The sequence below is a fragment of the Sturnira hondurensis genome, unplaced genomic scaffold, assembly GCF_014824575.4.
Source record: "Sturnira hondurensis isolate 20B ecotype Veracruz unplaced genomic scaffold, ASM1482457v3 Scaffold0020958, whole genome shotgun sequence".
Taxonomy (NCBI): Eukaryota; Metazoa; Chordata; class Mammalia; order Chiroptera; family Phyllostomidae; genus Sturnira; species Sturnira hondurensis.
In genome coordinates, this window is record NW_028093589.1 from 143 (window position 1) to 144,321 (window position 144,179).

General features: G+C 40.7%; 3 protein-coding genes and 2 non-coding genes across 14 annotated transcripts; 3 read left to right on the forward strand and 2 right to left on the reverse strand.

The window, feature by feature from the left end:
* Positions 1 to 1,967: 1,967 nt before the first annotated feature.
* RAD17 (RAD17 checkpoint clamp loader component) lies at positions 1,968 to 29,957 on the forward strand. Of its 6 annotated transcripts, none has more exons than XM_037031060.1 (17): positions 1,968 to 2,043; positions 3,912 to 4,015; positions 6,098 to 6,355; positions 6,831 to 6,914; positions 8,521 to 8,680; positions 10,504 to 10,640; positions 11,088 to 11,140; positions 11,225 to 11,350; positions 11,441 to 11,510; positions 14,307 to 14,418; positions 14,793 to 14,978; positions 16,999 to 17,084; positions 17,204 to 17,350; positions 18,865 to 19,014; positions 20,598 to 20,718; positions 27,454 to 27,511; positions 29,218 to 29,956. In XM_037031060.1, the coding sequence occupies exons 2-17, from the start codon at positions 3,974 to 3,976 to the stop codon at positions 29,480 to 29,482; spliced, it is 2,055 nt and encodes a 684-aa protein (XP_036886955.1). In that variant the 5' UTR covers positions 1,968 to 2,043; positions 3,912 to 3,973; the 3' UTR covers positions 29,483 to 29,956. The 6 variants fall into 6 exon arrangements, with proteins under 6 accessions (XP_036886955.1, XP_036886959.1, XP_036886958.1 ...); XM_037031064.1 differs by having other exon boundaries at positions 27,474 to 27,511; positions 29,218 to 29,677; XM_037031061.1 differs by lacking the exon at positions 1,968 to 2,043 and adding an exon at positions 2,344 to 2,449.
* Positions 29,958 to 30,223: 266 nt separating this feature from the next.
* Positions 30,224 to 56,196, forward strand: MARVELD2 (MARVEL domain containing 2). Of its 3 annotated transcripts, none has more exons than XM_037031067.1 (7): positions 30,224 to 30,305; positions 34,140 to 35,297; positions 39,282 to 39,317; positions 49,211 to 49,359; positions 49,607 to 49,778; positions 53,447 to 53,497; positions 54,297 to 56,196. In XM_037031067.1, the coding sequence occupies exons 2-7, from the start codon at positions 34,155 to 34,157 to the stop codon at positions 54,417 to 54,419; spliced, it is 1,674 nt and encodes a 557-aa protein (XP_036886962.1). In that variant the 5' UTR covers positions 30,224 to 30,305; positions 34,140 to 34,154; the 3' UTR covers positions 54,420 to 56,196. The 3 variants fall into 3 exon arrangements, with proteins under 3 accessions (XP_036886962.1, XP_036886964.1, XP_036886963.1); XM_037031068.1 differs by lacking the exon at positions 30,224 to 30,305 and adding an exon at positions 30,345 to 30,743; XM_037031069.1 differs by lacking the exon at positions 39,282 to 39,317.
* Positions 41,369 to 41,475, reverse strand: LOC118976556 (U6 spliceosomal RNA). The gene has a single exon (XR_005064304.1). It is a non-coding gene; the product is annotated as a U6 spliceosomal RNA (small nuclear RNA).
* Positions 56,197 to 86,252: 30,056 nt separating the features above from the next.
* On the forward strand, positions 86,253 to 125,065 carry OCLN (occludin). 3 transcript variants are annotated; one of them, XM_037031071.1, is made up of 6 exons: positions 86,253 to 86,356; positions 93,642 to 93,752; positions 98,412 to 99,087; positions 102,113 to 102,274; positions 116,717 to 116,862; positions 124,747 to 125,065. In XM_037031071.1, exons 2-6 carry the CDS (start codon positions 93,703 to 93,705, stop codon positions 125,048 to 125,050), a joined length of 1,338 nt encoding a protein of 445 aa, XP_036886966.1. In that variant the 5' UTR covers positions 86,253 to 86,356; positions 93,642 to 93,702; the 3' UTR covers positions 125,051 to 125,065. The 3 variants fall into 3 exon arrangements, with proteins under 3 accessions (XP_036886966.1, XP_036886965.1, XP_036886967.1); XM_037031070.1 differs by lacking the exon at positions 86,253 to 86,356 and adding an exon at positions 86,435 to 86,529; XM_037031072.1 differs by lacking the exon at positions 86,253 to 86,356 and adding an exon at positions 86,671 to 86,886.
* LOC118976557 (U6 spliceosomal RNA) lies at positions 114,192 to 114,303 on the reverse strand. The gene has a single exon (XR_005064305.1). It is a non-coding gene; the product is annotated as a U6 spliceosomal RNA (small nuclear RNA).
* Positions 125,066 to 144,179: the final 19,114 nt, after the last annotated feature.

The window sequence follows — 144,179 nt, forward strand, 5'->3', positions numbered from 1 at the left end:
TGCAATGAGTCTCAAGCAGGCGCCAGGTGCTGAAACATTTTTTTTCTGATCAAAATGCAATGAGTACAGGGTTTGATTACTTCTGAAGCCAACAAGTGCTGAGGTATGACTATTTTCTATTATTATGGGTCCCCAGTACAGTACAAATTCCTTAATGATAATCTTCCTCTGCTTTTTGTACCCTCTCACATATAGTACTAATACTCCATTATCTCTCTCTCTTTTTAGAAATCACACCAAAATGTTCTTTACCTTCTCGAGCTAAATCACCCACATTAACGTATTTCAGTTCTGATCTTGCTGCAAGTTCTTTGCCTAGTGTTGTTTTTCCGACTCCTGGTGTACCTGTAAGACACGCAACAGAAAATATTGTTCATGAAATACTTATGAGAATTAAGCCACCTACCTGCCTTTCTTAATATTTCTGAACAACTGAAAAGTTTCGTAACTAGCGACACTATTTGAATTAACATACCCAAAGCCTGTTGGATGTTAGACTCTCACCCAGTGTATCTGATTCTGCCAGAAGTGGGACTTAGGCCATTCTCGTAACAGTCCACAGACCTCTTGCCACCACTGTGGAAATTCCCAGAGTAAAACTAGCCATCTCAAATAAATTATTATGTCATTTTTTCAAATTAATAAATTGTTCCCCCCCAAATTAAGCAGTATGAGAAACAAATTTCATTTCCTCTAATGAGTCCCTATACTCTTCCTTATAAACAAGATTCTTGAAGTCTTATGCATGTTTGTGTAAACTTTCACACACATGTACGTGCCATAGCATATTGTGTATGTGTATGTACTAATATATAAACATAATGTGCGTACATACATGTGCACACACTGTACATTCCCTCATACATACATGGCACACTGTTACAGAACAGTGGTACTACACACTGTTCTTCACTTTCCCTTTTTAATATCTACCGGATTAGAAGATAATCAAATGCATAATTTTCAGCTGTTCAAGTTTAATGCCACTGAATAAAACTCAATCATTACAACCCAAGAAGAATAAATCAAATCTCTATATACAAAACAATAGCATCCACCTGAAGTTTCTCTATAATACACCATGTTTTCAATAAAATGCTCACATACAAATTTTTGACACTAGGGCTTAATATCAAAAACCAAGATATTGACTTCCCAATCAATTTGGATGTTGTACAATTTTCCCCTTAAGGAATCTTAAAGGCTAAATACTAATTTGTTGAGATTAATTTGCACCTCTGAGACACAGATAAAAATTATGCGCCGTTAACAAGCTGTTTTCTTAAACGATAAAAACTTTATCGCTTCCCCCATACAAATAGCATCTCCGTTATGTAGCATTTTAGTACTCCTCACGTGTAACAGGCTCCTCCGAGTATGGATCCAAAGAACCAAAAGGGCCCTCAGGGGAACTTCACATCTCTGTATGAGAAACAACCAGGTGTACTCAGAAAACAGACTTGTTTTCTTCTTGGGGAAAAAAAAAAGTCCCTGATGCTAACTCAACAAACATAGCAAAGTAATCACTAAAGGCCACAAACACCCAAACTCTCTTAGCGAGAGCTGACTCTCAGATACACAGGAAAAATGAAAGGCCTCCCACTAAGGCCTAAAACTAGACATCCACCAGTAAGAGACCTACTAATGTGATCTCTAAAAGCCAAAGAAAACCTAGCCAAATAAAATTAAGAGTCAACATCTCTCATTAGAGAGACATCTATGGGTTACCTCCTTTACCAAACAAAATCCAGGTTTAGAAAGATTAGTCAGCTTGCCAGAAAGAGCAGCTGGGCAGGCGTACCCCTCTCCACCTCGCGAACAGCCTCCGCCAGCTGGACAGACGTTCTGCAGCCCCGCCCCTCCCCCAGCTCAGGGTCACGAGGGCCGGCTGGGGACCTGACAACTGCCAGGCCACAGCGCCCACCACAAGCCTCAGAACAAAAATCTGCGCGCTGCGCGTTCGGAGCCCGAGGCTCCAGAGAACTCAGCATCCAGATCCGATCCACTGTCTAGCCGCTCCCCGTCACGCGCGCGCCCTAACCGGTGAGGAGGATGTTCGGAAGCAATCTGGTCCTAACCCCGACGTCCCTGTAAAACTGGGCGCAAATGCACTGAAGACAACCGGAAAAGGCCGGAAGGGGCCGGAAGGGGCCGGATGGGGCGGGCACCAAGCGCTTTGGCCCCGGGGGCTCTGCGCACCGCTCTCAACCCATGTCCGCTTTCCAGCCAACCACCTTTGGTTACCGGGCATCCTGTGACGCACTTTCATTGCACAATCGAGGCAGGGAAATGGAGGGGAAACCACGATTCGAGTCTGGCAATGCGCTGGATGCCTAAGTCACCCTCTCTTGTGGCTGCCCCCGCCCTTCGGGCTGTGTCGCAGAAGCGTCCTTGAGCGTGGAAAGTCCCCGGTGGGTGGGACCTCGGCGTGGCTCTGCGGTGTATCCAGGTAGGGCCGGGTGGCTGCTTTTCTACCTGGACCAGGGCCAGTGTTCCTCCTCTCCTGTCCCCCCCACGAGGGCACGCAGCTCCCGGCTAATAAGTTTGCCGCGGTTGCGGCTGTGGTGTGTATATCTGTCCTGGTGACGTGAGTCCACGTCTGCGTTCACGCCTTCCTGGAATCTCTTTGCTCCTCCTCCCTACTTGCCCCTGTCATTTGGAACTGAGAAGGGTGGGGACGGCGATCTCTGCCCTGGAGCCGGGGCACGTGAGCCTATCTCGGCTGTCTGCTCATTAGCCGCCTTGCTTTGGAGACTGTCTGAGCTTATTATACCCTGTGCAGGGTGTACGGTTGTATGGGTCTGCTTGAAATATTCTCGAACTTCTCTTCTACCTCTGACGTCTCATTGCAGGAACGTGGCATCATCAGGGGCAGTTACCTGCTTTTTAAAGGACGTAATTGTCATTTGCAAAGAATGATTTGAAGTCCTTAGCCTTACCACAGCCGGCCTCTTTCATTTCTAGTTTGCAGCTGTATTTACTCAAATAGGTGTTTTTTCCACCTATGTATCTCTTTGAAACTCCGAAACAAAGACTTCTTTAATTGCGAACGATTTGTGTGTGTACGATTCATTTTCTAGTGCTTGGAAGAAATTACACGTTATCTGTGCCTCCAAACTGTAAGAGTCTAATGTACCTTCCAGTTTATATCTTTAAAGACCGTTTCCTGTGGCTAACTTAAAATTGGTGAATTTACTAGTTTGTATAAACACTGAAGAAGTTTGAAAGTCAGAAAACAGTGCTGCCAAAAATTTCCTAGTATGTTTAAATGAGGAAAACAGTTATAGGAAAAATTTACAGTAAGATTCGAACTTCGTCCAACATACGTAATAAATTTGAATTCAATGTGTGAAGGTTTTTTAAAAAAAAATTTGGCAATTAAAACCTTTACCTGATTTAAAACGAGGAAATATTTCCTTACAAAAACTGCACAGATTATATTGTCTACTTTTTCTTAATAACTAAAGGTAGGTGCAAAATATGTGGTATTTCTCTTTTCTCTAATTATTGACTTCGTATGAAATACTTTATAGCACCATGAATAAGGTTGACACAGCTTATAGTCATTAAAATGAAACTTTATTTTAGCATTTTGATATTTGCATCTGTGTTTATTATGTTCTTTCTCACTGGTCTTAACCATTAGCATTATGCTGTTGATTATATCATATATATTAATTGCTATCCTCACAGTTTTTTGGAAATCTTTTTTATTGATTTAAGAACTAGAAACATCAATTTGTTTTTTTTGTTCCAATTAGTTGTTCATTCATTGGTTGATACTTCTTTGTGTCCTTATGGGAGATCAGACCCATAACCTTGGCTATCAGGGTGATGGTCTAACCCACTGAACTACATAGCTCCGGTCTGTTTTTTCTTAACTGAGAATTTTTTTCTTTTATTTTTTCTAGGTGAATGATACTTTAATATACTATAGGTTGTATGCTATGGATGGGAACTATTAAAGTTTATAATGTCAAAAACTTTTCGTAAACAAAAGGTGTCTTCCACAAAGGTATGATATACTAAAATGGTCATATAATTGCTAAGAAAAATTTACATTTTTGTACTGTTGTTAATGATTTATTACTGCTATCAGTGTAATGGTATCCAGTGTCTGTTGTAATTAGTCATCTAAAAAGCATAATATGTTGTTAACTGTACACTGAAAGTGTAGCCTGAATTTCGAAAACATATTTACTATGCTGGTCACAAAGAAAAGACTGAACACTGTAGAATTAAAGAGCAGTAGAAGAAAAGAAATGTATGAGTTGTAGTGGTGTTAAACTTTAACAACAAGCCCTGCCTCTTAGAACTCCTAAGGTTCAGTGAACTAGTTTTCAGCAAGGTTAGGAGGCAAAGTGGGATGAAGGTCAGACAGTGTCATACTCAACTTCAAAGAGCTATTTTCCTAGTGGTTGATATGTTTAAAATTTTTTAATTTTTTTTTTCTTTCTTAGAGTTTATTTATTTTTAGAGAGTGGAGAAGGGAAGGAGAAAAAGAGAAACATCAGTGTGTGGTTGCCTCTTGTGCACCCCTTGATGAGGACATGGTCTGCAATCCAGGCATGTGCCCTGACAGGGAATCGAACCACGACCCTTTGGTTCACAGGCCTGCATTCACTCCACTGAGCTATACCAGGCAGGCCTAAAATTTATTTTTTAGAGAGAGGTGAAGGGAGGATGAAAGAGAGGAAGAGAGAAACATCTATCAGTTGCCTCTCACACACCCTCAACTGGGGACCTGGATTAGGCATGTGTCTTGACTGGGAATCTAACCAGTGACCTTTCTCTTCTTCAGATGCTCAGTCCACTGAGCTGTACCAGCCAGGGCTGCTTTATCCTTGATCTTATGTAAATGATTTGACTTTGCTGTTTCTCTCTGTCTTTTTTTCAGTAAATGGTAGTCCACACAGTTATGTCAGAAATAAAGCCATAAAATCTGTATGTAACATGTAGATCAGAATTGCTATCAGAAGGATTACTATAACATAATTTGTATGTACTCTTAAAAATAGAGGAAAGGGACCAAAGTTATAGTAATAGGGACAGTCTTTTGAAGAGGAAATGAATCAGGTAGCTATGACTGAATTTTTTTCCCAGAGGTTTCATTTCTTCATACATGACTGATAACATTTCTAACTCTCTGTCCTTAAAAGAGGAGTGAATGTAATCAAGACATAATAACCAATTATTCATAGTATCAGGATTCTTAAATTATATCCTCACAAAGTCTTAAAGCTAATAGGGATTGTTTTGATGTATGAAATGTAATGTGTTAACTGGTTAACATGGAAGTAGTTCTCTTCTCACTGTTGTACATGGTTAAAGTATTGTTCCTCTGTTTTGTTTTGCTTTTTTTAAAAGGTACTCTAAATATTTTATGTTTCAGCCCTACATGAGTTTAAAATAATCAGACTACTCTTTACCCTGGGAAGAATACAGTAATAACAATTAAATTTGTATTCTGTATTGCTTTATATGGTATTTATCATTACCATGGTCAAGTAGACAAGTATGCATTTGAACTTACTGTAAAGTACAAAAATAACTAATACATATGGAATCAGTTTTCTTGTTTTTTATTCTCACCCAAGGATATAGTTTTTTAAAATTGATTTTTAGAGAGAGAGACATCTATGGGTTACCTCCTGTATGTGCCCCAACTGGGGATCGAATCTGCAACTTTTTTGGTCTATGGAACAATGGTCTGACTGACTGAGCCACCTGGCCAGGGACAGAATCAGTTTTATTTTTTATTTTAAAAAATATTTTATTTATCTTTAGAGGGGAAGGGAAGGAGAGAGGGAGAGAAATATCAATGGATGATTGCCTCTCCTGTGTCCCCTGCTGGGAACTGGCCTGCAACCCAGGCATGTGCCCTGACTGGGAATAGAACTGCGATCCTTTAGTTCACAGGCCTGTGCTCAATCCACTGAGCTACACCAGCCAGGGCTGGAATCACTTTTATTTAAACAGCTAACTTTTGAGATTTTTATTTTATGTATTACAAGTAGACATTTTTTTAAACAGAGTAGTTAAATTATATAGGGACAGATGCAAAAAATGTAATAGTATTTATGTGATTTTTTTTCAGGTAACAGATTGGGTAGACCCATCATTTGATGACTTTTCAGAGAATACAGGCCTCTCTGCTGTTACTGCCACATCATTAAGTGTGAATAACTCAAGTCATAGAAGAAAGAACGTGCCTTCCACGTTAGAAAGTAGCACATTTCCAAGCAGGAAAAGAGGAACGCTGTCTTCCTCAGAACAGATACATGCTCTAGAAAACTCAAAGAACTACCTGTCTGAAAATGAACCATGGGTGGACAAATACAAGCCAGAAACTCAGGTACTAAGTAGGACACAAAAATAATTTTATTTCAGGAAGGAGAAGGATGTGCATTTTCGGGTTATTATTCAGACAATCTTGCTAAATGAGTTGGAAAAAAACAATAATTTCAGGATTTTTATTTTATATCCCAAGGCTCAGAGTTTTCTCAACAGTTATTCTGAAGTGGTACCATTGGTAGTCTTACATCAAATTTAACACGAATATAGAATTGATCTGATTTATTTATTTATTTATTGCTAAATGTTATACCCCTTGCTATTTATTCCCTTCCCAAAATATATTAAAGGATTTTCTTAAATTTACAATCCAAACCTTCTCAGATTTTCAAATAATGGCGTTAATTCCTAAATGTAATCAGTTTTTATTTTATCATGTTAATTGTTTGCTAGTTTTAAAATGTTTAGTTTAATCTGCACTGATGTACCAAAAACTCTTGAGTTAAAATGTTTTATTTTAAACTTGAAATTTTTAGCATGAACTTGCTGTGCACAGAAAGAAAATTGAAGAAGTTGAAACATGGTTAAAAGCTGAAGTCTTAGAGAGGCAAACTAAACAGGTAAATAAAAGATATATTTTAAACATTTAACACCAAATGTTTCTGTCTAATCGGTGGTTTCAAGAAGTTAAACTTTTATGAAGATTTTATGCCAGTAAATCCAGGTCACTATCCATGGAAAACTTTCTGATCTTACTACTTCTGGCCACACTGAAAGATTCTGAAACTTGAGTTTTTCCTGTACATTTATATCTTCTTTTCACTCTTATGTCCTGTTATTAACATAAAGCACAGTAAAGCAGTTCAGGTGCTAGTATCTCTCAACAGTGGAGTAAGCAGGCAAATTAGATACTAGTTTTTGTACTAACTATAGCCTAAACAGTCATCATTCATTTATGTTGATGTTTTTTGTTTCACTTCCTAATACCACAGTTACTCTCAGCCCTCAAGCCAGAAGATTCTTCTCTCTCTTTTTTTAAATTTTTCTAATTTTGAGATTCTCTAAGCATGAACATAGAGTGGTAAATTAATACATGGATTCAAGTTAAACAGTTTTGTAAGAATACTTTATAAGTCATAGTGTGTATTTTATATTGCATCATATCAGGAAATATGTCTGGTTCTGCTGTTTTTGACATGAAGTTTGATCACTAGATTAAAGAAGTGTTAGTCAAAAATCTTCATTGTAAAGCAGTTTTCTGTTGCAGCTGGCACATAATCTATGGGGAGGTACTTTGGCAACAAGTAAGTGTCCAATGCCCCAGCACTCTTTCACCTAACTATTTTCATATCCATTTTCCGTCTGTCTGATAATGTGTTTTCACACTAAACCAAAGGTTAGATCCAAAAGCTGGACGTGATTCAAAAGAGCACCTGTTGCCATTGGAGGCAACTGAAACACTAACTGTTTCATCTCAACATTGAAAAGGGAATGATTTTTTATTATTTATTTTTAGAGAGAGGGGAAGGGAGGGAGAAGGAGAGGGAGAGAAACAGGAATATGCGGCTGCCTCTTGCATGTCCCTTTGGGGACCCGGCCCGCAACCCAGGCATGCTCCCTGACTGGGAATTGAACCAGTGATCCCTTGGTTTGCAGATTCATGCCCAGTCCATTGAGCTACACCAGCCAGGGCGGGCATGATTTGTGAGGGAATATTATTGGGACCTATAGTCTCTAGTTTCTTTAGAGTCCTGTCTTCTAAATGTGTTTCTTAGTATACATTTTTTTTAAACCTTATCACCAAACTGCTTTTCCTGTTAGAATATTATACTTGTGTAATATTAAAATATATAATCCTAAGAGTTGTGTGTTAAGATTGAATTTTATGATTTCAGGTAACCTCTAAATATGTTTGTTTCAAATGTTACCTCCTTAATCCAACTGAGGTTTAGTTGTTTTAATCTGGCTACTAAATTGTCCTTGGGAGGGGCATAATGTAAAAACTGAAGAATTAGTAGAAGCTACACTTAAAGGTCAGGAAATAAGATTATCTTCTTTTATCTAAAGCTGGCCTGCTCCAGATACCATTATTGTGAAATGTAGTCTGCTTGTACCAGACATTGAATAAATATTTATAGAATTAATTAGGATTTAGAAAAATTCAAACATAATATTCTAGTATTCCAATGATTTTGATTGTTAATTAATGTTTGTGTTTGGTTTTAGGGTGCATCTATTTTATTAATAACAGGGCCTCCTGGATGTGGAAAAACAACAACTATAAAAATACTATCAAAGGAGCACGGTATTCAAGTACAAGAGTGGATTAATCCGGTTTTACCACAGTTCCAAAAAGATGATTTCAAGGATATCATGTTTAATCATGGTAAGAGTTGTTATGGAAATACTGGAAAAAGTCTGTGCTTAATCAAAGAACATTTGAAACAGACTCCCCATCTGTATCCTTAAGGTTCCGTTTTTTGGTCTATGTTCTATAGATAAAGGTATATATTACCTCTGCTGTAGTAGATTGGCATCTGCTCACTACCAGCTGCTTTACAAAGTCAAAGTAGAAATCAAATGAAACTGTATGAGAGCATTTTCTCCCACCTGTCCTAGTTTTCAGAGAGAAGTAATTTTAGGAGAAGAAAAGGAACCAGGTGTCCAGTAGAAGAGAAGGGGATTCTTTGAGGATTAAGTCTTAACTGTTTTGTTAGATAACAAGCTAATCTCTTTATATTATTTATTATTTTTCGGGTTCAGGCTAGAAAATTAAACTGTTTAAATAAAACCTTTTTGTTCTAAATCAATCAAGCTTTAAGAAATACTAAAGGAGCTTGTCTCCAAACAAAAGGAGAGAGCTTTAATCAGACCTGTGTGAATCAAATCTAATCAAAGCACGAGGCAAGATTGTCTTTAGAATTGGGAAGGAGGCCTTAAGAGAAACCCCAAAAGATAATAATGGTACCAGCCCAGCCTGGTTCGGCTCTGTGGATTGAGTGCCGGCCTGTGAACCAAAGGGTTGCTGGTTTGATTCCTGGTGGCATGTCAGGGCACATGCCTGGGTTGTGGGCCAGGTCCCCACTTGGGGGCGTGTGAGAGGCAACCACGCATTGATGTTTCTCTCCATGTCTTTCTCCCTCCCTTCCCCCTTCTCTAAAAATAAATGAAATCTTCAAAAATTTTACTGTTTAGAAAAATAGTAATGTACCGATTTAAAGATGTGGTACATCATCATTTCACATGTATGCTTGAATACTCCAGCACAATCATTTTTAGCTCTCAAAGTTTTTCTTATTATTACTATAATGAAATGAAGGGAAGTCAAGTCCCTTAGGCTACTTTGAAGTGAAAGGAATTCTATGAAAGGAAAATTTTATTGTTTTTAATTGTTTTATTTTTAGAGAGAAGGGAAGGGAGGGAGAGAAACAGCAGTGTGTGGTTTACTCTCTTGCACCCCCTGCTGGGGACCTGGCCTGCAACCCAAGCACGTGCCCTGACTGGTAGTTGAACCAGCAACTTTTTGGTTCACAGGTCACTGCTCAGTCTGGTGAGCCACACCAGCCAGGGTAAGGACAGTTTTATGTGGAATAGTCTTCAAAAATCCGTTATCTCGTATTTTCGTTAATGTGCTCTGTGCATATTATATCCTTAGTATGCACAGTGTTTATGTTACTAGTATCCTGAATTCCTAAAATTTTACTGCTTTTAAACAGGAACATTACTTTTGAAAATATCCAGCAAGTCTTCATAAACAGTCTTCTATATGAAAAAAGTCTTCTGTATGGAGAATTTCCCATATTGCCAAGTTTACTAATCAGTCATTCTACTTTTGTTGTTAAACCTTTATTAGTGAAAATATTTTATTTATAATCACAGACTCATTTGGAGAGTCTTCATTGTGTACGCAAAGTCCTAAGCATTTTTACACTTGTGTCAAATGACAGTTGTGTTCTGAAGTGCGGTGATTCCACAGCACATTCACTGGTTTGGAATAACTACGTGATGTCCGTGACTCTTGCCTCTTGAAATGGGTATCCTATTTGAAATTTGAACAGTTTTGCCTATTTGAAATTTGAACAGTCTATAGTATTGTGAGCTCTTCTTGCATGTGTATTAATTGATGTATATATATATATATATGTGTGTGTAACACTGATGTGTATATAAATTGTTGAAAATTAAAGGATTAAATATGTTCCCTTTCAGAATCAAGCTTCCATGTATTTCCCTATCAGTCTCAGGTAGCAGTTTTTAAAGAGTTTCTACTGAGAGCAACAAAATATAACAAACTACAAATGGTTGGAGATGATCTGAGAACTGATAAGAAGATAATTCTGGTTGAGGTACGTACAACTTTTCAAAACCTTCAGTAAGTGTAAACAATTGCAAGATATATTTTGTATTAATAGTGGTAAAATATACCATAAAGCTTTAAAATAGCAGAAACCTAAAAACCTATTTGGTTGACTTGAATAGAATAGCGTAAGGTTAATGGGCTTTAAAAATCTTATGGCTTAAGTATAGAACACCAAAGTAAATATTTGGAAAATGATGTCTTAGTGAAAATACTCTTAACTAGGAATCACCCTAAGAAATTTAATGTGAAAATTAGGTTTCCCGTTAATGGATATTACTGTTCAGAATATTAGTTATTTCATATTTCTCTTCTATAAAAGTTCTTGCTGCAATACATGGAATGGATAGCATTTTTTCCTGTCTTAAATATAAATCTGAAAATAAATTTACATGGGAATAAAACTGAATAGGTACTTATCATGTATTTTCAATAGGATTTACCTAACCAGTTTTATCGAGATTCTCATACTTTACATGAAGTTCTAAGGTGAGTTTCAGTGAAGCTTTCTAAAATTCCAAATTAAATGGTAAGTGGCTTAAATGTTAACATTGCTATATTTTGTTATTTTAGGACGTATATACAGATTGGTCGATGTCCTCTGATATTTATAATCTCTGACAGTCTCAGTGGAGATAATAATCAAAGGTTACTGTTTTCCAAAGAAATTCAAGAAGAATGTGCTATATCAAACATTAGGTAAGAATGAAATTTCTGCTTAAAATGTTAATGTACACATTATGTTTTTAGTTAATCATTGAACCATTTTCTTGTATAAAACTTTGACAGTTTCAACCCTGTGGCACCAACAATTATGATGAAATTTCTGAATCGAATAGTGACAATAGAAGCTAATAAGGTAAGTTTCTTAAGAACACATTAATTTGAATCTTTTTAAAAGAGTTTGTTTATTTCTAGAGAGAGGAGAAGGGAGGGAGAAAAAGAGAGAAACATCAGTGTGAGGAAGAAACATAGAGTGGTTGCCTCTCGTATGCACCCTGATCTGCGACCAAACCTGCAACCCAGGCATGTGCCCTGGCTGGGAATCAAACTGGTGACATTTTGCTTTACTGGACGACAGCCAACTAACTGAGCCGCACTGGTCAGGGCTTGAATCTTACATTGTAATTTTACAAAACCAAACTTCAGAGGTATTATGTGTACTTGAAACGCATATTATTTCAGTTTTGGGGTTTAAAAAAATTTATTACACTTATAAGGCATGCCATTTTGGAAAATGTAGGAACTACTGATTTTAAAAATTCTTCACCTTTTCTATTATTAAACGTAGCTTTCTTTTCAACATTGAGGGCAATTTCCCTTTGTTTAGCATAGTATTCTAAATAGTGCCTATAATCAAGATATTGTTTCCTGGGGACTTCCAGCCAAGATGGAGGCATAGGTGGAAACACCGTACCTCCTCACACAACTAAGCTTAAGAACAACAAAGTTTTAGTAACAAAAACACAACCAAAACACAGAAAATTGAACTGTACGGAAGTCCAAGAACAAGGAACCATTCATCCACACCAGTAAGAGGGGCGGAGTCAGCGGCTGGTGGAGTGGGGTCTCGCAGGAAAAAGCGGCCAGACCCACCCAGGCATGCAGGCAGCGGTTGGCAGATTCCAGGTGTGGGGTGGCAAGGGGCAGACCCAGTGAGGGCACAAGGCGGCTGACTGACGAAGGTCACACATCCGTGCTCAGATAAACCAGGCAAAAAAACTAGCAGTGAGAAAGACTGTGCAAACCAGGGCGCAAGTGATGGAAATTAAAGCCTAAAAGAACAATTGGAAAAACTTTCAGGGGTTGAGGTGCCAGGAGAGGCTCCCAGGCTCAGAGAGAGTTTGTTGGAGAGACTCACAGGGTCCTAGAGGATGCACAAGCCCACACACCCAGGAACCAGCACCAGAGGGGCCCAATTTGCTTGCAAGGAAGCAGCAAAGGGAACCTAAATCTGTGAGAGAGTGGAACAAGCGCCATTGCTCCCTCTCTGACCCCACCCCCACATACAGCATCAAAACCCAGCAACTGGGTCACCCTGCCTTGGTGAACACCTAAGGCCCCGCCCCTGATATGTAACGGGTGCAAACAGACCAAAACATTATGGCTCAAGAAGAACAGCTCAAAGCCCCAGAGCCAGTACTTATGAACAACCAGGAGACAGCCAACCTATCAGATGCACAGTTCAAAACACTGGTGGTCAGGATGCTCACAGAACTGGTTGATTTTAGTCACAAATTAGAGGAATAAATGAAGGCTAAACTCATTGAAATGAAGGGAAATGCACAGGAAACCAATAGTGATGGAAAGGAAACTAGGACTCATCAAGAGAGTGGGCCAGAAGGAAGAAAGAAACAACCAAACAAAAGAATGAAGAAACAAGAATTTAAAAAAATGAGGAGATGGTTAGGAACCTCCAGGACATCTTTAAATGCTCCAACATCCAAAATTATAAGGGTACCAGAAGGGGAAGAAGAACAGCAACAAGTGAAATACTTATTTGAACAAATAATAAAGGAGAACTTCCCCAGTCTGGCAAAGGAAATAGACCTCCAGGAAGTCCAGGAAGTTCAGAGAGTCCCAAAGAAGTTGGACCCAAGAAGGAACACACCAAGGCACATCACAATTACATTAGCCAAGATTAAAATGAAGGAGAGAATCCTAGAAGCAGCAAGAGATAAGGGGACAGTCACCTACAAAGGACTTCCCATCAGACTGTCAACTGATTTCTCAAAAGAGGCCTTACAGGCAAGAAGGAGCTGGAAAGAAGTATTCCAAGTCATGAAAAGCAAGGACCTATATCCAAGATTGCTCTATCCAGCAAAGCTTTCATTTAGAATGGAAGGGCAGATAAACTGCTTCTCAGATAAGGTAAAATTCAAGGAGTTCATCATCACCAAGCCCTTATATGAAATGTTAAAGGGACTTATCTAAGAAAAAGAAGATAAAAAATAGGAACAGTGAAAGGACAGCAAACTCAACAGTTATTAACAACCACACCTAAAACAGAAGCAGACTAGGAGGACAGCTAGATCAGGAGCAGAACCATGGAAATGGAGATCACATGGAGGATAAGCAACGGGAGTGGGAGGAGGGAGAAGGTAGAATAAGTAGCATAAATGGTAGGTAAAAAATAGACAGGGAGGAGGGCAAGAATATTATGGGAACTATAGAATCTAAAGAACTTGTGACACATGGACATGAACGAAAGGGGGAGAATGGTGGAGGAGGGGTATGCAGGGTGGAGCGGAGTGAAGGGGGGAAATGGGACAACTGTAATGGCATAATCAATAAAATATATATTAAAAAAAAAGAAATTGTGTCCTGGCATCTAGATTACATTGGTCATCAACAGTTCAACTCTGCTTTTATACTGTTGACAGTTTTTTGTGTGTGTGGTTATAAAAGACATAATAGCCCTGGCTGGGTGGCTTCGTTGGTTAGAGAGTCTTCCAGATATGCCAAGGTTGGGCGTTTGATCTGTCACCAGGGCACAACCAATGAATGCATAAATAGGGTGAACAAATCAACGTTTCTGGCATTTTAGCATTCAAATTTAAGATTCTAATATACTTCCATTAAATTTATAAAATCGAGAAGTTTTAATTTCATTGTTTTAGAAAAACATTTAAAATTTTTAATTTTCTCATGTTAGAATGGAGGAAAAATTACTGTCCCTGATAAAAGTTCTCTGGAGTTGCTCTGTCAAGGGTGTTCTGGTGATATCAGAAGTGCAATAAACAGCCTCCAGTTTTTTTCTTCAAAAGGTAACTATGGAAGATACATTCTTGTAACATTATGTATAATGTCATTGTTCATGAAATGAAATCAAACTCAACATTTCAATTTATAATTGAAATCTACCTATCTTTACTTACTATTTTTTAATTGAGACAATGTCATAAAATTACATTTGTACACATGCATGAAGACTCCTTAATGAATATGTCATCATATGTATCTGTGTACATGCGACAGAACCTGATTGAGTTGTGGTTTGCTGCTTTCCCTTTCAAAGTGAATTTCACTTCCTTGGTGAAAGTCCTGGCTCTGCTACTTAGCAGTGACTTAATCTTACAAGTTTTAGCATTCATATTTTACATTTATTTTAAATATTGTCACTTGGGTGTATATTATTTAGGAAGGAACAATTTATGTCCAAGGAAAAAAGGAATGTCTTCGTTAAAATCAGATGCTGCGCCATCAAAATCAAGACGAAGAAAGAAACCTGATAAGGTTTTTGAAAATCAAGAGGTCCAAGCTATTGGTGGAAAAGATGTGTCTCTCTTTCTCTTCAGAGCTTTGGGGAAAATACTATATTGCAAAAGTAAGAAAACCTTATACAGTAAAAAAAAACTTTATTGTATATTAGTCTTACAACTGATAAAAAGCACTCCAAAGTTTTAAATGTCATGTATTTGGTTCTGTTACAAGAAAGAACTATGGCTAGGTCAGTTACTGTTTGGCAAGGCCTAAGCAGGAAAAATATATTTATCTAGATAGAGTATTTTGGGAATATGAGTGATTAAACATAACAACTAACTACTATAGGCCATGTTCATGTTTATAAGTCTTACACAATTATAGTTTGCCAAAGGTAAGACATCAATCAGTTCATGTAGATTTTTAGTTGCAACTGTTGACTGCCCAAGCCTTCTTAACACTGAGCTGTGGCCACCAGGGTGCTAGGCAAATTGCCCTGTAGCTTCAGGTTTCTTTGGATTCTCTTACATTTCTCTGGTCTCTTCACTAGCTGCCTGTCCCTAACCAGAGGTGTTCTTCCTTTTTACTCTTCTGTTTTTAATGACTGTTTTTCCTCAGTGCCTTCACCCTCATCACCCATCTGTAAGCTCCCAGATTGTCTGTCTTTTCAATAAAATCAGTTTTCAGTCTTATGGTCCAGAAGGAAGAAAATTGAGATCCCCCCCTTTTTTAATTGGTCTGATATAATTTTTATAAAGAATAAAACAATTGCCCAGGTTGGTGTGGCTCACTTAGTTGGAGCACCATCATCCCATAGCCAAAATGTTGCGGTTTGATTTCTGATCAGGGCACATATCTAGGTTGCAGGTTTGATCTGTGGTCCAGGCACATTCGATCTTCAGTTGGGGTGCATTTGGAGTCAACCAATTGATACTTCTTTCTGTCTCTTTGTCTGTCTGTCTCTTTCTCTTGCATCGATATTTCTTCCTCTCTTTCTAAAAGCAATGAAAAAGTGTCCTTGAGTGAGGATTAAAAAATAAATAAATAGAACAGTTTATACAGATTTTTTCCAAAAGATTTTATTTATTTTTAGAGAAGGGGAAGGGAGGGAGAAAAGGTTGCCTCTTGCACACCCCCTGCTGGAGACCTGGCTGGCAGCCCAGGCATATGCCCTGACTCCCGGGGATCAGACCGGCGACCCTTTGGTTCGAACGCCAGCACTCAGGCCACTGAGCCACACCAGCCAGGGCTACACGAATTTTTGAAGGAAAGTCATGGTGATAGTTTAGAATGGTTTTAGATATCAGAACAAAAAGCAAATCATGTTTAAAAAGAAGAACATCTTATGTGTATAGTATCCTCAATATTCTCTCAGTTTTTCAGGCCTCTTGTAAAATAGCTATATCAGTGAGTCACAAACAGTCTGAGCAAACCTTCACTGGAGCCTCATGCTTATTCCATCTGTTACTGTCTGAGACTGTTTCCTGGTTGCCAAAAGCCCAGTTGTTTGAACCCACTCTGTTTATCTTCCTATAACATTCTGAATGCCTTTTATACCTGCTTTCCATCTGTCTTCCTTGTTGAAAATTGAGATTTCTAGATAGAAACCTTCGTGCCACCTGAGGAAAATGAAACAGGTATCACTTAGATGGAAATGAAGACACTCCTCTGTCTGTGGCTCCTCTGACCTCTGAAGCTCCTTGCCCATGCCACTGATTGCGTTCCTTCCACCCTTTCTTTTTCCTCCTCAACTTTCTTCTGTAACCTCCTGCGTTAGGGAATGGGGGTTCTTGTTCGCTCCAGCAGAGAGCAGCATCTGCCTAGATAGTGAATTAAGCAGTAGTGACCTCCATATTGAGATGAGTCTCTAAGGAAGAAAGCAGCCCAGAAGTGGAAAGATGAAATGCAGAGTGCTTTAAGAAGTGGAATATTTTAATTCCAGAAATGCCATAATCTAAGCATCAGAATTCTAAATTTTTCTTGCTAATCAGCAACTCACTTAAGCTTCCAGTTATTTTGTTTTTAAATTTTAACAGCTCACTTAGTATTTTTGGAATTATGTGCCTAAGGTGTTGAAAAACCTTCAAATGAGAAGTGTCATATAATTATAAAGATGTTGTTTTTAATCCAGAAATTTTTTATAGGAGCATCTTCAACAGAATTAGAATCACCTCGATTGCCCTCCCATTTATCAGAGCATGAACGGGATACATTGCTTGTTCATCCTGAGGTAAAGTGTAAAGTCGTTAATACCACTTAGCACTATTTACAAGACATATATTGTTTACATTTGTAGACATATAGCTTTGACCACCAAAATTATGTATGTGTGCTTTTTTTATATTATAGGAAGTAGTAGAAATGTCACACATGCCGGAAGAGTTATTTAATTTGTATCTTCACCAAAACTATGTAGATTTCTTCACGGAAGTAGATGATCTTGTGCGAGCCAGTGAATTTCTGAGTTTTGCAGATGTTGTCAGTGGTGACTGGAATGTAAGCCCATTTGACTTCAATGTTTTTATGTCTGAATATTTCCTCATAATTGAGAACAAAATTATACTTTCATTCTTTATTATTTGAAATTATACTTTTATTCTTTATTATTCTTAATGATTTTCTGTGACTTCTTTTTTTTTGTGACTTCTTAATAACTATGAGAAAATTAGTTCCTCCAACTCAGTGTGTATAATGAAGCTGCAGCAGTTAATCTGATTTTTCTGGTGATAATGTAACACCAATTTCTTTCTAAAGTTTTCTTATTATAAAAGTAACATGTACTCAGAGTTTTGACAGCTATTGAAAAGTGGATAGAAAGAAAATAACTGCTACTTTCTATACTGTCTGCTAATTTTTAAATGTTTATTTTTTTTTACAGATTGGAAATTATTCACAATATAAATGTGTATTTTTTTCTTAATATTTTAACACTTCTCTGACCAGTATAGTAGCCACTAGCCACATGTAGCTAATTAAGTTAAAATTCAGTTCCTTAGTCACACTAGCCACATTTCCAGTATTTGATAGTTGTATGTGGCTAGTAGCTGCTATATTGAACAGCCTATTTTAATATAGCTGATATTTCTATCATAAACAAAACATTTCTATCATAGAAAGTTGCACTGGTTAACACTGTTCTGATAAGTAGACATTTCTCTGTTATAAATGTTGAAATAGCATTAATAATTAAAATTAGGAAAAACGCAATAAAAACATTTAATATAGTATGGCATGTTTAGAGTTTCATTATTCAGTAGTTGTATTTGCTTGAATTTTTAAATAATTTTTTTAAAATTTACTTTGAGAGAGAGGAAAGAGAGGGAGAGAAACATCCTTGTGTGGGAGATACCTACATTGACTGGTTGCTTCTCACATGCCCCCAACTGGGGATCTGGCCCGCAACCCAGGCATGTGCCCTGACTGGGAATCGAACCAGCAACCTTTTGGTTCACAGGCTGGCACTCAATCCACTGAGGCAGGCATACCAACCAGGGCTGTTTGCTTGATTTTTTTATATTCCTTTTTTATTTTGAAAATTTTCAACCTGTTGACAATTTGAATGAACAGTACAATAAGTATCTGTATACCTTTACTTTGTTCACCAGTTTTTCACATTTGCCTCCATATTTGCTTAACAATGTATTTACAGAATTCTTTTGACTGAATAATTGGAAAGTGATTGCAAGCATCATGACACTTAATACTTAAGCATGCATAATAACATCACTCTATTACAAGCCTAACAGCATCACACCCAAGAAAATTAACATACTTTTATTTCCCAGTTGTCTCAAAAATATATTTAAAGTTGTTCCTCCCACTCACATCCAAGATCTAATCAGAGTTTACACATAGCATTTGATTGTTATTTTTTAGGGCTGCAGTGGTGTTCAAAAAAGTGAGCATATAGTGACTAAATATGGTTAATTTTTGTGTGTATGTGCCAGTGGTACCAACAGTACTGTGTTATCAGTCTCTCCTTTATTTCACATTTTGTCTTCTTTATTTAGACACGCTCTTTACTCAGGGAATATGGTACATCTATAGCTACAAGAGGTGTGATCCATTCCAACAGAGCCCGAGGATTTGCTCACTGCCAAGGAGGGGGATCAAGTTTTCGACCACTGCACAAACCCCAGTGGATTTTAATAAATAGAAAGGTAAAAAAAATTGTGCCCTTTCCATAGGTGAACTTTATGGCATGTGAATCCCATGTCAATAAAGCTGTTATTTTTTTCAGTTAAAGAAGAAAAATGATGTTTTATTCATAGTAAATACTTGCTAGGGCCCATTTGAAGGCTCATACCTATTTTGTTAGTTAGTAATTACTATTGGAATCAAAGTATATTTATATTTTAGTCTTAATTGAAAATAAATCCTGGCTTTGCCTCTAACCACTTGGACAAGTTATTTTACTTCACAACTAATCAGTGTGTGCACTTAGTTTTTAGAGTTATAAATGGAGAGTATTGAGCCCTGTCTGGTGTGGCTCAGTGGATTGAGTGCCAGCCTCTGAACCAAAGGGTCCCTGGTTCAATTCCCAGTCAGGGTACATGCATGGGTTGCAGGCCAGGTCCCCAGGAGGGAGTGCACAAGAGACAACCACACATTGATGTTGCTCTTAGTCTTTTTCTCCCTCCCTTCCCCTCTCTAAAACTAAATAAAGAAAATCTTTTAAAAAATGTAGAGGATTGAATTAAAATAAAGGTCAAAAACAGGTGACCCACCAGTTGATAACAGGCACAGATTTTTTTTAAAGATTTTATTTATCTAGTTTTTAGATAGAGAGGGAGGGAGGGAGAAAGAGAGGTGGAGAAACACTGATCTGTTGCTTCTTGCACACCCACAACCAGGGACCTGGCCCACAACCCAGGCATGTGCCCAGACCAGGAATGGAACTGGGGATGCCCAGCGCACTGAGCCACACCAGTCAGGGTGCATACAAAGGGTTCTTTAAAAGAATTTTGCTCATCTTTAAAAATTAGTATAATAATTGAAATTCAGACATGGATCTCTGGCATTTCCTGGGGGGAATAAAAAGGAAAAGTAAGGCAACACTGGCTCATATTTTTTCACGACAGCAGTGTACTGAAGCCAAGTAGAATCTGCCTGTTGAAGATAGGAGTGGTAGGTACCCCTGTTGACAGCTGTTCCTCCTGCCTGGCTCCTGTAGCATCTGAATCTGTGACCCCCTGGGTAAAATCATATGACTAAGTATAATTTATAATCTGAGAAATTTCAACAGATTGTTTTGAAGGATTTTGTGACTTTTAAATAATTTATAACCCCTATTGACTTGCTTTGCCCATACAGAGCAACTATAATTTTACATTATAGTTACATATGAATTATCTCTGCAAGACATGCTTCTCTCCTCATCAGCCTAACACTGCACCTGTGTTAACTGAAGACAATAAGTTCTTTCATTGAGAAACAGTGTCCTCAAACAATTTGTGATATATCTTTGTTCATAAACCATTCTTTTGATTTTTAACTGTTTTTTCCTTCTACCTTAAATTTTTTTAAAAACGATTCTTACTGCTGTTATGTTAAATGTGAGATAACTGTAGGTAAAATGCTTTGTTAGATAATGTTAGGATAGTTATAAAAGACTAATTAGATAAACTCTTAAAAGTATATTTGTAGTATGTAAGCCCACACACTTTTGTAATATTACAAACTTAGCATGTATAGGAGTACATATCCGTATTATTTATTTATTTATTTCATTTCTTCTATACAGTATCGGGAAAATTGCCTGGCAGCAAAAGCACTTTTTTCTGACTTCTGCTTACCAGCTTTATGCCTCCAAACTCAGCTGTTGCCATACCTTGCTTTGTTAACCATTCCAATGAGAAATCAAGGTAATGACATGGGTTTTTATTCTCCCCCAGAAGTAGTGTTTCATAACATTATTTTTTTGTAGGTCTACTCATTGCTCAGTAGTAGTGAGACTAAGTTTTTTTCCCTTTATTTGTTGATCCAAAGTTAATATGCTTTTTGATTAAAAAAGAAGTAAAATAGGCCCTGGCTGGCGTAGCTCAGTGGATTGAGCACAGGCCTGCGAACCAGAGGATCGCGGTTCAATTCCCAGTCAGGGCACATTCCTGGGTTGTAGTCCAGTTCCCTGCCGGCCAACTACCAGCAGGGGACGCACAAAAGGCAACCATACATTGATGTTTCTCTCCTTCCCCTCTAATGACAAATAAATAAATAAAATCTTTAAAAAAAAAGAAGTAAAATAGCCCTGGCTGGTATAGCTCGGTGGATTCAGTGCAGGCCCACGAACCAAAGAGTTCCTGGTTAGATTCCCAGTCAGTGTAGATACCTGGGAATGGGCCAGGGCCTCAGCAGGAGGTATGCAAGAGGGAGAGAAACACACTGATGTTCTCCTTCCCTTCCCCCCTCTCTAAAAATACATAAATACAATCTTTTTTTAAAAAAGAAAGAAAATAATACAGAATTATATCAAGTAAAAATGGACAGTCTCCTATAACCACAGGTAATTCCTTTTGACAGATTGGTATAAATTTTTATACCAATTTTTTGGTATAAAAATTTATATTTTTTATACCAGACATTTTTCTGTGCATATACAAATATTAGATGTAAGCTTTAATTTGTTATGTCACTTACTATGGATAGTGTTCCATATTTTATAAGATCACTGTGATAAAGCAGCTCTGGAGACCTAGAACTCCAAAATTAAGGTGCCAGCAGAGACACTGTCTGGTAAGCACCTGTTTCCAGGTTTGTAGATGTTCATCTTTTCATATTCTTACATGGTTGAGAGGAGAGCAAGAGAGAGCTGTCTCTAGGATCCCTTCTATAAGAGCACTAATCCCATTTATGAGGGCTCCACCCTCATGACCTAATTACCTCACCTCCTAAAGCCATCAACATTGTGGGTCAGGATTTCAGTACCTGAATTTGAGGTGCACAGACATTCAGTACGTAAAGTATATTCAAGTCTGACTCCTATTTTTTCAAAACTTGCAATAACTTTAACCTTATTGATAGATACTTTGATTTCAGTATTACAATTTCCATTAATATATTTACATTGTCTTTCTAAGTTTTGAAATTACAAATATTGCTAAAAAATAGTGTACTTATGGCAATGTACACTTGTACAATTTATGTCTACTGTGGTTTCCCTTTTTATAAACTTTACCAATTTTTTCATCATTTGTTTCTTTTTTTTACTGTGTATTTTAACGGCCACATTTCATTAACAGTACTAGGTCACAAGCCTGTGGTATTGATCTTGAAGGTAGAACAGAGAATTTGTGTAATATTTAAAATAGTAATCTACCATATAACTCAGAAACTTTCAAGATAGGATTTGCCTAATGATTGATCAAAGGAAAGAATTACACAGTAAATGCCTGCCCTCAGACGATAAGGGTCTCATCTTGTGGCTTTTAAGAGTATTAATACTAAAATATTTAAAGTATTCTATTGTACATTCACAGGCAGAAAAGTAGATGAATTTGTTGTGGTTTTTTTTAAAGATTTTATTTATTTAGAGAGAGAGAGGGGAAGGGAAGGAGAGAGGGAGAGAAACATCAGTGTGTGGTTGCCTCTCACATGCCCCCAACTGTGGACCTGGCCCCCACCCAGGCTTGTGCCCTGACTGGGAATCAAACTGTCAACCCTCTGGTTTGCAGGCCTGTGTTCAATCCACTGAGCTACATCAGCCAGGGCAGAAGTGGATGACTTTTGTACAATCGATATGATTAATCTGTGGGTCAGAATCCAGAGATTTCTCTATCCTTGCCTATTATTTTGAAGATTATAATTCAGTTATTTCAGGAAAATAATTTTAAATTTAGAGAAAAGTTACAATAAAAGTATGAAAGAATTCTTTTATATCCTTCACCAGGATTCCTCAGCGGTCAATTTTTACTATATTTACCTTTCATTTTTTTCTCTTTCTTTATACCTACATGCCCACACATATATGAGTGAATTTTTTTCTGAACCATGTTTGAGTAAATTGTAGACATGATACCCACTACTCTTAAATACTTCCTCGGGTACTTCCTGAAAACAAACTCCTATATAACCACAGTGTACACATCAAAATCAGGAAATTAACTTTTATGTATTGCTATCATCTAATTTATACACGCCATTCACATCTTGCCAGTTGTCCTAAATAATGTCCTTTGTAAGATAACAACAAAAACTTGTTCTCATTCTTGTCCAGAATCCAGTTCAAGATCACATGATATATTTGGTTTCAATGTCTTCTTAGTCTCCTTTGATCTGGAATAGTACCTTAGTCTTTCTTTGCTGATGAAGTTTTTGAAGCATATGGGACAGTTACAGTGTAGAGGCTGTTCCTCAGTTTAGGTTTGATTATCTCTCATGAGTGGATTCAGGATATGTGCTTTTGGCAGGGACACCCCAGAAGTGATGCTCATGCTCAGTGCATCATATCAAGAGAATATGATGTCTGTTTATGCTGTTACTGGTGAAGTTAACTTTTATTATTTGAGAAGATGATATCTCAGATATTTCTAATGTAAAGGTTTTAAGTGTTTATGGGGAGATACTTTGAGATTATGTAAATATCCTATTTCTTACTAAAATTTCACTTACTAGTTATAGCATCTGTTACTTCCTAGATCTATAATAGTTGGCAAATGGTGATTTTCTACATTATTCCTTCCAAATTTGTGTTGGTGAACTGTACTGTAGGTATTGCTTTGCCTTCTCCGATATTTGTTTGTTAATATTAGTATGGACTCCAATTCTTATTTCCTCATAGTTCCTTGCTCTCATTATTTTGGTCTCAAATTGTCCAGATTTGGCCAGTACAAGCTGCTTCAAGGTAACTCTCTGCCTTTTGATGTGTACCCATTACTCTTTGAGTACTTCCTGATACAAAATGTTCCAGTATCATTTTAGACTTTCCCTGCCCTAGTCCTGGAACCAGGAATTTCATGGAGCCCTGGTTCCTCTCAGTGGAAGTGCTATTTAGAAATCAGGATGTGGCACTAGGCATGTTCATTGCTACTGGGGTGTCATTGTTTCTAGACTTTTCTAGTGGAACAAATCTAGGAAGTGTGTGTGTATAACATGAGTTCACACTGATACCTTCAATTTCAGTCTAAGACAAGGAGTTTAACCTTTCCCCTCTTAACATCTGTACCTCCCTTACTGAGCAATGAAAAACCCATCTCCCATTTTGCTGAATATATTCATTTATTTACTCAGTTCTCCAGCTTATAGCATTTTCTAACAATGCAGGCTGTTCCTTCGGTTTCAGCCCTACTGCCACCAACTCACATTGGTACAACTGGCCACATCCCATGTGCCCCCTCCAGCTGTGGGATCAAGAATCTGTGTAATTAGCAAGAGCCCCCTTGGAACAGGACCATCAGCATCACCTGGAAGCTTGAGAGAAATGTGGAATATCAGACCTCACCCAATACTTTCTGAATAAATGTGCATTTTAACAAGATTCTCCAGTTGATTCTTCATGACAGATGTTTGAGGAGTTTGAGAAGTATGGGTTTAGATTACTTACATTGGGATGATCTGGAGAATCATTCATTCATTACTTCAAAAAATTCAGACTCCAGGAAAACTCTAAGTTTTCCATATCTAAAAGCTGGTTTCTAAAAATTATGATTGTATTGTAAGTGGATTTTTAAAAAAGTAAAGCATCCAAGAGCCCTCAGAGTGGTGGATTCACAAACTGTAAGAGGTTTAAAAATTAAAAATGTGGCTTTTCTTTGTATTATCAAATTTTATCCCATTTCTTTCATTGTATGTATTACATAATTTCAGATATTATTTCTCTAATATTTTTTCTGCTCCTTTCTCCCTTCACCTTTCTCGTCTTCAGTCAGTATTTATTGGAATGCTCTAAGGTAGCCTGCATTCCTGATAGCTTTGTTCATTTTTCTTCATGGCATTTTTCTCTCCAGTTGCGGTCTCTTGTGAGTCCGAGTTCAAATTAACTGTCTCTTCTGCCAGTTCAGATATGCTGCTGAGTCCCTGTAGTGAATTTTTTATTTTTGTTACTGGACTCTTAAACTCCAGAATTGCCATTTGACTTTTTTCCTGTAATTTCTGTCTCTTTATTGATACTCTCTATTTGAGGAGGCATTGTCATTATAGCTGCCTCTGTTTTTAAAATTTTTTTAAATTTATATATGTATTTTTTAAAGGATTTCCTTTTTTAAAGAAAATATTTATTTGTTTATTTATATATTTATTTATTTATTTATTTATTTATAGAGAGAGGGGAAGGGAGGAAAAGAGGGAGAGAAACATTGATGTGTGGTTGCCTCTCATGTGCCCCCTACTGGGAGTTGAACCAGTGACCCTGGTGTGTGCCCTGACTGGGAGTTGAACCAGTGACCCTTTGGTTCACAGGTTGGCACNGAAATATCAGTGTATGGTTGCCTCTCGTGCGTCCCCTGCTGGGAATTGGCCTGCAACCCAGGCATGTGCCCTAACTGGGAATTGAACCACCAGCCCTTTGGTTCCAAGACCTGCGCTCAATCCACTGAGCTACACCATCGAGGGCCTAAATTTATATATTTTTAAATTGAGTTTATTGGGCTGGCATTGGTTAATAAAATTATATAGGTTTCAGTTGTACGGTTCTATAATACATCATCTGTATATTATATTGTGTGTTTACCACCCAAAGTCAGATCTCCTTCATCACCATTCATTCCCCCCTTTACCTTCTTCTGCCTCCCCTCTCCCTTTGCTCCCTTAAGCATGATTTCCTTTTGTTCTTTGAACATGTTTATAATGGCTCTTTTGAAGTCTTTTTCTATTAAGTTTAAATCTGGGCTTTCTCACCTTCTGTTGCCTGCCCTTTTCCTGTGCAGGAGTCACACTTCCTTCTTTGCATGGCCTCATAATATTTTGTTTATAATTGGACGTTTTAGGTAATACATTGTAGCAGGTCTGGATACTGATGTTCTCTATTCTCTGGGGCTTGTTTTTTTTATTGTTGCTTATGTATCTGTTTAGTGACTTGGCTAAACCATATTAAGGAAGTCTGCTTCCCCCTGCAGTATGAAGCCTTTATCACTCTAAGAGCTCAGCCTTGGGCATGCCCAGTCACCTTGTGTTGACAGTGGTTTTTATCAGGGCCCTCCTTGATTTTATTTCTCCTTGATTTCTTGGTTAAACTGCCTGCCTTGTTTGGCATCAAACCCACCTATTGATGCTCCACTAATTACTAGCCAATTGGTCTGTTGTTTTCAACAGTGCCAGGTGCATACATTATTTCACAGTCTGATTGAATTAAATTTGGTCAGGTGTAGGCTTTGAGGCACGTCGATGAGATTTGCTCTGACCCCAGGACTTTCTTCGCTGTCTCTTTCTTTGGGTCTTTCCAGTGAAGTAACTGGCATATGTTTGTTGCTCTTAATAGGAAGTGTGGATTTTAAGATATCCCTTAAGCTTGAGCTTTCCCACACTTTGTTTTAAATAAAGTCATTTCCTTTGGGTTGAGCTTCAACTGGAGCGTCTGATCATCTTGGCTTGGCCTTTTCTGGTGTGGACCCTGTTCCCTAAGAATGAAATGAGCCTCTGATCATCTTGGCTTGGCCTCTCCTGGTGTGGACCCTCTGCCCTAAGAATGAACTGGGGCATGGGCCATTGCAGTTTGAGGAAGAGGGAGTAATCTCTGCCTTCTGTGCCACTGGAGTAGAGCTTCCATTTTATCTGTACAGAAAGCCCCTAACTTTTAGCTGGCCACATTCACCGGGAGAAAGCCCTATGTTCTTGGCTGCATCCAACTGAAGTGAACTCTCCCTGAAGCTGAGGAAGGGAAGGAACAGGTCATGGCTCAAACACTGCAGTCTGTTTGAATTTTCTTGAATAAATATTTCCTCATAACATAAAATTAAGCTGTTTTTAAATATACAGTTCAATAGAGTTAAACATACTCGCCTCGTTGTGCAGCCAGTCTTCAGAATTTGTCATCTCGCAAAACTGACTACACGTTATACACTAACCACCCCCATCCCTGCCAATACCACCTACCTCACATAAGTGTAATTGTACAATATTTTCTTGTGATTGGTTTATTTCATTTAGCATGTCATCAAAGTGTATTCATGGACAGCATGTGTCAGAATTTTCTTTTTAAGGCTGATTGTATGTATATCTCACATTTGTTTATTCATTCACCTGGACACTTAAGTTGCTTCCACCTTTTGGCTATTGTGAATAGTACTGCTTATAAACACAGGTCTATGAATAACTCTTTAAGATCCTACTTTTAGTCCTTTCATATATACCCAAAAGTAGAATTGTGAGGACACACAGGAATTCTGTTTTTAATTTTTTGGACTCTTTTCTGCATCAGCTACACCATCATACTATATTATCAGCAGCAGTGCAAAAGGATTTTAGTTCCTCCACTTTCTTGCTGACCTTTTTTGTTTTGTTTTTTTAAAATAATAGTCACCTTAAAAGGAGTATGAAATGGTATATCATGATTTTGATTTACTTTCCTAATGATCAGTAATTTCGAGCATCTTTTCATGTGTTTATTGCCCATTTATGTCTCTTCTTTGGAGAAATGTCTGTTTAAAGCTTTCTAAAATCTGTTTCAGCTCAGATTTCTTTTATCCAAGATATTGGAAGGCTCCCTCTGAAGCGACACTTTGGAAGGTAAGCTGAGGATCCTAATTTTCAAAGAGCTGTTACTGAAATGTCCACTGAGTGTGTTCTCTGTTTTTTTCAATATACAGTCAATAAATGTTATCTGTAAAATCCAGGAAATACATGTTGGGTGTATTGATTAAAGACCATATGATTGCATTGTAGACTCATTATTTTATTATATATAAAAGCATTAGTTATACCAGCTTACCATAGAATATCAGACTAAATAGAATCATGGGATCATGATGGTAAGGGGATCTTTAAAATCATCTAGTTCAACAACTCTTGCATATCTGGAAACCCCTTTCAGCTTTCCTAGCAAGAGATTTTCTTAGCCTGTATTTGAAGCCTGCAATGAAATGACCAGGAACTACCTCATAAGCACTCTCTTATTTTCTTAGCATAAAAAATTCAGAAAAGTGAGAAAATATAGATACTACAGAGAGATAAACCTATATCTATACTGTACATTTTATCGCAGAATTGTTTCTGGGCTAATATCAGTGATTAACACAATAATTATATTTCTATTCTGCTTATTCATAAGATCAAATTATGCCCTTAGGCATTTAAAAGGATTAAAAAGGGTTCATTGCTGTTATTGGTTCACCTACTTGATCTGACTTGGGAGGCAGGATTTGTCAGTAATACTTATTACAGTGACTAGTACTGTTCTCTTTCACTTATGATGACCGCATTTAACATTATCTTTGATTCATATTGATACTAAATAGGAATATTTCACTTGTATTTAATATTTTAATAGCTGCATAGTTTCCTGTAATTCAACCTGTACCTTGTTTTGGTACATTTAGCTTACCTCAACTTTTATCACAGCCCTTTTTATAGCTAAATCATCATGCATATCAAATACTATTTATATAGGATGAATTCCTAAAAAATTAAATTGCTGGATCAATGACATACATCTTTCTGAGGCCTTTGCACTGTAATTGCCAGATTGCTTCCAAGAATATGTTGACAATCTTAGGCCCTTTTACACTGTATCAGCAGGGTCCCTCACCAGCACTGGGTTTTATTATTTTAAAAGGTCTTTGCTAGTTTAAAAGATGACAGTAGTACCTTATTAATTGTTAGGTAGCTTATTATTTTAATTTCCATTTTATTTTTATTTATTTTATTTTTTTTTTAATTTATTTCTTTATCTTTAGAGGGGAAGGAGAGAGGGAGAGAAACATCAATGTATGGTTGCCTTTTGTGCATCCCCTGCTGGTAGTTGGCCTGCAAGGAACCAGCTTGCAACCCAGGCATGTGCCCTGACTGGGAATCGAACTGCGATTGTCTGGTTCGCAGGCCCATGCTCAATCCACTGAGCTACGCCAGCCAGGGCTTAATTTCCATTTTAAAATTAGAAATCAGGTTGAACAATTTAGTTAACATTGGTATTTTTTTTCTGTGAGTTTATGTTTTTGCCCTTTCTCTTTATTCTTTTTAGTTTGTAAGAACTCTGCTAACAACATTAATCAACTCATTTGTATCATAAGTTGTAATGGTTTATTCGGTTTGTCATTTACCCTGTACTTTTGTTTATATTGTTCAGTAAATTAAAGGGCCTGGCTAAGTAGTGAGTAGAATGAAGGTAAATGAAAGAAAGCTTCAGGATATGGCTTCATGGTCTTCATGCTCATGGTATAATTTAAAGGAGCCCCCTCCTTCGGTTATTATTAATGCTTGCATTATGAATCTGGCAGATTAAAAATGGAAGCCCTGACTGACAGGGAGAATGGAATGATAGACCCAGAAGGTGGATACGAAGCCCAGCTTAATGGAGGACAGCCTATAGAGGAAGCTCTGGATGAACCCACTCAAACCACAGAACCTGAATCCTGGTCTCTTCCTTTGAGTCAGAATAGTGGGCACGAACTGCCTGCCAGCCAGCCCCAGCCCTTTTCAACCCAGGGAGACATGGAAGAAGAAGAGGTGGCAATAGAAGACTATGAGAGCGATGAGACATAGAAAGCAGCCTACCAATCACAGTGCTGCCTGAGAGATTCACTTTAGCTTTATTCAGTGGCACTTGAACAGAGATAATACATTTTTCAAGTGAATTACAGTCTAAGTCTTCACTGTTGTATTTTCACACAAGAAACTGACTTTTGAAGTAAGCAGAAGATTGAGCCTTCAAATATAGTATCTTCGTTTTTTTCTCTAGTATTTATTTAATCTTGTGAGTGCTGTTAGAGGTCAGTGTGTATGAAGTGTGTTCGAACATTATGCCAAATATCACAAAATGTGAAGGAATAATCCAGAATACAAAAAGTTTATAGGATTGTAAATATGAATTTTAAAAGTTTATGCAATTATGAGTGTAAATAAACTTTGTGCCTTAATCACACTTAATAGTCTCTAGCTTCTCGGATGCCTTTTAGTATGTTGTACAGTGGAATATTCTAGATACTTTTTGGAAAATTACATAATTTATATAAAAATTAAAATGTTGAATTTCTTTTTATTTCTCCTTTCTTTTAATATTTCCTAACATGTACTGTCTGTGGTGTATCACTGGGCATAGTACGTGAATCTCCTTCCAGAGTCAGACTTTTTAAAACATGGGGAGGAGGTGGGCACCTTGCGATGACTCTCCAGAGGGGCTAAGCATACCCTCAGCTACCTCTCCCCCGGCCTCCCGGTGGGCGGGGGGCGCGCCAACTCGCCCGAGCTCCCAGCGGGAGTCCTGACAAAGCCGGGCGGGGCCGAGCTTGGTTCGGCCCCGCCCCGGGAGCCCGATCCCGGTTTCACTGCCGCGGGCTGCTGGCGCGCTCTTCCGGCGGCCGTACAGGTGAGGAGGGTCCGAGGGGTGGGGCTCACATGACCCGGGCCCGGGCCGGGAGGGGCTGGCGCTTTCCCCGCAGGTGTGCGGCGCGGTGAGGGGTTTCTCGGCGCCTCGGAGATTCCTCGGCCCCCCGTGCTCAACGCCCAGCCCCGCCTTAACCTGCGGGCGGAGGCCGGCGCCCTGGGCGGTGAGGAGGAAGCGGGGCCCGGGGCCGGAGGGCCAGGTGTCCCGCCGGGTCTCACTCGGGAGACAGGTGCGCCACGCGCGGGCCGCGCGCGCCTGTGTTCCGGGCGCGGGGATCCTGGTTACTGGGAGTCAGGCATGGCTGAGCCGGCTTAGTTCCGGCCACTTTGGGGTGGACTGTGGAAAGACCGAGAGTGGATTTTCGCTCAGAGACTCCAAGACGGTGCACGCAGTGTGGGCAGAGCACAGGGACCAAGCGAGGTAGGTGCACCCGTGCCGAGCGGCTGAGTCGGGAAACATCGGAGCGAAGATGATCCGTAGCCCATGGCTCCGCATTTGTGGGTGAAGTTGAAGCCCTCGGGACTTTCCCAGCCCCCCTGGAGGCCCCCAAACATCCGAAATCTGCCCCTTTCATGGGCCCGGTAAAATTTTACAGCCCGCTAAAGCGGTGGCTCTGTTTGTGTAAAGGTGACCAAATTCGATTCCTGGGACACTTTGCCGGGAGAACCGAAGAGGGCGGGAGCACTTCTCTCACCGCAGTGGCTTTCCCACGTAGGTGCCCCAGAGGACGCAGTGAGGGTTCGGGCCTGGACAAAACGAAGACCCACTGCGCCTCTGCGTGCCGAGTGGCTCCCAGTGACACCCTCTATCCGCAGGTTTACGATGTGCTACAATACAGCTGACCGTTCCCTTCTGACATCACGTATTTTGTTCTTCCACAAACCTTCAGATTTTTTTTTTTTTTTGCTTTTTATTTGAACACTGATAGGGTGATCTAATTTAAATAAGCGACTTTTCACAGGAGCAAATACATCCTTTACAATTAGAAGCACATCTTTCTTTTTTATGCTAGTGAATTAAATTAAACCATGGGGTATCCTTTAAATGTATATACTTTATAGTATAGATATTGAGAGCTGTTGTGTAAAATTTGCTAAACTTATTTGTTGTGCTTTTACTTCTACTCTTCTTAGGAAAATGTATTTCAAAACTGCAGTAGTACTTTGCATTCTAGAATTTAAGCTTTTCAGAGAAGATAAGAAACAGAGACAACAATTAATTACAATCATTTATAGAGCTCCTACTTTGCTTTGGGCACCATGCTGGGACTATCATAGTTACTTCTTTAAAACTGGAGTGCCCCATTTAGAAGACCCCCAAATGTAAACTCCACCTCTACCCCGGATGGTTCTATCTCGCCTGTGGCAGCAGGTGCCCTTCTGTATAAAGACTGCCTACTTAACATCTCCACCTGGATTTCAGACTCTCTGAGGCTGCTTCTCCCCAAGGCTACACTGGAGGAGTGAAATGTTGCAGGTGAAAGGGTCTGATGTCGGCTTTGCTTCCAAGTATTGTACTGACAGAGGGAATAAGTTCAGGGATATAGGTGCAACAGGATCGGTCGTAAATTGATCATCACTGAAGTAGAAGTTAATGGGTATGTAGGAGTTCATAATCCTGTCCTTTCCACTTTTATTAATTTTGAAAATCTCCATTAAAAAGTTTATCTCCACTGCTGCCACCATGACCCACTAGATTATTTCACTGGCCTCCTAGCCAGTCTCCATGTTTTCACGCTTGTCTCCTGTAGTGTACTCTCAACATAGCACCAGGAGAGATCCTATTAAAACATGGCCGGTGTGGCTCCATTGGTTGGAGTGACATGGTTGGGGTTCAATCCCCAGTCATGGCACAGGTTGAGGGTTTGGAGTGTGTACGGGAGGCAACCAATCAGTGGTTCTCTCCCACATTGATGTCTCTCTTCCCCCACCCTCCCCCACAAAAGTCAGATGTGTCACTTCTCTACTCAAAATCCTCCAGTGGCTCCTTATCTCACTCCCAAATAAAAACCAAAATCCTTTCCAGTGGTTTTCAAGGCCCTCATGACTCAGAGGGCCTCGATTCTGTCTCACTCACTCTGCCACTGCCACACTGGCCTCCTTGCTCTAATAGTTCAACACACCAGGCACCCTTTCAAGGCCTTTGCACTAGCTGCTCCATCTACCTGGAATACTTCCCCCTGGAATACCTGCCTGGCTTCTTCCTTTATCTCCTTCATTTCTATATTCAAATGTCACATTCTCTGTGAAAACTTCTTGGTCATTCTGTTTAACACCCTGTTAAACAGGAACCTAGGGAATACATGTAACACCCTGCCCACAGTGCACTCCTTATCCCCTTTTCCCCCCTTATCCCCTTTCTTAACTTTCTTCCTTAAAGCTCCTTATACTTCACTCCCCTTATCTATCATCTGTCACCCCCACTGGAATATAAGCTCCACAAAGAGATTTCAGTCGGTTTCGTTCACTGATAGACTTTCAGCATGGTGCACAGCACTGATACACCTGGTATGTGGCAGGTGTTCAGTAAATATTTATTGAATGATCAGTCTCCATTTTACAAAGTAAAATAAAACAAGCCTTAGGAATTTCTAAATAGTTCGATATCATTAGGTGGAATTATCCTTTTAAATTGTGACACCGCCTACATAATGTCAAGTACAATGCCATGTGCCCAGTGAGTCTTCAAGTAAATACTTACAAGCAATTTGAGGGAAAAATTCATGTGCTGTAAACCTAGTAGATACAGTAGCAAATGCTTCCCTTCTTTTTGTATTTGTGTCCACATTATTAATTTTATGAAGGAAATCAAGTTTCATAAAAGTGCTTGTTCTATGCTTTATTTTTTAGGTGTATTGAATACCCTCTAGGGTGACTTCCGAGTCTCCATGGCAACAGCAATCGCTCTTTGATAATTGCTCTGGAGTGATATACATGGTCATTGCTGCTGTTCTGTACTTTTGGGGACTCTTTACTTTTGGTGATTTTTTTTTCTCTGAGAAACCAGTTATAAAAATCTAGTATCAAGTGTTACTATTTTAGAGTGGGAGGGGCCATGCCCCTAGACTGACTTTCCTGATGTAGGAAGGAAAGGGGCTCTTCACTCTGTGTCTAACAGTCTGCTTCTCCTGGGCCATTCATTCCAAAGCAAATTTGAGTTAATGAAAAAGAGGAGTTATTTGCTGACCTATCACATTTTGGTGTGCTTACACTCTTAAATGTTTTGATTTAGCTGTTTGAGGAAAGGACTCTGCTTGGAATATGGTAGCATCTTGCTTTGTTAAAATTTAGTCTTATTTTTGTTGTTTTACATTTGGTTGTTTACAGAGCTCATACATAAGTTAGACTTATAAATGTTTTAGTTTAGAACTAATATTTGAAATTTTGATTACCCTTAAAATTGTATAGAATGATGACTGTATCCCTGGCTAACAATAATTGTTACATATGTTTAAGATATACATATTTATGTTGTCATTTTTTAAAGTTTTGTTTATTTTTAGAGCAGGGAAGGGAGGGAGAAAGAGAGGGAGAGAAATATCTATTCGTGGTTGCCTCTTGCATGCCCCCTACTGGGGACCTGGCCTACAACCCAGGCATGTGCCCTGACTGGGGATCAAACCAGCGACCCTTTGGTTGGCAGGCTGGCATTCAATCCACTGAGCCACACCAGCCAGACCTATGTTATTATTTATATATCATAATAGACGTGGCCATATTGGTTTCCTAAATGTGATCATTTACTAAGTGAATTAAATCAGCCTCATTGAAATCATAAAAAACTAAGTTTAAATGATAACTTTAATCTTGGCCACAGGTCTAGAAATCACAAATGTCGTCAAATGATGGACAGTCCAGGAATAGGCACTACGATGAGGTCCCAAGGGATTTGGCCTCTGAAGATGGCACCATAAGAACTCTGCAGACTCTTCGTGACAGTGAGCTGGCTGTGAGCGCTGATCCTTTGCCACCACCCCCTCTCCCATTACAGCCACCATTCGGCCCTGACTTCTACTCAAGTGACACAGAGGAACCGGCCATAGCACCGGATCTCAAACCTGTAAGGCGCTTTGTGCCTGAGTCCTGGAAGAACTTCTTCAGAGGGAAGAAAAAGGACCCAGAATGGGATAAGCCGGTGTCAGACATCAGATACATCTCTGATGGAGTGGAGTGTTCACCTCCAGCGTCTCCGGGGAGAGCAAACCACCGTTCACCCCCCAACTCCTGCAAAGATCCTTACGGAGGGTCAGAAGGAACCTTGAATTCCCGGAAGGAGGCTGAAGCGATGCTTCCCCAGGATCCCTATGGATCTCTAGGCCGACACACACAAACAGCCCTCACATACAGTGAGAAGGTGGAGGCGTACAACCTGAGGTATTCCTACATGAAGTCGTGGCCCGGCCTGCTGAGAATTCTGGGTGTGGTGGAACTACTTCTGGGGGCCGGCGTCTTCGCTTGTGTCACAGCTTACATTCACAAGGACAGTGAGTGGTATAACATGTTTGGCTATTCCCCGCCCACTGCCATGGGAGGCATTGGTGGCCTGGGCAGTATATATGGGGGCTATTACTATAGTGGCCCCAAAACTCCTTTTGTGCTCGTGGTTGCTGGATTAGCTTGGGTCACCACCATTATTATCCTGGTTCTCGGCATGTCCATGTATTATCAGACCATTCTTTTGGACTCTAACTGGTGGCCCCTAACTGAATTTGGAATTAACGTGGCCTTGTTTATTTTGTATATGGCCGCAGCCATAGTCTATGTGAATGATATCAACCGAGGTGGACTCTGCTACTATCCGTTATTTAATACGCCGGTGAATGCAGTGTTCTGCCGGGTGGAAGGAGGGCAGATAGCAGCGATGGTGTTCCTGTTCGTCACCATGATTGTTTACCTCATTGGTGCTTTGGTTTGCCTTAAGTTGTGGAGGCACGAGGCAGCCCGGAGACACAGGGAGTGCATGGAACAGCAGGAGGTAAGGAATTTCACAGTCTTTCGTTTGTTGTTGTGTTTTTCTGTTATTCACTCCTTTGTTAAATATGTATTCTCAAAACGAAGATTTTTACAGAAGCCTTTTATAAGAAAATGAGGTGAAGTTGAAAAGCCCTAGCTCAGCGACTGACATGCTGTGCCTGTGACAGCCCACCCCGGTGGCTCACTGCTGTGCAGCCTCCCAGGCAGACACCAGATACGTAATGTAATTTAGAGTTTGTTGCTGCATCAGTATGTTCTTCTGGTGCCCAAGAAGAAAAAACATAGTTACTGAATTTCTGAAAAGAAGAACATATTCAGTAATAAAATGTCTCATCGTTAAAGTAAGTTTGAGAACAGTCTTGATTCTTTAGCGTGGTGAGATAATAAAAAACCATAATTTTTCAGTTAGAGGAGGAAAGTGTTCATTTAAATCTGTTATGGTGAGTTCCACTTTCTTGTAGTGAGTTAAATAAAGTCCAGTAAGAATGTGGTGAACCACATGTGATTTTTTCCCCAAATATTGAGAAGTTGGGTTGTAAAAACATATTCTGAAAATTTACTCAGGCATTTTGATATTTCGTCCATATTTTAGGTAGATGAATGCTCCAATATTAAAATGGGAGCCATGTAATTGATTTCAGTTCTAAGATTTAACTCATTAAATATACAAAGGAGAAAGGAGGAGGGAGAGGATTAATAATAATAACATCTAGAGGATAAGACTGTATCAAAGCCCTATTTAAAATAATTTTATTTAAATAGTACCAAAATGTTAAGAGATGTTCTACTAGCTTCACTATACCCTGAAATAAGTTAATGTTTTGCTTTCTTTTTCTAAGGAGAAGTGTCTAGTAGAATTTCCTCATATTGATAATGTCAGTATTTAACGTTTTAAAATATATATTTTATTGATTATGCCATTACAGTTGTCCCATTTTCCCCCTTCATTCCCCTCCACCCTGCACACGCCCTCCCCCACCATGTGTCACAAGTTCTTTAGATTCTATATGTCCCATACTATTCTTGCCCTCCCCCCTATTTTCTACCTACCATCTATGCTACTTATTCTCCTTACCTTCTCCCCCCTTCTCCTCCTCCCACTCCCCTGTTGCTAACCCTCCATGTGATCTCCATTTCTATGGTTCCACTCCCGATCTAGCTGTCTGCTTAGTTTGCTTTTGTTTTAGGTGTGGTTGTTAATAACTGTGAGTTTGCTGTCCTTTCACTGTTCCTATTTTTTATCTTCTTTTTCTTAGATAAGTCCCTTTAACATTTCATATAATAGGGGCTTGGTGATGATGAACTCCTTAAACTTGACCTTATCTGAGAAGCATTTTGTCTCCCCTTCCATTCTAAATGAAAGTTTTGCTGGATAGAGCAATCTTGGATGTAGGTCTTTGGATTGCATGACTTGGAATACTTCTTTCCAGCTCCTTCTTGTCTGTAAGGTCTCTTTTGAGAAATCAGCTGACACTCTGATGGGGACTCCTTTGTAGGTGACTGTCCCCTTATCTCTTGCTGCTTCTAGGATTCTCTCCTTCATTTTAATCTTGGCTAATGTAATTATGATGTGCCTTGGTGTGTTCCTCCTTGGATTCAACTTCTTTGAGACTCTCCGAACTTCCTGGACTTCCTGGAAGTCTATTTCCTTTGCCAGACTGGGGAAGTTCTCCTTTATTATTTGTTCAAATAAGTATTTCACTTATTGCTGTTCTTCTTCCCCTTCTGGTACCACTATAATTCAGATGTTGGAGCGTTTAAAGATGTCCTGAAGGTTCGTAAGCCTCCTCATTTTTTTGAATTCTTGTTTCTTCATTCTTTCCTGTTTGGTCATTTTTTTCTTCCTCCTGGTCCAGTCCCTTGATTTGAGTCCCAGTTTCCTTTCCATCACTATTGGTTTCCTGTGCCTTTCCCTTCATTTCATTTAGTGTAGCCTTCATTTGTTCCTCTAAATTGTGACTAAAATCAACCAGTTCTGTGAGCATCCTGATCACCAGTGTTTTGAACTGTGCATCTGAGAGGTTGGCTATCTCTTGGTCACTTAGAAGTTATTGTCTCTGGGACTTTGAGCTGTTCTTCTTGAGCCATAATGTTTTGGTCAGGTTGTGCCTGTTGTGTATGAGGGGCAGAGCCTTAGGTGCTCAGCAGGGCAGGGAGACCCAGTTGTTGGGTTCTGATGCTATATGTGGGGACACGGTCAGAGAGGGGCAATGGAGTTTTTTCCGCTCTGTCTTGGATTTCGGTCCCCTCTGCAGCTTCCCACAAGAAAATTGGGCCCTTCTGGTGCTGGTTCCTGGATGTGTGGGCTAGTACACTCTCTAGGACCCTGTGGGTCTCTCCAACAAACTCTCTGTGAGCCTAGGAGCCTCTCCCAGCACCTCAACCCCCAAAAGTTTTTCCAATTGGTGCTTTTAGGCTTTAATTCCTGTCACTGGGGCCCTGGTTTGCATGGTCTATATCACTGCTCGCTCTTTTGCCTGGTTTATCTGCGCACAAATGTGTGACCGTGGTCAGCCAGCTGCCTTGCACCCCAACTGGGTCTGCCCATTGCCACCCCACACCTGGGATCTGCCAACCGCCACCTGCGCACCTGGGTGGGTCTGGCCACTTTTACCTGTGCAACCCTGCTCCACCAGCCGCTGACTCTGCCCCTCTTACAGGTCTGGCTGAATGGTTCATTGTTGGACTTCCGTACAGTTCAATTTTCTGTCTGTTTTGGTTGCGTTTTTGTTACTAAATCTTTGTTGTCTTTAAACTTGGTTTGGCGAGGAGACACAGTATTTCCACCTACACCTCCATCTTGGCCAGCAGTCTAACTTTTTTCTTAATGTTAATTATATTCTTCATCTTTTCCACATATCTCCTTATACTATATAATTGCACATGGCGTACAGGGATGGGCAAAAGTAGGTTTACAGTTGTAATACAAATAAATAATACAATAATTAATGAATAGCAATACAAGAATAAACTGTTTCTTGTACTCACAACTGTAGACCTACTTTTGCCCCACCCCTGCATATTGGGTTAAACTATAGATAAAAAATGAACTCCTGTCCTTATTTACTCAATAACCTATTTATTTACTCACTTACCTATATACTTTTTTATTCTTTTATAGGAATCTTATGCATGATAGCAACAAAAAACTTGGTTAAATTTATAACAAGTACCTTATGATTTATGGAGAACCTCAGCATGTTTCAATGTGATTCATATGCTTTTGTCACAAAATATATTAATCTTACTAGAACTTGACATAGATTTAAGTTTTTCTTAAAAGTTTGCCTTGGCATGTTAAGCATATTTCTTAAATTTATATCTGTGTATACAAAGTAAAGAAGTTTAAATTCTAATCAGTGTGAAATCTAGGTAGTGAAACACACACATCCTCATATAATTTTATGTAAATTTAATAACAATACAGTTCTTAATGTCATTTCAAAATTCTACATTATCTGTAATTGTCAACATAATACTTTCATTCTTTTCCCTTTGTCAACAAAAACTTGTTTCTATCAGACTTTTCATAATGGCTGATTAGGCTGGAATCTCCTCTGATGCTGGAGGTTGTGCCTCTTGTGTTGCTACATCTTCCTGAAAGTTAGAAGTTGTGATGGCCTGTGGCTTTTTTCTATTAATTTTATAATGTAACTGTCTCAGGCTCTTTATATGTACAAGGTAACAGGAGCCAAGAATAGAGAAATCAGGGTGACTCAGAACAACTTACCTAATAGTCTCGACCATCTCCAGGTTTCTCTACCTCTGCTCTTTGTTCCGGATTGGCAGGGAATTACAGTTATCCCGACCCCTCTGGCTCTCCACCAGCCGGCTGAAACCTGGCCAAAAGAGTAGAGGAACATGTGACAAGTAGAGAATCAACCTCTGTAGAATGAAGGTTGAACTGTAAATGCAGGTGGATGACAATGTTTGCAAAGTAACTTCACGTGCCTTTGAAAAATCATTTTAACTCTCTTTGTTCCAGATAAGCGAGCCATCATTTTCATCAAAGAGGAAAATGGTAAGGAAAAAACCTCACATTATATTTTATCTCTAGATTTGGTAAATACTTTTCTCTCTTGTCTGTAAGGCTACAGAGTAGATCATCTGTCTGTGAAAGTGTATCTATTACATGGAGTTCCTAAAAGGGCTTTCAGCTTTTTTCTAATATAAAAAGGACCAAATTAGATAAGATTATTAATAGCTTCTTTAAATTTTGTTAGATGAGAAGTTATGTAAGTGAATATTGCTTCTCCTTATATGTTTAAATTCTAACCTTTTTTAAAGTGAAGATAATTCTCCCAAACTTTCTGCAGTGTCTTTAAAGTTCTTTCAGATGCCAAATATTGTGTCAGGAAAGAAGTTTCTTTTTTTTAATTTGTTCTCTTTTTTTGTATATAATTTTTAAAAATTTAAGTATTGTTCAAGTACAGTTTTCTGTCTTTTATTCCCATTCCAACCCACCCCCCAGTGCTCCCCACCTCCCTCCCATTTCCACCCTCCTTTTTAAAAAATATATTTTATTGATTATGCCATTACACTTGTTTTATTCTCCCCCCTTCATTCCCCTCCACCCCGCACACCCCCTTCCCCACCATTCCCCCTCTTTAGTTTATGTCCATGTGTCAGAAGTTCTTTAGATTCTATATTTCCCCTACTATTCTTGCCCTCCCCCCTATTTTCTACCTACCATCTATCCTACTTATTCTCTGTACCTTCTCCCCCCTTCTCCTCCTCCCACTCCCCTGTTGCTAACCCTCCATGTGATCTCCATTTCTATGGTTCCACTCCCGATCTAGCTGTCCTCTTAGTTTGCTTTTGTTTTAGGTGTGGTTGTTAATAACTGTGAGTTTGCTGTCCTTTCACTGTTCCTATTTTTTATCTTCTTTTTCTTAGATAAGTCCCTTTAACATTTCATATAATAAGGGCTTAGTGATGATGGCTTTGATTTATTCTTTGATAAAATGAAACTCCTTGAATTTGATTTTATCTGAGAAGCACTTTATCTGCCCTTCCATTCTAAATGAAAACTTTGCTGGATAGAGCAATCTTGGGTGTAGGTCTTTGGCTTTCATGACTTGGAATACTTCCTTCCAGCTCCTTCTTGTCTGTAAGGTCTCTTTTGAGAAATCAGCTGACAGTCTAATGGGGACTCCTTTGTAGGTGACTGTCCCCTTATCTCTTGCTGCTTCTAGGATTCTCTCCTTCATTTTAATCTTGGCTAATGTAATTATGATGTGCCTTGGTGTGTTCCTCCTAGGGTCCACCTTCTTTGGGACTCTGAGCTTCCTGGACTTCCTGGAAGTCTATTTCCTTTGCCAGACGGGAAGTTCTCTTTTATTATTTGTTCAAATAAGTTTTCCACTCATGGGTGTTCCTCTTCCCCTTCTGGTACCCCTATAATTCAGATGTTGGAGCATTTAAAGATGTCCTGAAGGTTCCTAAGCCTCTCCTCATTTTTTTGAATTCTTGTTTCTTCATTCTTTTCTGTTTGGTCATTTTTTTCTTCCTTCTGGTCCAGTCCTTTGATTTGAGTCCCAGTTTCCTTTCCATCACTATTGGTTTCCTGTGCCTTTCCCTTCATTTCACTTAATTTAGCTTTCATTTGTTCCTCTAAATTGTGACTAAAATCAACCAGTTCTGTGAGCATCCTGATCACCAGTGTTTTGAACTGTGCATCTGAGAGGTTCGCTATTTCTTTTTCACTTAGAGTTATTGGCTCTGGGGATTTGAGTTCTTGAGCCATATTTTGGTCTGTTCGTGCCTGTTATGTATGAGGAGCAGAGCCCTAGGTGTTCACCAGGGCGAGGCGACCCAGTTGCTGGGTTGTGACGCTGTATGTGGGGGTGGGGGTCAAAGAGGGGCAATGGCGGTCCCCTCTGCTGCTTCCCACTGCTGGGGCCTGCATGGTCTGTCTCACTGCTCGCTCCTTCGCTGGTTTATCTGTGCTTGAATGTGTGACCACGGTCAGCCTGCCATCTTGCACCCCCACTGGGTCTGCCCGTTGCTACCCCACACCTGGGATCTGCCCACAGCTGCCTGGGCGCCTGGGTCGGGGGATCTTTCCTGCGCAAAAATATGGAATGCTTCATGAATTTGCTTGTCATCCTTGCTCAGGGGCCATACTAATCTTCTCTGTATTGTTCTAATTTTAGTATATGTGCTGCCAAAGCGAGCACTTCACCCTCCTTAGTTGTTGTCCATGTGTCCTTTATACTAGTTCCTGTAAATCCTTCCCCTTTTTCCCCTGAAATTCCCTCCCCTCTCCCCTCTGGTCATGTCCCCCTGTTCTCTATTTCAGTGTCTATATTTTGCTTGCTTGTTTTGTTGTTTACCTTCCTGTTAAAGGTGAGATCATATGGTATTTGTCTTTCAACGCCTGGCTTATTTCACTCAGCATAATGCTTTCCAGTTCCATCCATGCTGTTGCAAAGGGTCGGAGCTCCTTCTTTCTTTCTGCTGAATAGAATTCCATTGTGTAAATGTACCATAGCTTTTGGATCCATTCATTTACTGATGGGCACCTAGGTTGCTTCCAGCTCTTGGCTATTGTACATTATGCTGCTGTGAACATTGGGGTGCATTGGTTCTTTTGGATTGGTGTTTTAGGGTTCTTAGGATACAATCCCAGCAGTGGAATTGCTGGGTCAGAAGCCAGGTCCATTTTTAGTTTTCTTATAAAATTCCATATTGTTTTCCATAGTGGTTGTACCAGTCTGCAATCCACCAACAGTGAACTAGGGTCCCCTTTTCCCCACAACCTCTCCAACACTTGTTGTTTGTTGCTTTGTTTATGATGGCCATTCTCACTGGTGTTAAGTGGTATCTCATTGTGGTTTTAATTTGCATCTCTCTGATAGCTAGTGATATTGAGCATCTTTTCATGTGTCTCTGGATTCTCTGTATGTCCTCCTTGGAGAAGTATCTGTTCAAGTCCTTTGCTCATTTTTTAATTGTGTTGCTTGTCTTCTTAGAGTGGAGTCATGTGAGTTCTTTGTATATTTTGGAGATTAAACCCTTGTCTGAAGTATCATTGGCAAATGTGTTTTCCCATACAGTTGGTTCTCTTTTTATTTTAATACTGGTTTCTTTAGCCCTGCAAAAGCTTTTAATTTTGATGAGATCCCATTTGTTTATTCTAGGAACGAAATTTCTGTTCTACCACTTATTAACTGTATGGTAGTGGTGAGCATGTGTTTAACCTTCTAATGCTTTGGTTTCTTCATCTGTAAAATTGGAATAATAATAGTTTCTACTCACAAGATTGTTGAGATGATTAAATGAGATGCCATTATTATAGTTATTTGCATATATAATTTAATATATTTTCATCATAATTTTATCTCATTGAAAAGTTCTCTCATTTTTCTTTAAATCCTGACCCAAGTTATATGTTTATTGAATTTAGAGAGAGAGGAAGGGAGGGGTAGAGAGAGAGAAACATCAATATAGGAAACTTCAATCAATTGCCTCCTGTGCATGCCCTGTCTGGGGATCGAACTCACAACCTAGGTATGTGCTCTGACGGGATTGAACCTGCAGTCTTTCGGTGTACAGGACGATGCTCCAACCAATTCAGCCACCCAGCCAGAGCAAAAAGTTCTTTAAGATATGGGTATTATTTCCAAGCAGAAGTTGAGAATTCAAATCATTGCTTTGTTTCTTTCTTTGAAGAGATAGCATATTTATTTGATTCAGAATTCAAAAGAAACTTTAATACAAAGCCTTCTCTCACTCCTATACCTTGGCTTTTCAATTCTCCTGCTTGGAGGCAGCCAGTGTTATTAGTGTCTTGTGTTTCCTTTCAGAAATGTGTTATGTATATATTTGCTCTCCTCCCCCATTTACACGAATGGTAACATACCATACACACTGTTATGTTCCTTAATTTTTCCACAGTACATTTCTAAGATGTTTTTGTATTAGTAGATAAAAACCTTCTGCTTTCTCTTTTTATAGCTACACAGTATTTCATTATGTGGACAAATCATAGTTTATTTAACCATAAATGAACATTAAGGTTATTTCCAGTCTTTCACTATCAAAAACAATCTTATAGTGAATAACCTTATACATATAAGAATGTGCTTGTGCAAACTTCTTTTCATATATTTTGATAGATTGTCCAATAGAAATTTTACCAATTCCACTCCTACAACATGACAGGCCTCCTCACCCCGTGACTAACACAGTGTGTTAGGAAATGTGTCAGCATCAATCGATAGCTGAAAACCAGTATCTCGTATAGTTATAATTTCATTTCCCTTGTCAGGAGTGAGGTTCAGCATTTTCCTTGTTATGTTTGCCTTTCCTTTTCTATTAATTGTCATATCCTGCCCAGTTTTGTTGTTGTTGTTGTTGTATTGCGAATTCATTCAAGCCCTTTGTTAAGTACATTCATTTTGAAAATACCTTTTATTGGTTCTTTTAAACTTTATTCTCTATAACATACAAATATTCTTTGAAAATATTATCTTGATATGATGCACTGATAAAAACACAGCATCACTTCTGTGATGTTCCTGCCAAAAATACTTTGTCCGTGCTGAAATAGGGGATCTTATGAAGTGGGGAACAGTCTGCCCAAGGGATCGTGATTAATACCTCAGTGTGATCATCAATTAATTCACTGAACAAACATGTGCCAGTTTGGCTGTGGGCCAGTGACAGGAATACTGCAAAGAGTATCATTGTACATACATACATTCATGCATCCATACATGAATGTATGTGTGGAATTGAGGTAAAAAAGAGTATTATCTCCATTTTCCAGGGGCTTACAAATCTAGTGAAAAAGAAAAACACAGACACGAGATTATGGAGTGTGATTGTGTGAGTGTTCATGTGTGTATGTAGGAGAGAGGGGTCATAAGCATCAAGAACTATAAAATTTAAGTAATTTGCTTAGAGATTCGTATTTCTCTGACATCTCCTAGGAAAGTCAGTTTATGGATGATAATGTCAAATTTGGCATTGTTAATTGGTCATCATTGAGGATTTGCAACTAGCAGCATTTTTTAAAGAGTCAGTTGCATTATTTCTGACATATATGTAAAGTCATCTGAATTGCAGCTGACAGGGTTCAACAGCTTTCCTGGATTATTTTGGATATTCATCAATCTTTAGAAATAAGAGATATCTGACCCATTCTGACTGAGCAGGCTTGGTGCAGACGAGACCGGTATTGCAGAGTCTCTCTCACAAGGCTGTGTGGACCTGGTGCTGCAAACCCACGCACTTGCAACGTTTTTCGGAGAATTAGAGAGAGACTGCTGTACCTCGTGTGCATGTGTGTGCCTCTTCATTTGTTTTATTTTTAACTTCCCGCTTCCCCTGCGTTTTAGTTTGGTGTTCATTTATTCAGCGTTTATTGCTGTCAGGATATACATTTCAATTGAACTTGTTCTAACTCAGAGCTAAATGGATGCTCACTTTTAAGCTATCTAAAATGTATGTATCACATGTACCTGAAAGCGATTATAGTAGTTTCCTTTAGGAGGGCACCTGGCTAACTGGGGGGAACAGGGATAAAGGGAAACTTCCTTATGTACCCTTTTGGACCCTGTGAACTGCTATATATTGTGTATATATTACCTATTAAAAATTTTTAAGTTTTTTTTAAAAATTAGGTTAATATTTCAGATATTGAGATAAGCAAAAAAGGCGGATGTTTAAATAGGACTAACGCTGGCCCTTTTTTTGGTGATTTCAATGTGACTTTCCTAGCTAACCCTATGGGCTGCCTTCCAGTGTTAGTCCAGAGACATTAGAGAGTTTGACCACCTGGGAGTCATCGTGAGGCTGGTTTCGACAGACCATTGCCAGTGCTGTCCTTCAGGACTGCCAGCATTGCCTTAACCCACTAGGGACTCCTACTGCCCCAGAGGGGCTGACTAGGAAAGTCTTGGGTTCCACCCTGGCCAGGAATGTGTCACAGCCTTGTCAGAGTCCTAAAATAATGGTCGCTGCATAACACGTCGAGTTCAAAGGGACTTTGGTGTAGAAGGTGGATCAGGATTAGAAAGACTTTATAAAGGAAAGGGGGCCTAAAAACGTACATATGTAGAAAATTCACTTTCTAAAAGCTGACTGTTGTTAATAGGTGAGGTCAAAATCTGGTATCTGAGTTGGCAGATCAGAGTGTGAACATTAGGAAATGTGTTTCAGAACATCCTTGGGGGCAGAAGAGGAGAATTTGTTTGCTTTGCGGGGTTAAAGGTGACCACTCTGCAGGTGTTGACTGCTCAGCACCAGACTGGACTGTCACTGAGCTGCAGTGTGGTGAGGATGTGGCCATGGTGGTCATTCTTGGCCAGGGCAGAATTTATGGGCTTCCTGGTCAGACCCTTGCAGGTAGTGGGATTTACCAATGGGATTAAGTGCAGAATAGAGTAAAAGGCTTGTCTGAATTGGAGGAGCGTACACCAAATGATAGAGTGGCCAGTGTCATTGGTGAGAAGGCGGCTGATTTCACCTGTGGGACAGGATTAGAAAGATCTGCCAGGAGTTCAGGGTAGCTCTTTTGGGTGGAGCTACCCAACCTCCTCTAGGGGGTTGGTGCCCAGCGTGCCCGGGGTGTGCTGTGGGGTTCCAGATCCTGACAGGTCCTGCAATCGTCAGGAATAACCTTAGCAGAGATGGAACCCCCATTCCTGGGACTCCTTTTAAAATTATATCAATCCGGTATATCCTTTCGAAGGCATCTTTTCCTGGGCGATGGATCACTGTGAATCAGCATACGTAGGTGTATTTTACAGGCAGGCCTCCATGAGAGGAAATATCATGACTTAACTGAGGAATCACCCTTGGACTTACCAATGAGAAACCTTGTACAAGAGCTTAGATCTCCAGCTTCTCATTGGATATGATTTTTGCCTCCTTCCTCCCTAGTCCCTAGCAGGGAAGAATCAACAGACTGACTTAGGAGAGGCATGCAGTGTGATGAAGGGAAAATAAGTTTTGGGATCAGGCAAATCTGAATTTGAGTACAAGATCAGCTACTTACTAGTTTTGTGACCCTGGGTAAATTACTTACTGTGTCTCTGAACTTCACTTTTCTGTCACTTGTTTGGAACTATCTGCTAGGCTTTCCCTTGTTTGGTATTTAACAAATATAATTTATAAAAAGGAAACAAGATTATTTTTAAAAGAAATAATATACAGACATAAAGTAAGGTCAAATAGAGACAGAAATAAATTCGAATAAATCCCTAAGTGCTGAGCAGAGTTATTTTCCCAAGCAAAAAAAAATTTAAAAATCTAATCTAGGCATCAAAAAATGGGCACTGGTTTTTTTTTGTTTTTTTGTTTTTTAAGAATTTATTTATTTATTTCTATAGAGGGGAGAAAGACAGAAATACCGATCAGCTGCCTCTTGCCTGCTATGCTCCCCAACCAGGGACCTGGCCTGTAGCCCAGGCATGTGCCCTGGCCAGGAATTGAACCAGTGCCCTGGCAGTTTGGGGGATGATGCCCAACCCACTGAACCACACCGGTCAGGGCTAGCATTCCCTGTTTCTAACTTAGCAGGATATTCATCAGCCCCTTTGTGATTTGAAAGACTTAGTAATTATATACAAAGCATTACTTATCCTGTTGCTTAATTAATTTCTCTTGCCTCACAGTAAAGCTCCTCTGATATTTGCTGACAAACTAGTTTTTACTAGAAGTAAAGGAAGGTTGTTTCTGGGGCTATGTTCATAATCAGGAATGCTGCTTGAGAGCCGTCGGATCCAGGGCTAGAGCCCAGCGCTCCCTTCCCACGGAAGCTTAAAGCGATTTTGATTCTTCGTCTCATGTCTAGTTTTAGACTCCCCCCCACTCCAGTAGGGTTTTCTGAACTGATGATCACTGAGGTTCACCCTAAAAATGTGGAAGGATATGTAAAGGGCATAAAAACAAAACAAAAAATAAAGCAGATGAAATAGTCTTTTTGGAAATATTCTGGCTTCTTAAAACTCCCTCTTTGTATTAAAGGTTTATATCTTGGAAATAGAGATGGACAAGTAAGGAAAATGAATAGTTCCTGCTTGAAAAAAACTTTAACTGGAAAAAAACCCAAACTCTTTATGGACTCTCAGGTGGACTGGTGTGCCCACTGTGAGGACCTGGGCCGGATTCCTGACTCTGCTGAGGAAGCCTGAGCTTGCTGCCTGGGGCTGCTGCTGAGACTGTAGGGCCAGCAGTGTGAGAAATGGGTTGTTCAATAGTTAGAAGCTGAAAACGGAAAGCCATGAAACAGAACTCTTTCATGTAAGCCAAAATGTTCAATACCATAATTCGTTGTCAAGATTAAACATACCAGCACTCATTTAGGATGAAGAAATGGCATCCTCACCAGCGGAGAAAAAAGCAGACTTTCCCCCCGGGTATTCTGCTCCCACTCAAATTCTTGCTGCTTTGGGCCCAGGGGCCAGTGTGCCTTTCTGCACAGAGGCGATCTGGTTCCCCTTCACCTAGTGCCACCTCTGGGAGCTTCTCCTTTTCATGCCCCTCCCCCGCAGGGCTAGAGAGCACATCTGATCCTCTAATCTGGGCTGTACTCTTTGGTGAGTTAAGAGCTAGTGGTTTTTAGAATGAGCTAATGTCAGACCAAACCTCAAAGACAGCCCCAGAAATAGAAAGTCAGGAAACAAGGGATTTTAAAAGCTGCCTGGCAAGGTTTTAAAATCTCATTTTATATTTGTTTTCGGTGGAGCAGGGGCTGCTGTCAGTTTAGTTTGAGTTTCATTTAACAAGCCTGAGGCGAGGGCCCCCGGGGGCAGTGGAGGGGCGCTGACTCCCCTAACGAGATGGCATTGCCCACCTCACCCAGCACAAAGTCATTTCTAGCATACTACCAGAACTTCGGGGAACTTCAGGATTGAACAGTATACAGCTAACTACACCAGTTTCCTCATGTTACTCATTGAAAGTATCAATGAGCCAAAAAGTTCTGGGTTTTAATCATGGCTTTTCCACTCGTAGCTGTGAGACCTTCGAGGAGGTACTAAGCCTCTCTGAATCTGGCTGTTTTATGTGTAAAATGGGACCTCTTTCCTGGCATCCAGCAGCCTTACCAACTTAGTGGTATTCTGGCCACTGCTTAGTAGGGTCCTGAACACTCTTCCCAGCCAGCCCCAAAGCTGTGCGTCCTGCTTATTAGCCTGCCTGTTCTAGGGCGGGCTCACCGGGCCTTCCTCTCCAGGCTATTTCATCCCGTGTTCTTTTCCTTTCTTTTGAATGTACCATTGTTTACTAAAAAGGCCTTTAGGAGCTCTCCGGTGTAGAAACCAGGGTGACTTAAACCACCACCTCCAGGGTCCTCATGACCTTTTCAGGGAATCGCAGGTTAGGGACGCGTGGGCACGTTAAAGATGTCCACTATCTCTCTCTGGATTCTTTGCTTTCCTTTCAGGTAATGAAAACAACGCAGCTCACATCCCTCTCTGACTCACTCAGTGGCTACTTGTAATTGTTTCATCTCAGGTTCTGGTGTCATTTTTTTCTTATTCCATTTTAGTAGATTTGTTCCATTTTTGTTCCCTGAATTTATTTTGAATTGCATTTTTTATTCTTTTACACTTAGTTGGGGTATAAATCCAAAGAAAATAAGGTACTTAAGACCCCAGGTACAGAAAATAAGGGGCTTAAGACACCATTTCATCACCCGTCTTTGACATATACATGCTGGGGGTTGGAGGGTGTTCCACCTATTTTATGCTTGCCCACATCTCAATGGGAGTCCCTTTAGCTGTTACGAAAGGACTCAGAACAACTTTGTCAGTATAAAACCTGTAATTCTGAAATGAGATGTCAATTGCTGTTTCTGCTTTGCTTCTTCTTGACTCTCCATTTTCTTCTAAGAATAAATTCCGGTTTGTTTTTCTTCTGCCTCTGTTTGTAAACAAATCCTCTTTTTCTCCCAAACTGTAGTGTGAAATGGCCATCGGTGGTGATAGACAGAGAGACCAAGAAGTTAATTTCAAAGAATTGAGAGCAACAAAAATGAAACCTGAAGTACTGAGTAGACACATTCCTGCGGGCCACATCCCTAAACCTGTTGTGTTGCCTGACTATGTGGCGTGAGTATCTGTCTAAATCTTTGGGATAGGAACTGAGAGATTCCATTTGGGCTTTTCATTTTCCTGTTTGTCTCTAAGTTAATCCTCTCTGCCTAAACTCATCTACATTTGAGCAGTTGTTTTGTTACCTGGGAGATAGTGTATCGAATTGAAGGTGCAACATGGTCAATGAGGAATAAGCTAAGCTGATGTCCCATTCAGCTTGTTGTAGTGAAAAGTTACCACTTTGGTTAATTTTTCCCCCCAGAAAGTACCCTGTGATTCAGACGGATGATGAACGAGAACGCTACAAAGCTGTGTTCCAAGACCAGTTTTCCGAGTACAAAGAGCTCTCTGCAGAAGTTCAGGCTGTCTTGAGGAAGTTTGATGAGCTGGATGCAGTGATGAGCAGGCTGCCACAGCATCCGGGAAACCAGCAGGTCAGTGTCTGCAGCTGCCTGGGAAGACTGGTGGTTAGGAAAGGAAAGACCCGACCTTCTTAAAATGCAGACAGGCCATAACCACGTGCATCTGCTGTCTGTCTAGGAAAGTTACTTGAGGTCTTCAAGGTGACTAGTCAAGGTTACAATTCAAATTATATAATATAATGTCTTTGGCCTTCAATTGTTAAATAATATTTTGTTTTCTTATCTAAATAAAGTATGAATTTAACAAAGATACACACTGAGTCAATTAGGGTCCCAATGGAGACAGATGGCACACACAAATTAAGATATTTTGAGGAAGTTTTATTCATAAAGAAGTGGGCAGTGTGTCTGGGAGCCCTGAGGGGCTCTGCATTCTCCAGCAGCCAGTGATAGCTGAGTGGAGGCCACTCCAGGCCCAGGGAGCACAGGGGGAGGGTGCAGAGTGGGTCTGAAGGTGTAGGCGTGAGCTCCCGGGAGCCTGAGTAAGTCTGAGGAAGGCGATCTTGGCAGAGAGGAAAGCCAGGTGGGGGGCGGGGGGCAGCACTTTCTGTGGTGATCTTTTTCTTTTTCTGTAAATGGCTTCTTATTTCATATTTTACTCTCCATTTTTTAGCTAATGTACAAACTCTTTTATTGAAATACAATTCATGTGCCATAAAATTCACCCTTTTTAACTGTATAATTAGCGGATTTTGGTGTATTCACCAAGTCGAAGTCTAACAACCATAGCCACTCTCTAATTCCAGAACACGTTTGTCACTCCATGAACAAGTAGCCCTTACTCCCATTCCCACCTGTCTCCAGCCTTTGGCAATTACCAGTGTGTTTTCTGTCTATGGATTTGCTTCTTTTGAACCTTTCATATGAATGCAGTGACACAATGTGGCCTTTTGAGTCTGCCTTCTTTCACTTGGTATGATGTTTTCAAGGTTCATCTATATTGCGTTGTAGCAAGAATCCGTACTTCGTTCTTTTTTGTGGTGGGTCAATAACATTCCATTATTGGGATATCTGGCTTATCAGTTGATGGACATTTGGGTTGTTTCCACTTTTTTTTAATGTTTTTTTTTAGATTTTTTAAAATTTATTTAACTTTAGAGGGGAAGGCAAGGAGAGAGGGAGAGAAATATCAATGTATGGTTGCTCTCGTGAGTCCCCTGCTGGGAACTGGCCTGCAACCCAGGCATGTGCCCTGACTGGGAATCGAACCATGATCATGTGATTCAGAGGCCTGCGCTCAATCCACTGAGCTACACCAGCCAGGGCTGTTTCCACTTTTTGACTATTAGAATAATGCTGCTGTGAACATTTGCATGTGCTATCCTCTCCTTTTTAAAAAGGATGTATTAATTTAATCTATTACTTGTGTAATTAGAACTTTAAGAATTCACACAGTATTTTAAAATAATTTCAAAAAGGTTCGTGTATGGATATATAATTGATATGTTTTATATTATATATATATATATATATATATATATATATACACACACACACACACACACATATATACACACATACACACACACAAACATATATATATTCTTTTAGATCCATAAGTTGGGCATCCTTATTTTAACCACAGATTAAGTTGCATTTACATCAGTTATAATTATGAGCTAGCTAAGCCAAGCGTGTAGACTAGTGGCATTTTCCCAATCCTGGAGCAATGGGATAATGTTGGCTAAGTGACACTAGTACCAGGAAGCGGGAAAAACCCAGCAACTACTGCAGGTCAAGGGTCAATTAGTACCATTTGGAGAGCAAGCAAGGTCCACAGGTACACAAAGGGTGACTACATTTATAGGCCCTCCAGGGAGTGCAGGAAGGAGCAAGTGGCCCCAGGAATCTGGATTAGCACAGGGTGGGAACCTGGAGCTGGCTGACAGACAGGATGCTGAGAAACCCAACTGAGACCAGTAGCTCTGAGCCTAGATCCAGTGGTCTCTGGTTTGAGGGCTTTGTATGACTGGGCCAGGGCTCAGGCATGACAGTCTGCAGTTGGGGCTGGGAGACTGAGTCCTCCTGTGACATCTCCACACGGTAGCTGCAGTAGTCGTGTCCTCCAGTTTTTAGCATGGTATGGCAAGTAAGTAGCCCAGTGACAGGGCCACACTTCCTCTCGGTGTCTCCTCCAGTCCTTATCCAAAGTCGAAATATCAATTGTAGCACAAGGTTCATTTCTATTTGGCCACAGGCGGAGCCTTGCTGTGGGCAGGAGTCTGCCAGTAGAGCTCATTCATTCCCCAGCACGCCCCCAGGGAGCCACGTCAAAGCCCAGTGAGCTTGTTTGGAGGCACAGGTTCTCCCACCAACCTGGTTGTGGCCCTTGAAAAAGGAAACAATCGCGTGGCTTTTCTAAGCTCATAAAATAACCAATATTGCTCAAAGTCATTCCTCTGGTTCTCCCCCTCTTAAATTCAGTTTCTCACTCAGACACTAGAGTAGGTTTTACCACTCCTCTGTGTGCGTCTTCAGCACAGCAGCCCTGGCCCCAGGCGGCTGGTTTGCTCCCAGTCCAGGACCTGTTGATGTAGATGACAGCTGCATCCCCAGGTTCGTATCTCTGCAGGCAGCCTGCTCAACACAAATACTACTTGTAGTTGTAGTATGTAAAGGACATTGAGAAATTAAAATGTACTGGGAGAAGGATGTGGATAAGTGATAGAAAATGTTCTCAGGGGGCCCTGGTTGGTGGATTGAGTGCCAGCCTGCATACCAGAGGGTCGCCGGTTTGATTCCCAGTCCGGGCACATGCCTGAGTTGCGGGCTGGGTCCCCAATAGGGGGCGTGTGAGAGGCAACCACACATTGATGTTTCGCTCCCTCTCTTTCTCCCTCTCTTCCTCTCGGTCTAAAAATAAATAAATAAATCCTTAAAAAAGAAAAAGAAAATGTTCTCAGGGGAAGCTTTTAGAACTATAAATTATAACCTTTTATTTATTTATTTATTTATTTTATAGTATCTAATGATCTCTATAGCATAGGTTTCGTGGATAAATGAAGGCATTGTTCTAGTCATCCGTTCCCTTTGGATAGGCCATTCAACCCCTTGACAAATTCCATGTTTATTATAAAACTTAGAATAAAGTTAGAAGGAACAGTATGTTAGCTATTTTCAAACATTGAATAGTTTTAACCTCTGCATCCCAATACCTAATAACATGAAAAAGAACTTACCAATGGGGTGAAAATGATGCCTAATAATAAGTTTCTAAATAATAGGTTCATTATTATTTATAGGCTTATAAATAATAATAGGTTAATAAATGATCTTTAATAATGTGATCATTATGTGCCAAGCACTTTACAAGGATCATTTCAGAGACTTCTCACGACCCTATGAGGTAGTTATAGTTATTATTTCCATTTACCAATGAGGAAGCTAGGTCTTGGGAGGAGTAAAGATCAAGGTCACAGAGCTGGCAGGCAGTGGCACTGGGACCCAGTTTTGGTTTCATGCAGGCAGGGCCTTTCTGCTCACTCCTCAGTCCCACCGCCTGGCCATAGTTAGTCCTCAGATGTTGTCCAGTGAATCAGATTCTTGCACATGAATACTGTCATTATAGTCTTAGGTAAAAATTGCTTTCTGTTCTAATTCCCAGTGTACTTTGAGACATTCTTGAGATTTGTGAATAGATGCAAATGTTTTAATTTAAGTATACAATATACTTTTCTTAGGAACATGAGAGAATTTCAAGAATCCTTGAAGAGTTTAAGAAAAAAAAGAAGGTGAGTAAAATCATTTTCTTCTTCAAAGTATATTCTTATCCAGGTGCAATGGAAACAACTGACAGACTTTAGATTCTTTCAGCTAAAGTACTTTGTTTTGTATTTCTTAAGACCCCCCTTGTTAGGGAACGGGGGTGCCCGCTTCTTCTCCTCTCTGTTCTGATTACGTTCTGCTGGGCCCTAATGGAGCCACCAAGAGGCGTGAGCACTGATGCAAAACTCGCCACCCACATTTCCTTCAGAAACACGACCTTATCTTGCATGTTTCCGACTCCATCCTTAATTACACAGATCAGTACAGGCCCAAGAGAACCTTTATTAAATGTTTCTATACTTACTCACTTTTTATGTATTTTAAACTATTAAAGTTAGCCTTGGCTGGTGTGGCTCAGTAGATTGAGTGCCCTTCTGTGAACCAAAGGCTTGCCAGTTCAATTCCCAGTCGGGGCACACGCCTGGGTTGTGGGCCCAGTCCCCAGGAGGGGTGTGTGAGAGGCAACCACACATTAATGTTTCTCTCCCTCTCTTTCTCCCTCCCTTCCCCTCTCTCTTAAAATAAATAAATAAATTCTTTAAAAAAGTAAACTACTAAAGTTAAAGGTGCCTTTCTCAAATTTGCTGTGAACCTAAAACTTCTAAAAAATAAAGTCTATTAAAAACCGGTTTTCTTACAAGGCAGATTTTGAAATCTGCTGCAGTAAAATCTAGGAAGGGTCATTTTCTGGGTGTTACTGTATGTGTCTGTCTGGGGGGTTTTTTGTTGAGGCAGAGGCTGACAGAACAACTGTTTCTTTTTTAGGATCCTACATTTCTGGAGAAAAAAGAACGCTGTGATTATCTAAAGAATAAACTTTCTCACATAAAGCAAAGAATTCAAGAATATGATAAAGTAATGAATTGGGATGTTCAAAGTTATTCTTAAACTTTATTTGAAACCACTTTTTTATATGACACTTCATATTTATTTACTGTCTTTTTTATGTTAGTTTCTGTGGTAAAGAAGCAAGCTCTTCCTGAATCAGTTTCTAGTTGGTTTAGCTGGAATGCAATGTTCAAACAAGATGGTTTCACCTCAGCATTTCAGAAAAACAAATTTACTAAGGGGCTTTACTAAGCATGGAGGAAACCCTGTATTCATTTGTGTACAATTCATAATGAAATTAAAAGTGAGTTAGAGATCACATTCTCAGGTGTGAGAGCAAGTAGGGTATCAGTTCTGGTGCTGTAGAATATTAATTTTACCTTTTTGAATCAGGCTTGTTCCTAAGATTTTCTAGGACAAACTTCCCTTCCTGGCCACAACTTTCATTATTTTCCCTTACAAGGCGTTTGAATGCAAGATAAACATTTTCAAGCCCGATGATCCTGGGCAAGTTGCTTAATCTCTCTGTGCCTATTTCTTCATCCGTAAAACACGGCTGATAATAGTCCCTACCTCGTAGGGTTGTAGGAGGATTAAATGAGTTAGTATTTGGGAAGTGCTTAGAACAGTCTGGCCCCTTGTCAGCACTACACTGTTGTTTGTGAAATCTGTAGAAAAATGTACATGAGGTGAATAAACTTCCTAGAATGTCTCAAGGAAAGGTCCTTAATGAGCAAGCCTGACCAGCTAACCAAAAGGCCATGTGTCTCATGGCCTTCTCTCCTGTGCTGTTGTTAATAACCAACCACAGGTAGCCTTAAGCAGATGTTTCCCTGTGGTTTTGTGCCCACTGGGGTCCAACACGGACTTCCCGTCCTTAACCAGTGTCACTGTGCTTACATGTCCACAGCCCAGCCCTTCCTGTTCCCATCACATCCCGTAGGACCGATGGTGTAGATGTCCTTGCCTCTTCTCTCTTGTTTGGATGCTTATCCTCAGGCCCCATGACGTTGCCTTTACTTAGAATCCCCTGTTCGTTTTCTGGGATGCTGCTTCATCTTCCAAAGAATTATCTTCGCTTTGGGGCTTTATTCAAGAGAAATGTCTTATTTTTATTAGTATGAACAATGAACTGCCTTAAACAGTTTTTTTTAAATCATTGCTTACTGTATCCTGTTCAGCAGCATCTATTTTGTAATTTCCCAGGGTTGGAAATACAATTTCTGCTTAATGTAGCTTCCATTCAAATAATTGATGTTTGAAGAATTTTCTGAAGTGAAACCACAGAAAAGCATGGAAAAGTAGAGGGTTAAGAAATGTGGGTTCCTGAATGAATCCCCTGGTTTTCGTTTGTCACTGAAATCTTACCGCGTGTTGTTAGTGTTTTGATACCATGGTCCTCCGACTGCTTAGCGCCCTAGGAGTCTTAAGGGGTGAGACGTAGGGCAGTGTGAGGCCCCTCCTGGAAGCCTGTTTCCGTTAGAACAGCTTCACTTTCTATTTTATGCATTGGGCCCCGTGCTCACATTTCACTTAAGAATACCAATGCTTAAAAAAAAAGATAAAATAATTCCATTTTGGTAGACTATAAAGAGTTAGATTAATATTGAAGTGAACTGTTAAAGAAATTTAACTCTGCAAAACTTGATTCTGTTATAATTGTAAATGTTATTTTCCCAAAACCAATGTTGTAACACTGAACTTAAGTTTTTTAATGTCTGTACCTAGGCATATTAAAATTTTAGTTGTTTTGCTGTTCTGGCATTCCTGTGTTGACTGGACGTGTTCTTGCAAGTATTTAACATTATTATAAAATAAACTGGAAAATCATTGAAAACCTGTAGGTCATGACATTCAGGAGGTTGTTTTCCCCTCCCCCATTGTTTGTAAGAATTCAAAGTCAAGGCCACTGTGCTGCTTTCCACAGGCCACTGTCACAAAGTACCACAAGACGAGTGGCTCAAAACCACAGCGGTGTCCTATCTCAGTTTTGCAGGCTAGAAATCTGAATCATAGTGTCAGCAGGGCCAAGCTCCCCTGGGAGGGTCCTGCCTAGCCTCCCGTGGTTTCCTGGCAACCTCTGGTGGGCCGTGGCTTGTATGTGCATCACCTAAATGCTCTGTCTTCACACAGCTGTCTTCTTGTAGGGACACCAGTCATACTGGGTTAGTGACTCACCTTCAGTAGGATGACCTCATCTTTTTTTTCAAGTCAGCAGAGTATTTATTCAGTTCAATATAACAAGTGAAATGATTAAGAACCATTGTTATTTTTCAAGTGCCTCAAATATACTGGAATTTTTTTACTTTTCTAATTACAAAAGTAGTACATGCAAATTGTAGGAACTTTTGGAAAAGCAAAGTGTAAAAAAAAATTTTAAGTACCAATAATCTCACTGCTTAGAGGTGGCTACTGTTAATATTTGATATATTTCCTTCTCTTTGTCTATGCAATTTTTTTCCCATCACCATTTATCCCTCCCATACCCTCTTCCACTTCTGCCCACTCTCCTCCCCTGGATGACCTCATTGTAACTGATTACACCTGCAAAGACCCCTTTTTCAAATAACATCACATTCTGAGGTACCAGAGGTTAGGTATTCAACATACCTTTTGGGGATGAGGGGACACAATTCAACCTGTAACAGCCACATTTGGCAAGGTGCGATTCAGAAGCAAAGATAATTCCCTGTACATTTTTTCCCTCCACCTGGCTTGAACATATATTCTAATTTGAAATGTAGTAAGAGAATATGTCAGTATGTCTGAAACTTGGAAAGAGGAAAGTATACATTCTTCACTTGTTCACTTGCAATTGCTGTTTATGTGCCAGATGCTTCCATTGAACGGGTGGTATTGTAGCACTGAAGACGGTGGTAAACAAACGGAGACCTCATAGTTACTGTCTAACAGGAGGTCTGAAGGGGAAGACGAGATGTACACATTTTTATGTGCATTTCTACAAATGGTTTGCGTGATAAACCTGATACTGAGATGCACCAGTGTTCAAAAGATAAACAGTATAAGAAAAATCTGTAATGTTTTCTGACTGTCATCTATCTAAAAGAAAAAAATTATTGTGGAAAAAGTTTTAAAGGTAAAAAAAAGAAAAATGAGTATAAAAGCTTAGAAAATAAAAGTCCTGCCTTATCAGTTTCACTCCCTGGTGATATATACTGTTTGGAGCATATCCTTCCAGTCTGTTTACGGTACATACAATTATTTAAAAATTATCTACTTTAGTACTTTAAATGTGTTTTTTCTAAAAAGAGGGCCCGGGAGGCTGCACCAGCATGTGGTGGGAAAGCCGGGGAGAGCCACAGGTGGGAAGGGCAGTCAGCCCTGTGGACCGAGAACGTGGGCTTCCGGGCTCGCTGCAACCAAGGCTCCAGCTGCTGCTGAGAGAGCCTGATGGGCGAACTTCTTCGAGCATCAGCTTTCTTACCTGGGGATAAGTGATATGGCCTGATGAAATTGTTGTGAAAACTAATTGCAATAATGTACATAAAATACCAGGAAAGTATTTGCTCAGTAAGTGGTGATTGGATATTCAAATACTGTTTTCATTGAGTTAGATAACGAGTTGACTACTTTAAAGGTAGAAGAATATCAGAATGATTATTTAATAACAACAATGACAAAAGGTGTTTTCAGAAAGTATATAGGTAATGCATTATAGAAAATGAAGATGAGCTTATAGTCTTCCAAATACACACAAATAATTATTATTCTACAACCCCCAACCTGAGAGAGCCACTATTAATATTTTGGAACATAGCCTTCCATTCTTACCTTAGGTTTATATAGGGTGGGGCAAAAGTAGGTTTACAGTTTGTATGGAAAAATACAATAATAATATAAGAATAAACTTTTGAGTACTCACAAGTGTAAACATACTTTTGCCCCACCCTATATTTATATAAGCATATTATAGGAAAAAAGTCTTGGTATTAACAAAATATTTTTAAATTATATAGTATGGTGTGTTTTTGTGTTTTAAATGAGAAGTAATAAAATGATCATGATTTTTCTGAATTTAGAGTTTTCTATTTATTTCATTTTAATACAATTTAGTTATATTACTGTTTTAAAATTACTGATGTTCCTGTCATATGGTGGAAAAAGCAAGGAATAGATGTAGGTTTAAGCCTCCCTCAGCTCCCCTGAGCAGTGGGGGCAGATGAGGTAAAAGTATCTGAAGTCACACTGTAAACCACAAAGCCCTATTAAAATCCTTACATTTAGTTCCACGTGCTTTGTTCTGATGTTATCAGTAAGGGCTTTTCACTCCTGGAAGTGCAGTTCATTATTAGTAACTTGAGCTGTTAATGAGTGTGATGTCATCAGGGTTTCCCTGGGGGTCTGTATATTCTGGTACAGCCTGCTGGGGACACAATGGCACTGACACATTCTGATTCCATTTCCATCTCCATTTCAACTGACCAACTTGCCGGAGCCACAAGGTCCTGTGCCAGTGTGAAAGCAGGAAACAGAGGATTAGGAACAGCATTTTCCAACTAATAGGACACAGCTTTGGCACCTCACTTTCTTCTTTATTAAGGAGCGGGCAAAGGTCCCCAGATATAAGGAGCTTACCGTGCATTCTACCTCCAAGTATGTAAAAACTTAATTCTGATTGCCCTGTAAACTGATTTGTTTAATGGATGTACTTGCTTTGGAGGAACTAATGTTATTAAACTTACCAAGACAGTGAGAATTGTAAGTAGCATACAAGGTTGCTCTTTTTACACAAAGGAAAACCTTTTTTATGTTATCAATTAAAACAAGTATTTGTAATCATTGTTTTGTAGGGAATTTTGGGAGGAGAGTTTAGCGGTCAGGATTTTTTTTAAGTTTTTTTAAATAGTAATTGTTTGAAAGATTTTATTTATCTTTAGAGGGGAGGGGAAGGGAAGGAGAGAGGGAGAGAGGTATCAATGTGTGGTTGCCTCTTGTGTGTCCCCTGCTGGGAACTGACCTGCAACCCAGGCATGTGCCCTGACTGGGAATTGAACCACGGTTGTTGGGTTCGCAGGCCTGCGCTCAGTCCATTGAGCTACACCAGCCAGGGCGCAGTCAGGATTCTTAGTTATAAGGCACAGAAAGCTGAGCTGTGTGATTTAAGAAGAATTTATTACCATCCACTGTCTAGACTGCAGAATTGCTGGGTGAGCTGGAGAACTGAGCTAGATAAAGCTTGCTTTCTGCTCCTTTGCAGCAGGAGCGGCGTCCTAAATAGCATCTGAAATCCCGTCTGATGAGAACGGCTCTCATGACTCAGATTCAGGTGACTCAGTGAGAAGTGTATTGATGAACCCCTAGGTCGCTTGCCAGATTCATCACTCGGGGAATTCCCAAAAAGCATGGAGAGATTTAGATGCTGAGAGCCAGAAAGAAAACAAATAGCACCTACAGAACAGTAGTTGTACTAATTGTAAGTGTGGTCAGGGATTTATCCTATTCAGTTGTAAATAGGCCGGATACACAAATGACAGCCAAAGACAGAATATCTTTAACCTTAGAGTGTTTCTGGTGCTAAGAAAGAAGGCAGAAGGGTCACCACTAATGTCCTAGACACAGGAAATGAGTTCCTGTCTCCAGGTTTGAGATTCAGAAAACATTATCACTCTAAAGCAATGTGATTGAATAATTGCCTGTACCTCTAAGTATTTATCAAAAGATATGTACAGCCCCGGCTGGTGTAGCTCAGTGGATTGAGTGTGGGCTGTGAACCAAAGGGTCACGGTTCAATTCCCAGTCAGGGCACATGACTGGGTTGCGGGCCGGATCCCCAGTGGGGGCCATGTGAGAGGCAACCACACATTGACGTTTCTCTCCCTCTCTTTCTCCTTCCTTTCCCCACTCTCTAAAAATAAAAATAATAAAAATAATACATATATTTTTAAAAGGCATGTACAAGGTGGTTTCCAGCAGCTTTACTCATAATAGCCCCAAATTGGCAATAACCCAAATGACCATCAACAGTGGCATTGTAGAAATGGGCGATTGTGGTAAGGTCACAAGTACTATAGAACAATTTTAAAAAAAAGATGAACGGCTGTTATGAAACAACAGTGCTGAACAGAAGCCAGAGGCATGTGCATACAGGCAGAGTGATGGTGACTAAGAACAGTGGCTACTTTGGGAGAGCCAGTGATTGACAAGGAAGGGGCACGAGGCAGCCTTCTGGGGTGTGGAAACGGCCTGTGCACTGCGCCGGGTGGTAGTTCCATGAGTATATGCATATTTCAGTGTGTACTTCACTCTGCCCTTGAGATTAGTTCACTTACGCACTTAAATATGCCTGTTCCGTATCAATAAAAAGTTAATTTATGATGGTAGAATTCAGAATAGAGGTTATTTCTAAGAGATGGTTATTGGCTAGAAGGGGCATTAGGGAGGCTTTGCCGGTGATTTTCCTTGATCTGGTTGATTACCTGGGTATATTCACCAAGACAAGCACTTAAAAGTAGTGCCTTTTAACTGTATATGTGTGATATCTCAATTTTTAATAATCACAGGTATATTTTAAGGAAAGTATGTCCCCAGTTTAAAACAATGTAAATTTAGGAACACAGTCCTTTCAGAAATTGAGAACTGCCTCATGTGCTAGTGGTCTTGGGAAAAAAATATAAACTTATGGCTAGGGCAACACAACAGTCTTACAACTGTTGGTGTAATGGTACATATTTGAAACCCAAGATTGTGTGTGTTTGTGACTTTGAACCCAACCCCCATCTAAGACAGCAGATTGTAACCATTTTCCTCCCAAACATAAAGTCTACACGAGAATAAACCTGCCCTGGCTGGTGTGGCTCAGTGGATTGAGTGCTGGCCCGCAAACTGCAACTTCACCTGTTCAATTCCCAGTCAGGGCACATACCTGGGTTGCAGGCCAGGTCCTCAGTTGGAGGTGTGCAAGAGGCAACCGATCACATTGGTGTTTCTCTCTCTCTCCCTCCCTTTCCTGCTCTCTAAAAATAAATAAATAAAATATTTTTAAAAAGGAACGAACCTGAAGATTATTTATACCTGTTCAAACACATTTACTCTAAAGTTGCATTCATGCCTATGAATTCTCTTTGTGCGTAGGGCAGGAGGTTGCAGGATGTGTGACAGATGGGGAAAATTTTGCCAGTGTGTGAAAAACACCAGCCCTCCCCCCGTTTAAATCTTGTTTGTGATCTGGAACCCCGCCAGTGTTGTTAAGAGTCCAAGGTACTCCAGGGATTGTTATTGCTGAAGGGCAAACCTGAGTGAAACCGCGGGACAAAGTTATGCAGAACCACCTTTGCAAGTATTTGGAAGGTGTCTGCCATGTGATTCAGCTGAAACAGGCTGATGGACATGGTCTGTTGCTCTTCATACAAACAATGGTGATATCCAGGAGTTTCTTAGAAACCCTTGGGATTAAGGGTTTAAAATCAGACTATGGAGAAAGGACATATTGCAAAAACATTGTTGTAATCATCTGATGTCAACACGCCCTATATCAGTGAGTAATTCTTCATGAGTCACTTTCATAGTGTCACTGTTTCCCTATAGGTTGTGCCTTGATTCTATTCTCATGACGAAGAATTGGTACTGAATGGTTAGCCTATAGTAATTCCTCTTTGTCTTTGTGACAAGGACATCTAAGCTGTCACATCTAAGCTGGAATGGCCACTTAGCTGGTCTTCCCATCTCCATTTTTTTTCCATTTTGTGATATAAGCTGAACACAAATGGGCCCCTCCTATATGCAAAGTAGATGCTTTGTGTATACTATTTATGAGACCTAGCCATGTTTTTCTCTTTCATAGAAGTCATTGGTGTGCCATAGGCCCATGAACTTTGTTAGAAGCTGTGTGGTTAGGAGTACTGCTTCTGGGACCAGACTGGGTGCAAACCCTGACCATGCCACTTCCTAGCTGTGTAACCTCAAACTAGTTCCTCCACCTCTTTGTGCCTTGGGTTCCTATTGTATTATATAATGCAAAATATATCACCTCCCCCCTAAAGTTTCTGTGAAGATTTAAGTGAGCTGAAACATGTAAAACACTTAAAGCTGTATCTTAGCACACAGTGTCATAGCAAACATTCACAGATTATTCATAAAATATGAGGCTGTCCACAAGGTATTCAGCCATGTAATATGAAAAACAGAGACATTTAGTGAAGAAGATACAAGATACCAGAAACATTATACATAGAGTAATGATGCCTCAGACCCCCTAAGTAGGCACCTTGGGATCTCACACAGTTCTCCTAATCACTATCAGCTGCCCCTTCATATTTTCCTGAATCTCATCGACAGTTTGAAATCTCGTCCAAAGGTTATTTTAGTTTTGGAAAAAAGCCAGAAATCACAGGGTGTCAAATCTGGGCTGCAGGGGGGCTGAGTCACCAGGGTGATTTGATGTTTGGCCAAAAAACTTTGCATGAGACGTGATGCATGAGCAGGTACAATGCTGTGATGAAGCTGCCAGTCCCCAGTTGCCCATAGCTGCGGCCTTCTGAATCATCAGAATAGTTTCTGTGGAGGAATATTCAAGGTTAATGCAAAATTCAATGCAGATTCATTGCTCTACTCACTCAGACATTTTTAATGTGATGGCCATGCAGTACACATGCTCACTCAATGGTGTCTGCCACCTCCACTGACTAGTACAGTCAAGTCATTGTTCATGCACGTGCATTCTAGTCCACTCTCCTTGGCTGCCAGGTTACATCGATGTCATGAAAATTGTTCTTGTTACATTGACAATGATTGCACTTTTTCCACAGAGACCTCATATGCTTTTATTCTTACAGTGTTGTATTTATGCCAATGAACTCTTTTTGCTTGTGCTAGGGTGGGAGGCCAAAGAATATATGACAGGTGGGGAAAATGCTGGGTTCTTTTTTCCTAATTTAAATATTTTATTGTTTATGCTACTACTAGTTGTCCCAATTTTTTCTCACTTTGCCCACCTCCAACCAGCCCACGCCCCCACTCTCACAGTCAGTCCCCACAAGGTTTTCCATGTCTGCGGGTCATTCATATATGTTCTATGACTAATGCCTTCACCTTCTTTCAACCAGTCCCCACCTTTCCACACTCCTCTTACAGCCATCAGTCTGTTCCATATTTCTATGCCTCTGGTCCTATTTTGCTTGTTAATTCATTTTGTTCATTAGATTCCACTTATGCATATAAGTGAGATCGTATGGTATTTGTCTTTCATTGACTGGCTTATTTCACTTAGCATAAGTCTCCAGTTCCATCCATGCTGTTGCAAAAGGTAAGAGTTCCTTAATTTTTACCGCTGCATAGTATTCCATTGTGTGAGTGTACCACAGTGTTTGTTAGTAATGTGGGAGAAACACCAGCCCTTCCCTATTTTATGGTATAGTCATATAACAGAATGCTACAGAACAATGAGAAAGAATGAATCACTGCTACCATGACATAATACTCAATAAAAGCCAGACAAGGGTAAATATTAGACAATCCCATTTATATAAAGCCCCAAAACAGGCCAAGCAAAGCAATAATGATATAAGTTGAAAGAGGATTACCTTTCTCTTCCCTGAAGCCCACTGTCTTTAATTCCAAACTGCCAGAGTGGAGACCATGACACCTTGATTTCTGTGAGTCAGCTTGGGCTTTTGAAGTGGTTGACCTGGTGATCAGGATCACCAGGGACACTGTTATGAATTTAAATTTCTAGTTCTCTCTGGGATTTTTTCACCAGTCTGGAGTGAGGGCAAGGAATTTGTATTTATGTCCAGCCCATGGGATACCCAGGGGAGAGAGCCAGGGAGCAAATATTCCAACCTCCTCCTTCCATATCCCACTGGTATCTCCCATTGGCTGAACCCAATCAGAAGGCAGAGGTAAGGAGCCTGGTGAAGCAGCCTACCCAGGTCAGCTTCCTGGGTCAGAGTAGATCTAGGGGAAGACATCCAGCACCGGTCTAACTCACTGAATCCCAACCAACATCAACGCTATGAACCTATTCTTAGCCCACATTACAAATGAGGAAACTGGAGCCCAGAGGCAGGTCCTCAATTTCCCACACAAACAATGTGCACTTCTACCTACAGGGCATTATTCTTAACAGGATTTACATGGAAGCATTTGTGGCCTGGATGCCTCCCCTCTGAATGCCCAGCTTATTTCACTCCTCACCCTTCACATCCTCACCCTTTCTTCTCCTGTACCACTTATAGTCAGAGGTGCAGAGGTCACAATTTGTTACTCTCCTGGTTCCATAAATGTACGGAATGCTGAGTCAGAGAGCTAAAGAAGATGTCATCCAGTTCTCATGAGAGAGGCTGCCAGAACGATTGGCAGCCCAGATGTACTTCCTTATATTCATTTTCTATTCCCTGGCTATGCTGTATGCCAGAGGAGGGCAGAAACCGAGTCTCACACTATCTCTGTCTTCCACACTCCTCAGCAGAGTGGAACACATCACTGATGCTCAACAAACTCATGTTAATTTGTTTGGTTAATTATTATTTGAATAACAGATGGATTATTTTGGCATTGAAATTATCTTGCTGAATATAAGAGAGAAAAACAAACATTCTCATACATAGCTGTTGAGAGTTGAAGTTGGTAAATCATGTAACTGTCCATTGCCCAAATGTCAAAATGTAATGCACTTCTTCAAAAAAGCAGCATGTTCTCACTTGGCAATCTCGCTTCTAGGAGTTCATCCCAAAGACAAATTCATAGGTATGTGCAATCATATTTATGGATACATGTTCTTCTCAGTATTTATAATAGCGCACATATGAATATGCACACATTGTGCAAAACCAACACACAATTGTCCTGTAGGGAGTCCAAGAAGATGAAGTGCAACCTCTATAAGAAATCAGCCCCAAACTGTGAGGACTTGATGAATAACAGCCAGTTTTTGGCTGAATATCAGCCAGAATAACTGCTGTTATTCATCAAGTTGTTAATCCTCTCCCATACCTTGCAGTTTAGGAGCAGAGAAAGCCAAATGTGCTCCTCTAACCATTCACATAATGCCCACATCTACTTAGCCCACCTCCAGCTCAGGGCTTGCCTGCAGCCTCTCTTTTCTTTCCACATATCAAGCCTTTCAACTCCTCTCCCTGCCTTTGAGTCTGCCAAGTGCACATGTCTTTCTCGCAGCCAGCTTTGCATAAATAACTTCTGTTTGTTCTCATGTGGGTGGTCTTCCTTTATTTCTACAACTGGAAACAACCAAAAGGTTTGAGAACAGAAAATTTAAATAACTTATGGCATATCTATATGATGGAATGTTATGCAGTGGTTAGAAGTCGAGTTCTGCCCTGGTGTACCTCAGTAGATTGAGTGCGGGCTGTGAACCAAAAAGTTGCTGGTTCAATTCCCAGTCAGGGCACATGCCTGGATTGCAGGCCAGGTCCCCAGTAGGGGACAGGAGAAAGGCAACCACACATTGATATTTCTGTCCTTCTCTTTCTCCTTCCCTTCCCCTCTCTCTAAAAATAAATAAATAAAATCTTTAAAAAAATCAAGTTCTGCCTTGACCCATGTGGCTCAATTGGTTAGGTGTTGTCCCACAATGCAAAAGGTCACCAGTTTGATTCCAGGTCAGGGCACATGCCTGGGTGGTGGGTTCTGTCCCTGGTTGGGTGCATATGAGAGGCAACCAATTGATGTTTCTCTCTCACATCAATGTTCTCTCCCTCACTTTCTCCCTGCCTCCCCCTCTATAAATATTAATAAATAAAATGTTTTGTAAAAATCAGCCCTGGCTGGTGTAGCTCAGTGGATTGAGTATGGGCCTGTGAACCAAACAACCGCGGTTCAATTCCCAGTCAGGGCACGTGCCTGGGTTGCAGGCCAGTTCCCAGCAGAGGGCCCAGGAGAGGCAGCCACACATTGATATTTCTCTCCCTCTCTCCTTCCCTTCCCCTCTAAAGAGAAATAAATAAAATCTTTTAAAAATTAGTTAAAAAATCAAATTCTTTGAAGGAAAAAAGTCGATAAAGTGCTTATGATATAATATTGGATGAAAAAAGAAGGAAGCATAGTTAATAGATACAGTATGAAGTATACACAATTATACATTGCTTATATATTATATGTATTAGAGATATGCTCACATATTTTTTGTGCACACCACAGAAAAAATAATTTAAGGAAATCCATCAAAGTGCTAACAGTTGTTTTCTCTGGGTTGGTAACACTATGTATTATTTTTCCACATTGAATATGTATTTATATTGTGATAATAAAAAATTTAGGTTAAAAAATATGCCTTCAGTTTTAACATGCTTATGAAGAATTTGTGATTACAAACTAGCTATTTAGCACCTTTCCTATCCTTTTCCTTGTTGGTTTTCCAGTTATAGAACTTTTATATCTCTTTAAAAAAACAGATTGCAAATTGAGTTTCAGATTTTCTCCTACCATTCAAATTGGTCAAAGAATTTTACCTTTTAATATGGGTGGACCAAAAGACCTGATGTTGAGCTGACCACCTGTGGCCATGCCCTGGTGTCAAGAATCAGCTCAAGAATGGGTCTATCACATTTGAAATGTGGTAAGATATCCGACAGAAAACTCCCAGACCTTGTCTGTTTTTTTTCTTTTTCTTAAAAAAAAAGATTTTATTTATTTATTTTTAGAGGGGAAGACAGGGAGAAAGAAGGAGGGAAACATTAGTGTGTGGTTGCCTCTTGTGCACCCCCTGCTGAGCACCTGGCTCATACCCCAGGCATGTGCCCTGACTGGGAATCCAACCAGCAACCCTTTGGTTCACAGGCCAGCACTCAATCCATTGAGCCACACCAGCCAGGGTGTTTCTTTCTTTTTCTTTTTTTATTGTGGTAAAATACACATAAAAGTTACCATCTAAAGTATACAATTCATTGACATTAAGTCTGTTCACAATGTTGTGCAACAATCACAACTATTCATTTTCAGAATTTTATCATCATCCAAAACAGAAGTTCTGTACCTATTAAACTACAACTCCTCATTCATGCTTCCCCGACGGTTCCTGGTTACTTCGATTCTACTTTTGTCTCATAGGTGTGAATTCTATATGACTCATATAAATAGAATCATACAATATTTTCCTTTTGTGTCTGGCTTATCTCACTTGGCATAACATTTTCAAGATTCACCCTTGTTGTAGCATGTGTCAGTACTGACTCCCTTTTTATGGCTGAATAATATTACATTATACGTATATATCTTACTTTTCTTATCCATTAATCTTTTGATGGGCATTTGGGTTGTCTCCAACTTTTGAATATTGTGAATAATGCTGTGGTTGAGACAGCATGGGAGCCTGGGCCCAGGAACCCAAGGATGCTAGAAGAAACACCAGATTAGCTAACCACAAGAGAGTCACTACCCCAAACACAACACAGTGTACAGATGATGTGTTGTAAAAATGTGCACTTGAAGCCTGTATAATTTTGATAACCATTGTCAAACCAATAAATTCAATAAAAAGGAAAAAAAAGAATGTCACCACTCTTCCACTCCTTGCCCAAGAGTGCCGAAGTAGCCTTTCTTATGTTCTTTCCGACTGCTTACTTTCTTGCAGATATCAAAACCCACAGTTGCTAAGCAACCTGACAGAAGGAAGAAAATAGCTAAATGCTGACATGGAAAATTCCAAAAGCCCGCCTTTTCCAATATGCCTGCCTCATCCCCAGCTTATAAAAGCAGCCAAGCAGAACCTTGGCTGGTGTGGCTCAGTGGATTGAGTGCCAGCCTATGAACAAAAAGTTCGCTGGTTCAATTCCCAGTTAGGGTCCATGCTGGGGTTGTGGATTGGGTCCCCAGTTGGGGACATTCAAGAGGCAACCGATGGATGTTTCTCCCCAAAGAAACACTGGTGTTTCTTTCCTTTCTCGCTCCCTCCCTTCCTCTCTTAAAAAAATAAGTAAATAAAATCTTTTAAAAAATAGAATAAGAGCAGCCAAGCAGAGCCAGCCTCCGAGTCAGAGTCAGTTCACAGGACTTTCCTTTCAAACTCTGTGCTGCCTCCATTATGCTCAAGGGTAAGCTTAATAAAATCTGTCTGGAACTTTCTCTTGAGTTTCCTCTTGACTTTTATCGTAGGAACCCAAGAACCCCAAAGCCAGTAACATTATGAATATTGACACCTGTTTGAGTTTCTGCTTTGGATTCTTTGGAGTATATACTAAGGAGTGAAATTTCTGGGTCATATGGTAATTCCATATGGAACCTATTGAGGAACCACCAAACTGGTTCGACAGTGGCTATACCATTTTACATTCCCATCAGCAATGCATGGTGGTTTCCATGTCTCAACATTCTCACCAATACTTGTCATTTTCTGTCTTTTTTGAGAAGAGCCATCCTAATGAGTGTGAAGTGATGTCTCATTATGGTTTTGACCTGTGTTTCCCTAATGATTAGTGGTGTTAAGCATCTTTTCATGTGCTCATTGTTCATGTGTATATCTTCTGTGGAAAAATGTCTATTCAAGTCCTTTGCCTATGCTTTAATTGGGTTATTTTTTGTTGTTGAGTTGTAAGAGTTCTTTATATATTCTGTATTTGATCTAGTTTTGGCTAAATCCATTTCTTTACTCATCAGAAGACATATAAATACAGGCTCCAGAATAATCTGAACTAAATTTTCTTCAGAAGAAAAACCAATATGACCCCTAGTCAGGGTAATACAAGAATTAATTAATGGCTTTGGCTGGTGTGGCTCACCATACCACTGGTGAGATTCAGTGCTGACCTGTGAACCAGAAGGTCGCAGGTTGGATTCCCATTCAGGGCACATGCCCAAGTTGGGGACATGCGAGAGGCAACCAATCAATCTTTCTCTCTCTCTCTCTCTCTCTTCCTCCCTCCCTTCCCCCTCTCTAAAAAAAAAATCGATGAATAAAAAAATTTAAAAAGTCAACCCATGAATGCATAAGTAAGTGGAACAAATCTATACCTCTCTTCCCCTCCCTCCCCCTCTCAAATCAATAAGAAAATTTTAAATTACAACAAACCCCCCAGCCCTGGATGGTGTGTTTCAGTGGACTGAGCACCAGACTGAGAATCAAAAGGCTACAGTTTGATTCCCCTGTCAGGGCACAGGCCTGGGTTGCAGGCCAGGTTTCTGGTTGGGGCGTGCGAGAGGCAACTGGTCGATGTATCTCTTGCACATCAATGTTTCTCTCCCTCTCTTTCTCCCTCCTTACCCATCTGTCTAAAAATACATAAATAAACTTTTTTTTAAAAAAGGCTTTAAACATTTTTAAAGAAAATAAAACAAGTCACCCAATTATGCTTATGACCTCCAGAACTGGTTTTAGAAATATTGTTTTGTGGAAATACTGCAGCCGGCAGAGTTATTTTAAGAGGCTTTCTCATTATTTACTTTCATGCTGTAACCTTTGCCTTGCTTGCGGTCTAGTTTAAGCCTTTAGACTGAGAGAAGATATAAGCATTTAAGTTTTGAGATAGTTATGTAAACATAGCAGGTAACTGAAGCCCCATGCTAACAAAATAGACCTGTTCAAAATAGCAACATAGAAATTGGTTGTATCTAATTTTAGGAATAAGTAGGAAATTAAATAAATAGAAATCACTTTTTATCTAGCATTTAATTATAATTATTTAACACATATTACAAATAAGAGGAGGAAACATTATTTAAAAATTCTACCAAAGCCAGCTAGTAAGTCCTTAAAAAATATGAATAAATAACTTTTAAATTTCTGGGTTTTATTAATCAATAAAATAGCTTTAAAAAAATATCTAGCCCTGGCTTGTGTAGCTCAGTGGATTGAGCATGGGCCTGCGAACCAAAGGATTGCGGTTCGATTTCCAGTCAGGGCACATGCCTGGGTTGCAGGCCAGTTCCCGGCGGGGGATGCACGAGGGGCAACCATACATTGTATTTCTCTCTCTCTCTCCTTCCCTTCCCCTCTAAAGATAAATAAAATCTTAAAAAATATATCTAAAACGTATTATGTATTTTAAAATATTTTTAAAAGCATATTGTTAGAGAGAGGGAAATGGAAGGAGAGTGGAAAACATCAATGTGTGGTTGTCTCTCACACACCCCCTACTGGGGAAGTGGCCTGCAACCCAGGTATGTGCCCTGACTGGGAATCAAACCAGCAGCCCTCTGGTTTGGAGGCCCACACTCAATCCACTGAGCCACACTAGCCAGGGCCATGATATATATTTTAAAATTATATATGTGTATATGTAATATGTAGATTCAATTTACTATACTATATTGTATAAAATATACAATTTAATAGAGAGAAAAGTGGTGTAGGGTTTTTTCTTATAAAAAAATGAGGACAGAGAATAAGTATTTTCTTATTAAATGGTGGCCTGGAGTTAAGCTGAGAAGTGGGAAAAGGTTTGTAAATGTTTGTTTTTGTTTCCATTGAAAAATCCAAACTTTGTTGTTTTGCCAGCTCTGAAAGTCTGACTTTTCTCTTCTGAGGGGCTGGGGTGGAGCCCATTGGCCGGTAGGACCTACCAGTTCAAAAGACCCAGAGGGGTGTTATTTCCTTTCCTTTACAAGTTTTAAAATCCGTGGATGGTTAAAACCAGTCCCCAAGGATAAGGAGAGGATGTGACCTCATGACTCTTAAAATTTAGTAACCAGATCAGTTGAAGCCCTAGATTAAGTTCACCATTACTTTTAATCCAGGAAGGCGGGGAAAGGTAAAGAGTCTGTGCTCTGATTTGTGACTTTGTTTCTAAGGACACGACCTATGAACCCACCCTGAGGTGCTCTTTACCAGGAAATGACTCTGGAGTGGGGTCAGATCTATTTTTCTTCCTAAAGCTTCTTTCTGGATTTTGGAATTGCGCTCCCAGTGAGAAGGTTCTAAATTAGGAAGGGCGCCCCACCCACATGAAGAAAACACTGGTGTAGAAACAGTATCCTGTTTTCCTCTCAGAAATCTGTGCTCATCCTGACGCTCCGGACATCCAGTCCACTACCAGGTTTTATGTCCTACATATCTCTCAAAACCCTGTGTGCGGAGACCTTCCATACATTGCGACAACAGATTTATCGGCCACCTACTGTGTGTCAGAGTGTGCTGGCTACTGAGATACAGCAGGGAACCGAACTCCAGTACTGTTTGAATATCAAACCCTGCACATGGTAAAGCCCAGTTTCTTGAAATTATGGCTGCAAAATCCTGTCCATGTAAATAAGCATCGTTAAAACTACATGGTTAGCAAAGCAAAACATCATATTAATAATAATGAAGCTAAATGAACAATGAGACTTAAAGAGTAAGCCAACCTAATACTTGAAGACCAGCCTGAGTCAACATTGATAATGCGCCCTTAACAAAGCCTTTTGAGCTGGAAAACAGAGGAATTCCAACTATCTGGGTATTTGCACAGTGGGAACCTGGCAAATTTGCTGGTACCTCAATACTCAGTACAATGCTGAATCGATTCCTGTGTAAACCTGAGTTAAGGGCCAGTAGTCGGGTTCACGAAAAGCAAAGATGAGTTACCTTTAATAACTTCTCCAGATTATTAGTGGTCCTTAGTGTTACACAAAAATTTACTCTTTAAAAAGAAAAAAAGAGCTCTTGTATTGTTTGAACACAGAAACCAGGGGAAGGACTTCCCATTGGAGCAGCAGACGCCCCCAGGAGGCACACTTGCAGAACAAAAGCCAATGCAGTGGAGTGGCCGTGAGACTCAGGCAGTGGGGAGGGAGTGAGGATGACAGAGGAGAGATGACCCCAGATACCCTTTGACAGAGATGAAAGTGGCCGAGGTTTCCTCAGTAAAAGCACAGCTCTCTGGAGCCAAGCTTGAAAGAATGTGAGGGCTAAGCAGGGCTTGAAAATTATGAAATGTGCTGGTATTAGTAAGTACAGGGCTCTTTAGAATTCAAAGAAGTCTGAAAAGAATTTTTTGCCCTCCAGGAATTTTCCGCTGAGCCGAGTATGGCAGAATATGTTTACATTAAAATAACAACTTAAGATACACTATACTCGAACGTTTAGAGTCTTTATCCTTTCTTAATCACTTTTACCTAGCTTATCTCAGACTGACAGACCCTAATAGTCAGAAATTCTGGGGAGGGGGAGTTTCAGAGAGGCTGAAATAGGATGGAGTGGCCAGAAAATGTTTGATAAAGAGGCAAGATTGGAGTTGAACCCTGAGCTGCGTCTACAAAACAGGATGAGTTAAGAGGCCCTGAGAAGGGGAACTTGACCGAATTGGAGGTGAGCTGCAGTGAATACACAGGCCCCGATGGAAGAGAGCATAATAAACTAAGCTTTTTGTTACTCAGAACTTTTGAGGGTTTTGGAAGTCAGGGAAATGCCAGGTTTTAGAAAAAACACACAATAGTACTCTCAGTCATCCATCTGAAGCCTCAGTCTTCCCCAATCCAATTCTCTCCATAGTTACCAGGGGTCTCTTGTCTTAACATAGTTTTGCTTGTGGGACTTCCTTGCCTACACCATATGATTGAAAATTCCAGCCTATGCAGTTCTCTCCATAGTCTACCTTGCATCCTTGTTTCAGTGTGTAAGGATGGGAAGGGGTGAGAGGTTGTCCCCTCCCAGACGCAGGCTTTTGCATATACTCTTTCTCATTTCCAGAGTGCCCCCTTTACCCTAGCTAGGTTTCTTTAAATAGTCTAATGCATTCACCTCTTCAGTGTCATGCATGTGATACCATATATTGTATAATACTCTATTTTATAACTATTATATAGTATTAAGTATTGAATATTTCATGTGTATACACACAAAAACAAGTACAAGTGAAATAACAGGTTTGGGTTTCACACAACTGTCGCTAACCACCAACTCTGCTCCAGGCAGAGAGGGAAGTGGCTTCGCTGGAAAGTTGCCCTCCAGCTGTGAGGTTCCAGGGTTCTGGGGGCCTTACAAAACACTTGAACTTAGCTGACATGTTTTAAAATCAACTGATATGCTTTTTTGGAAGTCCCTTTTCTTTGATTATTAAGTAAATGATTATACAGTTCATAAGCATAAGACATGAATAATTTGAGGACTCAGATTAATCAGGTTTCTTTTGGTTGTAACAGAAACTCAACTCAAGAGAATCTATTGAATTAGCAAACTGAAAAGTCCAGGAATTCACTTGGCTTCAGGGCTCCCTTGCAGTCCACCTGGCTTCTCACAGCTCATGCTCTCATATTTATGCTTCCTCTGCATAACTGAGGAGAATGGCTCTGCTGTAGTAGGCAGCGTGGTTCTATCTAGGGATTACAGGAGAGACCGTGTTCTAGCAACCTCTACCACATCTCTGGGAGGTGTCTGACAGGCCTTGATTTGGGTCACATGTCCATCTCTGAACCCATCACCACATCTAATTAGCCAGCCTGGATCTCATACCCACTCCTGTGGGGACCTAGCATTGTAATTGACAACCCCACCAGGCCTCATGGAGTAGGGGATGGACATATCTTCAAAGGAAAAGCTGTCTGCTCTTAATAGAAGCTAGACCTGCAAAAACAACAGACACCCACAGCATAAACCATGCCTAAATTATTCTTATATTTCCCCTAAGACCAAGCACATAGAAGCAGCTTAGTGTCAAACATGGAACAAATAACTACTTGAAGCACTTAATATTTGCAAAACATTTTCACGGCCGCTATTTTACTATCAGTAGTAAAGACATTGCGTGACCCACTTAAAGTCACACAGCTGGTCTCTGATAGAGAGGGGTTCCTAACTGGGTCTCCAGGCTTCTAGCTCAGTTCGCTTAGGAAGTCTTCCTCTTTCGTTCTCTCTTGCTGCCAGGACAGATGTCAAAGGGGAAGAGATATTTCGGCCGCGCTTTCACTACTTCTTAGAAGGCTCGATACCGTTTTGCACCTAGAAGGCCATGCTGGTGGTACATGACTTGTAGGCCTCTCTCTTTCTACCTAATAATAGGTATATATAATGGATGGCTGTCACCACTATTTGGATTACTAATTTATGAAGTTGCAGAGTCTGCCAAGGAAAGCTCACTTATTGTTTGTTTCTAAGGCTAGCACCATGTGTTTGACAGTGCGTAGGTGTGTGAACGTTCCTTCGTGAAGACAGCTCTCAAGGGCAGTGCAGTGTGCTGGCGGCGACGCTGGTTGTAGAGCCGAGCTGCTGTTCGAATCCCAGCTTGGTTACTCATAATCCAAGGGCAACATGGGCAACTTCCAGGAGCCTCTGGTCTCCTATGAAACAGGTGGACATCTATCTATTACACCTACTTCACAGGTCCTGCAGCTGGGGTGGGGTCAGGGTCTCCTGGAGCCCCTGGCTGCCTGGGGAGGGTGAATGTCCAGTAAAGGTGAGATTCTGCGAGATAAGATGAAAGGGGTAATGGGAACTGGGAGGTATTCAATCGTACAGTATTTATGCACCAGGCACTGGGGTAGGGGGCATGGACCTAAGGACCTCACTCTGGTGTAGGAGGCAGGCATCTGTATAAACACAGTTGTAGGATGCCATGAATTTGGGGACAGAAAGATGTAGGTTTGTGCTTGTTTGTTTTTGTTGTTGTTTTTTTTTAGAGACAGGGGAAGGAAGGGAGAGACACATCAACTGGTTGCCTCTCACATGTGCTCCACCCCCAACTCCTACCCCAACCTCAACCAAACCAAAAACTTAGGCATGTGCCCTGACCTGGAATTGAACCAGCAACCTTTCACCTTGCAGGAAGATGCCCAACCAGCTGAGCCCCACCGGTCAGGGCAGAAAGATAAGTGTTGTAAAATCTCAGTTTTATCCTTTCTTGCTGCGCAACAGGAATCAAGTTGTTATCTATGAAACTCACTGTTCTTATCTATAAAATGGAGATAATATTTAACTCATGATATTGCAGTGACACAGAACTTACTCAGTAAACAGTGCTTTCTCTTTCTTTCCCTACAGTGTACAGCTTGTGGGGAGGAATAGTAAAGGAAGCAAGTTATCTGGCCACAGCAGGGACCAGGTTGCCAGATCACAAGTTTGGTAAATAGCATAGCTTCCAGGTAATGATAGTGGATACTTGGACTATTCTCTTAAAAGGCTCTATTTTAACTTTACTTCCCTCACATCAAAAAACAGCTAAATTGCTGTACTGGAAATTCTTAAAGCTCAAAACAACCTGGTTCTTTCAAGTGCTGCTATGATGACCTAGTATTTTGCACAACTCCTCTTGTACAGAAAGGAACAAATATTTGATATTCATCTTCATTGTCTGCTGTGGGTTGGTTTCCTGTTATTTTTTTCCCTCTGTCTAGAGGAAGGGAGTAAAGGAAGCTTCCTCATTAACCTACTCCTGTATGGAACATGTTTGAAAAAAAGAAGCACTGAGGGAAAGACTAGAGCTTCTCATCAAGATTATGAACAGCACAATTCCACTCTAGTACCTGAGGGATAGTTTATTGAAGCAGTGATGATTGTTCACTTCTGTAAAGTAGCAGAAGTGCAAAGTATCAGAAAAGGGGCCCGTAGTGAGCCTAGGTAAATTGGGGAAGCTCGGCCTCAGAGTGTGCGGTCTGGGAGGAGATCCCACACACGTGTGTAATCCGAGTTAGAGAGTGATTTAACACCGGACAGTCAAAAAATTGGGTAAATTGATCCCAGACTATGTGCAGAATTTGGAGAAGCCACTTCTTAGAGAAGAGAGATCAGAGAAGGCTTGTTGTTATTGTTTTTGAGAAGATGTGCTAGCTCAGTCTTGAAGCACTGGCGTAGTTTAGTATAGGAACCTGCAGACACAAAGGTAGGAGAACATTCACAGTAGAGGAATTAGTGTTGGGAGAAGTCAAGCCACAGAGACAAGAATAGGAGGAGCATGTGGGCAGCCAGGTGAGCAGTTTCACTTAGTCAGAAAAGAGAGTGTTCTTATCCTTACCACTCATCCAGCACTTATCTGTCCTCTTACTATTTTTTACTTCTATGAGTGTACACCTCATCTAGACTAGGTAAGGGACGTGTGCTGTGTGAAAGTACACTTTGCTTTCTCCCTATGTCACCTTAGTAAATAATAACGCCTACATTATGCAGGTGAGTGACTCCTTAAAGGCAAAACAGAAAGAAATTATGTCATCTAAAAGAAAATGTTTTCAGGTAAGGTCGATATTTTAATGAATTAGAATGTTCTCCACCTTCTTTTTTCTCATACTTAAAAATCCGTTGTTTATGTCCTCTTTTTTTAATTTATTGATTAGAGAGAGAGAGAGATCTGCTGTTCCACTAACTAATGTACCCATTGGTTGCTTCTTGTATGTGTCCCAATGAGGGACCAAACCCGAGACCTTGGTGTAGCAGACGACACTCCAACCGAGTTCCCCAGCCAGGGCTTTTTGTTTTTCTTGATAGTACTAGATAGTGTTCATACTAACATTTAATAGTGTTTGAAAAAAAAATATGTACCAACAGATGCAACAGTCAAGTCAGGCAAGAATCAGCAACAGACACTAAAAGCTTTCATGAGATGAATGGTTGTTGGGGAACAAAATAGTCACACAGAACCAAAGTACCACCCCATGGGAGAGTGATTAATTATAGAGGGAAAAGGGATACCTGGAGGGCACCATCTGGTTCAAACTCAGCATCCCTCCTCCCAGGACATCCCTCCTCCTTGATCTGTATCAGCTGTGACATGATACAGGACAAAGTTCACAACATCACTTACGTAGTATTCTTTTTTTTAAAGATTTTATTTTTATTTATTTTTAGAAAGAGGGGAAGGGAGGAGAAAAAGAGGGAGAGAAACATCAATGAGTAGTTGCCTCTCACAGAGCCTCAAATGGGGACCTGGCCCGCCACCCAGGCTGTGCCCTGACTGGGAATTGAACTGGCAACCCTTTACTTTGCAGCCCACGCTCAATCCACTGAGCTGCACCAGCCAGCGCTTACGTAGTATTCTTGCCAACAGCATGTCCTCTAAATGGAACTGCGGGAATAGGGGCATGCAAATTCAGACCGTGGAACACTCAACAGGACAACTGGACCGGATTCTTTTTAAAAATGGCAATGGGACTGTTCAAGAATTAAGGACACTAAGGAGACATGACAGTGAAACACAAAGAATGATCCGTGACTGGCTCCTGGATTAAAAAACACAACCAACCATAGAAAGCACTTTAAGACAATTGCTGCAGTGTGAGTATGCGCTGTGTATTACATAAGATTTATATTGCTCATCATTTTGGGAGGGCATATTAATGCTGTGGTGGTTGGTATGGACTGAATGTTTGTGTCCCCCTCCCACAACTCACATGTTGAAATCCCTACCCCCAATGCGATGATGCTAGGAGGTGGGCACCTTCGAGGAGGTGATCAGGTCATGGGGTGGCGGCTGGGGGGACTCCCATGAGTGGGACTAATGTACTAGTAAGAGAGCCCAGAAAACTCTCTCGTCCTTTCCACCACAGAAGGAGGAAACCACTATCAGCAACCCAGAAGAGGGCTCTCACCAGAACCTGATCGCAGACCTCCATCCTCCAAAACTGTGAGAAATAAGCTTCGTTCATTTACAGACCACACGGTCTGTGGCATTCTGGTCCAGCAGCACAAGTTAAGACAGTGGTTACATAAGAGAATGAACGAGATCATTGGTTCATTGATCTCGGGATCAATTGGTTCTTGGTTCTCGGGATCCTTGCTGAAGTATGTAGGGGTGAAGTGTTGTCATATCGGCAAATTACTTTTAAGTGGTTGAACCAAAAAAGGATAAATGCCTGTGTATAAATGCTTGAGCAGAAAGAACACACTACATACTGAACACACTGTGTGTGAGACAGAATCGGATGTGGACCATGTTGACAAATGGTGAAGGATAGAGTTCACATAATGTTATTTTATCAGCTTTTCTATAGGTTTGAATTTTCTGACATAGTAAGTTAGGAAAAAAGTGAAATTATATCTTTATGGTAATCATCAAACATCATGTATGCTTGTTCACTGAGAAATTTTAGAAAACATCATGAAAACGAAAATAACGTGTGCTATGGGAGAACTTCTCTTACCACCTCCCTTTCTAGCCCCTCCGCGTCTGCTGGTCTGCTGCCGCCCGGCAGTCCCTCTAATGAGGAGTCACAAACTCTGGAAGATGATGAATAGGAGTCATTTACACTTCTCAGAGATCCTAGCAACTGGGTTTCAGATCACCTTGGCTCCCTTCCTCAGGTTTATTTTTTTATTAGTTTTTATTTTTATTTTTATTTTTAAAATACATTTTATTGATTATACCATTACAGTTGTCCCATTTTTCCCACTTCATTCCCCTTCCCCCTGCACTCCCCCTCCCAGAATTCCCCCCTTTAGTTCATGTCCATGTGTCACAAGTTCTTTAGCTTCTACATTTCCCATATTATTCTTGCCCTCCCCCTATTTTCTACCTACCATCTATGCTACTTATTCTCTGTACCTTCTTCCCCACCTCCTCCTCCCACTCCTCTGTCACTAACCCTCCATGTGATCTTCATTTCTGTGCTTCTGCTCCTGATCTGTCTGCTTAGTTTGCTTTTGTTTTAGCTGTGGTTGTTAATAACTGTGAGTTTGCTGTCCTTTCACTGTTCCTATTTTTAATCTTCTTTTTCTTAGATAAGTCCCTTTAACATTTCATATAATAAGGGCTTGTAGGTAGCATGGCTGGGCGGTCTAAGGTGCTGGATTTAGGAGTTTTTAAATTATTTCAATTAGTAGAGGAAATAAATGATTCTGTAGAAGATAAAGGAGGAAGAAGCATGGTGAAGTAGAAAAGGCAGATTATTTCAAACTATTTAATATTTGTGCAAATTTAGGAGCCAATGCCTGGCACACAGGCAATCAGTAAGTAAGTATCGGATGAGTAAACTACTTCTTTATGCCTCACTTTTATTGTTTCTAAAGTGGGAATAACAATATTTACATTGTTGTGTTTGGGTGATAACAGAATCACATAGGAGAATACACGTGCAGACACCTCCCTCAGCTTTAATCCTCTCCATGCAGAAGCTACAAACTTTAAAAATAAATACTCAAGCGTGACAAAAACATTATTTTAAAAGACAGGAAAATTTTTAGGTTGGCCCACAGAATACCGCACAATTGAACATGCAAACTCATGCTTACGAAGGCCTAACCACCCCCAAACCTTCCCAGTGCAGCTGGAAGAGACACACTCAGGGGGCACAGCACCCAGGATCTGGCTCCTGCCTCCCTCAGAGGTCACCTCCCATCCCCTCCCCTTCTTTTGGCCTCCTGTAGGTTGAATCTCCAAAATGACCCTAGATTTTGCCTTAGAGTGTTCTTGGCTCAGAGCTTTGCATGGCCGGCTTTTTCTCATTAGTCTCAGCTCAAATATTATCGCTTCAGAGCAGCCACTAGTGATCTCTCCACTTAAGGCAGCTCTCACACCTGCGCCTCAGCCAGCCCTCTCTGTCCCCGTAGCCTGATTGGCTTCTTCAGGTCACTCCCTCATTGCCATGTGAAATTATCTCGTTCATTCTCAGTGCAGTCACCTTTGTTGCCTGTCTTCTCCCAACTCAGATGTACACCTCCACAAGGGACCCCATCTGTCTGGACTCCACTGTATCTCCAGGGCTTAGATAGGTCAGGGCTCCACACACACCGGATACGGAGTAAACATTTTGTGACTGAACAAGTATTCCTTTTCATACACAATTCACAAATGTGCCACTCTGACCATACTCTGTGTGGGTGGGTGTCAACATTTTCATGTCGTACGCAGTGAGACAGACAGGAGCAGAGTAGGAACCATAAGCCAGGGATGCAAGGTCACCAGGATGGCAAGCCCCAGGTCCCTAAAAACTAACAACTGGACAGGTGTAAGGTGGGACCTTGCTCCTAGGGGGACCTCTTTTCCCTGGCATGTTGCTATTCACGTGTTAGACTCTTTTAGAGGAGGAAAAAGGGGGCTGGAGAATAGCCCGAGGGGACTCCCATCCCACCCAACCCCTCTTGCACGACCACTCCCTTAAGCATTAAGCCCTAGGGATAACATCTAGGCCTCAGATGTGTTTCAGCTCCAGGTCCAAGTAGGCAACACCATCACTGACATCAGGACCAGCTGCAGCGACTAATGAGCTCCTGCCGGGCACCAACCAATCAGTAGAGACCTTGACCACACCTGGAAAGCTAATGAATAGCCTATCAAGATACTCCCCTGAGACCTCCAGATAGAAACCTTAAGATGAAGGACCCCCCTGCATAGTTCTTGCTCTCTCTCTCTGGAGCATGCGGCGTCTTTTCTCCCCATTTCTTCCTTCAAGATGCATTCCTTTGGTTTCTTACTTATAAGCTCAAAAAGCCCTAACTTTGCCTCTGTAATTTGTTTCCTGAGCCCACACTGCCCAGTTGGCTCACTTCTTCAACCTCTTTGACTTTCTTTTCTAAAATTTTATTTACTTTTAGAGAGAGGGGAAGGGAGGGAGAAAGAGGGGGGGAGAGAAACATTGATTGGTTGCTTCTTTTTTTTAGGACATACTTAGTTTTAAATTTATTCATTAAAAAAATATTTAATCTTTATTGTATTTCTTTTTATACTACCTTTTAGTGATCGGTTGCTTCTTGCATGCTCCTCAGCTGGGGACCAAACCTGCAACCCAGGAATGTGCCCTGACTGGGGATGGGACTGGTGACCTTTTGCTTTGCAGGACGACACCCAACCAACTGAGCCATACCAGTCAGGGCTCTTAGACTGTCTAAATAAACTTTTGCTTGTATTTGAGTCTTGACTCTGAATTCTTTCTTAGCCAGAACTCAAGGACTGAGGTCTAATATCTGGTGCCATTTGCTGTTAACAGTTTCAGGAGTGACACTGAGTTTCTCTTTGTAGGTTCCTAAAGTTTTTTCCTAAAGAAAATTTGAATAAAGTCAGCAAAGCTGCCATGTGGCAGCCCCTCTAATGAATGAAAGAACTGCACCTCATAACCAACAGAATGTCAAGATAAGTTTGTGATCTGCTTAGTCTATCAGTTGCATACTAGCCCAGTTCAAGTGATTTTTCTAGGGTTAGGATTCCTTGTTGAAAACTTACCAGATCATTATCGGTGTATTTTACAGTTTGGGGTCACAGGAAATAAAGAGACCCATGAAGTCAAATTAGATATGAGAACATAGTATCTGCAGTATTTGGTTAATGTTTAGTTTTCCCTCTTACCTTTTCTGAACTTAAAAGCTTCAGGAAGCCAGTGGCTGAAAAAGCCTTCAAGGCCAGTTTTCCACTGCAGTGGAAATGACTATGACTGATTCCACTTAAAAATCATGGAATGATTTTTATCTTCACCATCCTTTTAATTTTGGCAACATTTTGTCCCAGATCAAAATCCTTCCTCTGCCTTTTCAAGTGACGACCTCGACTCCCTCTGATTCCATAGTTATTTTCTGCTGGCATGTGAGGAATATTGTTTCACAAAGCAAAACCCCTAGATGTAGGTCTCTAATCATCTCTTAAGAATGTCTCTAAATTCTATTATTTTATCTAAGTTTTTTACTATACAATAGAAAGTTCATACAAAGTTATACAAAAGTGCATAAAATGTGTACAGTTGCATAAGTTGTCCTAAGGCTAACAGGCATGTAACCTGCATCCAGGTCAGGAAACAGACCGTTGCCAGCACTCCCAAAGTATCTCACCTCCCCTTCCCATCCCATCCCTACCCTCGTTCCTCCTGGAGGTAACCACTATCTTAACTTTTATGATAATAATTTCTTTACTTTCCTTTGTAATTTTTACTGCTTACTTATCCTCAAATGACATAATTTAGTTTTACCTGTTTTTGAACTTAATATAAAGGGAATCATACTGCCTTTTGGTGTTTCTTGTTTATTTTGTTCAATATTATGTTTGAATGATTCACCATGTTGCTGGGAGGTGCTTGCATTGGTTCATTCTCATCCATAACACTCCATTATATCTCCATTTCTTCTTAGGGTTATTTTTTCTATGGCTGTACTCTGAATTCTTTTTATGGGTAGTTTAAATGAGTTTGGATATTTTTTTAGAGACAAAAAGCAGTAAAGCAGTTAAGAACATTAATTCTGGAATTAGATAATGTGTATTTGAATCTGGACTCTACAACTTAGTGGATTGTCTTGAGTGAATGATCAAATCTTTCTGAGATTTGGTTTTCCAGAAATGGAGAAAATATTACATCATAAAGATTGTTGTAAAGACAAAAATGTCTATGAAGCACTTAGTACAGCGCCTGGCACGTGGTTACCCTGAGTAAATGATGGTGATTACAGTGACTGTTCTTCCGCTTGTTGAAGACATTCCAGTTCAGGGCCTCTGTTTAACCTCAGCTCCTCCTTGAGGATCTTGCTTAATACTCAGGAATTGAGAAGATAGAGCTTTACTCACCACATGTCATCACCTCCTCAGAAATTGCTTTCCTGGTGACTTCCCCATAAACTCCTCCATAATCTGTCCCACCTCGTGACTGGGTGGGGAAACTACGGGCCCTTCCGGCCAGGCCCTCAGCAACTCCACACTGAGTTGCCCTTGAACAAACAGCAATCCTTGGATCCATTCATTAAGCAGGTGAGGCAGGGCAGAACATTCTAATCCCCCTTCTTTCCTCCTCTGAGACCTCGTACTAGAGCTGTCAACCTTGAAATGCTGTTAAGGACTATGCTGTTTTCACAATGGCAGGAGACTATCAAAGAGAGATGGACAGGACTCCACAGGCATGTTGGATTCAAGAATCAGGGCTACTGCATATTCATCTGCTCATTCAACAAGTATGTGTGGAAGAACACTGCGACAGAAAGTCCATGTGGCAGGTGGGCTACAGCCAGTGATCTGGTAAATTTATTGAGACTTGTCTTGTGGCCCTGCATATGGTTTATTCGGGTGAGCAGTCCATGTGCCTCTCAACAATGTTATGAATAGAGTCCTATTTATTATCATTCCACATTGATAGTAGAGAAAAATGGGGCTTATGTACTTTAACTTCCCTTAAGGATTAATCTTATCCAGCTAATAAGTGGCAAGATGATATTTGAAACCAAATTTCTGACACCATATTCTGAGCTCTTAAGTTTCTCCTTCACATATAAAACTGAAGAAAAAAATGTTTAAAAAAATTTTACCATGCATTTGACTGCAGGGAAAATCAACAAATTTCTAATCATAGTATCTCTGAGAATATTTCCTTTGTTTGAGTTGTGAGGATTTTCATCAAATATTCAATAGTGGATCCTAGTCCATAATTCTAATGTGAGCTGCTGAGAAGGAATATTTAATTAAAAGTAATTAAAATTTTGCTGCAATTTATGATTATGTAACATAAATACATTGAGCATGGCATCATTTAGCATCCAACAAATTTTGTTCTGCTATTGAAGAATGATATGTTTAGGTTTTGAGGTTGCATTTTCTTTCTGAACATTTCAAGTACTACCTGATATGTACATTATTAGGCAATAGCTAAAAGAAGTTTTTAGATTTTTCAAAATTTCAAGTATCATTTGGAAAATTAATCTGAATGGAATAAAAATGGCACACATCATTCCAATGGAAATTTAGCTTAGTATTAAGTTGAACCACATGAAATTGACATTTTGTAGTTAAAAATGATCAACTATTTCTAATTCCATATAGTTCAACTTAATAACTTCTAATATTCCATATGTATGAATTTAATAGGGAAGTAAGCTTTGCTAAGACAAGATTTTCTGCGGTTTTGGTAATTATTGTGCACAGGGTAGTCACTCAAAAAATTGTTGTTGAATGATAGAATAAGGAGAGCAAATGAAATGTGGTAACTAACCTTCCATTCTAACACAACACGCCTTTGGGTTTAGGTTTGGTGTGGGGATAAGAAAAATAATGGCCCTGGTTGGGTAGCTCAGTTGGTTAGTGTGTCATCCCAACTCACCAAGGTTGAGGGTTCGATCCCTGCCAGGGCACATACAAGAATCAACCAATTAATGTGTACATGAGTGGAACAATTCTCTCCTTCTCTCTCTCCCCCTTCTTCTCTCTCTCTAGAAGCCAATGAAAGAAAAGAAAAATTACATGGTATGCATTAGTTAGTCTCTTAAAAGGATAAAAAGATTAATTTAAAAACTTAATTTACCCAAGAGAATTAAAAACATATGTCCACACAAAAACTTGTACCTGCATTTTATTCATAATGGCTGAAAGGGGAAATAGCCCAAATGCCCACGGACTGATGAAGGTTTAGGCAAAATGCAATGTATTTATTTGATGGAATCTTATTCAGCCATAGACAGAAATGGGTTAAGTACTAGAACATGAGTAAATCTTGAACACATTATGTTCAGTGCAAGAAGCCAGACATGTGTGTTGTATTGTTTATTCACATAAAACGTCCAGAATGGGCGGATCAGTGCAGACAGAAAGCAGGTGAGTAGTTGCCTGAGTCTGGAGGCCAGGGGAAATGGGGGTGACTGCTGATGGACACAGGGCTTCTTTTTAGGGTGATGCAAACATTCTGGACTTAGGCAGTAGTGGTAGTTATATCCTCGTGAATGTACTAAAACCCACTAACTTGTATGTACACGTTAAAATTAAGGGTGAATTTTATGGTATAAGAAACTTTTCAATTTTTAAAAGTAGGGAAAAAACTCTTACCTTCTCCTCAGAACATGTCAAAGCACACTAAAAAAGAATAGAGAAGTGTTTATAAGTCTGAGAGTATTCGAAAATGTTCCCTTGTTTAATTATAAACCGAGTGGAATGTTTGGAGTTCTCAGTAATCTGACAGGGAACATTAAGAGGATTAACCTAACTTCCCCAGTGTTAACACCACCAATTTAAACTGCATCATTCAAAGACTACAGTCATATTAAAGTAATTGCAGCAGTGACTTCCACAAAAGCAATGCCAATCAGATGAATTATCCATTAACACTGTCATAATTTTAAATATTTTATATTTGTATGCTGCTTTTACTTCTTTAAGTGTTGAATTATGGAGTAAGATCCATTGCACGGGAGAGTTACATCTCTAACCACTTAATTAAAGGCAGAGAAGTGGGTGGGATTGGGTAGAAGTTTATTAGCAAAACTGACATTCCAGATTGGAACACAAAGTGAAGCAGGATTTAAGAAACCTATATTCTAGCCTTCAACGCAGTGGTTAAGTAGCAAGAACTAAAATTGTTACCTTCCGGAGCGTTAGTTAAAAGAAATATTGAAATACAACATACACATATAAAAGTATACACATCCTTAAGGGTAGGCTACGAACTTTCCTCAGTGAACACTCCTTTGGAAATAGCCTCCAGATGAAGAAAGAGAAGACAGCACCTAAAACTCGGCTCTTTTAGAAAACCAAAGATAGTATTAAAATTGTTTAGTTCCTTCCCCCGAGATTCTCCATCATAGCACAGTGAAATGGGGGGACGGGGACAGAGGAACCTTAAGTGACAGTAAAGTATACCGTGGTGTGTACTTAATTTTGATGGCAAATTTAAGGATACCGGTATCTAAGGCACTTCCCCTTCAATTAACCACTCTTAGTAATGGTCTTTTTTGTAAATCCAGAGATTCTGAAACAGTTCGTAAATTTCCCATGACTTTTGAAAATCCCCCACATTTGGATGCTGCTTTCAACAAATTTTTAACCAAATTTTGGAGCACGAAAATGTTGTAAGAAGACGTGCTTTCCCTGCCAAAGCGCTGAGCACCCCGCCCCCTCCTTCTTCGGCAGAAAACAGGCTTCTCTATACCTCACCCCGCTGTTCTACCAGAAACCCGCGGACTGAGCGCGCGTCAGGGTGGTCCACGAACCCCGGAGCCATAGCCCCTCCTCTGCACTGGGTTCCTTGTCTCTCCCCCTGAAACGCGGTGCTTTGCCTTTAACTCCGCGCTCCGCAGGACTATGTGGAGCCTTACCGGTTGGCTCTTCCCGCCTCCTTCTCCACCTCTTCCTTCCCCCTCCCATCCGAGTTTCAGGTGAATGGGTCGCGGGGGGAGGAGGCAGCCACACCACACCTCCTCGCCAGAGTCCACCTCCCCCTTTCTCCTTCCTTAGGCGGAGACAGAGGGACTCGCGGGAGAGCTGGCCAGAGCGCCGAGGAGCCCGAGCGGAGTGCAGCAGGTGAGGACCTCCCGGGCGGGCGGCGGACCTCCCGTCGCACTGCCTGGCGTCGGTGCGCATGCCCAGGGGCCGGGCCGTCGGGGAGGGGGGCGGACGGAGGAGGGGGGGCTGGTCCCTAACCCTGTGCCCCGCTGCGTGCCGGCGGTCCGTACAGCGTCAGGTGCGACCGCCAGGTGAGCGCGCTCCTCTGCTCCCACCGTCTTGGGTGGGCTGGGCGGGACTGCAGCGAGTAGGTGAGAGTTGGACGCGGCGGGGGGACCGCGGCGGCCGCGTCTCGTAGAGGAGGTGCGGGGGAAGGGCGCTCAGGGCTAGTTTCGGTGGCGGTTTCGCCCCTTGGCTGGGACTCGCGGGAACCGGAGAGGTGCGGGTCCGCGGAGCCGGCCGCCTTGGGCTAACTTGAAGCTGCGTCCCAGGGCCACTGGGGCCTCTTGGAGGCGCGGATCAGCTCCTTCGGCGGAAATGCTGTACTATGAGTGTGCCCAGGCGGCGCGGGCACCTTCGCTTTTAGCGGGACGAGAGGTTCGTGAACAGTGAGAACCCTGCGCTCTGCTCTCCCGGCTGCAGTTCTGCGGGGCCTCGGGGAGAGGAGCGCGGCTCCCAACCCCTCGGGGGTCCTGCGCCCTGGAGCTGGAGCGAGAGAGGCGCTCGCTGCCCGGGGCGCTTAGATCCTGGGAGACCTCACGGTTTCTGCCCCCGCGCCACCGCTTTGGGTATCTCAGGGAGAGAGGGTGGCCGGGTTGAATCCATGAAATGCTGTATTCCTGGAGCGACGGTGTGCGCCGACGGACCATTTTGAATTTTGAGTCCACTTAGGGGGAGTTGGATGAGCCCTCGTGGATTGAAGCTGGTGGGACGGGCCTTTAATTTCGAGGGAGGCTGTACTTCGAGGGAATTTGCTCACTCTCAGATTCTCAGCCTTGAGCGGAGGCCTCGGGGGCGGTCCTTGCTCTGGCAGCGCGCCGTGTCTGGGGTGCTCCTGGGTGCGGCGGGCTCGCGAACCCCGAACCTGCTCCGGCCGGGTGGCCAGGTTTTGAGACCTTGAAGTCCAGCGGACATGTTGCCTTTGTCGGAGGAAGTGTGCGGGAAAATGTGGGTCGAGGGGCCAAAATGGCCTCTGCACCTTGGGGCTGGAAGAGCAACTCCGACCCCCTTGTGTCTTGGGTGAAGCCACTGAGCGGGAGGAGTAGCCGCGGCATCCATCCTCAGGCGGGCCCTGGGGCTGGCTGGGCAAACTGCCCACTTGGGAAAGGACCTGGGGCGGGGAGGAGGCAGCCCTACAGGTTAGTGAGTGGCCGTCTCGCACAACAGGTGTATTATTGGGATCCCCGGAAAAGGGAAAAGAGAAACCCTTACCATTAAGGCACTGCTAGCAGTTCTTGCTGTGATTGAAACTAGTTCTTTCTAGACGAGGTAGATTTCTCAAACTACTCATTCCCAACTATAACTGTTTCTTTTTTTAAAATATTTTATTTATTTATCTTTAGAGGGGAAGGGAAGGAGAGAGGAAGGAAACATCAATGTATGGTTGCTTCTCAGTGCATCCCCTGCGGGGAACTGGCCCCTGCCGAAAACTGGCCTGCAACCCAAGCTTGTGCCCTGACTGGGAATTGAACCGCGATCGTCTGGTTCTCAGGCCTACGCTCAATCCACTGAGCTACACCAGCCAGGGCACTAAGTGTTTCTTTTGCGATGTATCTTTATTTTCTCTGATTTTTTAAAAAACAGACATTTGAAATGGTGGATCCGCAGTAATAGGTATCTCCTCAGACAAAGCGACAATTTCTTTTTGTAGTTTTGCATTTATTTAGTTATTAGGTGCCTCCTTTGTTAGGTAATGGAGAGGAGAATAGTGAGATTTAGACAACTTCCCCTCGATTTAGGGGAATGATGGGCAGTTCCTCCTGTGTTAGGGGCTCTGTTCTAAAAGTGTTTGTACATTATATCATTTAATCAACCACTCTAAAAGGTAGACCTTATTAGAACTCTTTTAAAACTGAATAAACGCCTTTAAACCTAGTTACCCTCCTAGTCTTGAATGTGGTATGAATCACCTGGGGATCTGATTAAAATATAGATTCTGATTAATAGGTCAGAGGTAGGGCCTGGAATTCCACATTTCTAACAGGCTCCCAGGTGATACCCACATGGTTGTGTATTTCACCCTTATCTCTCTTTTCCCCTCAGAGTATACGCTCTTAATTATCTTTGTTGAACTTAAAGGATTGTATTTACTGGGTGTTATGAGTGAAGAACTTCGGGATGGTCAGTGCTGGATTGAAACCCCACCTGTAATATGGACTATTGGGTTTTGTAAGTCAGATATTGGTAGATTATACTTTTTACCAGGGGTAAGGAATGACTATAATGCTCAAAACAGATATCTAAGTGCTTGTGAAGCTGACATTCCAGTCTGGGTGGAAATGGTGGCAGTAAGAAAAAAAGAAAAGAAAAACTAATAGTTTTAGTTAGGGGGGAAAACTTGCTCTGAAAGTAAAACAGATGACGTGAGTGGAGTGTGTGACTGAGAAGGCATCTCTGAGGAGGTGATGTTTGAGCTGAGGCCTGAACCACAGGCACCTGCCACGTAAAGATCAGTGTACACTACACAGGAAACCACAAGATCAAGGCCTTCCTTGGATTGCTGCTTTTATTCTAGGCAGTGATTCTCAAAATATACAGTGTGATTAAAATTCATGTGGAGAGCTTATTAAAAAAACAGTTTCAGACACAGAGCTCATCTATTTCAAAATCTGCCGAATTTCAGAATTTTAGGCAGTTTACTAATGATGTGCCTGTAACCTAAATAGAATCATTTAATGTCAGGCACACTTAAAAAACTTCTTAAAAGCAGATGAACCATTGCTGCCTGTGATTGAAAAGGAACAGACTGCCCATACATATAATAAAGTTTCGTTTTTACTCTTTTGACAGTTGGCTTTAAAGAATAATTTTGGATCATAGTATTTTCAGACTTTTAAATTTCAACTTAGCTTTTTAAAAAAATTTCGACAGCTTTTGATCACTAAGCATTTTCAAGGGGAGAATGTTTGTTGTATGTTTACATTAGCTGGCTTTCAACTTAACGTATTGATCGACAAGTATTTGCTGCTCTTTGCCCCTGACTCTTACTTAGCTGTTTGACGTTTGCCCCTTCACTATCGTGACTTGCTGTGCTGAGCCTTGGACGACAGCTTGTCATTTCTTGGCTCTCTTTCTCCTTTGGCTGTGGCATTAGAGTGCAGTCACAGACTGCCTTGAAGGAGCCTTGAAGGAGACCTGTTCAGTCCTCCTCCTGTCCAGTCTCCCCCAAATATCAAACAACTTAAGTTTTGCATAATTGGCATAAGATGGAATTGATAGTTGTTTTTGGAGGGTGAGGGAGATTCCTCCTAACATTAGGAGGAAATCTGTGCTATTTTTTAGTTTTTTCAAAGAACCATTTCTAGGACTACAAAGACAGTTCTTTACATATTTGAAGGTAGCTTTAGTGGTCCTTCTAATGTTGAGTTCTCCAAGCCAGACATTTCCTGTTTTTCCAGTCATATGTGTTAAGGCATGATTTTTTAAGACCTTGACTAATTTTAACCTGATGTGGCTCAGTGGATTGAGTGCCAGCCTGCGAACCGAAAGGTCGCTGGTTCGATTTCCAGTCAGGGCACATGCCTAGGATCGATGTATCTATTACACTAATGTTTCTCTCCTGCTCTTTCTCCCTCCTTTCCCCTCTATCTAAAAATAAATAAATATTTAAAAAATCTTTAATAATTTTAGTTATCTTCCTGGAGAGGCACTTAGTGGAGCATGATGCACGAATTTTAAGGTTATGCAGAGGTCTGCTTCTTTTAATAACTGGGTCATTCCTAGATCCAAGCACTATCTCTGTGCGTACTGCCTGAGTTTGCAGAGGTACGTTAGCTTTTGTTGACATTCTCACCAAGGAAATGCACTTAAAAATGGACAGTTATTGGCCCTGGCCGGGTAGCTTGTTGTTTAGAACGTCATCCTGATCTACCATGGTTGCAGGTTTGATTCCTGGTCAGGACACATACAAGAAGCAACCAATGAATGCATAAGTAAATGGAGCAATAAGTTGATGTTTCTCTCTCCCTCCCTCTCTCTCTCAAATCAGTATTTAAAAGTTATTTTTAGGTGGAACTGGAAAGCATTATGCTGAGTGAAATAAGCCGGGTGTTGAAGGACAAATACCATATGATCTCACCTTCAACAGGAAGCTAAACAACAAAACAAACAAGCAAGCAAAATATAACCAAAGACACTGAAATAGAGAACAGGCTGACAGTGACCAGAGGGGAGAGGTGAGGGAATTTCAGGGGAAATAGGGGAGGGATTTAGAGGAACATACATAAAGGATACATGGACAACAACTGAGAAGGGTGGAAATGGGAGGGAGGGGGGAGCACGGGGGTGGGATGGGAGTAATAGACAGAAAACTGTACTTAAAAATAATTAAATAAAAAAATTGGGAAAAAAATAAAAGTTATTTTTATTTTTTTTATTTTTATTTTTTTTAAACTTTTTTAAAAAAGATTTTATTTATTTATCTTCAGAGAGGAAGGAGAGAGGGAGAGAAATATCAATGTATGGTTGCCTTTCATGTGTCCCCTGCTGGGAGTTGGCCTGCAGGGAACCAGCCTGCAACCCAGGCATGTGCCCTGGCTGGGAATCGAACCACGATCCTCTGGTTCGCAGGCCCATGCTCAATCCACTGAGCTACACCAGCCAGGGCTAAAAGTTATTTTTAAAATGGAGTTATTAAGCCAGATCTCCCTATCCAGTGCTTTATTTTTTAAAATTTGAGTTTACATTTTTAAATTGATTTATACATACCAGCAATATCTGGAAATGTATAGAGTAAACCTAATTGCCTAAACACTGAAATTTCTCATCTTGCAGTGAATAATACATTTTCTTATCTTTCTTAATTCATGTTTTACATAGTTCTCCCAGCTGAAAAGTCAGGATTGTTCCCCATTTGACAAAGGATGGTAGTGAGGCTCAGAGATGAGAAATTTGTGTAAGGCCATGAGCTTTTTCAATCACTGTGTTTGTTTCAACTGATCACTCTGGTCTTACAGAGAGCCTGACCGGTGTTCATGTCCTTGGAGCTAGTGGGTGTGCCAGCTGCACACCTGGATTAGCTTGTTGCATCCACTTTGTGTGTAGTCACCAGTGGAGACCTCCCTCCAGATGGACATAAATGGTCTAACTCTGTCCTAGTTGGGTTCCGTTACTCAGCCCCATAGAAGTCTGCGTAATGACCCTGCACACAGCAAGGATGTGTTCAAGATTCTCAGGATTCTGTGTGCACTTCCTTCACCTACCAGTCTGGTAACCTCAGGAAAGGAAGTTGGTGTGATATGGCTTGTTCTTAACTAGCTTTGTAAAATTATTTGCTTCACAATTTAAAATCTTTACTATTAGAGAAGACAGGACAGCTAAACTCTGAATCTAGGAAATAGCAGTTTGGGAAGGGATTTTGCCTGGATTTTTGACAAAACTGAAACTATAGCCTGGAGCTGGATTCATTTAGAATTTTCAAAAATCATCACTGAGCCTGGAATATTTGGCATAGTCTTGAATGGATGAGTCATAGGTATAGAAGGAATAAGATTCCTCCCCTGGAGTCAGTTTGTCAGTATGTGACATGCAGCTTTAGAAGTAGCATCCGGCCTTCCTTAATGTCTAAATTCAGTTTTTCTTAAAATCTTTCTGAACATCAAGTAGGGAGACATTTAATCTGGACTTTCATAGCACCATCATAGTTTGTCCTGAAGTGTGCTCATTTATATGTGTGTTTGGGTGCTAGTTAAAGGGCTACGTACACATGATTTGTTGACATTCTGTATGTCACAGTTCAATAAGGTGGCTCTTAGAAATAAAAGAACGTAGAGAAGCCTTCCTATGATGTGTTCAGAAAAATTATGCTAATTGTATTGATGTTACTAACATTCACTGTATTTCCACCTTTGATGTTTTACCTAACAAACGTTTGGAATTGGCTGTCCTTACGGATGTGAGGGATAGCTGCGTTGATTTTAAAGAACAAAGTTTAAAGAGCTTGAATTGATACACTGTTCCTAATATAGTGATATAAGATTGCACATACTTTATTTGAGAAGGAAGAAATATTAGACACTCTAATAATATACCCAGGTAATAGATCTTGCTCAGGTGGCCTTCCTCTTTCATTCTTTGGTCACCCCCACACCACATTGTCATGAAGTTCAGCCCTAAGTTAATGCCTGCGCCAGAGCTGCTTTCTTCGGGTGTGACCTTCAGGAGAGCTGTGTCTCCCACTGAACTTCCACAGGTTCTCGTGGTACAGTGGAGTCGCTTAATAAATACTTGCTGAGTGAGTGAAGGTGGAACAAATTGAGGACTTTTAGAACAAAATCATTCCGCTTTTCCCTTAGAGAAGAGGACTCCTTAATACAATGTGTATTTAATGTCCCCGCCCCCCATAATTTATAAAAACTATGCCCAGTTTTGATGACTTAGAAAAGCAGAAGGGGAAAATGTCCATAGTCCCACCATTTAGAGCTGCACCTTGTAATTGTTATATTGAGAGAAGCATCCTTTTTTGTTTTTAGATTTTATTTATTTATTTATTTATCTTCAGAGGGGAAAGGATGGAGAGAGAAGGAGAGAAATATCAATGTATGGTTGCCTCTCATGAGTCCCCTGCTGGGAACTGGCCTGCAACCCAGGCATGTGCCCTGACTGGGAGTCAAACTGTGATCGTGTGGTTCACAGGCCCGTGCTCAATCCACTGAGCTACACCAGTCAGGGCGAGAAGCATTCTTTTAAACCAGGTTGTGCTTTAATTCATATTGAGGGGCTAGTATGTGCTAGACTCTGCTAGCTGTGCAGTTTCATATGCATTCTCATTTAATGTGAACTTTCCAAAGTAATGTGAAACAGCGTATTTAAAATTTTTCTTATGCCCATCTTATTCTTTGAAGGGACTTAAAAAATAAATACCATTTTAAAAAATCACTACAGTGTAGGATTTCGAGTTTAAACAAATATTTGCCGTGGATGTGCAGAGCATGGTGCTAGGTGCTGTGAGGACTGCTAGGCTTAGTGATTACTGTGCTCAGGGCTGAAGGAATTAATGGCCCAATGTGTAAAAAGAGCCATGGAAAGGACAAGAGAAGTAAACACGGTATGAAAGGTTATTTGGGATTGGTATCATTTGTTTTCTTAGTGATGCAAGGAAACTGTCAGCTCAGAGTAATGTCATTACCCTACTTATGCTGCCTAGGTTGGCTTATCTTGGGAGCTTCAGGACATTGCTCATCTTGAAGATCAGGTGACCACTGACCATGTCATCGAGGCCTTTTGAAAGTCCACCTCCATATAGACCTGATGAATTGTAAGTAAATAATTCTTCAGTTTTTTAAAAGTCTGTTACATGTAAAAAATATGTACCTAGCATTGTTGAGACATTGTTTCTACAATGTTGAAATCTATTGTTTGTTTGCTTTTAAAAACATATATGTGGCCCTGGCCGGCGTAGCTCAGTGGATTGAGCACCGGCCTTCGAACCAGACGATCGCAGTTCGATTCCCCGTCAGGGCACATGCCTGGGTTGCAGGCCGGTTCCTTGCAGGCCAACTCCCAGCAGGGGACGCACAAAAGGCAACCATACATTGATGTTTCTCTCCCTTTCTCCTTCCCCTCTAAAGATATATAAATAAATAAAATCTTTAAAAAAACAAAACAAAACAAAACATATATGTGTATTCAGTGAAAAATGCATTTCCCTCTTACCCATAACTTCAAGGATGACAGTTTTTCTCTGCAGAGGCAACTATTGTTACCTGTTAGTAATATTTGCTTCAGTATGGTCTAGGCTTATATTTGTGTGTGTATTCATTCCTTTTTTTCACAATTGGTATGAAGCTTTCATGTTAGTGCCTTTATTTTTCTTTAATTTATTTTATTTATCTTTAGAGGGGAAGGGAAGGAGAGAGGGAGACACATATCAATGTATGGTTGCCTTTCATGTGTCCCCTGCTGGGAACTGGCCTGCAACCCAGGCATGTGCCCTGACTGGGAATCGAACCTCGATCCTCTGGTTCACAGGCCCACGCTCAATCTACTGAGCTATACCAGCCAGGGCAAGACAAAGAAAAATTATCACCTCAGTCAAGAAAGATACAACACCTCAAAGTCCTGCTCTGACCCAGGGTCAGGTCAGTGCCGTAGAGACATAATGTTATCCATGTGTCTAATTTATATTTTCTTAAATGCATATTGAGAACAAAAAAATTAACTTTATAATGTATTTCACTTAGTATATCCAAAATGTTATCATTTCAACTCATGATTGATATAAAGACTGATTCAGGGGATAGTTTACATTTTTTTAAAGACTCTGTATTTTATTTTTTTTTTAAGATTTTATTTATCTTTAGAGGGGAAGGGAAGAAGAGAAGGAGAGAAATATCAATGTATGGTTGCCTCTCATGAGTCCCCTGCTGGAAACTGGCCTGCAACCCAGGCATGTGCCCTGACTGGGAATCGAACTGCGATTGTGTGGTTCACAGGCCCGCACTCAAATCCACTGAGCTACACCAGCCAGGGCAAGACTCTGTATTTTAGAGGAGTTTTACATTCATGGCAAAACAGAAGAACTGAGGTTGTCCACATTCTGCTGCCCCCACACACGCATAGCCTCCCTCATTATCCACATGCCCCACCAGAGAGGAACATTTGTTATGATCCATGAGCCAACCTTGGCCCATCAGTATCAGCCAGAGTACATAGTTAATATTAGGGTTCTTTCTTGGTGGTCTGACTTTTTTTTTCATACTGTGATCACTGCATATTTTACAGGTAAAAGCATGTCTCGGTTTGGACTAACCAAACTTCAAGTGGTCGGTAAACCCGTGTGGCTAGTGGCTGCCATGTTAACATAGCTCTATAGCGTTTCATCATGGGATGTATCACAGTTACCCATTAAATTGGGTCCCCAGACCAGTTCCAGGGTAGGGCGTTCCCCACACACCAACAAACAATTCTTGGACCTCAACAGGGTGTTTAAGAATTCAACTCTCTGACACCTTCTACCCAGAGATAGCCTCAGATCCCACAGCTGATGGTTCAGTCCTACAAGACTGCCCCAGGTTCTCTGTGCTTCTGACAAATTGGCTACAGACTGAAGGTTCCAGTTCAGAATGCTGGTTTGTTACCTGCACCTCTGACTGTAAATCAGAGGTTCCCACAACTCTCTCCTTGGGTTCAATTAATTTGCTAGGACAGTTCGCAGGACTGAGAGCAACATCACTTACTAGGTCACTGGTTTATTGGAAAGGACATAACTCAGCAACAGCCAGTGAAAGAGATCCCTAGAGCAACGTATGTGAGAAGGGCTTAGAGCTTCCATGCCCTCTCCAGGTGCACCACTCTCCCTGAATTTCCACATATTCACCAACCTGGAGGCTCTCTGAAGCTCATCTTTGTTGCACAGTCATGATCGATTAAGTCATTGGTCTTTGGCAATTGATTCAACCCATAGCCTCTCTCCACTACCTGTAGGTGGTGTGAGTGGTTGGGTGGAGCATGGAGGGTAGGGGTTAAGACTAAAAGTTCCTTCCCTGGCTGGTGTGGCTCAGTGGATTGTATGCTGGCCTGGGAACTGAGAGGTCTCCAGTTCCATTCCTAGTCAGGGTACATGCCTGGGTTGCAGGCCAAGTCCCCAGTAGGGGATGCATGAGAGGCAATTGATATTTCTCTCCCTCTCTCCTTCCCTTCCCCTCTGTCTAAAAATAAATAAATAAAATGTTTTAAAAATAATAATAGTAAAGTACGGTAATACCTATTTTTTAAAAAAGGCTTGAGCCCTGGCTGGTGTAGCTCAGCGGATTGAGCGCGGGCCTGCGAACCAGACGATCATGGCTCGATTCCCAGTCAGGGCACATGCCTGGGTTGCAGGCCAGTTCCCAGCAGGGGACTCAGGAGAGGCAACCATACATTGATATTTCTCTCTTCTCCTTCCCTTCCCCTCTAAAGATAAATAAATAAAATATTTTTTAAAAAAAGGCTTTGAAAGTTCCAACCTTCTCCTACCCTTAGTGCTTATTAACAAAACAAAAGACACCTTTTTTAATCTCAATACATAGGAAATTCCAAGAGTTTCTGGAGCAGTGAGCCAGGAATTGTGGAAGACCAAATGTATGTGAAAAAAATGTATTTGGTCAACTGAATGAGTGACCAAACACATGTTCCTTATAAATCACAGTAGTGCACCCACTCCACTTTAGGTAGGCTTTTGGCCTGTTTCCGGTGTGGGGTTATCATAAGCAGTGCTTCTGTGAACATTATGCTGTTAATGGGAGTAAGTTGACAACAATCCTTTTGGAAAAACAGTTTGACATTGTCTAGTAGAGCTGAAGCTAAAAAAAAAAATTGACCCAGAAATTTTACTCCTGGGTACATACCTTAGAAGAATAGGTGCTTGTGAGCTCTAGAATACAAGATATTAGAGAAACTCAGAGCTGAGCTCTCTGTGACAGCCCCAGTTGGAGACAGCCCACAGATTTGAGTAGAGTGGATGATGGGGCTTTCATAGTTGATGATGTCAGAGACCAGCTGATCAGTGTTCTCTCCGCTTTCTCCCCTGCCTTTTCATTCTCATATACTCAGGTAGCCTTTTGAAGCATTTATAGTAGTAGGATGTCTTGCCTTGGGATGAGGAAGGTGAACTGTGGAAATAATGGCAAAAACAAAAGGGGTTGAGGTCAGTTTGCTAACTGAATTTTGCCTCCCCAAGGCATGTGGTTCTTAAATTCAGTGTGTCCACACATCAGTGTGCTTTTTACGAATGTGCTTATGATAAAATTACTGGAGTTTGAGAGATAGCTTTGTAAAGGAGAATGAAGAGCCAGTTAGGCATTGCCCTCGTGAGCCCTCATTACATATTTGATTTACTTTGTAACTCTTATTGTAACTAATTATAGATCATGTAAGGATTAATGTCTTACCACCCTAATAGAGACTCAACTCCATGAGGAGCCTGGACTGAGACCATTCTGTTCATTGTTGTATCCCCAGTACTGGGCACAACTTCAGCCTGGCAGCTCCAGTAAATAGCTGTAAAATGAATAAATGAACAATTGTGCCTTCTTAGGTAAAGGAGTGAGGCTACCAGGAATCTCACGTGTTCATTGGTGGGTCGTGGTAGGTGTCATGTCTGAATGCACTGGTCTCAAGTCACGCAGGCAAATGGTTGTCACTATTATTTGAAGCTTCGGGGGTTCCATCTCTAGGCACTGTGACTAAACTGATATGGAGTGTCCCACCTGGGGATTTTACATGTTCCCTACATGTAGCAGAATTTGAGAACTTCTGTTCCACACACAGAAACCAGAGCAGTCATTTTCAATCTGTGGTTCCCAGACTGGCAGTATCAGCATCATCCAGAAACTTGTCTTAGCCCAGACCTGCAGAATTGGCAACTTGGGGGTGAAGGTCCGCAATCTGCGTTTTAACAGGCCCTGAAGGGGATTCTGATGCACAGATATCTTTATGGTTCAGACAGTACCTGGGCCCATTCAGGCTGCTCTGACAAAGGATGGTAGGCCGGGTACCTTATGAACAACAGAAATTTATTTCTCTCAGTTTTGGAGGCTGGAAGTCTGAGATAGGGTGTCAGCATTATCAGGTCCTGGTGAAAGCCCTCTTCCAAGTTGTAGACTGCGAACTTCTTATTGAATCCTCACGTGGTGGAAGAGGCAAGAGAGCTCTCTGGGGCCTCTTTAATAAGGACATTATTTCCATTCATGAGGGCTCCACCTCATGACCGAATTACCCCCCTCCAAAGGCCCCACCTCCTAATATCATCACACTGGGTCTTAGGATGTTGACATTTGAATTTTGGAGGGGATGCAAATTGCCCCATTGCAGTGGGGCAGTTACTAACATAGTTTTTTTAGCCAATGGTTTGTTTACATTATTCCAAGTACTTTATACGTTCTTTCTGGTTATCTCCAAAAATGCTAATTTGAAATTGTTTTAATGTGCATTTCAGCAAACCCAGTCATTATGCACCAAGCAATGACATGTATGGCGGAGAGATGAATGTTCGACCGATGCTTTCTCACACGGCATATTCTTTCTACCCAGAAGATGAAATTCTTCACTACTATAAGTGGACCTCCCCTCCGGGAGTGATTCGGATTCTGTCTATGCTGATTATCGTGATGTGCATTGCCATATTTGCCTGCGTTGCCTCCACACTTGCCTGGGACAGAGGTTATGGAAACAACATACTAGGGACTGGTTTAGGCTACCCTTTGGGATCAGGTGGCTTCGGAGGCTATGGAAATGGCTACGGTTATGGCTACGGTTATGGCTACGGAACAGGTTATACAGATCCAAGAGCGGCAAAGGGCTTCCTACTGTCTATGGCTGCCTTTTGTTTCATTGCTGCATTGGTGATATTTGTCACCAGTGTTATAAGATCTGAAATATCTAGAACAAGAAGATATTACCTGATTGTGATAATAGTGAGTGCTATCCTGGGCTTCATGTTGTTTATTGCTACAATCGTCTATATAATGGGAGTCAATCCAACTGCCCAGGCCTCTGGGTCCATGTATGGCTCCCAAATTATTGCCCTCTGCAACCAGTTTTACACGCCTGCAACTTCCGCACTTTATGTGGATCAATATTTGTATCACTACTGTGTGGTGGATCCCCAGGAGGTATGGATAATTTTCTTGTTTTCACACCCCCTCTATCCTTGGGTCAGAGGCTCTCAACTTGGGAGGCTTAATCGAATTGCTTTGGGAACTTTTAAAAAATATTGATGCCAAGGCCCCACTTCTATTTAAATCAGAATCTGGGAGAGGAGCTAGGTGTCATTATTGAGATACAATTAATATACCACATAATTCATCCACTTAGAGTATAGTTTGTTGGCTTTTAGGCTATTCAAAGAGTTGTACAAACAATCAATTTTAGAAAATCTTCACTGCTCTCCAAAGAACACTCATTAATCCATTCCCGTTAGCAGTCACTCCCCAGTTCCCAGCTCTCCTCAGACCTGTTCTGTCAATTTGCCTGTTCTGGGTATTTCATATAAATGGAATCACACAATATTTATGCAGTCTTTTATGACTGGCTTCTTTCATTTAACATAGTGTTTTTAAGGTTCATTCATATTGTAGCAGGTACCAGTACTTCATTCCTTTTTATTGCTGAGTAATAGTCCACTAGGTGGATATCCCAAATTTTATTTATTCATTCATCTGTTGGTGGACCTATGGACTGTTTCCATATTGGCTTTTATGCATAATGCTCTGAACATTTGTGTATAAGTTTTCATGTGAACCTGTTTTAAATTTCTCTTGAGTTGAATAGATACCTAGGGGAGCAATTGCGGGGTCTTACAGTGACTCTGTGCCTAATCTTTTGGGGGACTGCCAAACTTTTTTCCAAAGTGGTTACACTGCTTTACATTTACCAGAAATACATGGGACTCCCATTTATGTGCATCCTTACTGACATTGTCCCCCTAGTTGTCACCATGCTAATGGGTGTGAAGTGGTGTCTTGGTTTGGGTTTGATTTGCATGTCCTTGACACCTGATGGTGTTGAGCTTGTTTTCTTTGTGCATGTGTCTTCTTTGAAGACGTGGGTATTTAGAACCTTTGTCCATTTTTTAGGAGGCTGCGTTTATTTTTATTATTGAGTTGTAAGAATTCTTTGTATAGCTGGATACAAATCCCTTACAGGTACATAAATTGCAGGTATTTTCTGTCATTTTGTCATTCTCGTGTCACTTTCTGTATGTTTTTCTTTGCACAAAAGCCTTTCATTTTTATTTGATTTTTCTGTTATGTTTTTGATGTCATATCTAAGAACATTTTACCTAATTCAGAATTACAAAGATTTACTGCTGTGTTTTTTTCTAAGACATAGAGTTTTTAAATCCTCACCCTAGGACATGCTGAATGATTTTAGAGAGAGGGGAAAGCAGAGAGGGGAGGCAAGAGAAACATTGCCCCCGCCCCCATTGCAGATGGAACCCACAACCTAAGCTTGTGCTGTAATAGGGATTGAACCCACAACCTTTCAGTTTACCAGACAATGCTCTAACCCACTGAGCCACACTGGCTAGGCCTCTTCTAAGACTTTTAATTTTAGCTCTGTCAGGTCTGTGATCTATTTTGAGGTTATTTTGGGCATGGTATTAGGAAGGAGTCTATACTTTCTTTCCATCACTGTGGCTATCCAGTGACTGTGCATATCCAGTGACTTTGGTATTCTTTTTTGAAACGGTAATTCTTTTTTTCTAACAGTGAAATGACTATTTCCATTAAATTGTTCATGCCCTGGTCAAAAACAGACAATAAATTCAGGATTTATTTTGAAACTCTCAGTTTTATTTCATCAACCTGTATTTCTGTCTTTATGCTAGTACCTCACTGTCTTAATTACTGTGGCTTTACAGTATGTTTTGAAATCAGGAAGTAGGAGTGCTCTAACTTTGTTCTATTTCAAGTTTGTTTTGGCTAGATTGTGGGTCCTTTGCGTTTGGGTGTGACTTTTGTGATCAGCTTGTGAATTTCTGCAAAACAAGCAAACAAACAAAACCCAGCTAGGATTTTGTATTGAACCTGCAGATCAATTTGGGGAGTGTTATCATTTTGTATATCAAGTCTACTGATATATACAATGTCTCCATCCATTTACTTAGGTCGACTTGAGCTCCTTTCAACAGTGTTCTGTAACTTTTTTTAGAGTAAAAGTCAGTATTTTAAAAGCTACCCAGGTGATTCAAATGTTCAGGTTGGGCAAAGAACCCTGCCTTCAGCAACCATGAGTCACCCCTAGTTATATTAAGAAAATGTTTCTGGGTTACTAATTTTTTATTCTTGTGTTTTCTTTTTTTCTCCTCACACTGACTCAGGAATTCTCATTCTTTTACCTGAATGAGACACTCTGTTTTGAAGACTGAAATGGTTTCCCTGTAAATGTAGGTTTTCAGAATGTTTGTTGTTGACATTCAGATGTACTTACGGTAAACAGGGCGGAGGGTTGGTACTTCTGTCTTACCACACCCCAAGCCCGAGTTCTTTGGAAAAGGCTGTCATTGTTAGATAGACAGCTGCATTGAGAGCCACCTGCTACCCATTAGCAGGTGTCTGGGGCAGAGTGCAGGTGCCTCCCTGACTCCAAGCACCTCGGGGCCAGTGTGCCCGTTAGCACACCTACCAGGCTCCGGCACGACTGTCCGGGGCAGGGCTTCCTTGCCACGTAGCCCTTTCTAGCAAGTGCTCAAAAGATGCAAAAACAGAAACCTGGCCAACTAAATGAGTCATTAGTGTGTTTTCTCTCAGTTTATAGCTTGGCTAGATCATGTCTGCATAATACGGTAAGATAGACCCTGTGTAAAATACGGTACCTTGGTGCTCAAGCTTTGGAACTGTTCTCAAAAAAATTCTGAAATGGGTTGCTGGCAGTACCTCACGTTGATTAACCATGTTCTGAGGATTGAATTAAGGTGTGTGTGTGTCTTTTGCTAGCCTTAGCCCAAGAGGTTTAGGTTTAGGTTTAGGTTTTGTATTTCTAAAATGTAACATTTGTATCAGTTTTACATTGATTAAGCCACAGATATTTAGTTAGGGTGTTTGCAGTGGGTGGATTAGGTACTTGTAGAGCGTACAATGGGACAAAGTAAGTAATTAAAATTTAATTATGGCAATATCTTTCATCTCTTTTTAGGCCATTGCCATTGTACTAGGGTTCATGATTATTGTGGCTCTTGCTTTAATGATTTTCTTTGCTGTGAAAACTCGAAGGAAGATGGACCAGTATGACAAGTCGAATATTCTGTGGGACAAGGAACGTGTTTATGATGAACAGCCCCCCAATGTTGAAGAGTGGGTAAGTATTTAAAAACAAATCAAGCATCTAACCTTTTATTAAACCCCTAGGTTTCTGTGTCTAAACTCAACTTTTAGTGCTTTGTGAAGCTTTGTTCTTAGAATTACTGTGTGTTGCAAAGTTGCGGCCTCAGAGTTGACTCAGACCTGAGGAAGAAAGGTGGGGTAAGTGGAAATGACGTTACTACAAGGTAAAAATCAGATTTCCGTTTCCAAGAAGTGGATGTAGGAACTGAAAAAAAGATTACTTCTAAAGGAGTCGTGTTGAAAGAGCTTGGCATTTTTACAAAACTAACCCCCTGCCCCCAGTCCTTTTTATTTTCTTGCTTATTCTTTGGAGGGGAATACTGTTTATTACTCAAGGTGCTGTCTTGGGTCAAGTTTGCCAAAGGGTGTTTTTAGTGTTAGCAGGTAGCAGACCTTTAAACTTTCTACATGGAGAACAGCCTGGTGAATCACAGTGTCTACCTTTGCACCAACATTACCTATGAAATACCTTTACTGAGGCAGAGAGAGATTAGGACACTTTCCTTTTTTATCTGTACTGTTACTCCCACCTGTAGTAGCTTCCTATATGATGTGATTTGCTGAAAGCCCACAGAGTCTCTCTCTTCAAAAATATCTCCCTGATGTGTGTTACTGATGGCCTAACCTGTCTTTAGAGATGTTTGTAGTGAGACTTTGTTTCTCAGAAATTGTCTGTTAGGTTGCTGTTGGGAGCAATCTCAGAAACTGCTATCATAGGTTTCTTTGAGCAGGTTGATTTCTTCCTGAAGGGTAGTTGAGAATCCTGGGCATTCGTTCCAGCGTAGAATGAGGTGGCAAGGGGGTGGCGCTAGTAGGAGGTAAGCAGAAAGGACTGGGTGGTATTGCTGGTCCCTGCTGGTCTGCGGTAAAACATCGATCATCCCAAAGGCTCTTTCAGCTCTAGCATTGTACACATCTGGTGTTTAATTCTAGGAATGTAGGTGAAGTGTTTTTTTGTTTTTTTTTTAATAGTTAAGGAGCAAAAATGAAGCAGTCTTGGGAAAGTCAGAAGGTGTGGTATGCATCGTGTATGTGTCCCTGCCCCCTCCTCGAAGCCTGCTTTTTCTTTGTTCCTCCTCATTTTTTTCCACTCATAAAGCGTGAAGGTGTTAGGGAATGTTTTCTTTTGACCTTGAGCTCCAGGCGAGGCCACCCGCAGATGGAATAGGACAGTCCATTGTGAACTATGAAGTAAATGTTTCGTGGAGAGTTTCTGGGTGTGTTGGTTTTCACTGGCTGTTGGATTTGTTTACTTAAGGTTTCGAGAGCCTTAAAAAAAAAAAAACTGACTTAAGAGAGACTAGCCAGTAATAATAGAGTCCCAGTGAACTTTGGACTGTTGCCGGATTTTACTCTCCTGGAGGTTTAATCAGTTCTGGGTGCTTTTGATAATTGGACAAAAGATAATCATAGTAACTTAGGGAGGTGACGATGGCAGAGAAGCCTAGAGGACTTAACTTTTACAGACGTGATAGTCAGACTGGGTTGTTGGACGTGTACTTGGCAGATGTACCATAGTAATAACTATTTTGTCAAATGAAACTTAAAGAATCATCTGTTGAAGGGTGCATGTATGATTTTGGGATACTAATGTTTAATGGGATACTTGCAAATTCCTTATTTCTTTTCCCTTTCCCCTTGTTTCGCCAACTGAAATGGCCTAGGAAAGGTAGTGTATGAAATAGGCAACTTGGAAGTGGTTTTAGCCACAAGCATGTTGCTTTTCCTTTCATTCCTCGCTCACCTGCCCATGTTTGTTTTGCTGAACTCGAAACTAGAGCCAGCGCTTCTGATCTTGAGAGAGCTCCTCCATCTCCCAGCGAGTTCCTGCAGTTCCCCAGCCTTCTCTGTTGTTCAGAACCTGTGCATCCAGCCCTCTGTCTTGGAAATAGGAATATTTGACATAGGTGTATATTTCGATGTATTTTTTGGAGAGTCAAGTTCAGTGTCCTCCTACACTGGACCTCCTCCAAGAATATGTGCAATTTTCTAATTTCCTGTCTTTGAATCTTTTTTTTTAAGATTTTATTTAGAGAGAGGGGAAGGGAAAGAAAAAGAGAGGGAGAGAAACATCAGTGTGTGGTTGCCTCTCATGTACCCCCTACTGGGGACCTGGCCCGCAACCCAGGTATGTGCCCTGACTGGGAATCAAACCGGTGACCTTGTGGTTTACAGGCTCACACACAATCCACTGAGCTACACCAGCCAGGGCCTGTCTTTGACTCTTTAGCACAATGGTTTCTCTGCCTTCCTAGGGACTTTTAGGTTTTTTTCCCTTCCCTTTTCTGTATATCTTGTACTTTGTAAAATAAACAGACCATATTTGCACACTGTTTGGGTGTTAACCTGGTTCTTTGAAGACACTCACATTTGTGCCAACATTGTTATATTTTTAATGTTTAAAAGCTCTTTTAATATATTTACAGATCTTTATTTTTTCTGTATGTCCTCAAACCCCAGATCTAAATGGGTACTTTCTTTCTGAATTTAAATACAATCACTTGGCTCTGGAGAACACCTATGCCCCTCTTCCCTCTCAGGCGTGCATTTTTACTTTTCTCTCCTAACCTCTAAAGGACCCCCCACGAGACTTGCAACCGGGGAGCAGTGGGCGTGTCCTGAGCTCGCCCCCTGAGTGTCTCCAAGGCCCCCTTTCTCTGACTCTCCAATGAGCTGACAGCAGCCCCGCCTGGGCTCACTCCTCTCCTGTAACGTTTCTAGACAGCCAAAGCAGCCGTGCCTAGACTCTCTCCTGTACTTCTAAGCTCTTCCTTTGTTTCGCTGTCACCAGCTTTAATAAATATACTCTCAAAAAAAAAAATCATTCATTGACGAATGATGGGATACATTTTGAAAGATGTGCCACTAGGCAATTTCATCACAGTGAACATCTCAGAGCGCACTTACACAAACCCAGGTAGTACAGCTTAACTGTGATTCCAGGCTGTGTAGTATAACCTTCTGCTCCTAAGTTACAAGCCTGCACAGCATGTTTCTGTATAAAACACAAAATTATATCAATTACAAGAGACTGTGCAATCCTACAGTGAATGTAGGGTATATGAGGCTCCTGCCTACATAACACAGCATACTGTTTTATAGCAAAACTTTTTTATAAATAGAGTACACTCTAAAATAATGATAAAGAGTATAGTATAGTAAGTAAATCATTAACATAGTTGTTTATTATCATTATCAAGTATTATGTACTGTACATAATTGCATGTGCTAAACTTTTATGCAACTGGCACTGCAGTAATGCATTTTGCTACAATATTATGAGCTACAAGTCAGGAGGTAGGTGGTAGAAAATTTTCAACTCCATTACAGTCTTAAGGGACTACTGTTGTATATGTGATCCATCGTTGACTGAAATGTTATGTGGCGTATGGCTGTGTGTATGTGTGTGTGTTTATTTACTTAATCAGTCAATCTGATTGGTAACTGTAGAGAATCTAGGAAATATAGTAAAGTATAACTTTTTACTACCCTCAGTTACTATTTTAGTGTATTTCCTTTAATCTTTTCCCCAGTTCTAGTTCTTATTCTAAATTAGAAGTATGATTATATTCCATATCAGTATAAAATCCTACTTTTAAAAAATAATGTATTGATTCATTTAGAGAGAGTGAGAGAGAAACATCCATTCACTGCCCCACCCATGCAACCACTCAGTGGCTGCCTCCTGCGTGCACCCCAACTGGGGATTGAACCCACTGCCTTGGCACATTTGGGATGATCTATGTGGCCAGGGCCAAATCCTGTCTTTTCTGATTTGACATTACATTGTAGGCTTTTCATCATATCATTAAATCTTCTTCAGAAACATTTTTGATACTATTCAAGTTTTACTGAAGTGTAATGTATATCTTTATACACAGAGTCAGCTGCATTAAGTACACTGTTTAATTGTAAGTCTTGGTGACTTTTTACATCTATAGGCCCATGTAACCATCACCCAGCTCAAAATTCAGAATGTTCAGCCCTGGCTGGTGTAGCTCAGTGGATTGAGTGTGGGCCTGCGAACCACGTGATCGCGGTTCGATTTTCAGTCAGGGCACATGCCTGGGTTGCTGGCCAGTTCCCAGCAGGGGACACACCAGTGGCAACCATACATTGATATTTCTCTCCCTCTCTCCTTCCCTGCCCCTCTAAAGATAAATAAATAAAAATTAAAAACAAAACAAAACAAAACGGAGTGCTCAGTGTCCAAGGTTTCCTCGTGCCTTTTCTTGATGAGTATCCCTTACAGAGTGGTAATGCCCTTATTTCTATCAGGTACATCAGCTTTGCCTGTCCTTAAACTTCATATGCATGGAATTACGTGTTGTGGACTTTGTGTCCACTCAACATAGTGTCTGTGAGATTCATTTGTTGCATCTGCCATTACAATATTTGTGGATTTGGGGGGAAGATAAAAACTCTCCTAACCATCCCGTTTTTAAAAGCCAATGGTCAGAATCACATTTATTTATTTATATATTCATTCATTTTAAAATTTATAAACAGAAAGATGTCCTTTATTAGAAATAACTTTTTAAAGAAAGATTTTATTTGTTTACTTTTAGAGAGAGGGCAAGGGAGGGAGAAAAGGAGAGAAACATCAGTATGAGAGAGATACATCTATTGTTTGCCTGTGGCACCCCCGGCCTGCCCCGCCCCGCCCCGCCCCGCCCCGGCAGCCTGGTAGCCTGGTACCTGGCCTACCACCCAGGCATGTGCCCTGCCGGGAATTGAACTGGTTACCTTTCTGTTCGCAGGTCAGTGCTCAATTCACTGAGCCACACCAGCCATGGCAGAATTATAGTTGAAAAAAAAGTTTTGCAGGGAAATGTCTCTGTGTTATCACTGTGTCCTCATTTGCCCACTTACAAGTATTTTTTCCACCCTTTCCTAGTCATGTGGGCACTCTTCTTAGTTTGTTGTGATTCCCTTCATTGTTTTATTTTATAAAAATAAACCAGGTAGAAATAGACTTCCTGCACTTTTATACGAAGCATAGCATACTGCTCACACCATTCTGCTCACATCTGGCCCTTTCACTTCACAATGTATCTTGGCACAATTATATAACTTTCAGAAATTGTATACCTTGTAAAGATGCCTGTCCATGTATACTTCTTTCTATCATCTAGATTTCCCAGAGTAGTATTACTGAGTCAAAGGGCATCTATATCTGTACCTTTGATAGATATTGAGACATTGCCCTTCTTAGGAGTTGTACCGACTTACATTGCAACCATCAGCAACATAAAAAATTCTAGTTCTACACTTTTTCTAGTAACATTCCATTGTAACTATGCTCACACCCAGGGGCTGCTATGGCCAGGGGCTGGACCCTCCTGATAATAGAGCGTATGGCAGCTCCTGTGTGCAACAGGGAGATGGATTCCAGAGAAACAGCGCTCTGTACACAATATGGACTGCAGTTGCCCCCTCCCCCATCTGCAGGGGATACGTTTCAAGAACCCCCGTGGATACCTGAAATCGCAGATAGTACTGAACCTTATATAGACTGCTTTTCCCTGTACATATTTACCTGTGATAAACTTCAGTTTATGAATTAGGTACAGTAAGATTAACAGCCAGTAATAAAATAGAACAATTAGAGCAATACTGTAATAAAAGTTATGTGAATGTGGTCTCTCTTTCAAAACATCTAATTGCACTGTGCTCACCTTCTTGTGATGCTGTGTGATGACACCGTGCCAGTGTGAGGAGACAAAGTGAGGGGGAGATGCTGCCGCAGGGATGATTCACATCCTGGGCAGGATGGAGCGGAACGGCATGAGATTTCATTGCACTACTCAGAACGACATGCAATTTAAAACTTGTGAACTGTTTATTCCGGTAATTTTCAATTTAATATTTTCAGACTGCTGTTGACTGCAGGTAACTGAAACCGGGGAGAGTGAAACTGTGGATCGGGGGGTGACTAACTACACGGATATGCACTTTATGAAGTAATTGTAATTTCCCCCTTATTGGTGATGCCTGTGGTCATCTGGCCAGGTTTAAATCCAAAGTGCAATTTAAATAGCTTGGGATGAGTTTCTGAGCAGGTGTGTGCCTGCTTCGCCCCAGTGCCCCTGAGTGCTCTGCTGGCTCCTCCCAGGGGGTGTAATGCTGCGCAGATCCCTGTCTGCCCCTCCTTCAGCTGGGCCTCATCCAAGGGCAGGGAAGTGTGTCTGAAAAGCTGTGTCCTGCCAGCATGCAGAGAATGCCAGTGTCGGGAGAGTTGTGGGTGCCAGGGCTGAGTCAGGAAGGATTTTAGCCCATGAAGATGTGAGTACTGCATATTAATCTTTGTGTTCAAACCTTTCTTCTCTCACCTGGATTTTCAGCAGGTCATAAATAAAAGTATCAGGACATACATATTCATTTTTTTAGAGTAAAGGCTTAAAACTGGGTTCTGGCTTTAGAAAATCCCACACCTATGGTAAATATTGGAGCTGATTATAAAATGTATACTTGAGATTAGTTTTTATTAATACCTACAGTATTCTGGTGAAATGGTCACTTAAAGTTAAGAACTTCAGTTTTAGGAGCTCCCGTGCATAAATTTTGATTTGGTGTCAGTCAGGTAAAAGAAAGCAGAAACCGAGCCGTGGGGGACCTTAGGGTGAGGGGTCTGATGAACCCCAGAGAACCTACAGGAAGGAGGCAGAAGATCTTTGAGCTGGGCATGCTAACAAGTTGGTGGCTCCTTGGCGACGTGAGAGTCAGGACTAGAAGTTCAATGTTCTTCTCCTGCAGGGCATCCGGCTGACTGGAGTTTGAGCATCACGTCTTCATTTGGGTAACAGAGCTAGAAACAATCAGCAAAACAAAGAGAAGTAGGAGCCACCATTTCCTAAGGAACCATTATAGGGTGGCCATGCTCTTATCATTCTAACTGCAGCCCCTGCGGTGTGGGCCCTCTCGGAAGAAACCGAAGTTCGCCAATGACGTCAGTAATTCGTCTTAGACTTGACATACTCATCAGCAGGACCAATATTATATTTGCTGTTACAACTTGTATTTTTTGGTGTGTGTGGATGTGTGTCTTTTTTCCCTCAGCTTCATGGGGATTTTGTGTCCACAGAACTGGGGGAAATAGTATATTTTCCATCCGCAGTTGAGAAACTGCCTGTGGGGAGGGCCACCTTAAGTTATACGTGGGTTTTTTACTGGGGGGTGGGGTCTGGCACTCCTCATCCTTGCATTAACTCGAGGGTCAACTGTATTTAGTAGAACTAACAGGTGTAAAATGATAATGCATTTATAAAAGGCCTGTCTGTACTATAGGTCAGCATACTGATGCTCAGTGGGTATTTTCTGCATGTCTCCTAATGGGCACCCTTTCTTGTTACTGCCGCAGGACGGTTATGTCAGAAGCAGGCATAGACTGAATTGGAGAGAGCATATCGTAAACTTGGTTCTCCATTGCTACCAAGTAGTAAGCAAAGTTTAACGAGAGTCCATTTTTAAGTAGGAAATACTTAAAGCTAAATGTTACGTAGGTAGTTTTATTTCTAGAAGTTTCTCAGGCTTTGACATTGAGATACAACTTGTATGTATCATCGCTCCCAGTATTTGCTTGCCAAGGTAAGAGCTAGAGAGGCTGAGCGGGCTGGGGAGAGAGAAGGGACAGGGCCTTTGGTTGTCCTTTGTGGTCAGCCCTGGGAGCTCTCAGTTTCCTTGGACTTGGATGAAGATAGTCACTTTGTCTGTTTATTTAATAGGTTCCTCGTGTATAAATGGGGAAAATACAACTTCCACCTACAGATTTTTCTGATTCTGTAACGATTAAAGGTCTTAGGTCAGTTCAGGCCAGCATATAATTTATTAATGCTCAATAAATTTTAGCTAGAGTAATAACTGTTAGTATTTGCAATGATGAGCGTAAATAAGGGAGTTTGGGTAAGAGGACCTAAAATTAATGTTGGGTGCAGTTTAACTTAATTTTCCTCTTATTCGTAAGCTTATAAGCTTGTTACAAGTTCTGATGAGCACAGTTTGTTTTTTGTTTTTTCCGAAGGGCATAGGCAGGCCCTACATAGTATCTCCTTGCACAGGGTGGGGAGAGAGATGTACATGGGGAAGGTGACTGGGACAGGACAGTGGTGGCAATCAACATTAGACGTCTAGAGAAATTTGAATAGCTTTTTAATTTTCAACCACTACAAGCTTTCTTCAATGTAAAAGCTGTCCTGTTGGCTGCTGACTAATTGGTATACAAGGCTCTCACCCTGGGGAAAAATTTACTGAACCCTGTGGCCTCAGGTGGGTCAAAATGGAATGGAAGTAGAAGTGCCTTTTCTGTCTGCCGACTTTGAGAGCCCACAAGCACGGAGAAGAGACGCCCTGTCTGTCCCGGCACCCCTGTGAACTGAAAGGGGTGGGTGGACAGGCCGGGCATCCTGGAGAGCTGGTTTAGAGAGTTGTAGTGGAGGCAGAATATGTGCTGAAGCTGATGATGTCTCCGTGGCTGTCTGAAAGCAGGAATTCCTAGATTTCCAGTACTACATAGAATTAATATTATGTTAACAGTAGGCGGTGGTTGTAATGGTCCAAACAGGGCAGTTGTCTGCCTTGGTCAGTCCTTCTGAAACCTCAGCAAGCATCAGAATCCTTTGGAGGACTGCTTGAAACAGCTTGCTAGGCCCCACCCCAGGGTTTCTCATTCAGTAGCTCTGGCATGGGGCTTGAAAATCTGCGTTTCTCATGAGTTCCCAAGTAAGACTGCTGCTGCTGGTCTGGGGACCACACTTTGAGAACCGCTGTCCTGCAGGGCTGCAGGCCCAGTTTGAGTTAAGGTATGCACCTCATGGCACAGCTTACTAAATAGCAGCATTGTAGGGAGGAGTAAACCAAAGGGGATTTGGAACCTCAGGTGGCCACTGACTGACGGCCACCAGCTCTGAGGACTGAGGTGTTCCGTGCCTTGTGGCGTTCCTGTTGGGGAGCGCTGGCGTAAGATGCATGGGTATTAAAATACAATATGTACCTGGATTTTTATTTCTAGAGCAAGGAGTGCGTACATGATACTGCTCACTGAATATGAGGTTTCTACAGCTCACCTTCTCCCAAAGCTCTGTTGACAAGTCACTGCCTCCTAGGGAGTTTCAGAAGTCATTTTTGTTGGTACATGATGGGCCACATGCGTTTCGGTTGGGGACATTGTGTTTGCTAAATCTTCAGTGCCATTTGACCAACAGGAAATTACTCAGACTCGCTCAAACCTGGTCCGTGCATGATCTTTTCATTTGTGGGGTTAGTACATTTGGGAGCATCTGCCTTCAAGAGGCCACAGGTGGAGAAAAGACTTAGGGAACTTGCTGGAGGCAATTTTGAGGCTCTTGCTGTGGGGAGCATCTTGTGGGTTTAATACCATAAAACAGGAAAAACGAGTTGGACCACTTACTGGTATGAAAGTGGATGCAGGTGGTAAAACTGGAGATGGTACTTTGAGATTAAGGTTTGTCTGTTGTCTTTCTCTGCTGTGATTATCAAGCAGGAAAAGTCCTTCTGTTTCCCTTTGAAGGGTGGTGTTTCTGCACTCTGGCCCACACAAAGGCACCTAGTGACTAAAGCAGCATTCAGATTTTGTGTAAGAAGCTGTTTTTACCACATTAGTCTAACAGGCAAATGAAACTCTGCAAACTGGATCCACCTCACCTCTCATCAGGGTGAGGTGAGGAGTTAAGGCAATGTTACAGGGACTAGTCAGTACCCAGACAAGATGGGTGCCTCAAGCCACATGTAAATTACTAGGTGGCAGTTTGCTACGGGAGAAAGAGCTGGCCTTTGGAGCCAGGTGGGCCAGTGTTCGAATCCCCACACTGCTTTCTGTGCGACCTTGAGCAAATTAATTTTAACACAAAGGCTCAATTTCCTCATCTGAAAGTGGAAATAATTGTATCAACTCGGGCAATGGAGAAGAATACACATGGCCATAAATACTCAACAGATGAACTTTCCATTTCATTCTCAGAGGCGGCAGCTCCTGTTAAATTGCTTCACCAGTTGGATGCAGGGGGAGACTGACTCTTTCTCCCTTGAGTGAGCAGAAGGAATAAAGACAGGATGAGGAGGTGGGGAATGGCTGTCCTTGCTCCTTTTGCTTGTGCTGATTCCAAATGACACATGAAGTTGTTTTGCATGGAGAGAAGTGTTTTCCCCAGACTTTGTTTTGGGGGACAGACTTGCTTTCAAAGGGCCCTAAACCATTCTGCTTTTTATTCTTTCTGTCCATCTGGGTCCCAAGTGAGGAAACGCATTGATTGATGGCAGGGGCTTGGAGGATGGCTGAAGGGAGCCACCCGCTTTGTCCTTTGGGCACCCCGTGGGGTTTTAGGGTGCTTTCATGAAGGAATGTTAGGTTGTCACAAAGATTTCTTTCATAAGTGACATAATCAGAACACTTGTAATGAGTGCAATTAAATTTTGAATAAAATTTTGTCCTCCTAAATACCTCTTGCGAAGAGCTTTTGAAATGACTTCATTTGAATTTAGTTCACTTTAACATTTCAGAAACACTCTTGTTCTTTCTGGGATTGAAATATAAATCTTGGTAAAACTTTTCCTGTGTCTTGCCCTAAATTAATTATTCATGTTCCTGGAATTAAACAAGGTCTGTGGAAGTGCTTGTCTTTTTTGAATGTAGTCTAGAGAGTGAATCCGAGTCATTTTTTGGTTGCGTGAGGTGCACGCCTGTCCTTCCCTGTGCTGTATGTTTCCTTTTTTATAGTCTGCCTGTTGGGGGGTGGGTGTGTGGAGGACCAGGGGCTCCTCCAGCAGATCCCTGAGGAGGGAAGCTGGTGGGCCCTGCTGGGTGGGTTTCTGCTGCCCACAGCTGGCTTCCCACTTCACTTGGGTCTCCTCCCCACTGGAAGGCCCTGGGGTCTGAAGCACTGGATCCCCCTTCCAGGATCCTCCCCACTTCAGAGCAACAATTCCAGCATTTGGTTTCTGGAGTGTTGACTCTCCAACGTTTCTGTCCCCTCAGAACTTGGTAGAAGACAAATCTTCCTTAATTCGTGTTTTTACTTCTGTCCCTAATTTCTCAGAGCTGTTCCCAAGATACTTAAGGAAAATTGCTCACCATTTGTTGTTTAGAAGTAAGCCTAATTTTTCTCAGTTTCTAAATCTTTTAAATTTTATTTCTTACAGTGATTACAGTGGTGGGGATTTTCTTAGTATGTGTATGTGTTTTAAAGAAGTTGAACTACACCATCAAGTCTTGTGGGTTGGCTGGGTGGGGAGTCCATCAGTAACAAGAGTGAAGCTCAGAAATCCTAGGACACACAGGTTGAGGCCTCCCTGTATAAATTACTAGTACGTGGTCACTCCCCACTGAGGCTTCCCCCTTCCTTCTCCTGTCCTTTCAAAATGGCAGCTTTATACTCACTTTGCATTGGTACCATGAGAAAAAGTAGTATTTTAGCTTTTTTTTTTTTCATAAAAAGGGAAGCATAAAAAGGAAAAAAAAACAGACCTTACTCCTTGTTTTACAAATATGTTTTGTCTCTGCCTCTACAATCTTAAAGCTCCTTTTAAGGACACAGTCTGCTTATGCTTTTTTTAATCTGTCTGGGGATTTCTTTAAAACTACATTTACTGGGGTGAGCCCTGGCCAGGTAGCTCAGTTGGGTAGAACATCATTCCAGTACCAAGCTGGTCCCTCCCCAGTCAGGGCACATAGAATCAACCAGCAAATGCGCAACTAAGTGGAACAGCAAGTCAGTGTTTCTCTTTCTTGCTTCCTCTCTCTCTAAAATCAATAAAAATAAAAATTAAAAAAATTATTGGGCTGACATTAGTTAAAAAGTTTTATAGGTTTCAAGTATCTAGTTCTATAATACATCATCTGTCTATTGCCTTGTGTGTTTAACATGTCTGGTATGTTATAAAAATGTGAACTTATCACAAATGTGTATCTCATCCTTTTGCTGAGCCCGTGCTAATAATTAATTTTCTTTGTATTGTTCCAACTTTAGTATATGTTCCGCCAAAGCAAACAGTACTTTGGAATTTTTTGTGCAGTTATATAAAAAAAGGTTTCAGTAACCAAAGGCCTGCTGGAGGGTGAAGCTAGCGGACAAGTTAGTCCAGTCCTGCTGATTCAGAGATAAGGTCGCTCACAGCTGCTCATGTAATAAGGTTTTTGGATACACACAGTGTAGAGCGGCAGTAAGTGAGGTAACCTTTGTGTAGCAAACTCTGGGTTACTGATCTGTGCTGCGGACTATCCAGGGAGACCCAAAGAGCAGGCAGGGGACGGCCCAGGGAGAGGTGGTGGATTGTAGCAGACGTTTCCCAGTGAGGCCCGTATTTAAATCCCACATGACCATTTACTGGGTATAGGTCTTTGGGAAAGTTGTCGAGCTCTCTGAGCCACAGCTTCCTCATTTCTGAAAAGGGAATCATAGTATTTACTTGTAAGGTTGTGCCTTCTAGATGATGTATCAGTTCAGCATTTGGCACATTGTAAACAGGCAGACAGAGATGGCTTTTAGAACAGGTGACTGCCTACTGAGGTTAGAGTTAATGGGAGCAAGCCATCACAGTGTGTGTGAACAATTGTTCCACAGTGCAGAGTGCTGTGTGGGTGGGAGGATTGTGTCCACAGGTGCTTGCGGAGATAGGACGACAGATAGGTGCCTCACCCAGCAGGGACACATGTGGAAGGCCTCCAGAAGGTAGTGCCATTACTAGTCCTTGGTAGTGAGCCAAGACTTGAAGCCCAATTAAGGCTTAGCTGGCAAAGGAAAGAGGAAGAACATTCCATCCCAGAAGTCTCTACAAGGACACCCACATACCTTGGTTTTGCTTTCTCGTTTGTGAGTCAGTAGGAAATCTATCAGTTTTGAGCATCTGCTAAAGTTGTTAAAGGGAGAGAAACTGGAGAGGTGTTAAATGGGTTTTTTATTTTAAAGATTTTATGTATTTATTTTTAGAGAGAGAGGAAGGGAAGGAGAAAGAGAGAAACATCAATGTGTGGTTGCCTCTCAAGTGCTCCCTACTAGGGACCTGGCCTGCAACCTAGGCATGTGCCCTGACTGGGAATCGAACTAGTTACCCTTTGGTTTGCAGGCTGGCACTCAGTCCATTGAGCCACACCAGCCAGGGCAAGATGTGAAATGAGTTTTAAAGAAAAGGAAGTCTTTTTGAATTCTGCTGAAGTCTCCAGAATAGGAATAGGCCTTTGGCTTGGCAGAGCTTTTTGCCTGTGAAGCTTGGTGATGGAGTCAAGTCCTAAGGAATTCGTCAGGAGAGCCAAGAGTGGTCCCCACCCAGCCCCCCTGTGGTGGGATCTAAGCACACTCCCTGGCAACCCACCCACTGGTTTCCCAGTTGCTGCCAAGCTCCGCTTTCAAGAGGAAATGATTTCATTCCTTTCTGACTCATGGGAATATTAAACAATCAAGAAGACCTCCATGTCCTTAGAGGAGTGGGTAAATAAATACTTCGACATGTGATACTGCAGTGATAGGAAAAGGAGCAGGTCATGTTATGATGCTATACCTAACAGGAAACAAGATGTAAAGTGTGTGTTGCAAGGAAATACACTGTATTGATACTGAGCCTAATTGCAAGTATTCACAGTTGCAAAATAATCCAATTCACTGAGCCATACCAGCCAGGGCAAATTTTTAGGTGAAATTTAAAGAATGTTGGATCTACTTCGTGAACTCTAACAATGTTGGAAATCTAATCAGCTATGCTTATTTAATTTAAATTTTCCAAAGTTTCTGTGGGAAACCTTTCATGTTAACAAAGCATAGTCTCTAATATATACTCGTTCTTAGAACAAACTCACTGGAAAGCAGAGGGGCTGGCAACAATGTTGTGACTGCACTGTATAGGCTGTTAATAATAGAGCCATGGAGAATGTATGTTAAGGGCGACTACGCAGATTTCATTAAGGAACTATAGCAGAAATCAGTTTGAATTTAATTACTTCTGTGGTTTTAATGGTCCATATTTATGGTGAATAGATTAAGAAGAGCCTATGTCCTTGGTCCTAGCTAAGAGGTGTTCCAAGTGTGGTCCTCAGACAACAGCATAAACATTACCCTAGAACTTGTTAGAAATGAGAATTCTCACTCTAGCACAGACCTAGCTTAGATAAATGAGATTAGTCTTCCTAATATGGGGGAGGAGCAGTTAGGTGGGTAATTATTCCACCTAATCCTATCAAGATGAGAGGTAATTGGGATTTTTTTTCTTCTTTGTAATTCATTCTGGACTTGTGTTTGTAAAGATACTGATTTGACTGTTACCACTAATAATAACAAGCAGTCATTACAGGTTGATACTATTTAATGAGCCCAGTAAATACTAGATCATTTTATGTATATTTTTCTCCATTTCTTCCCCCTTTAAATTATAGGCTAAATAATACCTGTGTCTCTTGGGGCTGTTTCTTTAGGTTAAAAATGTGTCTGCAGGCACACAAGACATGCCTCCTCCCCCTTTGGACTATGTGGACGGAGTGTACAGTCCCGTGGCCTACTCCTCCAACGGTAGAGTGAATGACAAGCGGGTATATCCAGAGTCCTCCTATAAATCAACACCGTAAGTAGAATGAGTCTAAAAACTGAGTGTCTGCACATTTGTAGATCAGGTGCTGTTTTGTTCCATTTATTTTTTTAAAAATCCAATAGTTTGCATGAAGGCTGGAGACCCATCTTGGCATTGTAGGTGAATGCCTAGGGTGATTTGGAAGACAAGGAGAGTGGGACTGTGCAGTTGGGTTCTCTTCCCCTTCCAAGCTGAAAGTGCGTTTCTCCTGATGATTTAACAGGTATGTGGTAGGTTAGGTTCTTTCACTCTAGGAATGTGGTTCTCTTTCCTACTTCAGGTTTTCAATTTAGGTGTGGGTAAAAGGACGTTAGTGATGGATAGCAGAGCTAAAGTGCATTTCTTAGTCTCTCCTTTTGCCTATAATTATTAGATCTCGTTAAAAGTATTGAATAAGGACAAACAGTCAGGAGGCTTTGGCTAGAAATAAATGATAAAAATTTACTCAAGGGTATTAGAGTTTGCAAACTGGTAACATATCTAGGTAAAAACCTAGAAGTGTTCCAAAGAAGGAAGAAAAGTTGAGTTCTTACAGTACAAGTCACAGCCTTGAGAGTAATCAGTCCTGCGTTCTTAGCCCTCGCACTGGTCCAGGACACGTATCAGTCAGATGTCAGGCAGTCTGGATGACAGATGCCAGGTGGTCAGGAGGATGGGTACCAGGAGGTCTAGTCCTGTCCTAAATCCTTTAGGGGGTAGTCACAGGGCTATCCGTAAGTTTGATGGATGTCTGGGCATTACCTAGGTATTGGCTTAGGCCTGAAAAGTTCAAAAGTTGAAGATCCCAAGCAAGTTAAGGTAAGAAAAAGAATCATTTCCTCATGCCTCAACCTTCATAATGTTAAATAATTTAGTAGCTTGGTTAAAATGGTTCTATTTTATATTTTCCTTGTCTTCACTTTTTCCTCAGTAGAAAGGGGAGATTGCTCATTGATCAACTCTGTCTGCATACATGTTTATTAAACCATAAGGCTTCATTTAAATTCATGAATTATGAGATCTCCTTTGCTGTGCTAGAGCCTCCATGTTGCCTGTAGGTTTTGTTTTACATACAGTGTGAAAAAAACCTCATAGTGGCCTGGCCTGTGGCTCGGTTGGAATGTCATCCTGTACACTGAATGATTGTGAGTTTGAATCCTGGTCCGGGTACTTCCCTAGGTTGCAGGTTTGATCCCTGGTCAGGGCACGTATGGGAGGCAGCAGAGCAGATGGATGTTTCCCTTTCATATCAATGTTTCTCTCTCTCTGTCTCTCTCTCTCTTTCTTTCTAATCAATAAACATATCCTTGCCCTGGCTGGTGTGGCTCAGTGAGTTGAGCACTGAACTGCAAACCAAAGGATTGCAGGTTCGATTCCCAGTCAGGGCACATGCCTGGGTTGCAGGCCAGGTCCCCAGTAGGGGGCAGGTGAGAGGCAACCACATATTGATGTTTCTCTCCCTCTCTTTCTGCCTCCCTTCTCCTGTCTCTAGAAATAAATAAATAAATTCTTTTTAAAAAATATAAACATATCCTTGGGTAAGGATTAAAACAACAAAACAAAACCTCATAGTGAGCTTCTGACCTGGAGCAGGTACCATTATAGTTATTGAAATGGTGTCCCCTTGTGGTTTCAGTTTTCCCTAAAGACTAATTCTAATTCAGCTTAATGACTGGTGAGTGAAGGATGCTGGAGGTGTTGTTAAGGACTTGGATGTAATTTTTGCCTAAGGATGGTAAGTTACTGTTGCTATAAAGAATTCTAGAACTCCAAATTCCTTTCTAGACTGAAGAAAGAAGGCTTCTCTTTAGCTAGTTTGATTGTTCTTAGTTAAAGGTTTATCTGTTGGAAAACTGTTTTTTAAAGTTTTATTTCAACTCCACACCCTTATTTAGTGGGCTGGGTTACATAGAGATCCACTCTGAGTGCAGTTTGGGTGGCTGAAACCCCATAAAGTGACACCAGCAGCTGAGTTTGAAGACAATAGATTGATTATTATCCTGCAGTGGAATTTGGAAACACACTAGCAGTCTGCCTTGCCCTCCAAATATTTTGCTTTGCTTTGCAGAACTGACCTCGCTGTTCATTTCAATTGTGAATGATTTGGAGGAAGAACATTTTCACCGTTCTCCTCCTTCTCTTCGGATTTTAACAAAAACCAAAGCACTCGAGGGTAATAAGGGCAAAGGTACATTGTAGCAATACAGTCCTTGTGAAAGCTTTAAGTTACAATTTGCGGGCGGGACTTTTGCACATAGAAAATAAGTGTCTGTAATGCATGCGACCAGCTGAGCCTCTAAAGGAGCTGTAAGGCCTGCGTGGTCACACAGCATTCCCATGTGCTGTCCCTTTTCATGAAAACCAAGATGGGTTCACCGTAAGTAGAACCTTCTGATAGAATGAGTCTAAAAACTGAGTATTTGCACATCCATTTGGAACAGTTTAAAAACCTTACTTATTCTTGAGTAAGCCAATACATTCATAATGTAAAATTTAAAACGGAAAAATAGACCTCTAGGTCCTCTCTCTAGAGACAGCTCATACTACCAGTTTCTTTTATATCCTTCCAGAGGTTATTTTTAAATACAGTATGCTGGCCAAATATGAATATTGGTTATTTTTTTCTTTTTCTTTTTTTTAAGGTAAGATTTCCTTTGTTTTTTCATTTCTTAGTTTTTTTTTAATTTTTGGAGAGAAGGGAAGAGAGGGGGAGAAACGTCAATGTGTGGTTGCCTCTCATGTGGCCCCCACTGGGGACCTGGCCCACAGCCCAGGCATGTGCCCTGACTGGGAATTGAACCAGTGACCCTTTGGTTTGCAGCCCATGCTCAATTCACCTGAGCTACACCAGCCAGGGCTGGTTATATTTTTCTTTAAAAATATTAGCATATTATGTTTTTTAAAGGTTTTACTTATTTATTTTTAGAGAGACGGGAAGAGAGGGAGAAAGAGAAACACAGATGTATGAGAGGTACATCAATAGGTTGCCTCTTGTGCGCCCCCAACTGGGGACCTGGCCCACAACCTAGGCATGAGCCCTGACTGGTAATCGAACCAGCTACATTTTGGTTTGGAGGCTGGCACTCTAAAACTACTGAGCCATACTAGCCAGGGCTAAAAAATACTAGCATATCAAATGCCTTGTTAGCTATGTATTTTGCAGTTGTTCATATTGGTATACAAAGAGTTTACTGGCCTGTTTCACAGCTGCATAATATTCCATCAGTAATTTATTTTATTAATCCCATATAGACTGCTGCAGGGAATCAACTTGCATACTTATCACTTTACACATATGTCAGTATATCTGGAGGAAAAGCAAAATTGCTGGGCTAAAGGAAATTATGTATTTAATTTCATTCGATGTGCTCAAACTGTAGTCCCAAAGGTCCTCTCGGGCCTTTTGTCATCAGTACTCCCACCCCCACCACTCTTTTCGTGCTTATCACAACCTATTAGTTTAGCTTGTTACTGGAGTTCTTTTTTAAAAAAATTTTATTTATTGATTTTAGAGGGAGGAAGGGGGAGAGAGAAAAAAAACATAGATTTGTTGTTCCACTTATTTATGCATTCATGATTGATTCTTGTTTGTGCCTTCACTGGGTATCAAACCCACAACCTTGGTGATTGGGACGACACTCTAGCCAACTGAGCTACCGAGCCAGGACCTGTTATTAAATGGAATTATATAGTAATTACTCTCATATTTGGTTCCTCTTTCTTGTCATAATGTCCTATACCTTAGAATTTCAGTGCTGTTAGAATTACTCGTGGATTAGATGACAGCAGAATTCAGTTGAAGATGATTGCTACTTCACCCTTTCTAAGTGAATTTGGAAGAGTCCTGTGAGGTCCACTCCCTACTATACTGTCCGCACTCGGGATGAATTAACCTTAATAAGTCATGGAAGTTGAGTGTTGATACTACAGAGAGCGTTCATGGCAGGATGACACCCCAGAGTGACAGAAAAGACAGACCACTGCTTGGTAGTAGCAAATGGGCTGGTGGGGTGATCTGTGAGGGCTTTTTGTGTGAGTTGTAGGAATTCGCTGGTTCACGTAAGGCCTCAGGATGGGTCTACGTCAGGCATGGCATGATCCAGGGACTCATGAGATATCAGGGCTCTTGTCGCTGTGCTGCCTTTATTCCCAGTTGTAGCAGGGTGAGTCATCCACATTCCTCAAGCTGCGCTGGTCTTCCATCCCAGGATTAAGAAATGGAATTTCCCTTTCCCAAAACTTGCCTTTCAAATCTGTTGAATAGATTCCGATTGGCTCTTTTGGGTCATTGTCATCTCCAAGGTCAGGAAGATGAAATTTCTAATTAGCGAGGCCTAGTTACTTCCCCCAATAGTGGTGACAGTTCTAACAGCCATGTATATGATGGACATCATTCTGGCAGTCAAGGCAATGATGTTGATCATGCATTGTTTCTCCCTCATTGAAACTGGTGTCATCAGAAAACAGGATTCTTGTAACTGTTTTTAGTTCAGTAATTGCCTTGAACACCTGCCATGTACACACAGTGCTGGGCCAGTTGCCATGGGAATACAAAGGCCATGCTCTCATGGAGGTTGCAAACTAAGAGGCGTTGAAGAAAGTATTGAAGAAAGTGAGTAATAACTACATTGAGACTTGGGGCAAGATAAGAGCAGCAAGAGCATGTGGGGGTGTGTAGGAGAGAGTAAAACAAATGAATAAAAAAGAATCAACCCAAAAGCTACAAAAGGGAGAACTTCCAACACAGGGAGACTGAGTTGGCTACTGGGGAAAGTACACAGCTGGCTACCTGTTCTGTGCTGTGCATGTTTTTCCCAGTAGGATTTGTGTCTGAAAGTAGATGTGAAAGAAAAAAGTAGGTTCCAAGATTATTGAGAGTATATATATTCCCTAGCTCTTAAATTTATATATACTATTTTAAAAACATTTTTTGAAAGATTTTATTTATTTATTTTTAGAGGGGAAAGGAAGGAGAGAGAGAGAGAGAGAAATATCAATGTATTTGATATTTGGTGTTGCTTCTGGTGTGTCCACTGCCAGGAACTGGCCTGCAACCCAGGCATGTGCCCTGACTGGGAATCGAACCGCAATCGTGTGATTCCCAGGCCCACGCTCAATCCACTGAGCTACACCAGCCAGGGCAATTTATGTATACTTTTATTGCTAAGCATTTTGTTTTCAGCTTTTATCCTGTAGGAAGTATGTTATTCCTTAGCATTTCAAAGGACATAGGAAGAGATAGAAAACTTCCAAGGTAAAGATTTATAATATCAATAACTAATAAAAAATTGTGGGAGGAAACCTGCTTTAATTCATTTTTTTAACTTAATGTATTGTTTTTAGAGAGTAACAGGGAGGGGGAGGAGAGAGAGAAAGAGAGAAATAGAGACACCGATTTATTATCCTACTTATTTGTGCATTCATTGGTTACTTCTTGTATGTGCCCTGACTGGGGATCGTACTTGCAACTGTGTTATATCAGGACAGTGCTCCAACCAACTGAGCTACCCAGCTAGGACTTAATAATTTTGTTTTTTTCTAATTTATTTTGCCCTTTAGCTTCCTTCCCTTCTAGCTCCCACCTGCTCAGATAAACTGAATGCATGCTAAAGGTTTTGTTTGTCACCTGAAGGTAGTATGTCTATGAACTTGTTTAATTATTAACTCATGGAAAAAGTCACATTTTCTCTTTTGTAAGTACTATTAACATAGCACACAAAGCCATGTTATCCTGAATAAATTTAGAAAGAAGAAATAAATACCAGCATCACCCCCAACTGCCAACACACGCACAGATAGACACCCACCAAAGCTTTAGACTTCGACAACCAGAATCAAGCAGTTCTGGATTACCTAGAAAAGAGAGTAAGCTTCGTTGATAAAGCTCAAGATTATAGTTGCTAAGTTGAAAGACTTCAGAAAATCTGTAGATGTCTTTAATGGTTGGGAAGTCTGAGGTGCTTTTTTAAAACCTTCCTTCCCTTTCTCTGCCCCTTCTCCAGCTCTGCTACAAGGGAAAGGGGAGCATTGCATTTCTAGTACTCAGAGTGGTGTACAGTTGCCAGAGCGCTTGGTATTTTATTCTGGGTCAAGCTTTGGTTTTAAAACTGTGGCAGGCCCTGGCTGGTGGAGCTCAGTGGTTGAGTGCCCGCCTGCGAATCAAAGGGTCACTGGTTCAATTTCCAGACAGGGCACATGCCTGGGTTGTGGGCCAGGTCCCCAGTAGGGGGCGCTCAAGAGGCAACCACACATTGATGTTTCTTTCTCTCTCTTTCCCCTTCCTTCCCCTCTCTACTCTAAAAATAAATAAATAAAATCTTTTTAAAACAGATTGTAGCAGAAACATTACTATGCAATGAAAAATCTGATGCAATATTGAATGATTGCATTAGAAAAGTAAGTGTAATGGTAACAACCCTTCCATTCCATCCATTTTCTGATGCTTCAGGATTAACAAAGCAATTTTTTAAAAAAGTCTTAATTAATTCTTTTTATCTACTATGATATAAAGCTTTTTAGTTTTTTGGATTTAATTTTTCTAGTTTAAATTTTTAGTGTTTTTAGCCTTTTGAAATACCTTGAAAAGATACTTGATGTATAGGACTCTACAGTTAATATTACAAAGACCTGTGTCTCAGAGTCCACTTCCAAAGGTGTTGAGTAGATCTGTCTGTGCATTCCTCTTCTCCACTCAACATTCTGAAAACCTGTAGCAAAGATTCATGACCATTACTTTCCTGACAGACTCTTGTGGAGTATGTCTCTGGCACAGGTCAGGTGAGCACATCTTCCAGATCAGCCTGACCTAAATAAAACCTTAGATCCATTTTACTTAGAAGGTTTACAAACGGGCTTCTCTTGTAGAGGAACCTCAAAGCTGCTTGCCTGCATCTGAGCTGGTGTTGCACTGAATGCAGACGCCAAGGGTCTGGTCCGTGTTGAACATGTGAACTGCTTGAGTGAATGCACCTATGTGTAGATCTCTGTAGGGGGGGCTCTGCCCCAAGAGCACTTGCCCCCCATGGATGAGAATAAGTCTATCAAGACATGATCTGCTTGAGGAGGAAAGGTGGCCAGTCTCTCAAAGGAGAAGGGCCAGGAACCTGTTCCTCAATGGGCTTTTATTGGGTTCAATTTGCACAGAAATACAGGTAAAGCTCATCAGTCATTGTCAGGCAGTAATGATCAAACAATAGATAACATTCAAAGAACTGGGAGGGCTTATTCTGAGTCAGGGTCAGTTAGCTAAAAGGCTATAAAACTTTGGGAAGCAAACTCATTTTATGCTTGGATCCTTACCATTTATATTGAGGGCATTCTTATAGTAAAGCAGGTTTCACAGAATTTTAAGTATCCTTTTCTTAGGCCTGATTGCCTGGGGAACTGCCCTTTCCAGCATAGGCTGTACCCACCTCTGGCATTGTTTTAGGCTTAAGTCAGGTTCGGGGTGCGGGCAGCTAAGAGATTAGGAGACTTCTTGCAGACAGAATGAGCACTTAGGCTATGTCAAAGCTGAGGGGTGAGGGTCCATCACTCCCTTTTTCTATAGTCCTTCCCTAATGGCCCCATTGTAACCATGCCTGTTTTAGGTTGTCACTCCCTTGAGGAATCTTTCCCGTCAGTGGCTAACCAGTCATCTACCCAGGGCCAAGCAGGGTGAAGTAAAGGGGGCAGAAGTGACGCCCCTGCTGGGAAGATAAGCTTTGTCTCCTTGGTAGCTTATGGTCCCCAAGTCTGTTACTCAGCCTTAGCCATGGGGGTTACAGTTTCTGAAACCAGGCAGGGTGGTTCCTAACAGATCTCCTAATAGTCACTGTGCTGCTCTTTGTGCTTACAGTGCTCCCGCAAAGGTGTGTAGTGTGCTCAGTGATCACTGAACAGTAATTCCTGTTTTATTAGGGTGCCCGAAGTGGTACAGGAACTTCCAGTGACTTCGCCCATAAATGACTTCAGGCAGCCTCATTACAGCAGCAATGATAACTTCGAGACACCTTCTAAAAGGGCTCCCACAAAGAGGAGGGCAGGGAAGCCGAAGAGGCCAGAGCAGGACCACTACGAGACGGACTACACGACGGGCGGCGAGTCCTGCGAGGAGCTGGAGGAGGACTGGGTCAGGTACGGCTCGCCTCTGGTGCTGGAGCACCGCACGGCTGACCTTCACGCTGTGGAGCCCTTGCCTCCTGAACTGGGGCGGATGGTATAATTCCGTTCTTTGCCAGCCAGGACTAGAGACTTAATGTTTTTCCTTAGTGCTCTTTCGTCATAAAGTGGGTGTGGAGCGGGTAGGTTTGGCTGTAACCATGGCTTAAAAACACTTTCAATAGCCCCCACAAAATGGCTGATAACGTTCACCAGGGCGCCTACTTTACCAGGTCACCCAAGACAGGCCTTTCAAACAAATAAAATACAAGTAAAGAGAAACTTTATTTTACCGATTATAAAATTCCCGGACTGGTGCTACATATGGCTTTGCTTCGGCATTTACTTTTAAGCTTTCATGATGCGACCAGAGATTCTTCTAAAAGTTTCTCCAGAGGACTTGGGAAAAGAGTTCTGTAAACAGTTAACAATTTAATGTTCTGGTCAAGGTTGTGGCTGAGTCCCTCTATGTGTGCGTCAGAGGGACTGGTTTTGTTCCGGTCCATCACCACCAACTCTGCTCGTGTTTGACGTGCAGCCTTTTTATGCCCGAGCATTGTGAGGATTGGGGCACAGATTGGAAACGCTGGTGGTGCAGATGGTGATTGATCAGAGATTGCTTCTCAAGGTGTTAGGGATGGCGGGGGGTGTGTAGTCTGAATTCCCCTCCTCACCGGCGGTTCTCATGCCTCATTTCCCCTTCTGTCCTTCAGGGTCCTTGGCCTACTTCAGCCATTTATCTGTGAAGTACTTACTTTTAGAAATCCTGAATTCTGTTTCCATTTGAGTGAATTCTTTAATTTCTTCTCTTTGTAAAATGAAGATACTAGAGTGATTTAAGTCTAAAATTGCAGATTTTGTGTTGCAGTGAAGTTTCTTAGTCTTGTTAAACAACTCAGAGTATTTCCTCCATGAATTATGGGTGAATAGCATTATCTTCATATGTAAATAATAGCTGGTATACCGAGAGATCCAGGGGATCACAATTGTAGAGTTTTTTCCATAGCTTAATGCATTGCCAATGATCTGTACAATGAGCATGCATTTTTAGACAGGTACATTTGAAGGTCTAATTTTATAATCAAAGGACTTAAGCTATTTCCACTTAGGAGAAACAAGACCAAGATCAAAAACAAGAACAACCAAAAAACCCCCATACCCCCAAACAGCCTGAAAACTATGGGTGGTGGTGGAAAATAGCCAGCTGCCTGCCAGTCAGCTGCTCTGTCACTGCAGAGGTGACAGCATCCTTCGTGTCCACGAATTCCAGTTTTAAGACATTAAACATATATTGCATTATCATGCCAGGAAACACTTTGAAAAACTGGAACGAGTGGATGGACCAAAGCAGTGTCTTCTCATGCACTGAACATTGCCAAAAGTTGTTTCAGAAGAAAATTGAAATACTCTTTCTTAATCTTAGTGTCGTATTCGTATACGTAGGCTCTGAAACATTGTGATGCTTACCACTTCTGTATTTCTTCCCTACAATCTCCAGTTTTATTGTTTAACCTTGAAATTTATTTACTCAAATAGCTAGTGAGAAATTAGAGTAGCTGTCCATAAAGTTGGTGTGATGTAAAAGTAGGTAATACATGTAAGTGTTCTGATAATAAGGTTCTAATAGTGTGTTCTGATAACCCAGTTCCAATAATCATATGTGCCAAAGTCTCTTCCAATATTGTCTTGTATTCCTTATCAGATAGTAACCTAGATGTTTAGAATATTACTGTTTTCTCAGCATGCATTAAAAATATTCCTTAACTTCAATTGTAAATAAACTTTTGCAGTTAGGGATTTCAGTGTCTGCGTTTCTTTTCTTTGTTTATTTAAGTTTTCCCTAAGATAGAGCAGGTTAATTTCACAGTTATTCTAGAAGAAGGGGACCTACTGGTTGAAAAAATAGTATAAAATAAAGTTGGATGCAAAGAATGGAGCCTGATTGTAGCCTTAAATCCAGGCAGAAGAGTTTAGAAATAATGGGTTAGGAAATGGAAACCATGGTAGGCTTTTGAGGAGGGGAATTACATGAAAGGAATTTTGAAAGAAAATTAAACTAGGCTGTGTGGGCTGACTGATGGCAGTTGAAGAAGCTGTGATACTAATCCAGGCCTGAGATGTACTGAAAGCCTGATTCAGGATATAACTGGAGAAGGGATGAATAAAAAGTTGAAGGGAAATAATAGGATTTGTGAGATGTAACTCTTTTTTGGGGTCTGGGCATGATTAATTTTATATGTTCCATAACACCAAATGGGATATGCCTTTATTACACTAGTCAAGCTGGGAGTTGTATTTGACATCATCCCCTAAGGAAAACATGAAGCATCATGAACTAGGAGAAATGTAGCATAATAACATTACCTAGAAGTACTCAAAGCCCTAAATTTTTCAGTTTCCATAGATAGGATAACAACACAAACGTATGTAGGGAATCCATGGCACAGTAGACTCATCTTATTTCTCGAGTCTTTTCAGATTTTTTTGTTTTTTTTTCATTACCATTCAGTCCCTTTATTCTCTTGTTTCTATGTCATGAAGAAGCTTCTTCCAGGCCACCAGAATTTCACTTTTTCCCAATTTACTATCCCCCTGTGTTTTAAGGTAGCCTACATTACGTAGATTAAAAACTCAAGTCTTGAACTGTACAGGACTAATTTTATCAACAGTTGTATTAATCTTATGTAGAATGAAGTGTTTTTAAAGCAAATGTAGATTTTTTTACCCTGTTAACATGTAGGAAAATGAAAAGAGCAAGTGAACTGGGCATCTGTTCTGTGACTCATAGCAGTCATAATTTGGCACATTCTCATTATCCTTAATATTTGGGGTGGGATTTGAAAGAGCTTCCCAAAAGTGCTTTTTTAGAAGTTGAATAGCCCTGGCTGATATAGCTCAGTGGATTGAGTGCGGGCCTGCGAACCACACAATTGCAGTTCGATTCTCAGTCAGGGCACATGCCTGGGTTGCAGGCCAGTTCCCAGTGGGGGATGCATGAAAAGCAACCATACATTGATACTTCTTCCCTTCCCCTCTAAAGATAAATAAAATATTAAAAAAAAGAAGTTGGATAGATATCTACAGTTACAGACATTAAATTAGATGAGCACAAAAAAAATCCCATAAAGTTACATCATTATTTGCTCTTCGTTCAATTCTTGCTCAAATTCTAGTTATAACTTAGATGTAGAGGATGTATAAAAGGATGAAAGGTTGGCAAAATAAGGTTGCTGTTCAACATAATCCTTATGGTAATGACCAACCACTTTGTCCCTGAAGACAAAAAAATGTTTTAAGATGGAGCCACTTAAAAACTGAAGAAAACAAGTACAAGAAAACAAGTGAAGGCATGCACATAGAAATGGAGCGAAAAAAATAAAAAACAGATGTGAAACTTACAGTCTAGAGCAAGGATGTCAGACTCATTTTCACTGGGGGTCACATCGGTCCTGCAGTTGCCTTCAAAGGGCCAAATGTGATTTTAGGACTGTATAAATGTAACTACTTAACAGTTAAGCAAGAGCTTGGCGCTGCCGCCAGGTAGAAACAAGGTGCCAGGTCAGATAAAACAAGATGAAGGGCTGGATTCAGCCCTCAGGCCTTGTGTTTGCCACCTGTGGTCTAGTGCTACAACAAGGTGATGCTTTTTAACAGGCAATGTTAGCTATGTCAGTAGAATAGGGCAATGGTTCTAATTTGAACATGGATCAGAATCACTAAGAGGAGACTGTTAAAACATACTGCTTGCTGTTGCACCTCCACTACAAGAGTAGGTTTGGGATAGGGCACATGAATCTACATTTCTAACAAGTTCCCAAGTGATGTTGATGCTGATGCTGATCCTGCTAGTTCAGGGACTATACTTTGAGAACCACTTCTTTAAGGAAGAGAGGAAATGTAGATACGGAAGCAGGAGTGTGTAAACATGTTCACCAGGTTTACAAAGTGAGTTGAAAGCATTATACCAAATAAGGTACATGAGGTCTGCCTGGAAGAAAGTCCAGCCATTGCTAATATAACAAGAATGGTTTGTGTGACATTAATGTAACCTGGCAGCCAAGGAGAGTGAACTGGAAGGCGAATGCATGAACAATGATAACTTCACTGTAGTAGTCAGTGGGGGCAGTAGACACTGTTGAGTGAGCATGTGTACTGTGTGGCCATTGCATTCAAAATGGATGAGCAAGTAGGGCAATTAATCTGCATCAAATTTTGCATTAAGCTTCAACATTCCTCCATGGAAACTATTCAGATGATTCAGAAGGCCACAGCTATGGCCAACTGGTGATTGGCACCTTCATCATGACAATGTGCCCACTCATGCATAATGTCTTGTGCAGAGTTTTTGGCAGAACATCAAATCACCCAGGTGACTCAGCCTCCCCCCGCCCCCCCTACAGCCCAGATTTGGTGCCCTGCAACCTCTGGCTTTTCCCAAAATTAAAATCACCTTTGAAAGGGAAGAGATTTCAGACCATCAATGAGATTCAGGAAAATACAACAGGGCAGCTGATGGCAAATGAGAGAACTGTGAGGTCCCAAGGTGCGTATTTTGAAGAGGACTGAGGCATCATTCTCCTATTTTCAGTGTTTCTTGTATCTTCTTTAATAATGTCTGTACTTTTCATATTGCACAGCTTGATACTTTCTGGACAGACCTTGTATATAGTTTCTTTAGTCCACTCATTCTCAAAGTAATATAAAATTTTGTGAACCACTGTTTTAGACAAAAGTAATGACTACAAAGCTTCTATCTTATAATTAAGATGCTGCAAATGGGAGCTACTTACTGCTTCCATTTGCAGCATAATGAGTATGGGTACCAGTTCGTATAGGGACGTAGTTTTCCCCAGTTTTAGCCATCTTTGTTTGCTAACCCAACAGAGTATCATGAAAACTTTGGTGGGTTTGCCAAATGAAAACAGTGCTACCCTTAGTTGAGTATTTACTAAGTTTCAGGTTGTAATGCTTTATAAGGATTGTCTCACTTAATCTTTACAAGAACCTCATGAGGTAGATCATGAACAACACAAGGATGTCCACTTTTACCCAACTTTGTTTTGGAAGTCCTACCCACAATACTCAGAGAAGAAAAACAAAATACATTCACATTTGAAAGAAGTAAAACTGTCATTACTTGCAGATGATATGATACTATATGTAGAGAACCATAAAAAGTCCAACAAAAAGTATTAGAAGTGATTCATAAATTCAATGAAGTAGCAGAATAAAAAATTAATACTCAGAAATTGGCTTCACTTTTATATACTAATAATAAACTACCAGAAAGAGAAATTAAGAAAATCCTATTTACAATTGCATTAAAAATTATGTAGTGCCCTGGCTGGTGTAGCTCAGTGGGTTGAGTGTGAGCCTGTGAACCAAACAACCGAGGTTCGATTTCCAGTCAGGGCACATGCCTGGGTTGTGGGCCAGTTCCCAGCAGGGGATACACAAGAGGCAACCATACATTGATATTTCTCTCCCTCTCTCCTTCCCTTCTCTTCTAAAGATAAATAAAATCTTTTTAAAAAAATAAAAAAATATATGTAGTAATAAATTTTTTAAAGATTTTAAATTTTATTTATTTATTTATTTTTAGAGAGAAGGGAAAGGTAGGAGAGAAACATCAATGTGTGTGAGACACATTAACCAGTTGCCTCTCACACATCTCCAACCAGGGACCTGGCCCAAAACCCAGGCATGTGTCCTAACTGGGAACCAAACTGGTGACCTTCTGGTTCACAGGCCAGCACTCAATCCACTGAGCCACACCACCCATGGCATACCTAAGAATAAATTTAAACAAGGAGGTAAAAGACTTGTACTCTGAAAGCTATAAGACACTGAAGGAAAAAAAATTGAAGATACAAATAAATGGAAGCATATACTGTGCTCCTGGATAAGAAGAATATTGCTAAAATGTCCATACTGACCATAGCAATCCATAGATTCAAATGTAATCCCTATCAAAATATCAATGACATTTTTCAAAGAAGTAGAGGAAGTAATCCTAAAATTTATATGAGCCCACAAAAGACCCTGAACAGTCAAAGCAATCTTGAGGAAGAGCAGAGTTGGAGGTATCACATGACCTGATATCAAACTATAGTACAAGGCTATAGTAATCAAAATAATATGATTCTGGCATAAAAACAGAAACATTGATGGAACAGAATAGAGAGCTCAGAAATCTATGTCCATATGTAGGGAACCATTTCACATGTAGTGGAAATGTAGCTCAGCACTCAAGTGGAAAACCAGTGGGGAGTGAGTGGCATGCAGGACCATGCCCACAGAAAGGTTTTCCCGTGGGGAATCAGGCCTGCATTGTACCTAGGCCACTATGAGGCTTGCTTTTGCTAAAACTCCCTCACCCTGAATTGAGGCAGAAAGGGCTTACTGCAACTTCCTAAAATCTGAGCTAAACCTCCCAAGTATGGAGTGTGACTAGTTCAACCACTTTTCCCTCAGATCTGCAACATCCTTCTCTTTGAGGTAATTAACAACATTCTTTCCTTTGTTACCTATAAAAAGCAATCCCCTGCAGTGAACCTGTGCATAGTAAATGAGGACTACCCTCCATGTAACATACCCAGAGAAGCAATAAAAGCCTGTCCAGGCAGGGACTGAGGGCTCTGACCTTCTCTCTCTCTCAGAGAGTGGCCATGCTGTCCCTTTTTCTCCACAGGACTTCTGTAGTCTGTGTGTATTTGTTCCCTAGCAGCCACAACATACATGGTTCCTGTAGGCCAGGATCTGCCATATCCATATACTCAATTAATCTATGACAAAGGCAATAGTGTACAATGGGGTAAAGACAGTATCTTCAATAAGTAGTGCTGGAAATTGGAGAGGCACATACCAAAGAATGAAACTAGCCTGCTATCTTATACTGTACACAAAAATTAACTCAAAATGGATCAAAGATTGAATGTAAGACCTACAACCATAAAACTTTTAGAAGAAAACATAGTTGATTTTGGGAGGATCTTATTCCAAAACAAAGGCAACAAAAGGAAAAATAAACAAGTGGGACAACATCAAACTAAAAAGCTTCTGCACAGCAAAGGAAACCATCAACAAAATGAAAAGGCAACTTACTGAATGTGAGAAAATATTTACAAATCATATATCTGATGAGGGGTTAATATCTGAAAATCTATAAATAACTCATAACTCAATAGCAAAAAGCAAACAATGTGATTTAAACATTGGCAGAGGATCTGAATGGACAGTTTCCCAAAGAAGAATACAGGTGGGTAACTTGTACATGAAAAATTACTCAACATCACTAATCATCAAGGAAGTGCAAATCAAAACCACAATGAGATATCACCTCACATCTGTTAGAGTGGCTGTTATTAAAAGACAAATTGTAAGTGTCGGTGAGGATATGGTGAAAAGGGAGCCCTTGTGCACTATTGGTGATAATATAAATTGGTGTAGTGTGAAGGTTCCTTAAAAAATTAAAAATAGAACTACCATATATATGATCCAGTAATTCCACTTCTGGGTAGTTATCTGAAGAAAATGAAAATGCTAATTCCAAAAGATGCATGCACTCTATTCTCATTGCAGTGTTATTCAAAATAGCCAAAATATATGGAAACAACCTAAGTGTTCATCAATGAATGAAATAAGAAAATGTGACTTTATTTAAATATTTAACTCAGCCATAAGAAAGACTGAAATCCTGCCATTAGAGACAAAGTGATGGACCTCGAGGGCAGTATTGTAGTCAAATCAGACATAGACAGAAAAATGCCATATCATTTCACTTACATGTGGAGTCTAAGAAAGAAACGAAATGAAACAATGAGTTCATAGATGCAGAGAACAGATTGGTGGTTACCAGAGGTGAGGAGTGAGGGTGGATAAAATGGGTGAAGGGCATCAAAAGGTACAATCTTCCAGTTGTAAAATAAATAAATCTTGGTGATTTACTGTGCAGCATGATGACTGTAGTTAAATAGTACTGTATTGCATATTTGAAAATTCCTAAGAGAATTTTAAATGTTAAAAGTTTGTATCACAAGGAAAAATTCCTAAATATGTAAGTTGATGTACGTTAACTAGATTTATTGTGCTGATCAATATATAAACATATTAAATCATAATGTAAACCTGAAACTAATATAATATTATATGTCAAGTATACCTCACTTAAAAATTTGAAAAAGCACTTCAAATAGTTGCCCAACCAGGCATAGGCAACACTTCGCTATTGCTTTTCACCTTGGGTTGTGGGGGACTCTTCTTTAACCTTACGCAGAAGCCTCATGTAGTTTGTAATTATTTTTTAATTCTTTTTAAAAAGATTTATTTATTTACTTATTTTTAGAGAAAATAAATCTCTAAAAGTGGGAGAAAGAGAGGGGGAGAAACATCAGTGTGAGATTGCCTTTCACACGTCCCCAACCAGGGACCTGGCCTGCAACACAGGCAGGTGTCCTGAATGGGAACTGAACCAGCAACTCTTTGGTTCGAAGGCCAGCACTAAATCCCTTGAGCCACACCAGCCAGGGGAGTTTGCCATTATTTTTTATTTTTATGAGACTGTTATTTCTGTTTATGCACTTGGAGAACAAACACAATTTATATTGCTAATGTCTCTTTGTTTTGAAATATCTGTCAGTTTTCATTTATTCATTCAATAAATGATTAAAAAATAAGTGTGTTGGTTTTCCATCTGCATCAGTGAAAGTTGTCCGTCTTTAACCTATACTGATTATGTGTAGACCTTTTCTGAAAATTTAAATGAAAACAACCGTTATTTTTTAAGGAAAACACTGAGTCAATAATCTGGTTGATTCCCGGATTAAAGCAAAATTATGCAGATTTTTGCATCAAAAACAGAGTAGAAGGCATCTGTTGACTAATAAGTCTTCTCTTGACAAGAATTTTTCTATCATTGAGGGAATTCTTGGAGATAACCTAAACATAAGTCTGATTTGGAGATGCTGTTACTCAGGAGAGATAGGAGGTCTCAGCTTCCGGGTTTGGAGAGTGGGAAATAGAGGGATAATCAAATCCAAGGACTGTGGGGGGAAAACTCAGGCACAGCCAAGGCAGATGTTGTTATAAAAGAGGGGCCTGATCTAAGCAGGAGTTTAGAATATGATGTTAGGATTTATGCGAAACAGCTGTATTCATAGGGGAAAAATGGATCTTTAACAGAGAAGGCAATTTCATACAAGGCAAGAAAAATGTCTGAACAAATATTTACTCAAGGGGGCTAGACTTCCCAGAATTTTACCAAAAGTCTGAGTAAACATTTCCACTACCATCATCACCATCTCCAGCCACCACACCTACTGCTGTCGTTGCCTTGTCTACCATTACCATCACCACCAGCATTGTATACACACTGCTACTATCACTGCTGTCATTATCTCTATGAATCCTTGGGTTTCTCCTTAACCCAACTCTATTTTACAACCAGGATATTGGGCTGACCTCTGAGAAAGAAGTGCTAGCCACAGGACGGAAGGTTGCAGGACTGAGATAAGTACATTCAGTCTCTAAACTTATTAGACAGGGTTCAGAGCTTAAGTATCTTATTCTTAGCCCCATATCTGAGGGAACGGGGACCAGGTAGGTTGCTGCAGTCCAATTCTTTCCCAGGCTCTCAGGTCCTATTTATTCCCCAAGCACTGCATCCAAGGCAGCCATAAACTATTTTTCACCCCAAATTATCCCCCTCTTGCTAATGAGGAGGAAACTTCTGAAAATCTTATTAGGTGAATCCTTACTGGTTACAGGATGGCTGATTAGGGCAGAGCCTACGGCAGATTTGTATTCATCATGTAATCATCATGGGGAGATGGGGGAGGGTTGGGGCGTGGCTGCGACAGGTGAGGACTAACACAATGTGAGAAAAATAATCTTTAAACACACAGATTTCAAAATACTATGAATTTCACCATTAGTCCCAAGGAGGCATCACAGTTTTCTTGGGTTGAACTCACTGGAGTACATAAAATAAGCTATTTGACTCTTCAGAAGAAAAGCCATTCTGAGGCCCAACCTCAATCAGGATACATTGGAAACAATCCAAGGATAATCAAGGAAATTCAAAGCAGGAGATGCCATGGGTCATATTTTGGGGGGTAACAAAGTGAGTTTGATTGAACAGCATGTTAGGAATTAAGATTGTACTAGGAGTCCAGTCCAAGGATGATACAATGACAAGAAACAACCCCACTGAGGTCTGACAGCAACATAGCCAAACAACAGTCAGGTAGCTGTATGGCGATCATGGCAGAACTGATGGTGGAACTCATCTTCAGGCATTAGTGTCTCCACAAGATAATTGAAGAGCAGTGTGGAACTTAGGGTAAGAGATGGAAAGCAGGGCATAATGTAGCTCATCTGCATTGAAGCATAGGACAACCATGTCTGATCTATTGCTAAGTTTATTGGCTTCAGAAGAATTGCACAGTCTGTAAATATTGTGTGTGCTAGGTCTGTCCAGAATGTATCCACCTATGTACTATGAATAGAGACATTAATTGAAGAAGATACAAAACACAAGAAACATTGTACGTAGGACAATATGCCTTAGTCCTCTTCAAAGTGGGCACCTTGGGAGCTCACACAGTTCTCCCAATTGCGATCAGCTGCCCCGTCATATTTTTCTATATCTCACTGATGGTCTGAAATGTCTTCCCTTTTAAAGGTGATTTTAGTTTTGGAAAAACCAGAAGTCACAGGGTGCCAAATCTGGGCTGTACTGGGGCTGAGTCACCTGGGTCATTTCATGTTTTGTCAAAAAACTCTGCACAACACGTGATGCGTAAGTGAGCACACTGTCATGATGGAGGTGCCAATCAGCAGTTGTCCATAGCTGTGTCCTTCTGAATCATCCAGATAGTTTCTGTGGAGGAGTGTTCAAGATTAACACAAAATTTGATGCAGATTCATTGCTCTATTCGCTCAATCATTTTGAATGCAATGGCCACACAGTACACATGCTCACTCAACAGTGTCTACCACCCCCACTGACTAGTACAGTGAAGTCATCATCATTCACATGGGCACATTCTAGTCCACTCTCCTTGGCTGCCAGGTTACATCAATGTAGCACCAACCATTCTCATTATATTAACAATGGAGGGACTTTTTCTGGACAGACCTCGTATATCCAGAACAACTAGGATAGGGGTGGGAAGATGGTGAGGGGCAATAGTAAAAATCTACTCAAGTGAAGAAGAGGCCCATCATACAAGCATAAAGATGTTGCTGTGCACAGAGTACATAGAAGAGGCATTGAAGTTTGTAAATGTGCTGGCGTCTGGCAGCTTTATACATTTGGCCACTAGAACTGAAGCAATGTGTTCTGGCATAGTTTATCTGTAATACACTAGAGGGCCATGCTATATCCTCTGCTCTGATTTCGAGCAGGCCAAGTTCGCCTCCAGAATTTTCACTGCCAAAATAACCTCTTCACTAAGCAGCTATTTTATGCTATTAATTTATTTAACATTTCTTGAACACCTGCATCTGTCACTAATGTTCTTAGGTTATGAGGATACAGATGTAAACTGGTTATGGTGCCTGGGTTTAAGACCCTCAGGGGCATCTATGAGCATGCAAATTCAAATTTTAATCTATGTTTAAGGGGAAGGCCTAATGCAAATAATTACAATATACCATGAAAAGCATTATTATATGAATCTGTGGTAGAATGAAGTAGAAGGAGCACAATGCCATATATGGGAAATCATAAGAGGCATCATAGAAGAGGCAGCAAATCTTCACATATGAATAGGAATTTCTCAAATGTGGAAAAGGTGAAGGGAACTAGAAGAGGAGAAAACAACATGAGCAAAAGCATAGATGCCTAAGAGTGTCTGGTGTGTTTGAAGAATAACAAGATGTTAGGTGTAACTACAGTTCACAGAAGCTGGAGAACAAATAAGGGAAATTTGAGTTGAAAGTAGATTAATGACAAATAACATATGTAATTTTAAGGGGTTTGGATTGTTCTAAAAATGGGGAACAACTTAAGAATTTTAAGGAAAATGTCTGAATTTTCGGACAATACTGGGAAGCACTGTGACACAATGGTGATGAACATGAGCACTGGAGTCAGACTGGTTTTGAATCACAATGATGCCATCTATTAGTGACGTTATTTTTAGCAAATAACCTCTATGAATCTGTCTCTAAATCTGAACAATGGCATAGCAATAGTATTTAACTCCTAAGATTTTTGCAAGGACTAAATAAATTAATAAATGAGATAATGCATGTAATGCTATTAGCTCAGTGCCTAGTTCATATAGGAACTTGGTTATTACTATGACCATGGATTCATTGTGGAACACTGGCTGGAGATAGGGCACTAAATACAGCTAAGCCCAGACGAGAAACAATGCAGACTTGAAATTAGAGTGGTAATGTCAAAAGACACTGAATGTGGAGGATAAGGGAGAAGAGGAGTTAACCTTTACTCCCAGGTTTGTTTACAGGTGAGGTGGCTGGGAGGTTGAGGTTTGTGCTGCCATTTACTAAGATGGTAAATCCAGAAATGGGAGGTTTGAGGGTAAAGGCAGGAACAACATGACGATCGTGGTTTGTGGTTATAAGTTGTTTTTCCAGAGCACAGTGAATGGTCAAAATCAAGGTTCTCAGGGTTCAAAACTGAGGGGCAGCCCTTGAACTGCTGAGGTTCCATTGTTCTGACCTATTTATCATTAGATCCCCAATGAATATAGACTGCCTGTTTAAATGCTACATTCTAAACGGTACAATCTATTTAAATAGTACTAAGGAATTCTTTTGGAATCAAAGCCATTATTCTAAAGCTAACTCAGCAATCAGGATTCTGGCCTAATGGATATAATTGGTGAGCATGTGTATGAGATCAAAATAACAGCATGAAGCTACATTGTGATATTTCCATATTGAGGTTCAATTATAAACTCCTTTGGGAATGGCTATGGCATCATGGTTAAGATCCCTGAAATGAGAGTGCATGGGTTCAAACCAAACTCTGCTAATTGGTAGCAAATAATCCTAAGAAATTATCTAACCATTGAGACTCAGTTTCTCCCATCTGTAAATTGGGAGATAATGTTGTCCACCAATTTGTTGAGTTACACTTATGAGAGCAGGACTTGACACACAGGAAGTAATAGCAATGGGTATCTGTCATTGCTATCAATATCATATAGTCTGGTCTGGTGGGAAAAAAAATATTTCACCAAGAATCAGGAGATTTATTTGGGTTTGAAATAATTGAGTACTTCCAAAGTTAGCTTGGTCATTTGTCCTCCCTGATGCAGGCTAGTTTAGGTAGGTAGTTTTCAGCCAGATATCCTGGCTGAAAATTTTCAATCAGTGAGCCACAAGAATTTCTGAAATATCCAGTACCTGACTATTTGTCAGGGACACTGACCTCTTTGCATCTAGACTGTCAAAGAAAAAAAGTGACAACAGCCAACACAACAATAGCCATCTGGTGTGAATGAATCAAAATTATACCTATTTTTGTCAGATTGGGAAAAAATTTGGAATGCTGCAGAGTTTTAGTAATTAGTTTATGTGTGCTGTGAGAAAAAAGAGTTTGAAAATCACTGCTCTATCAGAAGACTCACCTATCATGCTGCACAGTCATTTTCTATTTACTTGTCTGGAAGTTGGTAAAGACCATGACAAAAGGTCTTGTTTGTGTAGTTACTGTTTAATCCCTACCTAGAAAATAACAGAGACTCGATAAATTATATATTGACTAAATGTATACACACTGAGTTAACTCTTCTGGGTCGCAAGAGCTAAGCTATGTGTGGTCTATCCACCACTGTTGTGATAAAGCAAATTTTCAAGCACTATCCTTAGTTAATGAATACAAGGAAGTACCTGGGGAAAATCATATGATTCTGATCCTGTAAGAAAATAAGAGCATTCAGTTCATTAGCTCTAGGTCAAACTACAATGTAATTCCTGTTGTTTTTTATTTTTTTCCCAAGAGGTAAGCACATTAAGCAGACACGTAAGTAATTTACCTAGGAAAGTGGTTCTCAAAGTCTCCAGACCAACAGCATCATCTGGAAACCTGCCTAAAATACATATTCTTGGGTTCCACCATATACCTACTGAATCAGAATATCTGGGAATGGGATCTAGAAACCTGTGGGTTTTTTTGTTTTTTTTTAATATAATTTTTATTTAATTCTTGTTCAAGTACAGGTTTCTGTCTTATATTCCCAACCCTGCCCGCCCCCCACCCCATGCTCCCCGCCTCCCTCCCCTTTCCACCCCCCACCCTTAGTTATTGTCCATGTGTCCTTTATACTTGTTCATGTGAGTCCATTCCCTTTTCCCCTATAATGCTCTCCCCTCTCCCCTCTGGACCCTGCAGCCTGTTCCATATATGAGTGTCATTGGTCGTATTTTGCTTGCATGTTTGGTTTGTTTAGAATCCTGTTAACGGTGAGATCATATGATATTTGTCTTTCACCGCCTGGCTTATTTCGCTCAGCATAATGCTTTCCAGTTTCATCCATGATGTTGCAAAGGGTAGTAGTTCCTTCTTCCTTTCTGCAGCATAGAATTCCATTGTGTAAATGTACCATAGTTTTGTGATCCAGTCATTAACCGATGGGCATCTAGGTTGCTTCCAACTCTTGGCTATCGTGAATTGTGCTGCTATGAACATTGGGGTGCATAGGTTCTTTTGGATTGGTGTTAGAAACCTGTGTTTTAACAAAACTTCCTATTGATTTGAATGCATGCTCAAGTTTGAGAACCACTAACCAATATTATCTTTGTGTTCTTAACCTACATTTTATTTGTCACAGTTGTCAAAATTGCTTATAGCTTAAACCTGGGTGTAATTTTTCTCCAGGCTTGTTCCATTATGACATATCCTAACCCAGCCCCTCATAGCATAAATGCTCATGGGACAAAGGGGCACTGGGTGAGTGAATACAGGGAAAGAATGACATGATCCAGGCTGTTTAAATTTCTTCATCTCCTCAGGTATCATGTTGTACAATAATAATGTTAATAGCAGCTAACATGGAGTACCCATGACATACAAAGCACTGTTAAGGTATATTACAGCTACAGTCATACCTCAGTACTCGTTGGCTTCAGAACACATTAAACCTATTAATGTATTCATCATATTTTGATGAGAAGAATGCTTCAGAAATCGGCACTTGCTTGCCACATGCCACTGGTCTCACTTGCTAGAACTTGTATGAGTCACAACATCACCCTGCAAGAGAAAATACTTCAGCAGTCATCACTTGCTCACCAGTTGTTGGAATGAATTAACGATGAGTACCGAGGTACCACTGTGTTATCATCACCCTTCCTCAAACCTGTGAAATAGGTGTTTTCATTTGTTTCATAGAAGAGGAAACTGGAACTCAGTTTATGCCTTGCTGATCACATCCTCTTCTCTACCTCAGAAACAACCACTATTCTGAATTTGAAGTTTATCATTCCCGTGTATGTCTTTATATTTTATTATGTTATTTGTGTATTCCTAAAATACATATAGTATTGTTTATCAAGTTCATGGACTACATGTCAATGATACCTTGTTTTTTCTTAATATTATACATGTGAGATTTATCCATGTATATGTGTGCAGCTTTAGTTCATTTTTTTATGGCTGTTTTTATTCTGCTTTGTGAGTATGTGACAACTTATTAATGTTGGTGGCTATCTTTACATTTTGCTTTCTGCTATCAAAAAATGATTAATATAGCCCTGGCTGGTGTAGCTCAGTGGATTGAGCGCGGGCCTGTGAACCACACGATCACGGTTCAATTCCCTGTCAGGGCACATGCCTGGGTTGCAGGCCAGTTCCCGGCAGGGGACACACTAGAGGCAACCATGCATTGATGTTTCTCTCCCTCTCTCCTTCCCATCCCCTCTAAAAGATAAATAAATAAAATCTTTTAAAAAATGCTTAATATGTTGAAAACCCCTGTCCATTACCATAATACAGTGTACAGATAATGTGTTGTAGAATTGTGCACCTGAAACCGGTAGAATTTTGTTAACCAATGTCACCCCCAATAAATTCAATAAAAAGAAAGATATATATTTTCCACAAGGAGGAAGTAAAAATTTAAAAAATTTATGTTCAAAACCAAACATTTTTCTCCAATTTATAAAATTGACAGACAACTTTCCCTGTTGCTCAGGCTAAAAACATTGCTGTCATCCTTGATCCTTCTCTTTTGCAGCTCCACCTAATCCATGAACAATTAATTGCTCTATTCTAAATAACACACTTCAGAATTAGATTACATTTCTCCACCTCCACTGCTACCAAGCCACCATTATTTCTCACTTAACTATTGCAATCACCTCTAAATTGATCAGTCAGTTCCTACTGTATTTTTTCCAGTTTATTCTAAACAAAGCTGTCAGAGTTACCCTGTTTAAATATTTAGACTATGTCACTCAAAGTGCTCATAACCTTTTGAAATGTAAAAACATTATTTTTCATTAAATTTATTGGGGTGAACCCTATAAAATTATATAGGTTTCAAGTGTACAATTCTAAGATACATAATCTGTATATTGTATTGTGTACCCACCACCCAAAGTCAAATCTTCTTCCATTACCTTTCACCCCTCCTATACCCTTTACTAGCACCCCCCATCCCTTTGGTAACCACCATACTGTTGTCTGTGTCTATGAGTTTTTGTTTGTTTTTCTTGTTTGTTCATTTTTTCTTTTAGTTTTATATCTCACATATGAGCGAAATTCTATGGTTCTTGACTTTTTCAGTCTGATTTATTTGACTTAGCATAATCCTCTCAAGATTCATCCATGCTATTGCAAATGGAAGTATTTCATTTCTTCTTATGACTGAGTAGTATTCCATTGTAGACTATAGCTTTCCCCTTTGGGTATTTTTGGGTCCCTTGTTGAATATGAATTGACTCCATATGGAGGGCTTTAACTCTGGGCTGTCTATTATGTTCCATTGGTTTATGTTTCTATTTTTATTCCATTACCATATTGTTTTAATTACTATAGCTTTGTAGTATAGTTTGAAATAAAGAAGTGTAATACATCTGACTTTGTTTTTCCTTCTCAGGATTGCTTTGCCTCTTTGGGGGTCTTTCGTGATTTTATACAAATTTGAATTTTTTTCTATTTCTGTGAAAAAAATGCCATTGGAGTATTGATAAGTACTGTGTTGAATCTGTACGTGATTTTGGATAGTATGACCATTTTAACAATATTAAGCCTTCAAATCCATAAGTACACGGTGTCTTTCCATTTGTTTGTATCTTTTTTGATTTCTTTCAACAAATCCTTGTGGTTTTGTTGTACAGATCTTTCACTTCTTAGGTAAATTATCACTAGGTATTTTATTATTTTTGATGCTATTGTATAACGAATAATTTTACTTATTTCTTTCTCATATTTTAAAAATATTTTATTTTTTTTTTAGAGAGAGGGGAAGGGAAGGATAAAGAGAGGGAGAGAAATATCAATGCGTGGTTGTTTCTCATGTGTCCCCTAATGGGGACCTGGCCCGCAGCCCCAGCATGTGCCCTGAGTAGGGAGGAAATGAAACTCATGACCCCTTGGTTTGCAGGCCAGCACTCAATTCACTTAGTCACACCAGACAGGGGTCTTTCTCATATTTTTTTATTACTAGTGTATAGAAATACAACTGATTTCCATATGTTGATTTTATATCCTGCGACTTTATTGAATTTGTTGATTATTTCCAACAGCGTTTTGGTTGAGTTTTGGGGATTGCTTACAAACAAAATGATATCACCAAAAATAGCCACAATTTTAATTCTTACTTTCTGATATGGATGCTTTTTATTTCACTATGTTGCCTAATTGCTCTAGAAAAGATATCCAGTAGTATATTAAATAATAGCAGTAAGAGTGGGCACTTTCATCTTCTTCCTGATCTCAGAAAAAGCTTTCAAATTTTTGCCTTAGAGTACAATGTTAGTTGTAGGTTTGTCATATATGACCTGTATTATTTTGAGGTATGTCTCTTTTATATACACAATCCATTGAGAGTATGTATCATGAGATGTATTTTTCAAATGATTTTTAAAAAATATATTGCAATGATCAGATGAGTTTTATTTTTCTATTTTCTTCATAATGTTTTGTATTACAATTATTGATTTGTGTATGTAAAACCATCTTTACATCCCAGGAATAAGCCTCACTTGGATGTGCTGTATAATCTTTAAAATCTGTTTTTAAATTCAGGTTGCAAACATTTTGTTGAGAATTTTTGCATCTATGTTCATCAGAGACATTGGTCTATAGTGTCCTTATCTGGCTTTGATATCAGGGTAATGCTGGCCTCACTGAATAACTCTGAAAGTGTTTCCTCCTTTTCAAATATTTGGAAGAATTTGAGGATTGACATTAATTCTTTTTTCATTATTTTTATTGTTTACACTATTACAGATGTCCCCATTCCAGCCCTGCTCTGACATCTCTCTGCTCTTGCCTTCCCCCTTTCCTCTGATCATCACCACCCCATTGTCTGACTCTATGGCTTATGCATATATATTCTTGTATAATTCCTTCACCTTCTGTCATCCAGTTCCCCTTCCCTGCTCTCCTCTGATAACCGTCAGTCTGTTCCATGTATCCATGCCTCTTTTTCTATTTTGTTTGTCAGTTCATTTTGTTCATTAGATTCCACATATAAGTGAGATTGTATGGTATTTGTCTTTCTCTGAGTGGCTTATTTCACTTGGCACAACAATCTCCAGGTCCATTCATGCTGTTGCAAAAGGTAAGAGTTCCTTCTTTTTATGGCTATGTAGTATTCCATTGCATAAATGTATCATTTTTTTTAAAAATCCATTCATCTACTGATGGGCACTTGAGCTGTTTCCAGATCTTGGCTATTGAAATAACAGTACTATGAACATAGGGTTACATATATTCTTTTCTATTATTTAATTTAATTATTGTTCAAGCACAGTTTTCTGTCTTTTACTCCCATCCCAGCCCACCCCCCAGTGCTCCCCACCTCCCTCCATTCCCCCCGACCTTAGTTTTTGTCCATGTGTTCTTTATATTTGTTTCTGTGAATCCTTCCCCTTTTCCCCTAAAATTCTCTCCCCTTTCCCCTCTGGTCCCTGTTAGCCTGTTCTGTATTTCAGTGTCTTTGGTTATGTTTTGCTTGCTTGTTTGTTTTGTTGTTTAGATTCCTGTTAAA

Coding starts and splice junctions, on each gene's coding strand:
- MARVELD2 (XM_037031067.1), top strand. CDS start 34,155: ATGTCGTCAAATGATGGACAGTCCAGGAATAGGCACTACGATGAGGTC. Junction 39,318..49,210: donor TTTCATCAAAGAGGAAAATG/GTAAGGAAAAAA, acceptor CCCAAACTGTAG/TGTGAAATGGCCATCGGTGG. Junction 49,360..49,606: donor GTGTTGCCTGACTATGTGGC/GTGAGTATCTGT, acceptor TTTTCCCCCCAG/AAAGTACCCTGTGATTCAGA.
- OCLN (XM_037031071.1), top strand. CDS start 93,703: ATGTCATCGAGGCCTTTTGAAAGTCCACCTCCATATAGACCTGATGAA. Junction 99,088..102,112: donor GTGTGGTGGATCCCCAGGAG/GTATGGATAATT, acceptor ATCTCTTTTTAG/GCCATTGCCATTGTACTAGG. Junction 102,275..116,716: donor CCCCCAATGTTGAAGAGTGG/GTAAGTATTTAA, acceptor CTGTTTCTTTAG/GTTAAAAATGTGTCTGCAGG.
- RAD17 (XM_037031060.1), top strand. CDS start 3,974: ATGTCAAAAACTTTTCGTAAACAAAAGGTGTCTTCCACAAAG. Junction 6,356..6,830: donor AATACAAGCCAGAAACTCAG/GTACTAAGTAGG, acceptor TGAAATTTTTAG/CATGAACTTGCTGTGCACAG. Junction 11,351..11,440: donor TGTGCTATATCAAACATTAG/GTAAGAATGAAA, acceptor AAACTTTGACAG/TTTCAACCCTGTGGCACCAA.